General features: G+C 43.1%; 2 protein-coding genes and 1 long non-coding RNA gene across 8 annotated transcripts in view; 1 reads left to right on the top strand and 2 right to left on the bottom strand.

Moving 5' to 3' along the window:
- Positions 1–4,298: 4,298 nt before the first annotated feature.
- On the bottom strand, positions 4,299–5,184 carry LOC130275478 (uncharacterized). Its single transcript, XR_008844794.1, has 3 exons — positions 4,767–5,184; positions 4,566–4,689; positions 4,299–4,481 (listed from the first exon to the last, which is right to left on the bottom strand). It is a non-coding gene; the product is annotated as an uncharacterized LOC130275478 (long non-coding RNA).
- A 9,689-nt stretch (positions 5,185–14,873) lies between these two features.
- STXBP3 (syntaxin binding protein 3) lies at positions 14,874–70,210 on the top strand. 3 transcript variants are annotated; one of them, XM_056523506.1, is made up of 19 exons: positions 14,874–15,134; positions 20,153–20,202; positions 24,329–24,410; positions 25,461–25,537; positions 28,431–28,509; positions 32,692–32,792; positions 37,727–37,875; positions 38,167–38,257; positions 42,279–42,403; positions 43,252–43,356; positions 44,212–44,269; positions 45,836–45,901; positions 50,176–50,256; positions 51,191–51,329; positions 59,238–59,344; positions 63,242–63,334; positions 65,939–66,024; positions 67,898–68,046; positions 69,525–70,210. In XM_056523506.1, the coding sequence occupies exons 1-19, from the start codon at positions 15,095–15,097 to the stop codon at positions 69,620–69,622; spliced, it is 1,776 nt and encodes a 591-aa protein (XP_056379481.1). In that variant the 5' UTR covers positions 14,874–15,094; the 3' UTR covers positions 69,623–70,210. The 3 variants fall into 3 exon arrangements, 2 of the variants coding, with proteins under 2 accessions (XP_056379481.1, XP_056379482.1); XM_056523507.1 differs by lacking the exon at positions 14,874–15,134 and adding an exon at positions 15,179–15,235; XR_008844793.1 differs by lacking the exons at positions 67,898–68,046; positions 69,525–70,210 and adding an exon at positions 60,813–60,834 and having other exon boundaries at positions 14,879–15,134.
- Positions 70,211–82,234: 12,024 nt separating this feature from the next.
- AKNAD1 (AKNA domain containing 1) overlaps positions 82,235–124,774 on the bottom strand; it is a 109,451-nt gene continuing 66,911 nt past the window's right edge. For 2 of the 4 annotated variants that reach the window (XM_056523499.1, XM_056523498.1), the window contains exons 5-17: positions 124,437–124,570; positions 111,248–111,380; positions 109,751–109,809; positions 106,940–107,033; positions 98,144–98,223; positions 97,772–97,866; positions 97,117–97,237; positions 94,199–94,305; positions 90,170–90,280; positions 88,636–88,725; positions 88,428–88,545; positions 85,547–85,667; positions 82,235–82,634 (exon numbers count right to left, since the gene is read on the bottom strand). In XM_056523499.1, coding sequence (XP_056379474.1) covers positions 82,464–82,634; positions 85,547–85,667; positions 88,428–88,545; positions 88,636–88,725; positions 90,170–90,280; positions 94,199–94,305; positions 97,117–97,237; positions 97,772–97,866; positions 98,144–98,223; positions 106,940–107,033; positions 109,751–109,809; positions 111,248–111,380; positions 124,437–124,570 — 1,434 coding nt within the window. In that variant the 3' untranslated portion in view covers positions 82,235–82,463. The remainder of the gene's footprint in view (positions 82,635–85,546; positions 85,668–88,427; positions 88,546–88,635; positions 88,726–90,169; positions 90,281–94,198; positions 94,306–97,116; positions 97,238–97,771; positions 97,867–98,143; positions 98,224–106,939; positions 107,034–109,750; positions 109,810–111,247; positions 111,381–124,436; positions 124,571–124,774) is intronic. The other 2 variants (XM_056523500.1, XM_056523501.1) reach the window with 2 other exon arrangements.

Raw genomic sequence — 124,774 nt, 5'->3', positions numbered from 1 at the left:
TGACAGATCTTTGGAACAGTGGGCTGTGCAAATGAAAAATTACATTTTTCATTTTCACGGACCACTGTTCCAAAAATCTGTCAGACACCTGTGGGGCGTAAATGCTCACTGTACCCCTTATTACATTACATGAGGGGTTTAGTTTTCAAAATGGGGTCACATGTGGGGGGGGGGGTCCATTGTTCTGGCACTATGGGGGCTTTGTAAACACATGGCCTTCAATTATGGACAAATTTTCTCTTCAAAAGCCCAATGGCGCTCCTTCTCTTCTGAGCATTGTAGTTCGCTCACAGATCACTTTACATCCACATATGGGGTATGTTCTTACTCAGAAGAAATGGGGTTACAAATTTTGGGGGGATTTTTTCCTATTTTCCCTTGTGAAAATGAAAAATTTAGGGTAACACCAGCATTTTAGTGAAATTTTTTTTTTTTTTTTCATTTTTCCATCCTACTTTGAAGAATTTTCATTAAACACCTGTGGGGTGTTAAGGCTCACTATACCCCTTGTTATGTTCCGTGAGGTGTGTAGTTTCCAAAATGGGGTCACATGTGGGTATTTCTTTTTTTGCGTTTATATCAGAACCGCTATAAAATCAGCCACCCCTGTGCAAATCACCAATTTAGGCCTCAAATGTACATGGTGCGCTCTCACTCCTGAGCCTTTTTGTGCGCCCACAGAGCATTTTACGCCCACATATGGGGTATTTCCGTACTCAGGAGAAATTTTGTTACAAATTTTGGGGGTCTTTTTTCCTTTTACCGCTTGTGAAAATAAAAAGTATGGGGCAACACTAGCATGTTAGTTATTTTTATTTTTTATTTTTTTTTTACACTAACAAGCTAGTGTAGCCCCCAACTTTTCCTTTTCATAAGGGGTAAAAGGAGAAAAAGCCCCCCAAAATTTGTAGTGCAATTTCTCCCGAGTACGGAGATACCCCATATGTGGCTCTAAACTGTTTCCTTGAAATACGACAGGGCTCCAAAGTGATAGAGCTCCATGAGCATTTGAGAACTAAATTAGGGATTGCATAGGGGTGGACATAGGGGTATTCTACACCAGTGATTCCCAAACAGGGTGCCTCCAGCTGTTGCTAAATTCCCAGCATGCGTGGACAGTCAGTGGCTGTCCGGAAATGCTGGGAGTAGTTGTTTTGCAACAGCTGGAGGCTCTGTTTTGGAAACACTGCCATACAATACGTTTTTCATTTTTATTGGGGGGACAGTGTAAGGGGGTGTATATGTAGTGTTTTACCCTTTATTATGTGTTAGTGTAGTGCAGTGTTTTTAGGGTACATTCGCACTGGCGGGTTACGGTGAGTTTCCTGCTAGGAGTTTGCGCTGCGGCGAAAAATTTGCCTCAGCCCAAACTTGAAGCATGAAACTTATTGTAAACCTGCCAGTGTGAATGTAACCTGTACGTTCACATGGGGGGGGGGGGGGGGGGGGCAAACCTCCAGCTGTTTCAAAACTACAACTCCCAGCATGTACTGACAGACCGTGCATGCTGGGAGTTGTACTTTTGGAACAGCTGCAGGCACACTGGTTGGAAAACCTTCAGTAAGGTTCTGTTACCTAACTCAGTATTTTCCAACCAGTGTGCCTCCAGCTGTTGCAAAACTACAACTCCCAGCATGTACTGATCACCGAAGGGCATGCTGGGAGATGTAGTTATGCAACAGCTGGAGGTACGCAACTACAACTCCCAGCATGCCGAGACAGCTGTTTGCTGTTTGTGCATGCTGGGATTTGCAGTTTTGCAACATCTGGAGGGCCGCAGTGATCTCCAAACTGTGGCCCTCCAGATGTTGCAAAGCTACAAATCCCAGCATGCCCTGACAGCAAACAGCTGTTTGGGCATGCTAGGAGTTGTAGTTTTGCAAGATCTGGAGGGATACAGTTTAGAGACCACTGTATAGTGGTCTCAAACTGTAGCCCTCCATCTGTTGCAAAACTACATATTCCAGCATGCCCAAACAGCTGTCTGGGCATGCTGGGAGTTGTAGTTTTGCAACATCTGGAGGGCTACAGTTAGAGACCACCGTATAGTGATCTCAAACTGTACCCTCCAGATGTTGCTAAGCAACTCACCGCCTTCCGTAGGATCCAGCTGCACGACATCGTCGCACGCCGATCTCCGTCGCCTGCTGCCTCCGGAAGGGTAAGTGGATCTTCGGCGCCCTGTCCTCTGTCGTTTTCCCGTTCTGCTCCGACTATTGTGGGTGGGCAGGACGGGGAAAACGAAAGTTAACCACCCCGCCCCCGATCTGCTATTGGTCTACGCTTCTGGCGACCAATAGCAGGGATAGGAGGGGCGGCACCCCTGCCACCTCCCTCCTATCCCTTCAGGGGGTTCATAGGTGTCTTAGACAACCGCAATCCCCCTTATATTCCGGGTCGCCGGGTCACCATAGACCCGTAATGACCCGGAATCGCGCAAATTGCAAGTGTGAATTCACTTGCGATTTGCCGCGATTGCCGACATGGGGGGGGTCTGATGACCCCCCTGGGCATTTGCACGGGATGCCTGCTGAATGATTTCAGCAGGCATCCCGGTCCGATCCCCGCCCGGCGCGTGGCAGGGGCCGGAATTCTCCATGACGTACCTGTACGTCATGGGTCCTTAAGTATCAGGGTATCATGATGTACGCGTACTTCAAGGGTCCTTAAGGGGTTAAACTACATATCAACATTCTAGGCATCTTTGCAACAGCTGGACTGGAGGTTGACAAATAGAGATAAATGTAGGACCAAATGTATGAAATTTGGAGTCCCTGCTCCTGCACTTGATTTCCATGGCCAACATGTAACACATGGATAGCCCGAGTCTACCAGAATAAGGACTTTGTGAAGGACTCTTCTTTCTGGCTCATAGGGAGAGGCCTAAGAGGTTGAGACCATACGCAAATCTGTGTGTGACATTATTAATTGTGGGTGGAAGAGGTGCGTTCATCATTGTTTTTACTACATATGTTATAGAACTTTTTGAGGAAGGCCATAATAGGCAGAAACATCAATACAGCCATTGGTCCGAAAATTACTTTTACCCCTTAAGGACTCAGGGTTTTTCCGTTTTTGGACTTTCGTTTTTTCCTCCTTACCTTTTAAAAATCATAACCCTTTCAATTTTCCACCCAAAAATCCATATTATGGCTTATTTTTTGCGTCGCCAATTCTACTTTGCAGTGACATTAGTCATTTTACCCAAAAATGCACGGCGAAATGGAAAAAAAATCATTGTGCGACAAAATCGGAAAAAAAACGCCATTTTGTAACTTTTGGGGGCTTCCGTTTCTACGCAGTGCATATTTGGGTAGAAATGACACCTTATCATTATTCTGTAGGTCCATACGGTTAAAATGATACCCTACTTATATAGGTTTGATTTTATCGCACTTCTGGAAAAAATCATAACTTCATGCAGGAAAATTTATACGTTTAAAAATGTCATCTTCTGACCCCTATAACTTTTTTATTTTTCCACGTACAGGACGGTATGTGGACTCATTTTTTGCGCCGCGATCTGAAGTTTTTATCGGTATGAATTTTGTTTTGATCGGACTTTTTGATCACTTTTTATTCATTTTTTAATGGTATAAAAAGTGACCAAAATACGCTTTTTTGGACTTTGGAATTTTTTTGTGCGTACGCCATTGACCGTCCGGTTTAATTAATGATATATTTTTATAGTTCGGACATTTACGCACGCGGCGATACCACATATGTTTATTTTTTATTTTTTTTACACTGTTTTATTTTTTTTGGGGGGAAAAGGGGGGTGATTCAAACTTTTATTAGGGAAGGGGTAAAATGACCTTTATTAACACTTTTTTTTTTACATTTTTTTGCAGTGTTATAGGTCCCATAGGGACCTATTACACTGCACACACTGATCTCCTATGCTGATCACTGGCGTGTATTAACACGCCTGTGATCAGTGTTATCGGCGCTTGACTGCTCCTGCCTGGATCTCAGGCACGGAGCAGTCATTCGCCGATCGGACACCGAGGAGGCAGGTAAGGGCCCTCCCGGTGTCCGGTCAGCTGTTCGGGACGCCGCGATTTCACCGCGGCGGTCCCGAACAGCCCGACTGAGCAGCCGGGTCACTTTCACTTTCACTTTAGAAGCGGCGGTCAGCTTTGACCGCCGATTCTAAAGGGTTAATACCGCACATCGCCGCGATCGGCGATGTGTGGTATTAGCCGCGGGTCCCGGCCGTTGATTAGCGCCGGGACCGACGCGATATGATGCGGGATCGCGGAGCGATCCCGCTTCATATCGCGGGAGCCGGCAAAGGATGTAAATATACGTCCTGCGTCGTTAAGGGGTTAATAAAATAATTCAGGAACGTACCCAGGGGTCGTCACCGGGAGGTCAGAATGATGCCAAATCATGGTCCATAAAACATAGCCGAGGTCATATCCGGGGGATCGGTCAGGAGGTGGATGGTGCCTCAGGTCTCTGGAGGATCCAGGCAGATGCTGTAAGAAAACACAATGTTATTATTATAGTAGATATAGAGAGAGGGAGTGAACTGGATTTATATAATGTGAAATATTACTTACCTATAGCAGCAAAGCAGGGCCAGGAACAGCATCAAGAACGGAGTGCCGATAATAACGCTTCGTGGGATATACTGGAAGCGATCGCTTAGGTCTTGAATCTGTGACGCAATTCATCTCCGGATTCCTAAAAAACATAAAATCGTGTTATTAAAACAGGTATTTATCTTCTTTCCTACTATACACATAGAGGAGGATACTTACTCACGAGTCCCTGGTCCTTGGCACTGTCTGTGGGCACGTCAAGTCCAGAATGAGGGATGATGGTATTTTCCACAACTGGAGGCAGAGGACGGCTGCTGACAACGCACATCCAACACACAAAGAAAAATAACTGGAAAATCATTTCCAAAATGCACAAAACGCACTAAAAAGAATTGAGCAATGCTCTCTCGCCTATCACTTCTCTCACACAGAGATCTACAGCTCCAGACCACTGATTCCTTGTATGATACTCCGTGATGCCATAATAGTCACTGGACAGATGGGGGAGGTCACAACCAAGATGGCTGCAGCCACTCCTTTACAAGTACAATGCGACAAAACGTCATTGGCGGAGATTTATCAAAACCTGTCCAGAAGAAAAGTTGCCCAGTTGCCCATAGCAACCAATCTGCTCGCTTCTTTTATTTTTAACAAGGCCTCTGCAAAATGAAAGAAGTAATCTGATTGGTTGCTATGGGCAACTGGGTAAATTTTCCTTTGCACAGGTATTGACTATAGTGAAATCACAGTGAAAATCTGCAAAACAATGGGGGAGATTTATCAAAACCTGTGCAGAGGAAGAGTGGTGCAGTTGCCCATAGCAACCAATCAGATTGCACCTTTCATTTTCCACAGGCCTCTTTAGAGGCCTGTGGAAAATGAAAGAAGCAATCTGATTGGTTGCTATGGGCAACTGCACCACTCTTCCTCTGCACAGGTTTTGATAAATCTCCCCCAATAAGATTTGGGCCCAGGGATTACTGAGGATCTGACCATGTTTATTCTCCAGTTGCTTTTGCACTTTATGGGGGGGGGGGTATTTATCATTGGATATACACGTCTTTTATTGCGTACTATTGTCGCATTTCCACTGCGACATTGCGTCATTGCCACTTTGTCATTACGTCGTCTTCAGGTTCAGCCTTCAGCTCAATTTTTGCAGTGGTCGGGAATTTACTATTTGCACCTTTTATACTCTGTCGCAAAAACGTTTACTAATGCCGCAATTTTGGCGCAATTCAATGTCATTTTTTTCCTGCCATAACAATGTGGCTTACCATCAGTTTTTGCTAATAAAGCCCAAATAAACCTTGATTTTTTTTTCCCTGACAAGTCACACCCCGTACATAATTGTTTGGAATTTTGTTTTGTCTACCATTTTGTTTTTAAATTGAATTGATTTTAGTTTTTATTCAAATGTTTAGGGAAATGTAAGAAATGTATTAGCAATTACATTTTTGGACAAAAATGTTTTATTCAAATCAGAAAATAAATTTATGAATATCATTTATTTAAATTTCCTGTGTTAATGCATTTTTACACATTTTATCAGTTAATGCTGATGATGTTTATCACCAGGGATTGGTCCGAAATTACATTCTGATCACTTTTCTTTTCAGCAATATACCTCTTTGAAAGATTTTAATTTTTAAAAATCATGTAGTATTATGCTCCATGATTATTAATATTTATTCATTTGTTCGGAATGTTGTGTTCATTTTGAAACAGCAGATGCCACCTTTGTCATGAAACTATTTTCTTGTTCCTCTATAAAACTCTGTCCTATCTATCGATCTTTAGATCTGCCTACCTATATTGATATCTGACTTTAATTTTAGCAACATATCTCTTTATTTAAAGGAGAACTCCGGAATATAAAAATTGTCCCCAATACTGCCGGCAGTAAAAAACCTAAAGATGTACATACCTTCCTCCGCTCCCCCGGGGCCTCCGGCAACCGGCTCCGGTCTCCGCCGCGATCCACTTCCTGGTTGCCGGTGGTCGGAGAATCATACTGCACTCAGCCAATCACCGGCCACAGCGAAGTCCGACTCGGCCGGCGATAGGCTGAGCGGCAGTGTGAGAACGCTTCAGGACACAAAATTCTTCACCACACCGGCACCTGCTGCCGGGGCCGAAAACCTCACACTGCCGCTCAGCCTATCGCCGGCCGAGTCGGGACTTCACTGCGGCCGGTGATTGGCTGAGCGCAGTAAGACTCTCCGACCACCGGCAACCAGGAAGAGGATCGTGGCGGAGACCGGGGCCGGTTACCGGAGGCCCAGGGGGAGCGGAGGAAGGTATGTACATCTTTATGTTTTTTACTGCCGGCAGTATGGGGGACAATTTTTATATTCTGGAGTTCTTCTTTAACTCTGGAATATCAAAATATCTCATATCATCTCACTCCTTCTCTCTCTCTCTATGTTGAAATCTATTGCTATCGCTCACCTAGCTATCTATCTAGCGATCTCTCTAGCTTCTACCTATCTATCTTTCGCATATCTAAGAGGTAGATTGATCAAAACCTGTCCAGAGGAAAAGTCGCAGAGTTGCCCATGGCAACCAATAATATCACTTCTTTCATTTTTGAAAAGACCTCTGAAAAATGAAAGAAGAAATCTACCGTATATAACTCGACTATAAGCCTAGGGTGGGAAATACATCATCCCCCCCCATGTCATCATCCAGACCCCCGTCATCATCCCCCCCTTTTTCATCACCGCCTGTCAATCCCTTCATCAGTGGTCTTCAACCTGCGGACCTCCAGATGTTGCAAAACTACAACTCCCAGCATGCCCGGACAGCCATCGGCTGGGAGTTGTAGTTTTGAAACCTCTGGAGATCCGCAGGTTGAAGACCACTGCGGCCTTTGTCATCATCCAGACCCCCCCCCCCCTTTAGTTTTCTACTCACCTCCCCTCGGTGGGAAGGAAGGGTGAACTGGTCCGGGCCATCTGTGCTGCAGGGACCGTCCGATGGGAGGGTTAGTCATTCCGGGCTGTCCATTTTCACCGGGGGGGGGGTCCTTTTCTCCGCGCTCCGGCCAGCCCCGGACTAGTGATGATGCCTTGACGACGACGCACAGGGACGTTCATGCGCAGGCTGCGAATGAACGGCCCTGTGTGGCGTCGTCAAGGCAACGTCACTAGTCCGGCGCAGGCCCGGAGTGCGGAGAAGAGGCCCCCCCCCCCCCGGTGAAAATGGACAGCCCGGAATGACTAACCCTCCCACCGGATGGTCCCTGCAGCACAGATGGCCCGGACCAGCTCACCCTTCCTTCCCACCGAGGGGAGGTGAGTAGAAAACTAAAGGGGGAGGGGGGTCTGGATGATGACGAAGGCCGCAGTGGTCTTCAACCTGCGGACATCCAGAGGTTTCAAAACTACAACTCCCAGCATGCCCGGACAGCCGATGGCTGTCCAGGCATGCTGGGAGTTGTAGTTTTGGACCATCAGGAGGTCCGCAGGTTGAAGACCACTGAGAAGGGATTGACAGGCGGAGAGTTCACTCGAGTATAAGCTGAGGGGGCGTTTTCAGCACGAAAAATCGTGCTGAAAAACTCGGCTTATACTCGAGTATATACGGTAATTGGTTGCTATAGCCAACTGTGCAACTTTTCATCTGGAAAAGTTTTTTTTTTTAAACTACACCTATATATCTCTCTATCATTATTTACCATATCTATCTATCCATCAATATTTAACATATCTATCTAGCTATCTAATTTGAAAGGGGTACTCTGCTCCACTACTTACATAGCTCCGCTCCCCACCGTCTGGAAAGTAATCTACCAAACACTGTGTGGGGGCTTCCGTGTTCACGTTAGTCCACTCATGCCTTCACGCTCGCCCCCTCTACGAAAATCTAGGGGAAGGGGTCGCGACGTCCGTCACAGCCCCTTCCCATAGACTTTTGCAGAGGGGGCGGGCGGGCGTGACGTTATCAGGGGGTGGACCTGAATACGTAAGCCCGCACACAGCGTCCAGAACAATGATTTTCAGACATTGGGGAGCAGAGCTTCTGAGGCAGGTGAGCGGAGTACACCTTTAAAGCCATCATTCTATTTTGCAATCTATTTCACCATATGGGGGAGATTTATCAAAACCTGTCCAGAGGAAAAGTTGCTGAATTGCCCATAGCAACCAATCAGATCACTTCTTTCATTTTTTACAAGGCCTATGCAAAATGAAAGTAGTGATGAAAGCGTTATATAGGGTAAAATCTGATGATTGATTCCCTTTAACTCTAGCCACCCCTGCTCTTCCCCCTTTCATCTCCATAGACTTCCATAGGCAGTTGTTACCTGACCATCAGGGTCTATTCACACGGGCAGAATAGACCCTCTGTGTTAACACATAGCTGGTCTGTGTTAAAGTTGTACTCCACTAGGAAACATTTTAGGTTAAATCCACTGGTGCAAGAAAGTTAAACAGATTTGTAAATTACTTCTATAAAAAATCTTAATCCTTCCAGTACTTATCAACTTCTGTTATGATCCATAGGAAGTTCTTTTCTTTTTGAATTTCCCTTCTGCCTGACCACAGTGCTCTCGGCTGACACCTCTGTCCTATTAGGAACTGTCCAAAGTAGGAGTAGATCCCCATAGCAAACCTCTCTGGACAGCTCTTACCTGCCTCCTCGGTGTCCGATCGACGAATGACTGCTCCGTGCCTGAGATCCAGGCAGGAGCAGTCAAGCGCCGATAATGCTGATCACAGGCGTGTTAATACACGCCAGTGATCAGCATAGGAGATCAGTGTGTGCAGTGTTATAGGTCCCTATGGGACCTATAACACTGCAAAAAAAAAGTTAAAAAAAAGTGTTAATAAAGGTCATTTAACCCCTTCCCTAATAAAAGTTTGAATCACTCCCCTTTTCCCATAAAAAAAATAAAACGGTGTAAAAAAATAAATAAATAAACATATGTGGTATCGCCGCGTGCGTAAATGTCCGAACTATAAAAATATATCATTAATTAAGCCGTACGGTCAATGGCGTACGCGCAAAAAAATTCCAAAGTCCAAAAAAGCGTATTTTGGTCACTTTTTATAACATTAAAAAATGAATAAAAAGTGATCAAAAAGTCCGATCAAAACAAAAATCATACCGATAAAAACTTCAGATCACGGCGCAAAAAATGAGTCCTCATACCGCCCCGTACGTGGAAAAATAAAAAAGTTATAGGGGTCAGAAGATGACATTTTTAAACGTATAAATTTTCCTGCATGTAGTTATGATTTTTTCCAGAAGTGCGACAAAATCAAACATATATAAGTAGGGTATCATTTTAACCGTATGGACCTACAGAATAATGATAAGGTGTAATTTTTACCTAAATATGCACTGCGTAGAAACGGAAGCCCCCAAAAGTTACAAAATGGCGTTTTTTTTCGATTTTGTCGCACAATGATTTTTTTTTCCGTTTCGCCGTGCATTTTTGGGTAAAATGACTAATGTCACTGCAAAGTAGAATTGGCGACGCAAAAAATAAGCCATAATATGGATTTTTAGGTGGAAAATTGAAAGGGTTATGATTTTTAAAAGGTAAGGAGGAAAAAACGAAAGTGCAAAAACGGAAAAACCCTGAGTCCTTAAAGGGGTACTCCGGTGAAAACCTTTTTTCTTTTAAATCAATAAATCAACTGGTGGCAGAAAGTTAAACATATTTGTAAATTACTTCTATTAAAAATTCTTAATCCTTCCTGTACATATTAGCTGCTGAATACTACAGAGGAAATTCTTTTCTTTTTGGAATGCTCTCTGATGACATCTCGAGCACAGTTCTCTCTGCTGACGTTGTTATAATAACAATAACACTTTATTTAGTGTGGTCCTTAGTGGGATTTGAACATCTGCTATGCATGGTTGCTAAAATGGACAGAGATGTTAGCAGAGAGCACTGTCCTGGTGATGTCATCAGTGTTCTAAAAAGAAAGGAATTTCATCTGTAGCATTCAGCAGCTAATAAGTACTGGAAGGATTAAGATTTTTTTAATAGAAGTAATTTACAAATATGTTTAACTTTCTGCCAGCAGTTGATTTAAAAGAAAAAAGGTTTTCACCGGAGTACCCCTTTAAGTACTGGAAGGATTACGATTTTTTAATAGAAGTCATTTACAAATCTGTTTAACTTTCTGGCACCAGTTGATTAAAAAAAAAAAAAATGTTTTCCAGAGGAGTACCCCTTTAAGACAGATTCAAGCAACATTGCAGAGTGAATTATGAGTTTAGGAGTAAGAAGTGGAGGAGTAAAGGAGCCTGATACATGGGCAAAGAACTGAAACAAGTTTTTTTTTTGTCACTTCATATACTAGAAAGAAATTTAATAAAAATAGATCTAAAATTGGGTATCTTTGTAATCATATGGTGGGGGGACATTTATCATTGATGGCTTTGGTAAGTGAGTTCTGAAGTTTTTTGTTTTTTCTTGCTTTAGTTTTGCTTACCATATTTTTCACCATATAAGACGCACCCAATTTTAAAGGCTGAAAATGTAGAAAAAAAAGATTCTGAACCTTCAACCTGCGGACCTCCAGATGTTGCAAAAATACAACTCCCAGCATGCCCGGACAGCCGTTGGCTGTCCGTGCATGCCGGGAGTTGTAGTTTTGCAACATCTGGAGGTACGCAGGTTGAAGACCACTGGTACAGGAGGTAGTACTCACGTGTCCCCGCCGCTCCGGACCCGTCACCACTCGTCACCGCTGCCCGGGATGTCGCCCTCCATCCCTGTCGCCGCGTCCCCGGGGTGTCCCCGTCGCTCCGGAACGTCTCTGCTGCCCGGTATCCTCGCTCTCCGTCGCCGCCATCCCGTCGCTCTACACGCCGCTCCTATTGGATGACCCCCCCCCCCTTTAGTTTTCTACTCACGTCCCCTCGGTGGGAAGGAAGGGTGAGCTGGTCCGGGCCATCTGTGCTGCAGAGACCTGTCACGACGAAGGAGAGCGCCGGCCATGCAGGGGATCCCGGCACAGAGCAGACACCGAGGAGGCAGGTAAGGTCCCTCCCAGTGTCCTGTAAGCTGTTCGGGACGCCGCGATTTCACCGCTGCAGTCCCGAACAGCCCGACTGAGCAGCCGGGATACCTTCACTTTCACTTCAGATGCAGCGGTCAGCTTTGATCGCCGCGTCTGAAGGGTTTATACCGGGCATCACCGCGATTGGTGATGTACTGTATTAGCCGCGGGTCCCGGCCGTTGATGGCCGCAGGGACCGCCGTATAAGGCGCACCAACTTTTTCCCCCCAGTTTTGGGGAAGAAAAAGTGCGTCTTATACGGCGAAAAATACGGTATGTGCTACATATTTATACTTACACAGGGGGTTGATTAATTTGGAGCAAATTTGAGCAAAATACAAAAGTTGCAGTTGAGACTTTTTTGCGACTTCTTAAAATTGCTCAGGTAATGGAGAGACCTGGATGTGACTTTGCGACTTTTATTTTTTATTTTTTTGGCTATGTGCGACATTCACACATCCTAAATTTATGACCATTACAAAGTGAAAACTGAAAATTGCTTAGGTAAGGCTGTGTGCAACTTTATGCTTACCCACAAAAGTCGCACAAAAAAGTGGTTAGTTGCACGTGCAACTTTTTGTGCGTCTGGAGTAAGAAAAAAAAATGCTCTACATACCTTGATAAATGTCTCCCATGTGTCATTTTTACTGAACAGTGCGCTGTGTGGAATCCAAAGTTTGCACACTGGCGTCCTGCGCTCGTTGCGGCTGCCACCACTATCCTGTTGTAACATATACTACATGAATTAGAGAAGACATCTATTCACAGCGCTGGGTGAGTGCCTCCATCCTCCTATCTATTGAACTGTGTTTGTTGTTGTTTTTTTTTTTTTCAATTTCGCCCCACAAATATATATTTTTTTTCACTGTAGATTTTGTGGTAAAATGAGTGATGCTATTGCAAAGTACAATTGGTGGGGCAAAAAATAAGCCTCATATGAGTCTGTAGGTAGAAAATTAAAAGGAGAGGAGGACTCCCTGCATCCTTAAAGGGGTACTCTGGATATGAAAAAAAAAAATATATATATATATATATCACCTACCACAGGGCCCACTCGAAAATGCGCCATCTCCATAGACAGCAATGCATTTCCAAGCGCATTCCGCTTATGGGGTCTGAAATTTCCTCAGCAGAATGTCTGCCCCAGGAAATTCCGTAGTGTGGATGGTGCAACAGAGTCCCATTGAAAGCAATGGGAGACTTCTGCACCGTATTTTCTGCCACGGAACTCTAGAGTGGAGTGCTGCTCGGAAAATACATAGTGTGAATGAGTCTTAAAGAGGCACTCCGCTGCTCAGCGTTTGGAACAAAATGTTCCAAATGCTTAGAGCCAGCGCCGGGAGCTCCAAACGCTGAGCAGCGGAGTACCCCTTTAAGGGTACGTTCACACGAGCAGGTTTACAGTGAGTTTGCCGCTGTGAGTTTGAGCCGTGCAATGAAAGATCCGCAGCAGATTACAGTTACTTTATTAAGGTCTCCTGTGAATTTTCCTCTGTGGAAAATCTGCCATGAAAAACCTGCCATACTTTCTTTAGCAAATCTACTCCCAACCCCCCTTCCCCCCAAAAGGATACTCCAGCCTTTAAAAATGTATCTGTATCCACAGGGTTAAAATGGACACATGGCTCCCGATAAAAGATGACCTTGAAATCCATTTGCGGCCATTTTGAGAGTTTCAGCTCAGCCTACTCCAAGTAACATTGTGGAGCAGGACTTTGTATGGGCCCCCTCTATTCAAGGTGTACCAACTGAAGGGACCCAACGGCCAAAAAGGGCAAAGACGTTAGCTTTGTGTCAGTATTAATATTTTCTTAAAGATGTTCTCAACGGGACCCCGCATCCATACCCGTCAGGTGGATGTACTGTCGGGTTCACACCACGTTTTTGCAATACAGTTCCCGTATCTGGTTTTTGATTTAAAAAAATCGGATTCCTCAAAACCGGACTAAACTTAAACTGTATCAAAACGTGTGTACAAATTTTAATCCGTATACGGTTTGAATAATGATGTCCGGTTGCATCTGGTTTTTTTTGAGAAAAACGTATGTTTTTAACTTTTCATTCCATTATGAATAAAGTTTCACTTGTTTGATTGAAATTCCAAGAAAAAAACTGAGCAAAGTCAAAAACCGTATGGTGAAAACAGGATGGAACCGTACGCACATACGGTTCTGTACGGTTCCCGTTGACTCCCATGTTAAAAAAAAAAAACTTATACGGATTCAATACAGTTTTTCAACCGGACCAAAAACCATACGGGTGCATTCACACCACGTTTTTGCAATACAGTTCCCGTATACGTTTTCAATGTGAAAACCGTACGGAACTGTATTGAAAACCATATGCATTGACTCTCCATTGAAAACCGTATGTCAAACGATGCATCCGATTGCATCCTGTACGGTTTTGTCAGTTTTTTTTCCCGTACCCAAAACCGTAGTCTACCACGGTTTTTGGTCCGGGTGAAAAACCGCATACGTTCTCTTTTAACATGGGAGTCAATAGGAACCGTACAGAACTATATGTGCGCACTGTTCCATCCGGTTTTCACCATACGGTTTTTGACTTTGCACAGTTTTTTTTATTGGAATTTCAATCAAACAAGTGAAGCTTTATTCATAATGGAGTGAAAAGTTAAAAAGGTAAAAGTTTTTTCTTAAAAAACGGATGCAACCGGACATCATTTTTCGAACCGGATACGGTTTTTAACTGTATATAGGTTAAAATTTGTACACACGTTTTGATGCAGTTTAGTCAGGTTTTGAGGAATCAGTTTTTCATCAAAAACCTGATAGAGGGAACTGTATTGCAAAAACGTGGTGTGAACGCACCCGTAGGCTGCAGTTTTGGGTACGGGAAAAAAAAACTGACAAAACCGTACAGGATGCAAAACGGACAAAACCTGATGCATCTTTTGGCATACGGTTTTCACTGGAGAGTCAATGGATACGGTTTTCAATATGGTTCCGTACGGTTTTCACATTGAGAACGTATACGGGAAATATATTGCAAAAACGTGCAGCCTTACACATATAGTGCAAAAAAAATCCCAAACCTCAAAAATCACTGCAGCAAATTAAAAAAAAAATCTATTTTTTATTTACTTTTAAAAATGTATTACAATTTCCTCTTCTGTCTCCTCATGTGTCGGGATATACAGCACACACAGTGCACTGTTATACTGAGGGTGTTCTAGTATATGCAGCAACAAAATAAAAATTAAAAAAACTTAATTCTTAAAACATAATTTTTTTTTCATATTTTGAGGTTGGGAACATTATCTACAAAACAAACTAGTTCTGTCTGCGAAACGGTTAACGCCCGTGACCTCCAGTGACCGTGCGCGCAGTGCCCAGTCCCGGGGGGGGCGGCTGCCGGCGGCCGCCATTTTGTCGGAGACCTTATTTACAGACAGCAGCCGGTGACGTATCCGAGACGTATCCGCCCGTCACTTCAGTTCCTTCCCGGAGGCCCAGGAGCTGTGCAGAGCAGATCCCGGAGCCGGGGACCGACTATCCGGCAACAGCTATGGCGACTGATAAGGGGCTGAAGTCTACGGTGTGGCTGAGTAAGTACAAACGGGCGACGCCTGGGACAAACGGGCGACGCCTGATGACGTCACGGACCGGAGCTGCGGCTGTATGAGGTAGCGGTGACGCAGAGCTAAGGGTATGGCGTTATTGGTGTAGGCTAGTGTTTTCCCAACCAGGGTGCCTCCAGCTGTTGCAAAACTACAACTTCCAGCATGCCCGGACAGCCTTTGGCTGTCCGGGCATGCTGGGAGTTGTAGTTTTGCAACACTGATGAAGGGGGACAGTTCCTGCAAATCCTTTGTGCGGCTGTCAGTGATAATGTCAGCTTAGTGATCTCTTTCAAATTGTTGCAACACTACAACTCCCAGCATGCCCGGACAGCCTTTGGCTGTCCGGGCATGCTGGGAGTTGTAGTGTAGGCTATCCAGGCATGCTGGGAGTTGTAGTGTTGCAACCGGTTGCATTGCTTTTTTTTTTTTTCACGAACTTCTCGGCTCGGCAGTTGATGACTTTTCCTGCATAAATTAGTTCAGCTTTCCGGTGCTCCGGTGGGCTGGAAAAGGTGGATACAGTCCTAGGAAAGAGTCTCCTAGGACTGTATCCACCTTTTCCAGCCCACCGGAAAGCTGAACTAGTTTACGCAGGATTAGTCATCAACTGCCGAGCCGAGAAGTTTGTGACGAATCGAATTTACTGTAAGTTCGCTCATCTCTAAAGTCAATGATAAAATAAGCAGTGTGTGCGGTGCAGCAGAATCTCATTGAAAACAATTGGAGGCTGCTGCATCAGAACTTTCATAGTGTGAATGAGCCCTTATTCACACGCGCAGGATCTTCTGCAGTTCTAACATTGTGGATGTTAATGTAACTAAATGACTAAACGCAGCATGAAATCCGCAGCAAAGGCTGCATTCACACTAGGGATCGACCTATTATCGGCCGATATTCACGATTTTGGACTTTATTGGTATAGGCAATTACCTTGCCGATAATCCGATAATGACACGCCCCCACCACCACCGCACCGCGCTGCACCCCCCCCCCCCTCCGCACCGCCCCGGCCAGAGACCATCGGCGCCGCTGACCCATTGCCACCCCCATCCCCGTTTTATAATTACCTGTTCCCGGGGTCCGCGCTATTTTTGGCTCCTGTAGCGTCCTGTGTTACGCTGTTCGCTGCGCAGCGCAATGATGAGTGACGTCCTCAACGCGAGGTCACCGTCAGTGCGCACAGTGACAGCTCAGGAGGACGCCGCCGGAGCCAGAAGTAGCGCGGACCCCGGGAACAGGTAATTATAAAACCGGGAATGGGAGAGGCAATGGGGCGGCAGCGGTCTATGGCCGGGGCGGTGCGGTGGGGTGGGGGGGGGGGGGGGGGGCGTGCGCGGTGGCGGTGATAGGACTCAGGACCCCAGGACAGGCAGGGGAGAGAAGCAGGTGGCGGCGGTCTCTGGCACCGCAAAAGCCGCTGCAGTTCATTGATTTAAAGGGGACCTCTCATCAAATAAACTTTTGATATATTTTAGATTAATGAATGTTGAATAACTTTCCAATAGCATGTTAATGAAAAATATGCTTCTTTCTATTGTATTTTTCCCGATCAGTCCTGTCAGCAAGCATTTCTGACTCATGCTGGAGTCCTAAACACTCAGAGCTGCCAGCCTGCTTTGTTCACAGCCAAACAGGCTGTGAACAAAGCAGGCTGGCAGCTCTGAGTGTTCTCCTTTGTGGACAAAGCAGACTGGCAGCTCGTAGTGTTTAGGACTCCAGCATGAGTCTGAAATGCTTGCTGCCAGGACTGGTAGGGAGACCCCTAGTGGTCATTTCTTCAAAGTGGAAAATTAAATAGAAAGAAGCATATTTTTTAATAACATGCAATTGTGAAGTTATTCTGCATACATTAATCTATAATATATCAAAACATTTTTTGATGAGAGGTACCCTTTAAAGCGCCCGCTTTAAATCAATGATCTGCAGCTGGGGGGGGGGATAAATAGCCGATAACTTATACCGGAATATCGGTATAAGTTATTGGCTATCGGCCCTAACCTCCACAGAGTATCGGTATTGGCCCTAAAAATAACGATATTGGTCGATCCCTAATTCACACCACATTTTTGCTATATATATTTCCCGCATACGTTTTCAATGTAAAAACCGCACAGAACTGTATTGAGAACTGTATGCACTGACTCTCCAGTGAAAACCGTATGTCAAACGATGCATCCGGTTGTGTCCATTTTGCATCCTGTAAGGTTTTGTCAGTTTTTTTCCCGTACCCAAACCGTAGTCTACCACAGTTTTTGGTCCGGGTGAAAAACCGTATTAAACCATATGTGTTTTTTTTTTTACATGGGAGTCAACAGGAACCGTACAGAACTGTATGTGCATCTGGTTCCTTACGGTTTTCACCATACGGTTTTTCACTTTGCACAGTTTTTTTTCTTGGAATTTCAATCAAACAAGTGAAACTTTATTCATAATTGAGTGAAAAGTTAAAAACATATACGTTTTTTTCTTAAAAAAACGGATGCAACCAAACATCATTTTTCAAACCGTATACGGGTTTTCTCCGTATACAGGTTAAAATTTGTACACACGTTCTGATACAGTTTAGTCAGGTTTTGAGGAATCCGTTTTTCTTCAAAAACCTGATACGGGAACTGTATTGCAAAAATGTGGTGTGAACCCAGCCTGACACCCGTGTGAACACTCTTATGCTGCATTCATACACCTGGACTGTGCATTAGCAGTATAGGTTGGTATATTCCATGCCTTTTGACTACATTCAGGCCATTGCAGTATGTGGTGACTAGCTGACTACATTCAGACCATTTAAAGGGGTACTCCACTGGAAAACATTTTTTTTAAATAGACTGGTGCCAGAAAATTTAACAGATTTGAAAATTACTTCTATTAAAAAATCTTCCACAGGAAGTTCTTTTCTTTTTGAATTTCCTTTTCTATTTGACCACAGTGCTCTCTGCTGACACCTCTGTCCATTTTAGGAACTTTCCAGAGCAGGAGAGCTGGGGATTTGCTCCTACTCTGGATAGTTCCTAAAATGGACAGAGGTGCCAAAGGCTGTCTGGGCATGCTGGGAGTTGTAGTTTTGCAACAGCTGGAGGCACCCTAGTTGGGAAACACTGCCTCTCCACTACAGTGTGGTACACCATGTCCTTTGCTATAGTAATAGGTGGTCTTTAATCCCTTAACGACATTGGACATAAATGTATGTCATGGTGCGGTGGGACTTAAAGGAGTAGTCTGGTGCAGAGTATTCCTGCTCCGTCCTGCCCCGGCTGCAAAATAAATGAAAATAAACCATCTCTCACCTCCCTGGGTTCCCGCGGAGCGTCACTACAGCTGATCAGTCCTCCGGTCCATCCTCTTCATACTTCCTGGTGTAACGAAGCGTCACATGGCGCTCAGCCTATTATGGGCCGAGGCAGAACATCGCGGCGGCCGGCGATAGGCTGAGCGCCATGTGACGCTTCGTTACACCCGGAAGTATGAAGAGGATGGACCGGAGGACCGATCAGCTGTAGTGGCGCTCCGCGGGAACCCAGGAAGGTGACGGATGGTTTTTCATTTTTTTTGCAGCCCCGGCAGGATGGAGCAGGAGTAGTCTGCACCAGACTACTCCTTTAATGCGGTACAATTATAGAAAAGCATAGAACGTGGGTACCGTTTTTAATCGTATTGACCCACAGAATAAACAAAACATGTCATTTATACCGTAAAGTGTACAGCGTAAGAACAAAACTTACCAAAATATGCTAATTTGTGGGATTTTTTCAATTTCCCCACATAATATTTTTTTGGTTGCGCCGTACATTTTATGGTAAAAATTGTGATGTCATTACAAAGTAATATTGGTCACGCAAAAAAACAAGCCCTAATATATGGGTCTGTGGATAAAAACTTAAGAGTTATCATTTTTAGAAGGTAAGGAGGAAAAAACAAAAAATGCAAAAATAAAATTGGCTGTGTCCATAAGGCCAAAATTGTTCTGGTCCTTAATCTCTTAAGGGCAAGGACGTACCGGTACATACTGAGTCCTTTCCCTTTCTGTAACGCATCATAGCGGGTCGGGCCCCGTGGCTAATAGCGCGCAGCATTGATCGCGGTGCCGCGCGCTATTAACTCTTTAGACGCGGCGTTCAAAGTTGAACGCAGTGTCTAAAGTGAACGTAAAACCATGCCAGTTAGCTCAGGGGGCTGTTCGGGATCACCGCGGCGAAATCGCGGCATCCCGAACAGCTTACAGGACAGCCGGAGGATTCCTACCTGCCTCCTCACTGTCCGATCGCCGAATGACTGCTCAGTGCCTGAGATCCAGGCATGAGCAGTCAAGCGGCAGAATCATTGATCAGTGGTTTCTCAAAGGAAACCAGTCATCAATGTAATAGATCAGTGTGTGCAGTGTTATAGGTCCCTATGGGAGCTATAACACTGCAAAAAAGAAGTGAATAAAGATTATTTAAAGGGGTACTCCGGTGAAAACCTTTTTTCTTTTAAATCAACTGCTGCCAGAAAGTTAAACATATTTGTAAATTACTTCTATTAAAAAATCTTAATCCTTCCAGTACTTATTAGCTGCTGAATACTACAGAGGAAATTCCTTTCTTTTTGGAACACTGATGACATCACGAGCACAGTGCTCTCTGCTGACATCTCTGTCCATTTTAGGAACTGTCCAGAGCAGTATATGTATTCTATGGGGATTTTCTCCTTCTATGGACAGAGATGTCAGCAGAGAGCACTGTGCTCGTGATGTCAGCAGAGAGCTCTGTGTTCCATAAAGAAAATAATTTTCTCTGTAGTATTCAGCAGCTAATAAGTACTGGAAGGATTAAGATTTTTTAATAGAAGTAATTTACAAATCTGTTTAACTTTCTGGCACCAGTTGATTTAAAAGAAGAAGAAGAAAAAAAAAAAAAAACTTTTCCACCGGAGTACCCCTTTAAAGGGGTTAAGCAAAATGTAAAATATTTGTGGATGGAGATTAAACTTGCCTTTTATGACATTTTTTTTTTCTTTATGTATTTTAGAGATCAAAACAGAAGTCCTGGATGACTGTAGAAGGGAAAATGAATGGAAGGTAAGGATCGGGGTTACAAAATGTTTTGCCTAGGTACATGAATATAATAAGCACTGATGGATTGTGAGAAATTTAAAACTTCACTTTTATTATTTCCCATAAAATTGTGAACAAAAAATGATTAATAAATAGTGCAAAAAAGTTTTGTCCGCCACCTTTATGAGCTGAAAGTAATATGATATGCGGTATCAACACCAATGTCTCTTGCCAGGAGTAAGTTACACCCAAAACCACTTGTGAAGTCACAAGTCTCTGTTCACACTGATATTGGGGTCATATATAGTTGCGGATTGTAACACCCTGCCAGGAGTAGATTACACCCAGAAACGCTTCAAGTCTCTGTTCACACTGAGAATGGTTTCATATAGTTTCGGACTGTAACCCCCATAAACGCTTTCACACGGCAGTAGCATTAGTTCCCGGGATCGGAGAAGCGGTGGTCGGAACACCGAAGATGACGTCCCGCTGGTCACTTACCAAACTCGCCAGCGCACATCTTCCTCCGCCTTGATGCTCAAGTCTTCTCTGCCTTCGTTGCTATGGGCACACGCACTGGACGTCTATGATCTCCCGGCGGCCCCTGCATTTTTAAATTTAACGCGTGGCCGCAAAGAGTTAACGGGGGCATCCCTGTGTCCCGAAAACATCTTTTGGGACACAGGGATGCCCTTAATAGTGATGGGGGGGGGGGGGGGGGGGGAATTGCCCCATTGCTACAGAACTGGCAAGCACCGGCTCAGCTAATGTGGGGGCCTCGTATCGATGTTCACTCACGTCGCGCTCCCAGAATTTAAGGGCCGGCGTTACTACGTCCTGATGCCGGCCCTAGAGCGGGACGTGCGTGAACATCAAGGGCGGGGGCCTCCATGTCCATTTTGCTTGGGGCCCCCAAATTACTTCCAACGGCCTTGGTAGCAGTCCTGGGTAGTAGTTCTGGTCCTCTCCGGTATTTGTATTCAGGTACCCTCGGTACCCCGGCTGTAGAGGTAAGTGTTGGGGTGTTGCTCCTATCAACTAGTCGCCATGTTGCTGGTGATACCCCAGTCCTTCATGCTATTCAACACGTTTCCCACTGTAAATTTCATCAGGGATCGATGTAGTACAGATTCTGTTAAACAAACTTTCTATCGGCTGTATTATTTCATGTAGCCGATACAGCTCTGATGGCGGCCGTATGAAACGGCAGACGATACAGCCGCCATCAGAGCTGTATCGGCTACATGAAATAATACAGCCGATAGAAAGTTTGTTTAACAGAATCTGTACTACATCGATCCCTGATGAAATTTACAGTGGGAAATGTGTTGAATAGCATGAAGGACTGGGGTATCACCAGCAACATGGCGACTAGTTGATAGGAGCAACACCCCAACACTTACCTCTACAGCCGGGGGACCGAGGGTACCTGAATACAAATACCGGAGAGGACCAAGACTGCTACACAATCCGGACACGCCGAGGCGGAAGCAAGTTCGGGATCACAGGTTTTTCTAAATAACATTCTACTCTGCACACGATATTCCATGTGAACTGTTACCTAACATGGATAGAATGATTTAAAAGTCATCAACTCCCCGTGTATGTGAACCTTCTTGGGACTATAAATCTCTGCACACTGGAAAGGTGTAAATATTAAGACTAAATTACACCTGTGACCCTAGGACACATAGGAGATCACATGGTCAAGGTGGACAGCGGTTGATATATACTGTTTATGTCATTATCGTCCTAATTATACAGCGAGTGGCGGTGTGGAATTGGTATCCATCTATATAGTGTGCACAGAGACTTTAACATATGTGCGGTTTGTCACACTTGATGCACTAGGATTATTTGAACATCTGCAAATATACAAAGGGGGTATAAACAGTACCCGCTGTACACCTCAAATAATAGTATAAAAATATATGACACCATTATCAGTGTGAACAGAGACTTGAAGTCTAGAAGCGTTTCTGGGTGTAATCTAGTCCTGGCAGGGGGACTGCTGCTGGGGACCCCGGTGATCTTGCACGCAGCACCCCGTTAGAATCAGTCCCCGGAGCGTGTTCGCTCCAGGTCTGGTTACTGTCGATCACGGGGCCGGAGCATTGGGACATCACGGCTCCGCCCCTGTGTGACGTCACGCTCCACCCCCTCAATGCAAGCCTATGGGAGGGGGTGTGACAGCTGTCACACCCCCTCCCATAGACTTGCATTGAGGGGGTGGGGCGTGACGTCACACAGGGGCGGAGTCGTGACGTCACAATGCTCCGGCCCCGTGGTCAGGAGCCAGAACCTCCAGCGCTGCCGGAAGCAGATACAGGTGGGTGCTGCATGCTATATTGTGGGGGTCCCCAGCGGCGGGATCCCCGCGATCAGACCTCTTATCCCCTATCCTTTGGATAGGGGATAAAATGTCTAGGGGCGGAGTACCCCTTTTAATAATTTTTTGTTCACAATTTTCTGGGAAATAATAAAAGTGAAGTTTTAAATTTCTCACAATCCATCAGTGTTTATTGAATTTAAGTGATAAACTTCCTCTACCTACCGTGGGAATACACGGATCAGTGCAATGTAGGCTCATGAATACATATGTCTGCTGAGAGTTATGAGCACTTAGCACTAACTTGAAGGAAGGGAAATGAGGACGTGGATTCAGTGTTATATACACAATTGTAAATCGCCGATGGCTAAAATAATTCACTTAAAGAAGGAGAAAGATAAGGAGGACCCCACCCCGGGTTCATACAAAGTATACAATGTGTGTAATACAGTCTCACTTGCTGTAGGCTATAAAATTATAGTGTAACCAGGGCTGTGCTGTTTGTATGCTATTTGGACAACCGCGCTTATGATTGTGTGTCCGCGTGAGACCGGTGAACAGAGGAGCCGCAGTAACCAATCAGGTAACTCTAAGGCCATGTTCATGCGTCTGCATTCTGCTCGGAGGTTCCATTTTCAGCAGAGTCCCATTGTATTCAGTGGGATTCTGCTGCATTGTGCAAATGGCGGAATTTCCGATTTTCCCATTCCAAAATTACAACTTCTGTGTCCGCAGAAAGAATGTGCAGTCCTAGCGCCGGGGTAATGAAGAAAACGGTGTCCCTGTAGCAAAATGTGACCCTCCGCATAGGGACACACTTTTCTGCTTTACAGCCTGCTCCTTCTCACTCCCTAATCCAAACCCCTAATCCTAACCTTAATTATAATCCCTAATCCTAGTTTGTTCCCCTATAATCGTAATCCCTAATCCTAGCCTCTAACCCTAATTCTAACCCCTGACCCCTATTGGCGATCAGCTCTGAGAAGGACTGAGAGCGCTGAGCTCAGGTCACATTCGGCTACAGGTCACATTTTATTTCACTTCACCGGCATGTTGTGCTGGCGCCCGCATCTGCAGAATGTCCGCACAGAGATTTTCCATGCGGACATTCCGACGTGTAAAGGCCTTGTTCACACTATGGATTTTCCGAAGAAAGTTGGATTTTTATATCAACTTTCTGAAGCCAGTTGATATAACTTTTTTTTTTTTTTTCTGGAATACCCCTTGTTCAGCCGGAGCCTGCTCCATAGTGCGGATGAGCCCTAATTTATAGAGTGACGTCAGACTTATAGGATCGGCTACGGAGTCACTTCAACTTCACAGGCATCAAAGTCAGCTTGTAAGGGTCTATTCACGTGGTGGGATTTCCGCCTCAAATTAAAGCCCATAGACTTCTATGGGAGTGCGGAATCCCATAGAAGTCTATGGGCTTTAATTTGAGGCGGAAATTCTGCGGTGTGTGAATAGACCCCAACACAAATGGCCTAATAACTAGAGATGAGCGAACTTACAGTAAATTCGATTCGTCACAAACTTCTCGGCTCGGCAGTTGATGACTTATCCTGCATAAATTAGTTCAGCTTTCCGGTGCTCCGGTGGGCTGGAAAAGGTGGATACAGTCCTAGGAGACTCTTTCCTAGGACTGTATCCACCTTTTCCAGCCCACAGGAGCACCTGAAGGCTGAACTAATTCACGCAGGATAAGTCATCAACTGCCGAGCCGAGAAGTTTGTGACGAATCGAATTTACTGTAAGTTCGCTCATCTCTACTAATAACAATCAGACTTATATATAGTTGTGTCTTTTCTGTTTCCTCTTCAGATTCTGCTCCTCGACCCGTTTACTACCAAGCTGCTTACATCATGCTGCAAAATGACCGATCTCCTCCAGGAGGGCGTCACAGGTAAAATCTTTAGAGGAAAAAAGCAGATAACTATTTTTGTTAGAATTCTATTACTTTTTGTATAGTTCTCATTTTGGGCTTCAGTAAATGTTATCCTGGATTGAATAAGTTCCGCCATCTCTTACTAGACCTGGAATGGTCATGTGACAGAAACAGCTTCTTCTTGTTAGTTCATTGAAGGGGTACTCTGCTGGAAAATATTATTATTATTATTATTATTATTATTATTATTATTATTATTATTATTATATTTATTTATTTATTTATTTATTTATTTATTTTTATATATCAACTGGTGCCAGAAAGTTAAACAGATTTATAAATTACTTCTAGGTAAAAATCTTAATCCTTCCAGTACTTATCAGCTGCTTTATGCATCACATGAAGTTCTTTTCTTTTTGAATTTCCTTTCAGTTTGACCACAGTGCTCTCTGCTGACACCTCTGTCCATGTCAGGAACTGTCCAGAACAGGATTGGTTTGCTATGGGGATTTGCTCCTACTCTGGATAGTTCCTGACATGGACAGAGGTGTCAGCAGAGAGCACTGTGGTCAGACAGAAAGGAAATTGAAAAATAAAAGAACTTCCTGTGAAGCCTACAGCAGCTAAGTACTGGAAGGATTAAGATTTTTAAGTAGTAATTAGGGAAGTAATTAACAAGTTCAACTTTCTGGCACCAGTGGATTTGAAGCAAAAACATTTTTTCAAGCAGAGTACCCCTTTTAATGACATACAATAGTTAAAAAAAAAATAAAAAATACCCTTAAATCCAAGTCTTAAGTCTTAAATTTATACACGTCATAGGGAGTGTTCAGACCTGGCTGATCAGTAGAAGGAGCAGGGAGAGAACCATGTAGCTTCGCACTTCTCTCCTCGCGCTGTATCTGTGTGAACAGGATGGTCCGTCTGTCCAGGTCATGTGACACCGGGCTGGGAGAGAACGCATATAGTGTGCACTTTTCCTGGCACGCCAATCGATTGGTAAACCTTGTATTTTACTTATATAGAAATAAAGGGGACTTCTCTTTTAATTGTTTCCTTTCTGTCTAGTTGTTGAAGACCTCTATAAGCAAAGACAACCGGTTGGAGATTTAAAAGCGATCTACTTCATATCACCAAATGAAAAGGTTTGTATAGATTCATCTTGGAAATATTGTTTTAGGATTGGCCATGCCTTGAATATAAATTGCATTTCAAGTGATTTACGAGGCTTAAATGGGCACTGTCATTAAAACTAATGTTTGCTATTGTGCTCCTTATGGTAGATAATGTCTTTCCAATATAATTTTGTTTAAAAAATAAAAATAAAATTTAAGTTTTCTATGTTTTATTTGTGTTTAAAAAAAGCTGCCACTAGGTGTCTCCCTACTTGGCCAGATCACATTTCCCCCATCTTTCACAGACTTTGGACTCCTGCTTGCCTGGCAGAAGTCCAAAATCAGGAAATGCAGTCTGGAGTACAGAGGGGTGTGTGTGCAGCCTTAGCCAATCATAGCTCTTCTCACACTGAACTGCTCTGGACTGTGTGTAGCAGAGTGAGAGAGGAAGTTCTCCCCTGTATGGCTTCAGATAATGTCACGCCTGCTGGGGAACGCCCCTTCCCAGTCTGTGAATCTGACTGAGACTGAGCAGAAAATATAGAGCAATATCAAGATAGAAAACTAAAAAAAAATAAAAAATAAAGGCAGGGGGTGGTTTATCATGATGGGGGCAGTGGGAGGATTATAAAATGTAACTAGATCATGAGAGGTACTTTTTAATGGGGTTCTCTACTTATGGCAAAACTACAACTCCCAGCATTTTTGCTAGATGGTGTATCACCTATGACCAGGCCTCGCTCCAAGTCGCTCAGATCACTGGATTTCCCATCTAGGGCTGTGTTCACACAGCAGAAAATTTTCAGACATTCCTCCCAGAAAACACGAGCAGACAGTCCGCAAGTTTGCATGTTCTTCCGAGTACTATTTGGAAATGTGCCTTCTCCATAGACAACAATGCATCTTCAAGCAGAAACTGCAGATACATTAAACATGTTCGTTGTTTCTGTGGACGCAGAAATCTGGATTTGCACCGCAGATGTTTCCGCCATGGAAATCTGCCGTGTGCATGGTGCAGCAGAATATATCCGCTGCGTATTCTCTGATCACCATCTGGCAGCAGACCTGTGTGTTCTGTGAGGTTTGAGGGCCGCATGCCCAAACCTCACTGAACACAAATGGGAGATTTATCAAAACCTGTCCAGAGGAAAATTTGCCAAGTTGCCCATAGCAACCAATCAGATCACTGCTTTCATTTTGCAGAAACCATGTTAAAGGAAAACTGTCAGCCAGTTCACCAACACTAATCCCAATACACTGGGTTATGGTGCGGGTGAACACAAGTCCATACACTGGTCACTTTCTTTTTTTAGGTTTTCTTGCCGCCGAGTTGTCATTCGCTAAAGTTCCATAATTTTGGCCTTCATTTGCGCTCTGAAGGCGGGTCTCCCGTCAGTAGCTTTGCTTTGGGTTCTGTAGGAAGGGTCCTTAGCCCGCTACCCTTGTTTGCATATTCATTTTCACCCTGTGCGCAGCGCTTTGTGTGCAGAGCGCATGCGTTGAAGATTTTACCCAGCTCTCGCGTCCTGTGCATTGGGAGAGCGCTCTGCACAGTGTAACTGCGCAGATCCCGGAAGTCAGGAGTAGCGAGACTTCAGAAAGAGGTGCTTCCGGGTGTAGTGAGGGACCGGCACATGCGCAGTTACACTGTGCAGAGCGTTCTCCCGATGCACAGCTCTCATGTCATCAGGACGCGAGAGCTGGGTAAAATCTTTAGCGCATTCGTTCTGCAGACAGAGCACTGCGCCCAGGGGGAAAATGAATACGCGAACAAGGGGGGCGTGCTAGGGCCCCTTCCTCCAGACCCCAAAGCAAGGCTACCGGAGGGGGACACGCCTTCAGAGTGCAAATGAAGGCCAAAATCATGGAACTCGGCGATAAGAAAACCTAAAAAAGAAAATGACTCTTCTAAGGACTCCTGTTCACCCGCACCATAACCCAGTGTATTGAGTTTAGTGTCGGTGAATTGGCTGACAGTTTCCTTTAAAAAAGAAAAGAAGCGATCTGATTGGTTGCTATGAGCAACTGGGCAAACTTTCAACTGGACAGGTTTTGATAAATCTCCCCTAAAGAGCAGCCGCAGGGTAGCCCTGTGTGTATGCCTACCACAGAATATGCAGCTTGAAGTTAGCGCTTAGTGGGAACGTACCCTGTCGGTGAAACTGTTCCACAGAAAGCTGATCAGTGGATTTTATTCTGCACTCCAGGGTCACAGGTCTAATGGTGCATATTGGTATACATATGTCTAAGGGAGGAAAGCTCCACTTGTCTATATGTCCATCTACGTCTGTCCACTTTAGAGTATCTGTCATCAAACCATATTTTCTAAACTAACTCAGATTATATTCCCTAACTACTCCTGACACCCCTCCGGCCCTTAAAACTTGTTTCTGAGCTTTAAAAAAAACTCTGTATCACACCTTTCCTCTTGCTCACATTGTGTGAGCTCCCGGCTGGAGAAAGTGGGTGTTCCCCAGCAGGAGCGACGTCACTGAAGCCTGAGAGAGCTGTGCCTCCCCATGCCCCGCGCACACTTCCTGAGTTTAGTCTTCTGCCATGCCGGGAAGAGACCAAACTAACTGTTTTGACTTGTGGCAGGGAACTAAACAGAGCCACCTAGTGGCCATTTTTTTTGAATCCCTTTAAAAACATATAAAAATTAAGAATTTTAAGAGCAAGTAAATAGCAAAGTGTCTTATAATTACATGAGGAACAATATATTAAACATTTAGTTTGGTGACAGGTATTCTTTAATAAACTTTCTTATCAAATCTCCGGCAGAGCATTTTGATGTTGTAACTTATTCAGAAGTTGCTACAGGAGCCTTTTGCTTTTCTTAGTCCTGTTAATATGTTGTAATACGGAAAAGTCACAACAGAAGAGCGAACAAGACTTTCTTTATTAATATCGTTTCTTATTTCAGTCTGTAGATTGCATTGTGAACGACTTCAATTCTCCATCCTCTTGCAAGTATAAAGCTGCCTACATCTACTTCAGTGATAGTAAGTATAGACGCCATTCCTGCTGGTTGATAACTGGGAATAAAGCTTTCAACATGTTTACATTTTATTAAAGAAGCACTCCAGGTTTTGTTTTATGCTCGCATCAGGCACACTCGCCATCACTACTCGTACAGTGCCATTTGTATTGTTCCAGCACAGCTGCGTCTATATTTCATTACTGTAACTGGGTCATGTGATCAGAAGCTTGACCCACAGAAAATCACAGGGCTTAAAGGGGTACTCCAGCCCTAAGATGTCTGATCACAGAGGTCCCGCCGCTGGGTACCCCGGCAATCTCTCATGCAGACACCCACCTGTGGCAGCTGCACAGAGCGATGTTCGCGCCGTGTCAGAAGGGTCACTACTATGGGCCGGCGTTTTGTGACGTCACGACTCTGCCCCCTTGGGAAATCACGCCCCACCCATAGACTTGCATAGACGGGTGTGATGTCACAAGGTGGTGGAGTCGTGATGTCACGAAACTCCGGTCCAGTAGTCGTGACCCTTTAGAAATGGAGCGAACATCGCTCTGTGCAGCTGCCACAGGTGGGTGTCTGCATGCTAGATTGCTGGGGTTCCCAATGGTGGGACCCCCCCAAGATCAGACATCTTATCCCCTATCCTTTGGATAGGGGATAAGATGACTAAGAGATTTCTTAGGGATAAGAAAGCATATCCCCTATCCTAAGGATAGGAGCTAGGTTTCAGATCATGGGGGGTCCAACCGCTGGGGCTCCCCGCGATCTCCCGTACGGGATCCCGCCAGTCAGCGGCCAGGGGGCGTGTCCGACCAACTCATGACGCAGCAGTCTCTGCCTCTGCCATAGAAATGTATTGAGGGGGCGTCGGCCGTCTCATCATGCGGTTGTCAAAACGTGCTGTTTCGTCAAAGAGCTGAGGGCCCTGTACTGGAGATCAAGGGGGGGGGGGCAAGGCCCCACTCAATGCAAGTCTATGGCCTTTTGCTTTCCGGGCATGCTGGGAGTTGTAGTTTGGCAACAGCTGGAGGCACGCTGGTTGGGAAATACTAGCTCTGTGTCAGGAAGTGGTCAGTCCTGGGTCAGCTGACTTCCTGTGAATTACAGGATGACCTCATCACCTGTCGGACTCTTTTGGCAGCTCCCAGACCCCTCTCCTCCTCCCAGCTCTATCTGTATACTATTGTATTGTATTGTGAATATATATGTATACCAATGCTATCTCAGGATATATAGTAGTTATTCACCTATACACCTACGTCCTGCATGGTAAATACGCAGTTTATAAAATATACAAAAATGCGGTAAAAGCACAGTGCGTCACCGTGGCTTGAAAACTACAGATTTTCCTAAAACCTCAGTTGTGATTATAGGTTAAATAACTTTTGGCTTATGACAATATTTCTCAAAAAATGCACTTTGAATAAGATAATGCATCAAAATTGCACATGATATGAACTGACCTTAACCTATTTATGAGTTTCAATTGCTGTAGTCGAGCCAGATAGATGACCAGGTGCAATGTTGAGACTCCAGCCCCTCTCTCTGCAATGCCAGAAGATTCTTGAGAAATGTAGGCAGCATAAGGACCTTTATTTCAGTGATTCTGTGTGCAATGACTTTGGCTGCAATCTCATTCCTGCCACATCAGCTAAAACAGGTTGGCACAAGGCATACACAATAACCTCTACATTATCCTCTAATAATAGCCTTTGCCTCACTATATAAGCAACAGTGGGGGGGGGGGATTCCCTGTGTGCTTCTTTAATAGACTAGAGTGTTACATATTGTTTTCAGCAAGTCTTTCTTCCCTTTTTAGTTGTTGTTTCATTATATACTGTGAAGTTTTGCAATTCTCTAGGATATTTTCTGTAGCAATCCTCCCGGTCTTTCAAGTTGTCTGCGAGCAGTTACTCCTTCATGGACTGCCTGCAGAGGATTAAAGGGGTTCTCCACCATAAGGTGATTTTAGTACGTACCTGGCAGACAGTAATGGACATCATTAGGAAGGATCTGCACTTGTCTTGGGGCTAAATGGCTATGTTGTGAGATTACCATAATACTGTGGCTATCTTTTTGTGAATTGGTATTTCCTGTTTGAGTTTTCTTTTTTGCCTACAAATCCCACAATTCCATTTTCCTCCCTCCCACACATCAGCCACCCCACCCATTGAAACATAAATTAGCTGCATCCATTCAAAAGACCTGTGGTTTTCAATCAGGGTGCCTACAGCTGTTGCATTAGTTGCAGATTGATCTCTCTCCCACCAAGCGATCGCTCCACCCATTGAAGCAGACAGGCTCCCTGTCATCAGCTGACTAGTGAGTCAGGTCTCGGCCGCATTGCAACCTGGGAGAAATCTGAGACAACAGTCATTTTCTATGCTGGTAAAAATAAATATTGGGGAGAAAATCAGAAGAATTGTGAGAAAACTGTCACACAAAGTCACAGACACTATATTATGAACTACACTAACTAAAATTTCTGGAATACCCCTTTACAATCCGTCCTGGTCATCTGGATGGCTGGTCAGGCTATTCCAGAATTGATATTGATTCCAGAGTACATCCACACAAGATGTAAATATTTTGGATTTTTGTGCTGCTTAAAGGGGTTTTCCAGGAAAAAAAATGTTTTTTATATATCAACTGGCTCCAGAAAGTTAAACAGATTTGTAAATTACTTCTATTAAAAAATCTTAATCCTTTAAGTACTCATGAGCTTCTGAAGTTTAAGGTTGTTCTTTTCTGTCTGAGAACTCTCTGATGACACGTGTCTCAAGAACCGCCCAGTTTAGAAGCAAATCCCCATAGCAAACCTCTTCTAAACTGGGCGTTTCCCGAGACACGTGTCATCAGAGAGCACTTAGACAGAAAAGAACAACCTTAACTTCAGAAGCTCATAAGTACTGAAAGAATTAATATTTTTTAATAGAAGTAATTTACAAATCTGTTTAACTTTCTGGAGCCAGTTGATATATATAAGCCACTGTTGTTTAACCCGTGGAAAACGTGTAGATTTTAAAGGGGTTATCCAGGAAAAAACATATATATATAGTTTTTTCCTGGATAACCCCTTTAAAATCTACACGTTTTCCACGGGTTAAACAACAGTGGCCCAAGCCAAATCCTGCAGAATTGTTACAGATTTCACCCTTTGCAAACAGAGTTTAGAACACGTTGGCATATTGCCATAAAAGTTTTTCACTGTGTACAGATAGGATTGTAAAATATATATATATTTTTATATTATTTATTATTTATTATTATTTGTAATTATGTATTGTTATATATTTAAATTTGTAATTATGTATTGTTATATATTATTATTATTGATATGAATATTTAATATATTAATGTTATTATAATATTATTGATATTTATTATTCAATTATATATTATGATTATATTTATTATAATTATTATTTTCTTTTATTATATTTAATGTATTATACTAACATTTATTGAAAAGAGGCCATCAGTGTGCACACTGTACAAATACAATCAAAGATGCAGTGTGTGAACGTCGCCAAAATGTAGCTCTGGGTGGAAACAGTTACTACTTGTGGAGATCCAGCTGGTGTATGGAGTGTTAGAAGAAATGCATCATGGGGAAAGGAGTATGCAAATTAGCAAAAAAACAAACTTTTTCTTTAGTGCCACCTATAGGAGCTACCCTGTAAGTCCCTGTCTAACCCAATAAAGAGCCTTGGGGGTCTCTGAATTGGTTGATAATCCTTAGTCTTCTCAATGGAACGGACGATACCTACCTATAGGTGGCTGGGTGGGTTTTCTGAAGAAAAGCTAATTTTCCTACCTTTAATTATTATTATTTTTTTTTTTTTTCAAGGGTACCTCCAGCTGTTGCAAATACACAACTCCCATTATGCCCGGACAGCCAAAGGCTGTCCGGGCATGATGGGAGTTGTAGTTTTGCAACAGCTGGAGTCGCGCTGTTTGGGGAAACACTACCCTAAACTTTGAAGGGGTTATCTGGCTTTAAACTTTCCTGCTGCTTGTTGTTTTGGGAGCCACATCTACATGTATTGCATTGTACACTGCCATAGATGTGCAATCCGCACCGCATGTCCGCAGGATGGAGCCATTTTTTATTGTTTATTCATAGTTGGTAGAGTTTATTATATATGAATTCCATCTATAAGTTGGTATTTTCTGACTCCTATTCACAAGCTTTGTTTTTCAGCGTGTCCAGACAACCTTTTTGGCAAGCTTAAGTCGTGTCAGCCCAAAACAATAAAGAGATGCAAGGAGATCAATGTTTCCTTTTTCCCTAAAGAGTCTCAGGTAATTCCTACAAATAATCAAAACCTACACAATTCTAGCAACAACACTCAGAGACCCTACGAAAATGTCTGCACACAACTGCAATAAATCTTTATTCAGAATACTAAACATACACAAGGGGAACCCCCCTCCCCCCCCCCCAACAGAAGATACCCTCCTTTTAAAATCCATAACCCCCTAGAAAAAAGTGGGGACCACCACATGGACCAACTGCAATGGTAAAATACAGCAATACATAATCACATAAACCCCTTAACGACAATTGACGTAAACGTACGTCATGGTGCTGTGGTGCTTAGTGCACCATGGCGTACATTTACGCTCCGCCATGACCGCGAGGTCCGGTCATGCGCAGCAGGTCCCGGCTGCTATCAGCAACCAGGGACCCCCGCCGGTAATGGCGGACATCCGCGATCGAGCGGATGTCCGCCATTAACCCATCAGATGCCGTGATCAATACAGATCACGGCAGTGCGGTACTTTAAATGGACGATCGGATCGCCCGCAGCGCTGCCCTGGCGATCCGATGATCCAGCATGGCGGCCGAAGGTCCCCTCACCTGGCTCCGGCCGTCTCCCGGGGTCTTCTGCTCTGGTCTGAGATCGAGCAAAAGATCACCAATAGAGATGAGCGAACTTACAGTAAATTCGATTCGTCACAAACTTCTCGGCTCGGCAGTTGATGACTTTTCCTGCATAAATTAGTTCAGCTTTCCGGTGCTCCGGTGGGCTGGAAAAGGTGGATACAGTCCTAGGAGACTCTTTCCTAGGACTGTATCCACCTTTTCCAGCCCACCGGAGCACCGGAAAGCTGAACTAATTTATGCAGGAAAAGTCAGCAACCGCCGAGCTGAGAAGTTCGTGACGAATCAAATTTACTGTAAGTTCGCTCATCTCTAATCACCGATTATACTGATCAGTGCTGTGTCCTATACATAGCACTGAACAGTATTAGCAATCAAATGATTGCTATAAATAGTCCCCTATGGGGACATTAAAAAAAAAGTAAAAAAGAAAAAAAAAAAAAGTGAAAAATCCCCTCCCCCCCCCCCCAAATAAATATGTAAAATTTCCTTTTTTCCCATTTTACCCCCATAAAGTGTAAAAAAAAAAAATAAAAATAAAGTAATACTCATAAATAATACGCGTAAATGTCCGAACTATTAAAATATATTATAATATTATTGATACCGGCGTGAACGTAAAAAAAAAAAGTGCAAATTGCTGCCTTTTTGTCACATTTTATTAAATAAAAAATTATAAAAAAAAGATATAAGTTTTATATACACAAATGTGGTATAAATAAAAAGTACACATCATGGCGCAAAAAATGAGCCCTCCTGCTGCCGCTTATACGGAAAAATGAAAAAGTTATAGGTCGTCAAAATAGGGGGATTTTAAACGTACTGTTTTGGTTAAAAAGTTAGTGATTTTTTATTTATTTTTTTTTAAAATTATTATTTTTTTTTTTTTAGCGCACCAATAATACAAAAAGTATATAATCATGGGTATCATTTTAATCATATTGACCCACAGAATAAAAAACAAATGTCATTTTTACCGTAAATTGAACGGCGTGAAATCGAAGCCTTCCAAAATTTGCTAAATTGCGGTTTACTTTTTAATTTCCCCACACAAATAGTGTTTTTTTTTCTTTTTGGTTGCGCCATACATTGTATGGTAAAATGAGTGATGTCATTACGCAGGACATGGTCGCACAAAAAAACAAGCCCTCATACTAGTCTGTGGATGAAAATATAAGAGCGTATGGTCCATGTCTTCCCGAGTTGCAGAGCGTTACACCAGTGAAGCTGCGGTCTCCTTCTGGGTGCTCGCGGCGGGCCCTTGGGACGGGTTTTGGGTCTGCAGCTGTTCAGGTCTTTGTTCTCATTCACCAGACCTCTCTAGAGCTGTTTTCGGTCTGTCTTCTTTTTTTCCCTGTGGTTTTCTGGTCTCCACCTCCTGTGCTCTCCTTCTGCTCAGGCTTACACTGCTCTCCCTGCTATGTTCCTTGGAGTTGTTTCCTATCTGCATCCGGGATGGTTCCGGCCCATTTGGCTTCCTAGTCGACCTTTTCTTGTCTCTCTATATGGCCCGGGTGTCTGGAGTCTCTACAGAGGACAGTCCCTTCCCTTGTTGTCCTAGTCCATCTCAATGGACGGGGGATCTTCCGGGAGCTCTGTTTCTGGGCCTTGGTTATCTCTGGCCTCGGGTCTCCTCCGCAGGCCTTGTGGACACATGAGTTCTGGACAGATTCCCTTTCTCTAGTGGTTGTTTTTCCCACCCTAGGGGACTGCTTTGGTATGTCCCATCAGTATCGATGAAGAGCGACCAAGAAAAGGAAATTTATATTTTTATTTTTTTGTACTCACTGTAAAATCTCTTTCTCGTAGCCTTCATTGTGGGACACCGCACCCACCCATCTTTTCCGCTTGTTGTTTTTTTTTTTTTTTTTTTTTATCCGTGATTCTTTTCCGGGGTCCTTCAGACATGTTCTTTGTTGGGTTCTCCTACTGCTTTGTGACAAAATTGATTACCTCACTTCCAGTGGGTGGGTATATCCTGCCAGGGAGGAGCAGACTTATTTTTCCTAGTGTCAGCGCCAACTAGTGGCAAGAACATATACCCATCAGTAAGGTGTCCCCCCAATGAAAGCTATGAGCAAGAGCTTTTACGGTGAGTACAAAGAGTTGCGTGTCCCCCATCCACCATGCAGAGGTGGCCTCACTTCAGATGGGACCCTAACCCACTCGCCTCTGCTGGGCCTATATCTTTATGTGATCATGTATTGTTTCATACTTTATTTTTCCATTGCAGTTGGTCCATGCCGGTGGTCCTCACATTTTTCTAGGGTTATGGGTTTTTATTTAAAGGAAAACGGTCACCCTGATCACCCACACTAAAACCAATACACAGGGATATAGTGTGAGTGACCAGGAGTACAAAGAGGGGTCACTTACCAAATTCCATCCAGTGGCTCCTGTGATATTGCCCAACGAAAGTCCCGTTCTCAATTCGGTTACCTGCACGCAGGAGGCGGGGCCCTAATTGCTGTCCGCCCCCTGCTTCTATCGGCCTTTTAGTATATTCAAATTCTGTGCTGCACTCTGAGGCAGGAGGATGTGAGGGCTCTTCTTACCAGAGCGCTCTGCTCTGCTACTGCAACGCATGCCCTCCGGCCTCGGAGCGCAGCACTCAGGTGAAATGCGACTCGCATCACTAGGACGTGGGAGCTGTTTGTAAACTAACTGCACTTGTGCTCCTGCCTCAGAGCGCAGCGCAGAATTTGAATATACAGTGGTCCCTCAAGTTACAATATTAATCGGTTCCAGGACGACCATTGTATGTTGAAACCATTGTATGTTGAGACCACAACTCTATGGAAACCTGGTAATTGGTTCTGAAGCCACCAAAATGTCATCCGAAAATAGGAAAAAGTGAGAATTAAAGAAAATAAGTAGATTAATATAGATAAAGCAAATCCTTACATATAAAAGTAATAAAGATCTGCTGGGAGCTGTAAATCAATGTCTATGTCAGTGTTTCCCAACCAGGATGCCTCCAGCTGTTGCAAAACTACAACTCCCAGCATGCCCGGACAGCCGTTGGCTGTCCGGGCATGCTGGGAGTTGTAGTTTTGCAACAGCTGGAGGCACCCTGGTTGGGAAAAAATGGTTTAAGTAGAGGACAGGAGCTTCTTCAGGGTCCTTTACAGTACACACAGTGTCCCAAATGGAGCCGCCCTTACTTGGTGTCCAAAAGAGCAGCTAACCCTGGCACAGGTAAGGAGTAGTACAGAACCTGTAGTTCCTCCCTGTACTGTAGGGGGCGCTACCAGACACCAGTCAGTGCATGCACTTCAGTAATAGAGGTGATTTACCAGTAAAATGCCCATTCTGATTGGTCAGTTCCTCCAGTTGTGACACATCACATTTCACAGATCTGGTCTGTCCGTAACATTGTATGTTGAGTCTGGTTTCAAGTTACGATGTTCCTGAAAAAAACATTGTATGTTGAAACTATTGTATGTTGAGGCCATTGTAAGTTGAGGGATCACTGTACTAAGAGGCAGATAGAAGCAGGGGGTGGACAGCAATTGGGGCCTCGCCTCCTGCACGCAGGTAACCGATCTGAGTACGGGACTTTCGTCGGGCAATATCACAGGAGCCACTGGATGGAATTTGGTAAGTGACCCCTCTTTGCACTCTAGGTCACTCACACTATATCCCTGTGTATTGGTTTTAGTGTGGGTGATCAGGGTGACCGTTTTCCTTTCAAAGGGGTACTCCGGTGGAAAACTTAATTTTTTTTTTTTTTTTTTTTTAACTTGAGCCAGAAAGTTAAACAGATTTGTTAATTACTTCTATTTAAAAATCTTAATCCTTTCAGTACTTCTTAGCAGCTGTATACTACAGAGGAAATTATTTTCTTTTTGAATTTCTTTTTGGTCTTCAGTGCTCTCTGCTGACACCTCTGTCCAGTGTCAGGAACTGTCCAGAGCAGCATAGATTTGCTATGGGGATTTTCTCCTGCTCTGGACAGTTCCTGATACGGGCATCAGGTGTCAGCAGAGAGCACTGTGGACAAGACGAAAAAGACATTCAAAAAGAAAAGAATTTACTCTGTAGCATACAGCTGCTAAGAAGTACTGGAAGGGTAAAGATTTTTAAATAGAAGTCATTTACAAATCTGTTTAACTTTCTGGCACCATTCCACCGGAGTACCCATGTAAGGGACCTTTTTTTTTATCTTGAATGTTTCCCTTTTGTTTATGTATAGTATTCTAAATAAAGGTAGTAATTAATGTATTGCAATAGTTGGTAGTAGTCCTACAAAGTCCTAAAAGTCCTACAAATGAGCCTTATCACTGTTTCACTAGAACTCTTTCTATATAGTGTACATAGATACTTAGCAGAGGTTTCTTGGTCTCCATAGGTGTTTCTCTTGAATGTCCCTGATGCTTTTCACATGCTGTATAGTCCAGATAAGGTTGTGGATAAAGAATCTGCAATGCAATCCATTGCTCAACAGATAGTAACACTATGCGCAACTCTGGACGAGAACCCTGGAGTCCGCTATAAGAGGTAACGTCCAGAGCCCCTTCCGATCGTTCCCATATGTGAATAGTGAACGTGTCTTGCGCTATAGAATCGGGATAACCAGTTGCTTTTCAGCTGTTGCAAACCTGCCGCTCCCAATCGTGCAAAACCACAACTCCAATCATTACATAACACCCCCCACATCCGGCTGTCGGAGCATGCTGGGAGTTGTAGGTTTTTCAACAGCTGAAGAGCCACATGTTGAAGATCCTTGTTCTACAGTATTTAAACCTATCAAGTAATAATTGGGTTTATCACAATTCTGCGTCCACTTAGAGAACCTCTGGATAATGCTGAAGAATTGGCCAACTTGGTGGAAGAAAAACTCGTCCAGTATTATAAGTTAGATGAGCGAAATCAGTGTAAGGTAATATGAATTGATCATTTTTATTTTATTTATTATTTATTTATTTATAATTTATTTTATTTTTTAGAAAATTGGATGCAGGCAATCTAAAATGGACAGGTGCAAACTAACACTGATTCGTGATATAGTGATCTAACAAGCCCATATAATACACCAGTGCTTCCCAACCAGGGTGCCTCCAGCTGTTGCAAAACTACAACTTCTACAAACTACAGGGTGCCTCCAGCTGTTGCAAAACTACAACTTCCAGCACCCCTTTAAAGTGTGGGTTGTATTTAGAGATGAGCGAACTTACAGTAAATTCGATTCATCACGAACTTCTCGGCTCGGCAGTTGATTACTTTTCCTGCATAAATTAGTTCAGCTTTCCTGTGCTCCCGTGGGCTGGAAAAGGTGGATACAGTCCTAGGAGACTCTTTCCTAGGACTGTATCCACCTTTTCCAGCCCACCGGAGCACTGGAAAGCTGAACTAATTTACGCAGGATAAGTCATCAACTGCCGAGCCGAGAAGTTCGTGACGAATCAAATTTACTGTAAGTTCGCTCATCTCTAGTTGTGTTGTATTCCAGTATTTTTGCATATTGAAATACATTAAAGCAGCAGCCATTCTCTAACAGAGAGGATCAGAGGAATCGCTGCAGCTTAACCCTTTGAATGGCAGGATCATCAGGGACCTCAGACATTCAGAGGAAGATACTTTACTATCTCTGCTTATACCTTGTTCTGATTTTAAAGGAAAAAAAAAGTCCAGTCTTTTAAGCAGTTAGGAAAATCCACTGGGTAAATGTTATCACTGATTCCGCTTCCTATTGGGTGAAACATAGAATGTGTCGGCAGATAAGAACCATTTGGCCCATCTAGTCTGCCCAATAATCTGAATACTATGAACAGTCCCTGGTCCTATCTTATATGAAGGATAGCCTTATGCCTATCCCTATCTTATATGAAGGATAGCCTTATGCCTATCACTATCTTATATAAAGGATAGCCTTATACCTATCTCTATCTTATATGAAGGATAGCCTTATACCTATACCTATCTTATATGAAGGATAGCCTTATACCTATCCCTATCTTATATGAAGGATAGCCTTATACCTATCTCTATCTTATATGAAGGATAGCCTTATGCCTATCCCTATCTTATATGAAGGATAGCCTTATACCTATTCCTATCTTATATGAAGGATAGCCTTATGTCTATCTCTATCTTATATGAAGGATAGCCTTATACCTATCCCTATCTTATATGAAGGATAGCATTATGCCTATCCCTATCTTATATGAAGGAAGGCCTTATATCTATCCCTATCTTATATGAAGGATCGCCTTATACCTATTCCTATCTTATATGAAGGATCGCCTTATGCCTATCCCTATCTTATATGAAGGAAAGCCTTAAATCTATCCCTATATTATATGAAGGATAGCCTTATGTCTATCCCTATCTTATATGAAGGATAGCCTTATACCTATCTCTATCTTATATGATGGATAGCCTTATACCTATCCCTATCTTATATGAAGGATAGCCTTATGTCTATCCCTATCTTATATGAAGGATAGCCTTATGTCTATCCCTATCTTATATGAAGGATAGCGTTATACCTATCCCTATCTTATATGAAGGATAGCCTTATACCTATCCCTACCATATATGAAGGATAGCCTCATGTCTATCCCACACATGCTTAACCCATTAACGACCATGGACGTAAATATATGTCCTGGTGCGGAGGTGTTTTGCGCACTAGGATGTACATTTACGTCCTGTACATGACTGCGAGCATCAGAACAAAAAAAAAATTTGCCTTGTCCTTAAGGTCAAAATGTGCTTGGTCCTTAAAGGGGTACTCTGCCCCTAGACATCTTATCCTCTATTCAAGGATCCGGCCCCTGTCATCAGCCACGGAGAAAACTTAGCTGATAACTCGGGGGGGGGGGGGGGGGGCCTGCAGGAGAGATTGCGGAACCCCTGCGATCAGACCTCTTATCCCCTATCCTTATAGGGATAGGGGATAAGATGTCGAGGGGCGGAGTACCCCTTTAAGGGGTTAAACTCCTTCACTGTATTTGCAGCTACCACTTCTGCAGGGAGGCTATACCACTCAATATAGTAATACTAGTATAGTAATACTGCCTGATATTACTGTAAAAACATTTCCCCTCAAATATACAACTATGTCCTCTTGTGGTAGTTTTTCTCCAATATAAATCTCCTCTCCTCCTTTACAGTGTTGCTTCCCTTTATGTATATAAAAGTCTCTATCATATACCCTCTGTCTCTTCTTGTACAACTGTTAGTAATTGGTTAAATAAATCTGGTTGTTCTGCTAGTTCACCGCTAAGCTTTTATTTTATATAATTTTGGATGTGTCCCATCAGACCTCTGTGACTTATTTTCCTTTACTTTATACCTCTGACGTAGTAACCTCTTCCTCTAGGAAGACACCTGCATCTAATGATTCCTTATCCTTCCTCCTTGAGGTCCTTTCCTTTTATTTTCTTGTTGTGTCCACATCCAGACTACCTCCTCAGCAATGTCTGAATATCTCCAGTGCATATGTACAAGCTTGGAAGCGGGGCTGCATATTCAGAGAGATGTGCATGGCCTACATTGCAAGGATTGCTCACACCCCATATTGAAGAGTGCATAAGTTCTGTGGTGATTTAGAGAATTAAAGGGGTACGCCAGTGACATTTATTTATTTTAAATCAACTGGTGCCAGAACGTTAAACAGATTTGTAAATTACTTCTATTTAAAATTTTTAACCATTCCAGTAATTATCAGCTGCTGTATGCTCCACATGAAGTTATTTTGTTTTTACATTTCTTTTCTATCTGACCACAGTGCTCTCTGCTGACACCTCTGTCTGTCTCCGGAACTGCCAAGAGCAGGAGAGGTTTGCTATGGGGATTTGTTCCTGCTCTGGACAGTTCCTGACATGGACAGAGGTGTCAGCAGAGAGCACTGTGGTCAGACTGAAAAGAAATGTAAAAACAAAAGAACTTCCTGTGGAGCATACAGCAGCTAAGTACTGGAAGGATTAAGATTTTTAAAGAGAAATTGACAAATCTGTTTAACGTTCTGGCACCAGTTGATTTAATTTTTTTAAAATAAATAAATACATTTTTCACTGGAGTACCCCTTGAAAGTGTAGATACAATTTTTTTTTTTTTTGACCAACGTATATTACAGGTACACTTTAAAGGGGTACTCCACCCCTAGACATCTTATCCCCTATCCAAGGATAGGGGATAAGATGTCTGATGGACAGGGTCCCGCTGCTGGGGACCCCCGCATTCTCTCCTACCAGCCCCCCCGAGTCATCAGCTCTCCGGAGATAAGTTTGCTCCGTGGCTGGATGACTCATGATACAGGGACCGGTGGTTTGTGATGTCATGGCTCCGCCCCCTCAAGACATCAAGCCCTGCCCCCTTAATGCAAGTCTATGGGAGGGGCCGTGACTGTTACACGCCCCTTCCATAGACTTGCATGAAGGGACGGGGCATGACGTCATGAGGGGGCGGAGCCATGACATCACAAACCACCGGCCCCTGTTATCAGCCACGGAGCAAACTTATCTCCGGAGAGCTGATGACTCGGGGGGGGGGCTGGTAGGAGAGAATGCGGGGGTCCCCAGCAGTGGGACCCCTGTGATCAGACATCTTATCCCCTATCCTTGAGAAGGGGATAAGATGTCTAGGGGCGGAGTACCCCTTTAAGGTTCTGGTAGGCCTGTACCTGGTTATCTCCTAATACAATAATTGCAGAAAGCTTCAGAGTTTATGGCATGAAACAAAAAGCCAAAAACACAGGTTAGACAGTGTAGCAATTCTATTACGTAATTAAATTATAGTGCACATTAATACTAATTGGTGCCAGGTGTCACCATCTGGTTATGGCGCTGCGCAGAGTCATCATAAACATATGTACTGATTTCAACTACGGTAGGTTGTTTGTAAGGTAAGAATGCCTGCTGGGAAATTGTACCCATTGTCCCTTTTCCCTCATACAGGAGAAGTCTCAATCCCAGTTACTTATACTTGACCGGGGATTTGATCCTGTGTCTCCAGTGCTCCATGAGCTGACCTTCCAAGCCATGATATATGACGTCTTACCTATTGAGGAGGATGTTTACAAGTAAGTGCTCCACCACTAGTCACCTGTTAAAGGGGTACTCCGGTGGAAAACTTTTATTTAAACATTTTTTCTTTTTTTTTCTATCAACTGGTGTCAGTAAGTTAAACAGATTTGTAAATTACTTCTATTAAAAAATCTCAATCCTTCCAGTACTTATTAGCTGCTGAATACTACAGAGGAAATGATTTTCTTTTTGGAACACAGTGCTCTCTGCTGACATCACAAGCACAGTGCTCTCTGCTGACATCTCTGTCCATTTTAAGAACTGTCCAGAGCAGCCTATGTTTGCTATGGGGATTTTCTCCTACTCTGGACAGTTCCTAAAATGGACAGAGATGTCAGCAGAGAGCACGGTGGTCATGATGTCAGCAGAGAGCTCTGTGTTCCAAAAAGAAAAGAATTTCCTCTGTAGTATTCAGCAGCTAATAAGTACTAGAAGCATTAAGATTTTTGAATAGAAGTAATTTACAAATCTGTTTAACTTTCTGGCACCAATTAATAAAAAAAATAAAATAAAAAAAATTTCACCGAAGTACCACTTTAAAGAAACACAAAGTCTAGACCAGTGTTTCCCAACCAGGGTGCCTCCAGCTGTTGCAGAACTACAACTCCCAACATGCTCGGACAGCCTTCAGCTGTCTGGGCGTATTGGGAGTTGTAGTTTTGCAACAGCTGGAGGCACCCTGGTTGAGAAACACTGGTCCAGACGTATAAAAGTAAACGGAAGAAAATCTTGCCTGTATGTAGAAAAAGTGAGGGGAGGCTCCTGCTGCAGTCAATGTTCTTATAGCCAAACACGGGAATAGACTAACTGAATATACTAATGTCCATTTGTGTTTTTCTTCTAGGTATAAATCAGACAGCGAAACTTCGAAAGAGAATGAAGGTCGATTAGATGAGTCTGATGAATTGTGGGTGAAAGTCCGGCACAGACACATCGCTGATGTCTTAGAGTATGTACCATGTGATAGCCTTCCTACACACACAAAGGTCTAGGACAGTGTTTCTCAACCATTGTGCCTCCAGCTGTTGCAAAACTGCAACTCCCAGCATGCCCGGACAGCCAAAGGCTGTCCGGGCATGCTGGGAGTTGTAGTTTTGCAACAGCTGGAGGCACCCTGGTTGGGAAACACCGAGCTAGGAGCTTATGCTCTGCCACTAAAAGCAATAACTTATGTTGCAAATATTTTATTAATTTTTATTTTTATTATTTTCAGATGCGGCAGTGACAATTTTGTTTTTAATTTTGCCTTTTTTAAGTTTCCCCAAATTTTAAATTTTGTATTTTATTTTATTTTTAATTTCATGTTTGACCGTGCAATGTCCTGGTCACTGGTATAGTACACCACAGTACTTCTCTTAGTGACAGGCTCCCTATCAGGCCCTCCCTCTAATGCCATGTTCACACGGCGGAATTTTAGCGGGAAATGCATTGTTGTCTATGGCCGTCTCCATAGCACGACAATGTATTTTCCAGCAGATTACCCAGAAAGAAGGTCAATTCTTTCTGCGGAGGCCGGAATCGAGGTTTCCCCTTTTGTTCATGGTGTAGCAGAATCCTATCCCACTGCTGCAACAGAATATCCGAAAAAAAAATTTCCCCCGGATTCTGCTTGGAAATTACGCCTTTCGTGTCGTGTCAGCCTTTCATTAGGTCTCTGGAAAAAAAAAACTGTAAAAAGTTTCAGCAATATAAAAAAAACTTAAATATTTATAGCTACAAATACGACCGAAAATACATTGTGTGAACATAGCCTTAGGCTGTTTCCTGTCTTGAATTCTAATCTCTTTATATATTTATTTTACAGAGAAATCCCTAAACTTGTTAAAGAACTCTCTTCCAGCAAAAAAGAAGCAGAAGGAAAGGTAATAAGTTTAAAGGGGTTATCCAGGAAAAAAACTTATTTTTTCTTAAATATTTTTTTTATTTATTTTAATTTTTTTTATTTTTTTTTACATATATCAACTGGCTCCAGAAAGTTAAACAGATTTGTAAATTACTTCTATTAAAAAATCTTAATCCTTTCAGTACTTGTGAGCTGCTGAAGTTGAGTTGTTCTTTTCTGTCTAAGTGATCTCTTCTGACACCTGTCTCGGGAACTGTCCAGAGTAGAAGCAAATCCCCATAGCAAACTTCTTCTACTCTGTGCAGTTCTTGAGACAAGCAGAGATGTCAGCAGAGCAGTGTTGCCAGACAGGAAAGAACAACTCAACTTCAGCAGGTGATAATTATTGGAAGGATTAAGATCTGTTTAACTTTCTGGAGCCAGTTGATATAAAAAGAAGAAAAAAAAAAAAAAAACCTCCGGTGCACGGTGCAAACATCGCTTTGTGTGGATGACTGGCAATGCGGGGCGGAAAGGCTCAAGACGTCACGGCCATGCCCCTATGGGAGTGGGTGTGATGGCCGTCACGTCCCCTCCCCTCCCCTAGACTTGCATTGAGGGGGCGGGGCCATGACATCACAAGCGGGGCGTGGCAGTGATGTCACGAGCCTCTGGCGCGGAACCAGCACGACCAGACATCTTATCCCCTAACCTTTTGGATAGGGGATAAGCTGTCTAGAGGCGGAGTACCCCTTTTAAGACTATAGAGGGCGATTTATCAAAACCTGTGCAGAGAAAAGTTGACCAGTTGCCCATAGCAACCAATCGGATCGCTTCCATAATTTTTTTTTTTTTTTTTTTTTTTAAAGGACCTATGAAAGAAGGAATCTGGTTGCTATGGGCGACTGGTTAACTTTTCTCTGCACAGGTTTTGATAAATTTCCTCCATAGTCCTTATATTAAATGTATATCTTTCTGCTACACGGGAAACTCTGCTTTCACCTGCACTCACTTCTACTCCCACCTTTTTTATGGCTGTGTTCAGACCGGGACGTTTTTTTTTCCTTGTAATTTTGATGAAATCTCTGCAAAAGTAATCCTTTTTTTTACAGCTATTTGCACATTCACTGTAAATTTGCACTATTTTACAGCCCTAAATCGATCCCATTCTCCTTTGGCACATAGGAGGAGATTCTTCAAGACCTGCGCTGAGGAAAAGTTTCTGAGTTGCCCATAGCAACCAATCAGATCGCTGCTTTCACTTTTCACAGGCCTTTTCAAAAATGAAAGAAGCCAGCTGATTGGTTGCTATGGGCAACTGGGCAACTTTTTCCTCTGCACATGTTTTGATGAATCTCCCCCATAGCGCCTGGTACAGACGGACACTCTTTATTGTCCGTCTCGTTGGTTGCCATCTTATCCATTTACCATTTGTGACCTCTGAAACACTATTTCCCACCATTTCGTTGCACATTTGCTCTGACATTTGACATCACTTGTTATAAGTTTAGATTCGAGCAGAGACCAGTTTTTGGAATTTTTATAGTGAATGTTACTTAAAAGTATTATATATATATATTAATATCTATAAAAATTGTTTCCACAGCTAAGTATCAACAGTTTATCCAACTTTATGAAAAAAATGCCTCACGTACGAAAACAAATGAGCAAGGTAAGAAGCCGCTTCTACGTATGTAAATGGTTTGAGGCCTGTACCTGTAAGAGTCTCGGCGTATGTTCACAATAAGTAATTTGGACGGAATTGGACCAAATTCCATCTGGCCGCCACCGCGGAAATACCCCGGCGGTAGGACCGCGCGGCACTGCGCCCTCACCATTGACGGCTATGCAGTGCTCACGGACGTCTGCGCAAAGAATATACATGCTCTTTCTGTGCACGGATCAATTTTAGCGGCGGAATTGTCTGCTGCTGCTGAAATTCCGCAGTGTGAACGGGTCCACGGAAGACTCATTCACACTGTTAGCCACACCGCGGAATTCCGATGCGCAATTCAGCGCGTGGAATTCCACACTACTTAGGCCGCGTTCACACGGCCGTCTAGACCCGTCCCGTTCCTCTCCAGTCAAAAATAAAAACGGACAAGAACGGATGCAAACTGCTGTCAAAAAAACGGAAATGTGTGCAGAAGGGTACAAACGGATGTAAACAGATTGTAAAAAAAAAATCTCATTGACATGAATGGGATTTTTTTTTTTTTTAAAACCGTTTTTAATCCGGTTACAAGAACGGAACCGAAATGGGGATAAAAAAAAACGGGGACAGACGGCCGTGTGAACGCACCCTTAGGGAGCATTCACATTCGTTTTTATACCCATGTAGATAATCGGATTTTATACTTGAGAATTGTATAGAATTGCATGTCTAGACTTATTTAGTGACTTCTATTGACAAAAACTAAACAGACATTTTCCTAAGATTTTTTTTAATTTCATTTATTTGTCAGATGGAAAATCATGGTTAAACCATTGTTTTTTTTTTTTTTTTTTTTTTTTTTTTTTTTGTCCCATTTCAAAAACTCATTCTAAACCCTATCCAATTTTTTTTTAACATTACTATCTATGTTAATAGTCTTGAATCAAATCATTGATTATTTTAATCGTACATTATTTTTATTTTATCATTTATTTTTTATAAATGTATTTTATATTTTTTAAACATGCTCAGTAGCTTTTGAAACGGTAGGTTAAAAAAAACTAAAAACTGATAAGTTAATTTAATAAAATGCACAAAGGCATGTCAAAACATGCTACCATACGGCTGACTGATACAGTTATTAGACACTAGTTCACCAGGTGCAGTGCCAAGTGTCAGATGGAGGGGGGTAAAGCATATAAAGAAGTATAGCCTGGCACTGCTTAAAGCAGTGTTTCCCAACCAGGGGGCCTTGGGCTGTTGCAAAACTACAACACCCAGCATGCCCGGACAGCCATCGGCTGTCCGGGCACGCTGGGTGTTGTAGTTTTGCAGCAACTCAAGGCCCCCTGGCGGTAAAGCACTGCCCTAGAGGTTTCATCCACAGGGGTTTTTCCTATTCTTTGTGCTAGATGATTCTATTTGAGGTGAGGATTTACGGTTGGCTGTCAGGGCATGCTGAGAGTTGTAGTTCCTCAACAGCTGGAAGTACCCTGTTTGGGAAAACTGGCTTAATGGGGTACTCCGGTGGAAAACTATTTATTTATTTTTATTTTTTAAATCAACTGGTGCCAGAAAGTTAAACAGGTTTGTAAATGACTTCTATTTAAAAATCTTGTTCCTTCCAGTACTTATCAGCTGTTGTAGGTTCCAAAGGAAGTTGTGTTTTTTTCTGGAATTCTTGTCTGTCTGACCACAGTGCTCTCTGCTGACACCTCTGTCCATGTCAGGAACTGTCCAGAGTACAAGTAAATCCCCATAGCAAACCTATCCTGTTCCGGACAGTTCCTGATACGGACAGAGGTGTCAGCAGAGAGCACTGTGGTCAGACTGGAAAGAATTACAGACAGAAGTAAAACTTTCTGTGGAGCATACAGCAGCTAAGTACTGGAAGGATTAAGAATTTTAAGTAGAAGGAATTTACAAATCTATTTATCTTTGTGGCACCAGTTGATTTTAAAAATTTAGTTTTCCACCGGAGTACCCCTTTAAGCCCTTGCCGCAAATGGACGTACATGTACACATCCATTTTTCCTGTGACTTAACGCAAATGGACGTATATATGTCCATTCCCGATCACGGCTGGACTTCGATCCTGACAGTTAACCCCTTCAGTGCTACGGTCAATCTGACTGCAGCACTGTTCGCCGGTGGGAGTGGGATCCACCTGTTCATCAATGGCGGCACCGCGACACGATCGCGAGTCGCCGTTGGTTGCTATGGCAGCAGGAGGTCAGATGATGACCTCCTTCCCGTCTGCCTGTTATGGAAGCCTGTGAGATCCAGCAGAATAAAAAAGGTCAAAATGTAGCTTGTATAGCAAAGGTTATACCAATAAAAAGTACAGCTTGTCACGCAAAAAATAAGCCCTCACTCAATGGCGTCAGACGAAAAATAAAAAAGTTACGGCTGTCGGTACATAACACAAAAAAGGGAAAAAAAAAGAATTTTACTCAGAAAAAGAACATAACATAGAAAGCCATATAAAATGGGTATCGCCATACTCCTACCGACCCACAGAATAAATAGAACATCACTTTTAACACAGTGTATACCATAAAAGAAATTATAAAAAAAAAGCCAGAAATTTTCAGGTTTTTCACAATATTTGTGAGTTTTTCAGACAAAATGCCAAAGTGTCAACAAAAATGCACGGCTTGTATAAAGTACAATATGTCATGAAAAAACGATCTCCGAATCGCTCCGCTCAGAAAGAGCCTTCTAAAGTTATTACTATTTAAAGAGACACATGTCAAATTTTAAAAAAGAGCCTGGTCATTAAGGTAAAAAAAAAAAAAATGGGTCCGCCCTTAAGGGGGTTAAAGGAGAACTCCGGAATAGGAAAATTGTCCTCCATATTGCCGGCAGTAAAAAAAATAAAGATGTACATACCTTCCTTCGCTCCTCCGGTGCCTCCGGTAACCCCCTCCGGTCTCCGCTGCGATCCTCTTCGTGGTCGGCAAGTCATACTACAATCAGCCAATCACCGGCTGCAGTGAAGTCCTGACTCGGCCGGTGATAGGCTGAGCAGCAGTATGACGTTTTCGGCCCCGGGAGCAGGTGCCGGTGTAGTGAAGAATTGTGTGTCTTGAAGCGTTCTCACACTGCCGCTCAGCCTATCGCCGGCCGAGTCGGGACTTCGCTGCGGCCGGTGATTAGCTGAGCGCAGTAAGACTCATCCGACCACCGGCAACCAGGAAGAGGATTGCGCCAGAGACCGGAGCGGGTTACCGGAGGCATCGGGGGAGCGAAGGAAGGTATGTACCGGTTTATTTTCTGCCTGCAGTATGGACGATAATTTTCCTATTCTGGAGTTCTCCTTTAAGGGAAATGTCCGGCGCAGATTTTTTTTTTTATTCCATCCTGCCCGGGCTGCAAAAAAAGAGAAAACAAACTTTCATTTACCTCCATATGTTGCCCCGGAGCTCCGCAACAGCTGATCGGTTGGCCGGGCTGTCTGCTTCCTACTTCCTTTAGCCTGGTATGTCACCCTGCGCTTCAGCCTATCACCGGCCACAGCAATGTCCCGCCTCGGCCGGTGATAGGCTGAAGCGCCGTGTGACGTACCGGGCTAAAGGAAGTAAACAGCCCCGCCGGCCGATCAGCTGTTGTGGAGCTCCGGGGCAACATATGGAGGAAAGTGAAAGTTTGTTTAGTCTTTTTTTTGCAGCTCGGGCAGGACGGAATAGAAAGTCTGCGCCGGACATCTCCTTTTAAAGCAATCTTAAAGGGATACTCCAGTGGGAATTTTTTTTTTGTAAATCAACTGGTGGCAGAAAGTTAAACAGATTTGTAAATGACTTCTATTAAAAAATCTTAATCCTTCCAGTATTTATTAACAGCTGTATGTTACAGAGGAAATTCTTTCTGATGCCGGTATCAGAAACTGTCCAGAGCAGGAGAAAATCCCCCATAGCAAACCTATCCTGCTCAGTTTGCTATGGGGTTCACGGACAGAGGTGTCAGCAGAGAGCACTGTGGACAAAAAAGAAATTCAAAAAGAAAAGAATTTCATCTGTAGCAAACAGCTGCTAAAAAGTACTGGAAGGGTAAAGATTTTTTAATAGAAGTAATTTACAAATCTGTTTAACTTTCTGGCACCAGTTCATAAAAAAAAAATGTTTTCCACCAGAGTACCCCTTTAAATATTTATCAGCCATACTTTAGGGCCATATAGTGTTATATATAGATGTAGAATGGATTACCAGAGGTTTATTGAGTAGCATAGTATTAGGTTGTTGTTATGGTTGTTGACATAAAAAAAATATATATATATATATTTTATTTTCCAGCAAACTTTACACGTCAGTCTCGCTGAGGATTGTATGAAGAAGTTCCAAGGAAACCTGGAGAAGCTCTGCAAAGTTGAGCAAGTAAGAAAAAATGTTCAGTGTATCTGATGTTGGATGGATCACGTGCCGGTGTTACTGCCGTTTAACCCTTTCACAAGCCTTCGGATTTAGATTTTTTCTTCCTCCTCACCTTCTACCATAAGACCCGTCACGTTTTTATTTTTCATTAACAACATTGTATCAGGGCTTATTATTTGTGTGTGTGTGTGTGTGGTGGGGGGGGGGGGGGGATGACTGCTGAGGCCCCCCGCGATCTTATACAGAGCTGGAGCGGTACATTACAACCCCTCCATATATCTCTATGGAAGAGCTCCGTACAGGAGGGTCGGGGCTCCGTACAGGAGAACGCCGGGGGGTGGGGGATGTGGATGTGGATACGGTTTTTGTATGATACTTCTCCTTTAGGGCATGCTCCCACTTGGCGTATACGCAGCGCATTTCACCCTGCGCAAAATATGCAACGGCAGCGGGAAATACGCTGCATATTCCTCAGTCACCATACACACAAGGCTTTACGGCGGCGGCCCTATGTGTGAGTTTTGGAGGCGGAGCCACGTGTCAGTCACGCTGTCACACGGCCCCGCCTCCAAAACATACACATAGGGCTGCCGCCGGAAAGCCTTGTTTGTATGGTGAGTGAGGGATATTCAGCGTATTTCCCGCTGCACCTGCAGATTTTGCACAGGGTGAAATACGCTGCGTATACACAAAGTGGGAATGTACCCTTAAAAGTACCACTTTTGTGTAGTTCTGGCTTTATGATCTTTTTATTGAAACAATTTTTTTTTTTTTTTTTACTGGAATGTGATGTCACACAAAATCAGTTATTTGGCCTTTTTGTTGTAGATCGGTCTCCTTGGATGTGGGAATATGTCTGTATGATAAGTAGTCTGCATTCTCCTGTTTGTAAACTGGTGTCTTTTCTATCACGATTCATGCTGAACTATATTTTCAGGATCTCGCAGTCGGCACCGATGTAGAGGGGCAGAAGGTGAAGGAACACATGCGCGTCCTGCTGCCAGTATTACTCAATAAAGACTTGGATAAATATGATAAAATCAGGGCCATTCTTCTGTACATCTTTGTGGAAAATGGTGAGTGAGAACATGGGTTATTCAACATACCGTATATACTCGAGTATAAGCCGAGTTTTTCAGCTCGATTTTTCGTGCTGAAAATGCCCCCCTCTGCTTATACTAGAGTGAACTCTCCACCTGTCAATACCAGATGTTTCAAAACTACAACTCCCAGCATGCCCGGACAGCCATCGATTGTCCGGGCATGCTGGGAGTTGTAGTTTTGAAACACTTGGAGGACCGCAGGTTGAAGACCAATGCGGTGTTCATCATCATCCAGACCCCCCCCCCCCCCCCTCCCCCCTTTAGTTTTCTACTCACCTCCCCTCGGTGGGAAGGAAGGGTGAGCTGGTCCGGGCCATCTATGCTGCAGGGACCGTCCGGTGGGGAGGGTTAGTCGTTACGGGCTGTCCATCTTCACCGGGAGGCCCTCTTCTCAGCTCCGGGATCGGCCCCGGACTAGTGACGACGTTGCCTTGATGACGACGCACAGGGACGTCTGTCCTTGCGCATGAACGTCCCTGTGCGTCGTCGTCAAGGCAACGCTGGAAGTTGTAGTTTTGAGGAGATTGACAGGCGGTGATGATGAAGGGGGGGGGGATGATGACAGTAGTCGGGATGATGACAGTGGTCGGGATGATGACGAGGGGGGGGGGTGATGATGACGGGGGTCTGGATGATGACATGGGGGGGGATGATGTATTTCTCACCCTAGGCTTATAGTCGAGTCAATAACTTTTCCTGGGTTTTTGGGGTGAAATTAAGGACCTCTGCTTATATTTGGGTCGGCTTATACTCGAGTATATACGGTACTTGTTTCCCAACCAAGGTGCCTCCAGATATTGCAAACTTACAACTCCCATCATGTTTAAATAACTCACCCGTAATGTGATGGCTGAAACGTCATCCTCCCCCTTTCTCCCTGTATCTAGCTTTCCCACTAATGGTAATTCGGCCCGTGTTTGTAGTAACCCTCGTGTAGGTAGCTTGTCCCTGTAGGTAAGACACCTGAAGATTGGGGAACAAAAATATACAAGACACATTCATCTTCTGAGGTTCCCCACAGTCAATGCAGTCTTCTGCTTCTAGGTCGCACGCAGCTTCTTCCTGCAGCCACTAGAGGCCAGAAGCATCTCTACCTTGTGGATGGGCACAGTGACATCACTCATTGTGTACGCCCTGGGTGACAGGATGCTGCAGGCCTCTACTGACTCTGCAGCCTAGAGGAAATTAAGCCTTGGCGTCCTGGAACGTTTAGTCGCCATCTTCCCCACTGTAGTGCCGAGGTACTCCTGGCGGGTTTTCATAGCACTCCAATTGGGAACGACTGGCGGGTCTGAAAACTGTCATAGGCCATATATGGCCCTCAGTCGCCATTCCCCACTACACCATTAAATGAATGTTGGCTAAACACACAGATTGCAAAAGAACAGACGACTATCTTATTTGTATACGGGTGTCTTCACTATCACTGGTTAGTAGTTGTCTGGTAGCTGCTTAGTCCCCTCTTCCCATAACTTGTATGTATGAAATAATTGGGAGAATATTGTTCGACCAACAGCGATGTAATGTGTATGGCTTCTATGTAATGTGTATGGCTTCTATGTAATGTGTATGGCTTCTATGTGTAATGTGTATGGCTTCTATGTGTAATGTGTATGGCTTCTATGTGTAATGTGTATGGCTTCTATGTGTAATGTGTATGGCTTCTGTGTGTAATGTGTATGGCTTCTATGTGTAATGTGTATGGCTTCTATGTGTAATGTGTATGGCTTCTGTGTAATGTGTATGGCTTCTGTGTGTAATGTGTATGGCTTCTGTGTGTAATGTGTATGGCTTCTATGTAATGTGTATGGCTTCTATGTGTAATGTGTATGGCTTCTGTGTAATGTGTATGGCTTCTATGTGTAATGTGTATGGCTTCTATGTGTAATGTGTATGGCTTCTATGTGTAATGTGTATGGCTTCTGTGTGTAATGTGTATGGCTTCTATGTGTAATGTGTATGGCTTCTATGTGTAATGTGTATGGCTTCTATGTGTAATGTGTATGGCTTCTATATGTAATGTGTATGGCTTCTATGTGTAATGTGTATGGCTTCTATATGTAATGTGTATGGCTTCTATGTGTAATGTGTATGGCTTCTATGTGTAATGTGTATGGCTTCTGTGTGTAATGTGTATGGCTTCTGTGTGTAATGTGTATGGCTTCTGTGTGTAATGTGTATGGCTTCTGTGTGTAATGTGTATGGCTTCTGTGTGTAATGTGTATGGCTTCTATGTGTAATGTGTATGGCTTCTGTGTGTAATGTGTATGGCTTCTGTGTGTAATGTGTATGGCTTCTATGTGTAATGTGTATGGCTTCTATGTGTAATGTGTATGGCTTCTGTGTAATGTGTATGGCTTCTATGTGTAATGTGTATGGCTTCTATGTGTAATGTGTATGGCTTCTATGTGTAATGTGTATGGCTTCTGTGTGTAATGTGTATGGCTTCTGTGTAATGTGTATGGCTTCTGTGTAATGTGTATGGCTTCTATGTGTAATGTGTATGGCTTCTATGTGTAATGTGTATGGCTTCTATGTGTAATGTGTATGGCTTCTATGTGTAATGTGTATGGCTTCTGTGTGTAATGTGTATGGCTTCTATGTGTAATGTGTATGGCTTCTATGTAATGTGTATGGCTTCTATGTAATGTATATGGCTTCTATGTAATGTGTATGGCTTCTATATGTAATGTGTATGGCTTCTGTGTGTAATGTGTATGGCTTCTATGTAATGTGTGTGGCTTCTATGTGTAATGTGTGTGGCTTCTATGTGTAATGTGTGTGGCTTCTATGTGTAATGTGTGTGGCTTCTATGTAATGTGTATGGCTTCTATGTGTAATGTGTATGGCTTCTGTGTGTAATGTGTATGGCTTCTATGTGTAATGTGTATGGCTTCTATGTGTAATGTGTATGGCTTCTATGTGTAATGTGTATGGCTTCTATGTGTAATGTGTATGGCTTCTATGTGTAATGTGTATGGCTTCTGTGTGTAATGTGTATGGCTTCTATGTGTAATGTGTATGGCTTCTATGTGTAATGTGTATGGCTTCTGTGTGTAATGTGTATGGCTTCTATGTGTAATGTGTATGGCTTCTATGTGTAATGTGTATGGCTTCTATGTGTAATGTGTATGGCTTCTATGTGTAATGTGTATGGCTTCTATGTGTAATGTGTATGGCTTCTATGTAATGTGTATGGCTTCTGTGTGTAATGTGTATGGCTTCTGTGTAATGTGTATGGCTTCTATGTGTAATGTGTATGGCTTCTATGTGTAATGTGTATGGCTTCTATGTGTAATGTGTATGGCTTCTATGTGTAATGTGTATGGCTTCTGTGTGTAATGTGTATGGCTTCTATGTGTAATGTGTATGGCTTCTATGTGTAATGTGTATGGCTTCTGTGTGTAATGTGTATGGCTTCTATGTGTAATGTGTATGGCTTCTATGTGTAATGTGTATGGCTTCTATGTGTAATGTGTATGGCTTCTATGTGTAATGTGTATGGCTTCTATGTGTAATGTGTATGGCTTCTATGTAATGTGTATGGCTTCTATGTGTAATGTGTATGGCTTCTATGTGTAATGTGTATGGCTTCTATGTGTAATGTGTATGGCTTCTATGTGTAATGTGTATGGCTTCTATGTGTAATGTGTATGGCTTCTGTGTGTAATGTGTATGGCTTCTATGTAATGTGTATGGCTTCTATGTAATGTGTATGGCTTCTATGTAATGTGTATGGCTTCTATGTGTAATGTGTATGGCTTCTATGTGTAATGTGTATGGCTTCTATGTAATGTGTATGGCTTCTATGTAATGTGTATGGCTTCTATGTAATGTGTATGGCTTCTATGTGTAATGTGTATGGCTTCTGTGTGTAATGTGTATGGCTTCTATGTAATGTGTATGGCTTCTATGTGTAATGTGTATGGCTTCTATGTGTAATGTGTATGGCTTCTATGTGTAATGTGTATGGCTTCTGTGTAATGTGTATGGCTTCTATGTAATGTGTATGGCTTCTGTGTAATGTGTATGGCTTCTATGTGTAATGTGTATGGCTTCTGTGTGTAATGTGTATGGCCTATGTGTAATGTGTATGGCTTCTATGTAATGTGTATGGCTTCTGTGTGTAATGTGTGTGGCTTCTGTGTGTAATGTGTGTGGCTTCTATGTAATGTGTATGGCTTCTATGTGTAATGTGTATGGCTTCTATGTGTAATGTGTATGGCTTCTGTGTAATGTGTATGGCTTCTATGTAATGTGTATGGCTTCTATGTAATGTGTATGGCTTCTGTGTGTAATGTGTATGGCTTCTATGTGTAATGTGTATGGCTTCTGTGTGTAATGTGTATGGCTTCTATGTGTAATGTGTATGGCTTCTATGTGTAATGTGTATGGCTTCTGTGTGTAATGTGTATGGCCTATGTGTAATGTGTATGGCTTCTATGTAATGTGTATGGCTTCTGTGTGTAATGTGTATGGCTTCTATGTAATGTGTATGGCTTCTATGTGTAATGTGTATGGCTTCTGTGTGTAATGTGTATGGCTTCTGTGTGTAATGTGTGTGGCTTCTATGTAATGTGTATGGCTTCTATGTGTAATGTGTATGGCTTCTATGTGTAATGTGTATGGCTTCTATGTGTAATGTGTATGGCTTCTATGTGTAATGTGTATGGCTTCTATGTGTAATGTGTATGGCTTCTATGTGTAATGTGTATGGCTTCTATGGGTAATGTGTATGGCTTCTGTGTGTAATGTGTATGGCTTCTATGGGTAATGTGTATGGCTTCTATGTAATGTGTATGGCTTCTATGTGTATTGTGTATGGCTTCTATGTAATGTGTATGGCTTCTATGTAATGTGTATGGCTTCTATGTGTAATGTGTATGGCTTCTATGTAATGTGTATGGCTTCTATGTGTAATGTGTATGGCTTCTATGTGTAATGTGTATGGCTTCTATGTGTAATGTGTATGGCTTCTGTGTAATGTGTATGGCTTCTATGTGTAATGTGTATGGCTTCTATGTGTAATGTGTATGGCTTCTATGTGTAATGTGTATGGCTTCTATGTGTAATGTGTATGGCTTCTATGTGTAATGTGTATGGCTTCTATGTAATGTGTATGGCTTCTGTGTAATGTGTATGGCTTCTATGTGTAATGTGTATGGCTTCTGTGTGTAATGTGTATGGCTTCTATGTGTAATGTGTATGGCTTCTATGTGTAATGTGTATGGCTTCTATGTAATGTGTATGGCTTCTGTGTGTAATGTGTATGGCTTCTGTGTGTAATGTGTATGGCTTCTATGTGTAATGTGTATGGCTTCTATGTGTAATGTGTATGGCTTCTATGTAATGTGTATGGCTTCTGTGTGTAATGTGTATGGCTTCTGTGTGTAATGTGTATGGCTTCTGTGTGTAATGTGTATGGCTTCTGTGTAATGTGTATGGCTTCTGTGTGTAATGTGTATGGCTTCTATGTGTAATGTGTATGGCTTCTATGTGTAATGTGTATGGCTTCTGTGTGTAATGTGTATGGCTTCTATGTAATGTGTATGGCTTCTATGTGTAATGTGTATGGCTTCTATGTGTAATGTGTATGGCTTCTATGTGTAATGTGTATGGCTTCTGTGTGTAATGTGTATGGCTTCTATGTAATGTGTATGGCTTCTATGTGTAATGTGTATGGCTTCTATGTGTAATGTGTATGGCTTCTATGTGTAATGTGTATGGCTTCTATGTAATGTGTATGGCTTCTGTGTGTAATGTGTATGGCTTCTGTGTAATGTGTATGGCTTCTATGTAATGTGTATGGCTTCTGTGTGTAATGTGTATGGCTTCTGTGTAATGTGTATGGCTTCTATGTAATGTGTATGGCTTCTATGTGTAATGTGTATGGCTTCTATGTGTAATGTGTATGGCTTCTATGTGTAATGTGTATGGCTTCTATGTGTAATGTGTATGGCTTCTATGTAATGTGTATGGCTTCTATGTGTAATGTGTATGGCTTCTGTGTGTAATGTGTATGGCTTCTATGTGTAATGTGTATGGCTTCTATGTAATGTGTATGGCTTCTATGTAATGTGTATGGCTTCTATGTAATGTGTATGGCTTCTATGTAATGTGTATGGCTTCTGTGTGTAATGTGTATGGCTTCTGTGTGTAATGTGTATGGCTTCTATGTGTAATGTGTATGGCTTCTGTGTGTAATGTGTATGGCTTCTGTGTAATGTGTATGGCTTCTATGTGTAATGTGTATGGCTTCTGTGTAATGTGTATGGCTTCTATGTGTAATGTGTATGGCTTCTATGTGTAATGTGTATGGCTTCTATGTGTAATGTGTATGGCTTCTATGTGTAATGTGTATGGCTTCTGTGTGTAATGTGTATGGCTTCTATGTGTAATGTGTATGGCTTCTGTGTGTAATGTGTATGGCTTCTATGTGTAATGTGTATGGCTTCTATGTGTAATGTGTATGGCTTCTATGTAATGTGTATGGCTTCTATGTGTAATGTGTATGGCTTCTATGTAATGTGTATGGCTTCTATGTAATGTGTATGGCTTCTATGTAATGTGTATGGCTTCTATGTAATGTGTATGGCTTCTGTGTGTAATGTGTATGGCTTCTATGTGTAATGTGTATGGCTTCTATGTAATGTGTATGGCTTCTATGTGTAATGTGTATGGCTTCTATGTAATGTGTATGGCTTCTATGTGTAATGTGTATGGCTTCTATGTGTAATGTGTATGGCTTCTATGTAATGTGTATGGCTTCTGTGTGTAATGTGTATGGCTTCTATGTGTAATGTGTGTGGCTTCTATGTGTAATGTGTATGGCTTCTATGTGTAATGTGTATGGCTTCTATGTGTAATGTGTATGGCTTCTATGTGTAATGTGTATGGCTTCTATGTGTAATGTGTGTGGCTTCTATGTGTAATGTGTATGGCTTCTATGTAATGTGTATGGCTTCTATGTGTAATGTGTATGGCTTCTATGTAATGTGTATGGCTTCTATGTGTAATGTGTATGGCTTCTATGTAATGTGTATGGCTTCTATGTAATGTGTATGGCCTATGTGTAATGTGTATGGCTTCTATGTAATGTGTATGGCTTCTATGTGTAATGTGTATGGCTTCTATGTGTAATGTGTATGGCTTCTATGTAATGTGTATGGCTTCTGTGTGTAATGTGTATGGCTTCTATGTGTAATGTGTATGGCTTCTGTGTGTAATGTGTATGGCTTCTATGTGTAATGTGTATGGCTTCTATGTGTAATGTGTATGGCTTCTATGTAATGTGTATGGCTTCTATGTGTAATGTGTATGGGCAGCTTTAGACTCCCTTATATACTTTGCTTTACAAGGTATTGAACTGCAGCCATTTTCCACAGTGTCTCTATATTCACCCAGACATTTAAAGGGTTACTAAAATAAAAAAAATAAAAAAGCTTCTGACATGTAGCCTACAAGTCAAATTTTTGGATCGAATCGGGCCTCGCTCCTGGGACCCGCTCGGATCAGTAACTCTTAGGCTATGGTCGTACAGCATAAAATGTGTGGAATGTCACTTCCCACATGTGAATAATCTGGCAGGCGCAAGGACCACTCGGAAATGCAAAGTCTCATAGACGGCAATGCATTTCCAAGCATAATCTGCGAAAAAGAATAGACGGGTCTGGTCTTTTTGTTGATGCCGGAATCTGGATTTCCACTGTGTAAACAGTGCAGCAGAATCCCATTGACATTTTTATTTCACTTATTAACACTTTAAGGCACTGATGGGGAACCTGAGGCCGATGAGCGCCCATCATTCAGTCTTTGTCTGCATCTCGGCGCTGTGCAGAATGTTTGTGTAGTAAAATATATTCTCTCCTTCCCCATCTAAAGGAACAACTCAGGAGAACTTAGACCGACTTATCCAGCATGCTAAGATTGAGGGGGACGGCGATGTGCTGAAAAATTGGAAATACGTTGGAGTTCCTATAGTTCCCAAGGTAAGATTGTTGGTAACTAGTTTAAAGGGGTACTCCACTGGAATTATTTTTTTTTTTATTTTTTTTTTTAAGTCAACTGGTGTCAGAAAGTTAAACAGATTTGTGAATTACTTCTATTTAATAAGCTTAATCCTTCCAGTACTTATTAGCTGCTGAATACTACAGAGAAAATGTATTTTCTTATTTGAGCACAGTGCTCTCTGCTGACATCACGAGCACAGTGCTCTCTGCTGACATCACGAGCACAGTGCTCTCTGCTGACATCACGAGCACAGTGCTCTCTGCTGACATCTCAGTCCATTTTAGGAACTGTCCAGAGCAGCATATGTTTGCTATGAGGATTTTCTCCTACTCTGGACTTAAAATGGACAGAGATGTCAGCAGAGAGCACTGTGCTCGTAATGTCAGCAGAGAGCTCTGTGTTCCAAAAAGAAAAGAATTTCCTCTGTTGTATTCAGCAGCTAATAAGTACTGGAAGGATTAAGATTTTTTTTAATAGAAGTAATTTACAAATCTGTTTAACTTTCTGGCACCAGTTGATTAAAATAAAAAAAAGAGTTTTCCACCGGAGTACCCCTTTAAAGGAGTACTCCGGCCCTAGACATCTGATCCCCTATCTAAAGGATAGTGGATAAGATGTCTCATCGTGGGGGACCCCAGCAGATCTCTGTGCAGCACCTGGCGTTCGTTTAGAACGGTGGGTAAGGAGTCGTGACATCACGGCAACGCCCCTCATGACGCCATGCCCCCTCAATGCAAGTCTATGGGAGGGGGCGTGGCGTAACATCACAAGGGGCCTGGCCATGACGTCACGACTTCTTGCCGTTCCGAACGCTGTGACAGCAGAGTACCCCTTTAAATAAATAGAAAGAGATGGACATAGACTAAAAGCAGATGACCTTCAAAAGCCGCATGTTGTTGTTACGCCCCATTTTTAGTTTTCTTTACTGCAACCAAGATCTGTTCCATTGACTAATGTTTCCATCATGTTAATTTTTTGGTAATAATTCAGAAAAGCACTAACTTCTTAAAGGGGTATTCCATCTTAAAACACTTATTGACAATCAAGTGTGGGTCCAACTACTGGGACCGCTACAATCTTGAATGGGCACTGGTCTCAGAATAGAGAGGTAAGTGTATGTACTCTGCTATCTTCGGGAGTCCATGAACAATAAATGGAGCCGTGTAATCCCATGTGCACCCCGCCTCTCCAGTCCCTGCAGTTTGGCGCTTCTTCCCTATTCAGTCTATAAGGGATTTGTACAGTGTGCCGACCATGCAGGGAATTGTAGCTTGGCAAAAACTGGAGACGCGCGGTTTGGAAAACGCCGGATTCGTGCTTTATATTGGAATACCCCTTTAATCTGGCCGGAAACAAACGCACAACTTCTTCAAAGCTTCTGTCATTGCTTCCTGCTCTTGTTTTGTCTTCTCTTTGAACTAATCCTTTTCTTTATTCTTTTCTAAGACTGTCTGTGTTGGGGATCCAGGTCAGTTATACATACCCTGTGTGTTCTGCTCCATTCGAAGTATTTATCATCTGTCTGTATGCACTTTTACCTACATTTATTGTTGGATATATTCCCTTCCAGCATACTCCTGCATGCAAAGATGGATTAGAGAAGTATAAATCCAGCCCAAGGCCATTAAAGGGGTACGCCGCTGGAAAACAATAAATATATATATATATTTTTTTCTTTTATTATTAATAAAAATTATATATATTATTAATAAAGATAAAAATATATATATATATATATATATATATATATATATATATAATTTTTTTTTTTTTTTTTTATTATTAATAAAAATAATATATATATTATTAATAAAGATAATATATAGATATAGAGATAGATAGATTTATTTATTTTAAATCAACAGGTGCCAGAAATTTAAACAGATTATAAATTACTTCTATTTAAAAATTTTAATCCTTCCAGTACTTATCCGCTGCTGTATACTACACAGGAAGTTCTTTTCTTTTTGAATTTCCTTTCTCTCTGACCACACTGCTCTCTGCTGACACCTCTGTCCATGTCAGGAACTGTCCAGAGTAGGAGCAAATCCCCATAGCAAACCTCTCCTGCTCTGGACAGTTCCTGAAATGGACAGAGGTGTCAGCAGAGAGCAGTGTGGTCAGAGAGAAAGGAAATTCAAAAAGAAAAGAACTTCCTGTGGAGCATACAGCAGCTGATAAGTACTGGAAGGATTAAGATTTTTAAATAGAAGTCATTTTCAAATCTGTTTAACTTTCTGGCACCAGTTAATAAAAAAAAATAAAAAAGTTTACCACCGGAGTACCCCTTTTAACGTACAGGTCATTGGGTTGCTATCATGTGCCCAGTCACTTTTATTGTATTTAGGAGCATAATGAGTAACCATGGACCACCACACACAATAAGCTTGTGATTATTCGGGTACCGTGTGATGTCACAGGGACAGTCCAAAAGTGCATGCTGCGATGTCATGGATCAGGCCTAAAAGTGCACACACTGATATTATGGATCCGGCCAAAAGTGCCCATTGTGATGTCACCGGGACAGGCCAAAAGTGCCCATTGTGATGTCACCGGGACAGGCCAAAAGTGCCCATTGTGATGTCACAGGGACAGGCCAAAAGTGCCCATTGTGATGTCACCGGGACAGGCCAAAAGTGCCCATTGTGATGTCACCGGGACAGGCCAAAAGTGCCCATTGTGATGTCACCGGGACAGGCCAAAAGTGCACACACTGATATCATGGATCAGGCCTAAAAGTGCCCATTGTGATGTCACAGGGACAGGCCAAAAGTGCCCATTGTGATGTCACAGGGACAGGCCAAAAGTGCCCATTGTGATGTCACCGGGACAGGCCAAAAGTGCCCATTGTGATGTCACCGGGACAGGCCAAAAGTGCCCATTGTGATGTCACCGGGACAGGCCAAAAGTGCCCATTGTGATGTCACCGTGACAGGCCAAAAGTGCCCATTGTGATGTCACCGGGACAGGCCAAAAGTGCCCATTGTGATGTCACCGGGACAGGCCAAAAGTACACATTGTGATAGAGCCCTGCATCGGGATTGGGATCCCTCAGGTCCCGCAGGAGCCAATAAAAAAAACTTGTGGGCAGTAATACGGTTGCCCTAGTAGTTGCCACTCATGACTACTGTGAGAGTTTTTCTGGGCCACATTACTACTGTGACATTGGGGGCCGCTCATCTCACTGGCTACATTGCCCCTCGTCGCCCTTTGCATGTCTGTTATCGCCTTCTTACGCTGTGTATACTACTATATATCTTCCTGTTTTTGGTATATACTCTTTGTTGCATTTTGCTTTGTCTTACATCCGGCATTAGGCATTTATCTGCCTTCTAAGCTTCTATACTTCAGTTTCGCAAAGAAAACATTCTGTTTTAGGTTTTCCGATCAATTTTAATCTTTAAGAAAATGTATCCCCTGTTCCGTATCTGATCTTTTGGGGTCTATCTCAGTGATTCCCAATCAGTGCGCCTCCAGCTGTTGCAAAACTACAACTCTCGGCATGCCCGGACAGCCTTTGGCTGTCCGGGCATGCTGGGAGTTGTAGTTTTGCAACAGCTGGAGGCACACTGGTTGGGAAACGTTGTTCTAACCGCCGGACTCCCTGCCGAGCCCCATAGTGAGTGAACACTGCTGCAGAGCATACGAGATCTGTGCCATAAGGCTCCTATGGATATATTATTTTATTTTATTAATAATAATAATAATATTAATAATAATTAATTATTATTATTTTAATATAAAATTCCAATAATATTGGAAAATTTGTTGTTCCAACCTCTTTATGATAATGTGATTGATTATATACGTGCGATGGAAGAACAGAACTACTAAAATGGTTTGATTTAAAAAAAAAAAAATACATTTTGTTTTAGTCTTCACAGCGTAAACCTCCCAGAAGGGACCGATCAAGAGAAGAAACCTTTCAGCTGTCTAGATGGACGCCTGTCATAAAAGATGTCATTGAGGTAGGAGAGGACCATCATAGTCCTCCTTAGACAAGTGGAGGCCATGTTGACGTGTTGTCTTATTGAAAAAAAAATTAAAAATAAAATAAAATGTAAAAAAAAAAATATATATATATATATATATATATATATTATATAATATATTTTTTATTATATTTATATATTTTTTTTAATTAAACATTCTACAGTAAATTGACAGATTTGCACATTACTGAATCATTAAAAAAAAAAAAAAAACTTATATAACCCCTTATTTTTAAGTTTTCGGTATTTCCTCCTCGCCTTCAAAAGATCGTAACTCACAGACTAGTATGAGGGCTTGTTTTTTTTTTTTTCTTGCCCGACCAGTTGTCCGTTGTAATGCCATCACTCACTTAACCATAAAATGTATGGCGCAACCAAAAAAATACTATTTGTGTGGGGAAATTACGCGTTCACACCGTACAATTTACGGTAAAAATTACATGTTCTTTATTCTTTGGGTCAATACGATTAAAATGATACCCATGATTTATATACTTTTCTATTACTGTTGCGCTTAAAAAAAAAAAATCACTAACTTATAAACCAAATGAGTGTGTTTTTAAAATCCCCCTATTTTAAAGACCTATAACTTTTTTCATTTTTCCGTATAAGTGGCGGTATGAGGGCTCATTTTTTTTGTGCCGTGATCTGTACTTTTTATTGATACCATATTTGCTTATATAAAACTTTTTTTAATACATTTTTGATCAACTTTTTTTGGAATAAAAAGTTATAAAAAAAAGCAGCAATTTTGGACTTTTTTCACCGCACGGTATCATTAACATTATATTTTAATAGTTCGGATATTTACGCACGCGGCGATACCGAATATGTTTATTTTTAAAAAAAATGTAATTTTTTTTTAATTGATTTTTTTTTTTTTTTTTTACACTTTTTGGGGGTGAAATTGGGAAAATGGGACAATTTACATTTTTATTGGGGGAGGGGATTTAAATTTTTTTTTTTTTTTTACTATTTGTACATAGCTTTGAACAGTATTAGCAATCAAATGATTGCTATAAATAGTCCCCTGTCGGGACTATTAAAGTGTAAAAATAAATGTACAAAAAGTAAAAAAAAAAAAACTTTTTGTACATTTATTTTTACACTTTAATAGTCCCAACATGGGGACTACAGTATTTATAGCAATCATTTGATTGCTAATACTGTTCAGTGCTATGTACAAAAAGTTAAAAAAAAAATAATAATTAAATCCCTTCCCCCAATAAAATTGTAAATTGTCCCATTTTCCCAATTTCACCCCCAAAAAGTTATAATTTTTTTTAATAAACATATTCAGTATCGCCGCGTGCGTAAATATCCAAACTATTAAAATATAATGTTATCTGCTCGATCGCAGACCAGAGCAGAAGACCCGTGGAAGGGAGCGGAGGCAGGTGAGGGGACCTCCGGCTGCCGTTCTGGATGATCGGATCGCCGCGACAGCGCTGCGGGCGATCCGATCATCCATTTTAGTGACTGCAGCGCTGCAGATGCCGTGATCTGTATTGATCACGGCATCTGAGGGGTTAATGGCGGACATCCGCGCGATCGTGGATGTCAGCCATTACCGGCGGGTCCCTGGCTGCTATCAGAATCCGGGACCTGCTGCGCATGATGCCGGCATCGCTCTAATGCTCGCGGTCATGTATAGGACGTAAATGTACGTCCTGGTGCGTTAAGTACCACCGCACCAGGATGTACATTTACCTGCGTCGTTAAGGGGTGGGGAGGGGGGGGGCTGGTTTGAGGTTCTCACTTAAAGGGGTGCTCAGCCGGAAAACATCTTATCCCCTTGGAGTTTCCGTGTACCTGACGTCACGCCACGCCCCCTCTATTCGTGTTTATTGTAGGGGGCGTGATGGCCAGAATGTAGCCTTCACGCCTCCTCCCATAGACATGAATGGAGGGGTTGTTGCAGCTCTGTGCAGCGCATGACCGGAGTGCCGCAGTGGAGATCGCGGGGGTCCCCAGCAGCGGGACTTCCACGATTAGACATCTTATCCCCTATCCTTTGGATAAGATGTTTTCCGATGGAGTACCACTTTAACATAGTGATTTTTCCCTGGAAAACTATTATTTTTTTGTTTTTTGTTTTTCAATCAACTGGTGCCGGAAAGTTAAAAAAAATTGTAAATTACTTGTATTTAAAAATCTTATTCCTTCCAGTACTTATCAGCGGCTGTATTTTCCAGAGGAAGTTCTTTTCTTTTTGAATTTCCTTTCTGTCTGACCACAGTGCTCTCTGCTGACACCTCTGTCCATTTTAGGAACTGTCCAGAGCAGGATAAGTTTCCTATGGGGATTTGCTCCTACTCTGGACAGTTCCTAAAATGGACAGAGGTGTCAGCAGAGAGCACTGGAGTTAGACTGAAAGGAAATTCGAAAAGAAAAGAACTTCCTCTGGAGAATACAGCAGCTGATAAGTACTGGAAATATAAAGATTTTAAAATAGAAGCAATTTACAAATCTGTTTAACTTCCCGGCACCAGTTGATTTAAAAAAAATAAATAAATAAATAAACTGTTTTTCAGGGGAGTACCCCTTTAACATATTGTTTGGTTGCTTGAATTTTTAAAGGACAATATAGAAAATAAGCTGGATTCCCGGGAGTGGCCGTACTGTTCGGAGTGTCCTGCTGCATGGAATGGCTCCGGGGCTGTAAGGTTAGTCTAGAAATTTTCTGTAGCCTTAAAGGAAATGTATCACTTAGGGGGAGATTTATCAAAACCTGTGCAGAGGAAGAGTGGTGCAGTTGCCCATAGCAACCAATCAGATTGCTTCTTTCATTTTCCACAGGCCTCTTTAGAGGCCTGTGGAAAATGAAAGAAGCAATCTGATTGGTTGCTATGGGCAACTGCACCACTCTTCCTCTGCACCACTCTTCCTCTGCACCACTCTTCCTCTGCATGCGTTAAAAACATATATGTTGGCCAAAAAACATGTTTGTCCACAAGCTATTACATTTTTATGGGCATCTTTAGAAGTGATGATTTATGAAGTTATTCACATACCCTGGACATCATAAGGAGGGATCTTCTACTCAAGCTACCACTCTGAGCCAAAACATTCTGGCAGACTTAAATGGCCACTATCAGATCCCAAAACTTTGTTACTGATTAAAATGTAAAGATCTTTTGTAATATGGTTGTTTAAATGTTTTTTTTGAATATTTAATAAAGAAAATGGCTCCTGAAAATCCCACCACTAGGGGTCCCCATACCAACTGGGACACTAACCAATCCTGCAACAGCATCCGGCTTGTCAATCAGTCATGGACAAGAAATGACTCATGGACCAGGCGTGAGCTGAGGTGTAGATTTGCAACAGCTGCTCTAGATCCCATCATATTAAATTCCTTTTAAAGGGGTACTCCACTGCCAGACATCTTATCCCCTATCCAAAGAAAAAGAGGACTGGCTGCTGACCGCCCCCCTCCCCTCCGCGATCTCCTGCAGCGCCCGGTGTTCTAACATGTTTGACATGTCACAGAGACATTAAAAGTTTTTAAGAGGGTACTCAAGGTAAAAAAAAATATATATATATATAAATATACACTCCAGCACTCCAAAAATAGTGAAAAAATGCAAAAAAGTGGATTTATTTAACCCATGTTCAAGCAGCAATGTTTCAATTCCTCAATAGAATCATTTTCAATCATTTCCTGCTTGAAAATGATTTTATTAAAGGGGTTCTCCGGTGCTTACACATCTTTTCCCCTATCCAAAGGAGTGTGGGGGGCGGGGCTGTGATGTCACACGCCGTCGGCCCTGTGGTCACCTGTAATCAGACCCGGAGCGAACACGCTCCAGGGACTGATTATAAACGGGGTGCCGCGTGCAAGATCACGGGGGTCCCCAGTGGTGGGACTCCCCCGATCAGGCATCTTATCCCCTATCCTTTGGATAGGGGATAAGATGTCTAAGCACCGGAGTACCCCTTTAAGGAATTGAAACCTTGCTGCTTGAACATGGGTTAAATCCACTTTTTTGAATTTCTTTACTATTTTTGGACTGCTGCATTGCTATTTGTTTATATGAGGAAACCCTGATCAGGTTTGGACCACTGGCACCCACCTGAAAACTATATTTTTGTAATGCTGCTTCACATTCTGTGAGTGTGTGTATATATATATTGTGATGACTTGCTCTTGCAAATAGGTGCGGTTCCAGTATAGAGGCAAGGAGGGCAGTGAGATTCAGGGTGTGATTGGCTGAGGCTGTACACACCTCTGACTCGGTGCAGGGCAGAAACCATGTGGTCTGTGGCTCTCAGGAGGGTGGGGGCTGCTTTCAGAGAGGGACTTGGAAGACACACAGTGACAACTGAAATAGGGGAAACTGCTATATATGCCTATTGAATGATATGTATACATTTCAATAGGGTTGATATGAGGAAAAGGGATTTAGTTCCCCGGAGTACCCCTTTTTAAGGCTGTTTGAGTGTCAGTAAAGGAAAAACTAACACAAGTGGGAACTAACCTTACCCGCGACTGATATCTTCATGTAACCTGAATATTACCATCTGCTTTTCCTTCAGTGCTCGACAAAAGCACAACACAATAAACCGGGAGGACAAGAAAACCGTATCCAAGCTGATTATCTTTGTACTCGGCGGGATCACGTACTCCGAAATACGTTGTGCATATGAAGTGTCACAAGCCAATAAGTTTGTCCAGGTTATAATTGGTAAGTATTACAATTCATCAGTGACTTTTTTTTCTTAGCCATTATATTTGGGGATATGTAGGGTGTCAGTAAGCCTCAGAATTTTCTAATTTGTTTTGTGACCCTTCACCCCCCTTACCCCCCACTTTTGGTTTAGAAATACAGGATCCGTTAGATTCTACTATAAGAGGGATGAACTGTGCGGCCTCACTCACTGGAGAAACATTGGGGCTCCTCAGCCATTTGGTTTCAAGTAGCACCCTCCAAGTGCTACTTCCCTGTTCAAAAAAGTATTATTAATAATACATACACCCTAGATTGTGTTTCTCTCGGGGACACCTTATGCTTTATAGGTACCTTTTTAAAAAGGGAATGTTTTTTTAATTCGAAAATGACTTTTTGTGTAAACCATATTTTTTTTGGTTTACATTGTTTCCACAAGGGCTAAAATTCAGCTTAGATTTCCAGTTTTGTACAGCTCAGTTCCCATTAATTCCTTTTGTTTGAGGAACAGTGTGAAAGGTGACACAAGTAGTGAGATAACACTGGATTCTCCACCATTCACAGCAGAGCTCTGCACAGTCCCCCTGCTCCCTATACCTCTAGGTCACAAAGAATTATCAGTAGCATCTCCAATTCATCTGAATGGGACAGCTCCTGTCTATTCTTGTCCGTGTCCATAGGTCCTGCCGTAAAGCAAATCACTAAATGCTCTCAAAAACGACTCGGGCAAGATGGCAGCTCTCATATTAATGCACAAAAATTAACTAAAATTGCAATCAGAAAATAGAAACAGATTAGAAGAAAAGAATGTTTCCATATCTGCCTCTAACCATGTAAAACTAGATGATACATTCCCTTTAGAGTAAGGGCCCCACGGGCCGTATTTGCTGCAGCTGATTTTGCTACCCATTGACTTCAATTTACTACTTTGCTACCCATTGACTTCAGTGGGTAGGAAAATATGCAGCAGCAAATATGGCCCGTGTGACCCTACCTTAAAAGTTTTGATCAATCTTCCGCAAGCGGAAATTCAGAAGTGTGAATGGGAGTGCGGAATCCCATAGAAGTCTATGGAATTAAATTTGAGGCGGAATTCCGCAAGAGGAAAATTAGAAGTGTGAATGGGAGTGCGGAATCCCATAGAAGTCTATTGGGGTTTACTTGAGGCGGAATTCCGCAAGTGGAAATTCTGCCATGTGACTAGACCCTAAGGCTGGGTTCACACTGTGGAATCTCTGGGCAGAATTTCTGCTGGAGATCGAGCCGGCAGCACTAGGACCGTGTGGTCTGCATTGCCGTCCCCATAGATGTCAATGCATTTCCGAGCAGATCTCCCAAAAGATCCACCCAGAAATGCATTGCAGTCTATAGGGGACTGCAATGCAGTCCGCTCGGTCCTAGTGCCGCCTGCTCGATCTCCAGCATAAATTCTGCCCAGAGATTCGGCAGTGTGAACCCAGCCTAACTGTGATTTTTTTCTTCCCGTTCCTCTCCAGGTTCCACTCATATTATAACCCCCAAGAAAATGCTGGACGATGTGAAGAACCTCACGAAACCTCACGTCCCTAAAGAAACGTTCACCATAATGGAATAAAACACTATAACTTGTTCGCTGTTTCCAGACCTTTTCTGACACGGTAACCTGTCTGCACACTTGAGTTCTACAGGTGTCAGGCTTTCCTGCAGCTACTTGGCATTATGCTTCAACAATTCTATCTACAAACTGGAAATTTGGGCAGAAAAGTAAAAATTGCCCCAGGAACATGCATGTTCCCCGCACCATGAAATGACCACTGATGTTCTCCCCACAGCACTGTAGTGGATATCATTGTACAGCTCAAGATAGGTTTTATTGCTTTGTGATTGGCCTATAATATATTGTGTATGTATGTGTATATCTTTTCTTAAAATTCGGGATATACTGTATAATTGTGTTTTCCATGATTGATTGTGAGATTGGGTTCACTGTAACACGATAGAAAATTTATTTATACATCCATCTTGTGGCGTCAATCATGGCTGTCGCTTCTGGTGTTCAGGCCGGGCCTTGTAGCCATAATACGGATGCAAAAATGCATCTGAATTATGCTAATCTGTACTCGGCCCTAAAGGGGTACTCCGGTGAAAAACTGTTTTTTCCATATCAACTGGCCCCAGAAAGTTAAACAGATTTGTAAATTACTTTTATAAAAAAAAAAACTTAATCCTACCAGTACTTATCAGCTGCTTAAGTTGAGTTGTTCATTTCTGTCTGACCACAGTGCTCTCTGCTGACACCTCTGTCTGTCTCAGGAATTGTCCAAAGTAGGCGTAAATCCCTATAGCAAACCTCTCCTGCTCTGGACAGTTCCTGAGACAGACAGAGGTGTCAGCAGAGAGCACTATGGTCAGACAGAAATGGAAAAACTCAACTTCAGCAGTTGATAAGTACTGGTAGGATTAATATTTTTTTAATAGAAGTAATTTACAAATCTGTGCAACTTTCTGGAGCCAGTTAATATGAAAAATAGTTTTTCACCGGAATATCCCTTTAAAGGTGTAGTCTAGCTTAAAAAAAAAAAAAAAAGTATCCCCTATCTTCAGGATAGGGGATAAATGTCAGATTGTGTGGGTTCCAACCACTGGGACTCCTTGCCATCTTCTGCATGGCACCCTGCCTCAGTGTTCGTGTATCTCTGGCTCTCCCATAGTGATGCATGGAGGGGCGGGTCGTGTCAATCATGTGGAGAGTCAGTATGCCGTGCAGGAGAATGACCCTTTTTCTACTGTAGACTGGATAACTCCTTTTAATGGCTTTTCTGGAATTTTGTGTAGATAAAAAAAAAATTCTAATAATTTTAGAGTTGGTGCAGCCCTCCGACCCCACCTAATATGATCCACTCTCTGCAGTCTCTGGCACCTTTAAAACTCTATGCCCTTCTCCTCTAAACTTACACCTCTCTATGCCATGACTAAAGGAGGGTGGATTCATTTTATTTTCAGCATTTCATTTTATGTTTAACCAGGCACTGATTAAAAAAGGGAACACGTGGCTGTGTGTATAGTGAACTAAATGTGGTTTACAAAAGATATATTGATATTGATGTATTAAATATATAATAAAAGATCTTTTAACTTTATAAGTGTACACGTGTAGGTGAGTACTTGGTGAACCTTTCATGAACTAGAAAAGAACTGCCGGCTTACTCTTTATTACTCTCACATAAGTTCCTCTTTCAGCTGCTCAGTCTCTTTCATCCCCTTTTAGCAAGACACTCGCCTTCACATCACATGCAGGAACTTCTCTTCCCTTGCTCCTCAGAACAGTGCTGGATCTAGGAAACGCTGTGTACTCGCTGAGCTCTGCTTGACCCGCCTGCACTGGCTGTAATTTCTCTCACCGCTGCCCCCAGTGGAGACAAACTGCATAGCAGCCGGCAATAGACAGAATTATAAATAGGAGGTCACTATGTGGCAGACAGTTTAGGAAGGTTTCTCACATGTAAAATCATATCTGATTATTTCTAAAAATAAATTAAATAAATAAAAATATATAATATTTATTGAATAAATCCGATGTGTGTCACATATATTTAAGGGAGGACTTGCTTGCATACGCTGTGGAGACAAACTAAGCCAGTACATATACACAAAGGCATGCCTTTTTCTATCCAATGTAGTTTTTTCCAATCAGTGTGTCTCCAGCTGTTTCAAAACTACAACTAAAACTAAACTACAACTAAAACTACTACTACCTCTCACAGCCACTGTGTGTCCAGGCATGCTGGGAGTTGTAGTTCTGCAACAGCTGGAGACACTGTTTGGAAAAGACTGCTCTATATGGCAGCACATTGAACACTTACAAGTCATTAAAGGGGTACTCCACTGGAAAACATACATTTATTTTTATTTTTTATTAATCAACTGTTGCCAGAAAGTTAAACAGATTTGTAAATTACTTCTATTAAAAAATCTTAATCCTTCCAGTATTTATCAGCTGCTGTATACTACAGAGGAAGTTCTTTTCTTCTTGAATTTCCTTTCTGTCTGACCACAGTGCTCTCTGCTAACACCTCTGTCCATTTTTTAGGAACTGTCCAGAGCAGGAGCAAACACCCTTAGTAGGGATATCCCGATACCATTTTTTTAAGACAGAGTACAAGTACCGATACTTTAATTCAAGTACTCGCTGATACCAAGTACGAGTACTTATATTTTAAAGGGAATGTGACAGCAGGATGACCCGGTTTCTGGCGCTGTTTACCGTATGATATGTGGGTTCTTGTTGTGTACAATGGAGGCGGCTGCTGTAGTATGAGCCAAGATTTCTCTCTTCTCCATTGGACAGAACAGGAAATTTGCATTGGCGGCGAGACCGATGACCGATGTACACATGGTGAGCAGCGGTAGAAACCAGGTCACCTGACCTATCTATATATAAATTCAAGTTAGTGCAGGTTACTCTGCTGTAAGATTTTCTTTAATAGTAGGGAGTATCCCCCTGCAGACATTAGCAGCAGCCCCCCGGCAGTCATTAGTAGCAGCCCCCCCTGTAGACCACAGCCCCCCTTTAGACAGCAGCAGGCCCTGCCCTTTAGACAGCAGCAGCCCCCCCCATTTAGACAGTAGCAGGCCCCCCCCCCCCCCCCGTTTAGACAGCAGCAGTTCCCCTCCGTTTAGACATTAGTAGCAGCCCCCCCTCCTTGCAGGCAGCTCACCTCCTCTGTCTGGTGCTGCCGCTCCACTACCCCGTTCTCCCATCCTCCGGTCCGCATCATGGCGTCCTATGGAGGAGCATGCGACATATACGTCACTCTGCTTCCTCCGTAGCGTTACGCTGGGCGCAGGGGAGGAGGCAGAGTGACGTATATGTCACATGCTCCCCCATGGAACACTATGATGCGGACGGGAGGATGGAAGAACGGGGCAGCAGAGCGGCACCAGGTATCGGGCATGGTATCGGGGACATCAAACGAATCCTCGATACCATGCAAATGCCTAGTATCGGCCCCGATACCAGTATCGGTATCGGGACATCCCTAACCCTTAGCAAACCTCTCCTGCTCTGGACAGTTCCTGACATGGACAGAGGTGTCAGCAGAGAGCACTGTGGTCAGACTGAGAAAAAATTCAAAAAGAAAAGCACTTCCTGTGGAGCATACAGCAGCTGAGAGAGTAATTATACGCTACAGGGAGTCAACAGCACATAGTGGAGTCTAAACTTTTTAGTCCCTTTAACGTGCCTTAATTTATTTTTTCTATGTTTTAATAATTTACGCCTATTTCTCTACTTGTCATATACATCTTCCCCTTGTTTCTGTGCATTGCATTGTCTGCAGCTGCTCAGAGCCTCTGCACTCACTGAGAAGAAATATATATACAGTATATAATTTGATTCATGAAACTGTTGGTTGTTAGTGTCTCATACTGTGTGAGTAGGAAGCTGCTAGCACGTACATATATATGAGGGCCGGGCCCCTTGGTGCAGGGCTCTGTCACAGCAGGTAGTGCCAACACTTTCTAGACCATGTGACCAGTGACTGTAGGATTAAAAGAAATGGAAAACCATTACTGAAAACACAACAATATACAATGACATAACATACACTGACAGCCTCATGAAATGTACAAACCAAGAAAAAATATTCCATTGTTTTCTCAGTGTTATGCAGTGGTCCCCGAACTGTTGACTTCCAGCTGTTGCAAAACTACAACTCCCAGCATGCCAGGACAGCCTTTGGCTGCTAGGAGTTTGTTTGAAACAGCTGAAGACACAGTGTTTGGAGAACATTGCTTTATATGGCAGCACATTGAACACCATGGAAGGCTTTATATATCAATTTCATATTTTAGGAGCTTATCTGTGGTAGAATATGTTCTAGTTTGAGCACATAAAAAAGTTTATTAAAATAAATATGAATCCATCCTGAGGCATAACCGTTTCTCATTTGACAGGAAACACTTCCTCAGGGGACAGCAGTGGGGCCATTTTATGAGGTTTTTTTTTTTTTTTTTTTGGGGGGGGGGATGTGATGTAACCAAAATCAGCAATTTTAGCGTTTGGAATTTATTTGCGTTTCTGCCGTTCTGGATCAGAAACATAATAATTTAATAGTTGGGACAATTATGCACGTGGCGATACCAAATATGTTTATTTTCATAATTTTTTTCATATATAGATATATATAATATTTTATTATATTTTTTTTACACTATTAGTCCCTTAGATGACTTTTAGGAGGAATCATTAGATTCCTCATACAGATCAATGGGCCCGCGTCATGTCCTCACCCGACCCATGACGTACATGTATGTCATGGGTCGGGAAGGGGTTAAAGGAGATGTCCGGTGCAGACTATTCCTATTCCATCCAGCCCGGGCTGCAATAAAAAGAAAAACTTTCACTTACCTTCCTATGGTCCCCCGGAGCTCCGCAACAGCTGATCGGTCGCCGGGCTGTCTACTTCCTACTTCCTTTAGCCTGGGATGTCACATGGCCCTTCAGCCTATCACCGGCCGAGGCGGGACATCGCTGCGCCCAGTGATAGGCTGAAGCGCTGTGTGATGTTCCGGGCTAAAGGAAGTAGGAAGTAGACAGCCCAGCGACCGATCAGCTGTTGTGGAGCTCCGGGGGACCGTAGGAAGGTAAGTGAAAGATTTTCTTTTTTTTGCAGCCCGGGCAGGATGGAATAGGAATAGCCCATACCGGACATCTTCTTTAAGCCACGCCCCCCAAAATTATCAGTGAAAAATTCACTTAGCCGAAAATGATGAAAGGGGCATTTTCGGACGATAATTTTCGGAGACCAAAATTTTGGTGCATCCCTAGTTTATTTAACCAGGCAAAATTTCATCTCACACCCAGCTCATGTATCTCAGTAAAATCCTTGTCAAATGGGCTGGAACTGAATGTGAACCTGCTGGTTTCATGGGTGGTTGAATTCTCAAGTCATTTAGCCATTCAGCCTCCAGTTCACACTACGAAAAATTCCTTTGGGAAATCTATAGATGGTTATAAACAATGTATAATACAGTACATGGGGCAATATCATTTCCAACCTTAGATGTCAGGGTCCACAACCCCAATACTGTGCATCTGTGATTGTTCTCTGTAGCTGCTGTCTCATATACTGTGTGAGCAGAGAACTGGGACGGCAATATATTGTAGATTGAGCACATCCAGTGCTTCCTTAAAGGGGTACTCCGGTGGAAAACTTTTTTTTCTTTTTCTAATTCAACTGGTGCCAGAAAGTTAAACAGATTTGTAAATTACTTCTATTAAAAAATATTTACCCTTCCAGAACTTTTTAGCAGCTGTATGCTACAGAGGAAATTCTTTTCTTTTTTTTTCTTGTCCACAGTGCTCTCTGCTGACACCTGATGCCCGTATCAGGAACTGTCCAGAGCAGGAGAAAATCTACATTGCAAACCTATGCAGCTCTGGACAGTTCCTGACACGGACAGAGGTGTCAGCAGAGAGCACTGTGGACAAGACACAGAAGAAATTCAATAAGAAAAGAATTTCCTCTGTAGTATACAGCAGCTGATAAGTACTGGAAGGGTAAAGATTTTTTTAATAGAAGTCATTTACAAATCTGTTTAACTTTCTGGCAGCAGTTGATTTAAAAACAAAAAAGGTTTTCCACCGGAGTATACTTTTAAGGGGGTACTCCACTGCCTGAGCGTTTGCAACATTTTGTTCCGAACACTTGGAGCGAGCGGCAGGGGTCGTGACATCATGCCACGCCCCCTCAATGCAAGTCTATGTGAGGTCCGCCACGCCCCCTCCCATAGACTTGCATTGAGGGTGCATGGCGCAGTGAGGGGTGTGTCCATGATGTCACAACCCTGCCAGCGTTCTAAAGAAATGCTGGGTGCTGCACAGAGATCGCAGGTGTCCCAGCTGTGGGACCCCCGCGATCAGACATCTTATGCCCTATCCTATGGATAGGGAATAAGATGTCTCGGGGCAGAGTACCCCTTTAAATAAATGAGAGAATCCCTTCTGTTTCTGAAGCACTCCTCTAGTGCCACCTGGGTATATTACAACTTAAAAAAATTCAAAAAGAAAAGCACTTCCTGTGGAGCATACAGCAGCTGAGAGAGTAATTATACGCTACAGTGAGTCAACAGCACATAGTGGAGTCTAAACTTTTTAGTCCCTTTAACGTGCCTTAATTTATTTTTTCTATGTTTTAATAATTTACGCCTATTTCTCTACTTGTCATATACATCTTCCCCTTGTTTCTGTGCATTGCATTGTCTGCAGCTGCTCAGAGCCTCTGCACTCACTGAGAAGAAATATATATACAGTATATAATTTGATTCATGAAACTGTTGGTTGTTAGTGTCTCATACTGTGTGAGTAGGAAGCTGCTAGCACGTACATATATATGAGGGCCGGGCCCCTTGGTGCAGGGCTCTGTCACAGCAGGTAGTGCCAACACTTTCTAGACCATGTGACCAGTGACTGTAGGATTAAAAGAAATGGAAAACCATTACTGAAAACACAACAATACACAATGACATAACATACACTGACAGCCTCATGAAATGTACAAACCAAGAAAAAATATTCCATTGTTTCCTCACAGTGTTATGCAGTGGTCCCCAAACTGTTGACTTCCAGCTGTTGCAAAATTACAACTCCCAGCATGCCAGGACAGTCTTTGGCTGCTAGGAGTTTTAGTTTGAAACAGCTGAAGACACAGTGTTTGGAAAACATTGCTTTATATGGCAGCACATTGAACACCATGGAAGGCTTTATATATCAATTTCATATTTTAGGAGCTTATCTGTGGTAGAATATGTTCTAGTTTGAGCACATAAAAAAGTTTATTAAAATATATATGAATCCATCCTGAGGCATAACCGTTTCTCATTTGACAGGAAACACTTCCTCAGGGGACAGCAGTGGGGCCATTTTATGATGTTTTTTTTTTGGGGGGGAGGGGGGGGGGATGTGATGTAACCAAAATCAGCAATTTAAGCGTTTGGAATTTATTTGCGTTTCTGCCGTTCTGGATCAGAAACATAATTAATAGTTGTATTATATTAATAGTAGTTTATTTTCATAATTTTTTTCATATATAGATATATATCATTTTTTTTTTTTTACACTATTAGTCCCTTAGATGACTTTTTGGAGGAATCATTAGATTCCTCATACAGATCAATGGGCCCGCGTCATGTCCTCACCCGATCCATGACGTACATGTATGTCATGGGTCGGGAAGGGGTTAAAGGAGATGTCCGGTGCAGACTATTCCTATTCCATCCTGCCCGGGCTGCAAAAAAAAAGAAAAACTATCACTTACCTTCCTATGGTCCCCCGGAGCTCCGCAACAGCTGATCGGTCGCCGGGCTGTCTACTTCCTACTTCCTTTAGCCTGGGATGTCACATGGCCCTTCAGCCTATCACCGGCCGAGGCGGGACATCGCTGCGCCCAGTGATAGGCTGAAGCACTGTGTGACGTTCCAGGCTAAAGGAAGTAGGAAGTAGACAGCCCAGCGACCGATCAGCTGTTGTGGAGCTCCGGGGGACCGTAGGAAGGTAAGTGATAGTTTTTCTTTTTTTGCAGCCCGGGCAGGATGGAATAGGAATAGCCCATACCGGACATCTTCTTTAAGCCACGCCCCCCAAAATTATTGGTGAAAAATTCACTTAGCCGAAAATGCTGAAAGGGGCATTTTCGGACGATAATTTTCGGCGACCGAAATTTCAGTGCATCCCTAGTTTATTTACCCAGGCAAAATTTCAGCTCAAACCCAGCTCATGTATCTCAGTAAAATCCTTGTCAAATGGGCTGGAACTGAATGTGAACCTGCTGGTTTCATGGGTGGTTGAATTCTCAAGTCATTTATCCAGTCAGCCTCCAGTTCACACTACGAAAAATTCCTTTGGGAAATTCTGGGCGGATTCCTTTGCAGCAGAGTCCTATTGATTTTAATGGGATTCTGTTTTTTAGTTTATACATCGGAAAATCCACTGAAATCTCTCTAGGTGGAGATTCTGTAGTGTGAATAGGCCCTTACTAGCCGATCAGTAGATACTCCAGGAATCTATAGATGGTTATAAACAATGTATAATGCAGTACATGGGGCAATATCATTTCCAACCTTAGATGTCAGGGTCCACAACCCCAATACTGTGCATCTGTGATTGTTCTCTGTAGCTGCTGTCTCATATACTGTGTGAGCAGAGAACTGGGACGGCAATATATTGTAGATTGAGCACATCCAGTGCTTCCTTAAAGGGGTACTCCGGTGGAAAACTTTTTTTTCTTTTTCTAATTCAACTGGTGCCAGAAAGTTAAACAGATTTGTAAATGACTTCTATTAAAAAATCTTTACCCTTCCAGAACTTTTTAGCAGCTGTATGCTACAGAGGAAATTCTTTTCTTTTTTTTTTTCTTGTCCACAGTGCTCTCTGCTGACACCTGATGCCCGTATCAGGAACTGTCCAGAGCAGGAGAAAATCCCCATTGCTAACAGTTCCGGACACCGACAGAGGTGTTAGCAGAGAGCACTGTGGACAAGACAAAAAAGAGATTCAAAAAGAAAAGAATTTCCTCTGTAGCATACAGCAGCTGATAAGTACTGTAAGGGTAAAGATTTTTTTAATAGAAGTCATTTACAAATCTGTTTAACTTTCTGGCAGCAGTTGATTTAAAAACAAAAAAGGTTTTCCACCGGAGTATACTTTTAAGGGGGTACTCCACTGCCTGAGCGTTTGCAACATTTTGTTCCGAACACTTGGAGCGAGCGGCAGGGGTCGTGACATCATGCCACGCCCCCTCAATGCAAGTCTATGGGAGGTCCGCCATGCCCCCTCCCATAGACTTGCATTGAGGGGGCATGGCGCAGTAAGGGGTGTGTCCATGATGTCACAACCCTGCCATCCGCACACAGCGTTCTAAAGAAATGCAGGGTGCTGCACAGAGATCGCAGGTGTCCCAGCTGTGGGACCCCCGCGATCAGACATCTTATCCCCTATCCTATGGATAGGGAATAGGATGTCTAGGGGCAGAGTACCCCTTTAAATAAATGAGAGAATCCCTTCTGTTTCTGAATCACTCCTCTAGTGCCACCTCTAGTGCAACTTTAAAAAAGAAATAATGTACCCGTACAACAATACAACAAATTGTATATTTAGTAGGAAGCCAGGTTTATATGTATTTTTGTCTTTTTTTTTTGTCTTTTTTTTTTATTTTATTTTTTTATATTAAAGGGGTATTCCAGGAAACTGTCTCCAGAAAGTTAAACAGAATAGTAAATTACTTCTGTAAAAAAAAATCTTAATCCTTTCAATAATTATCAGCTGCTGAAGTTGAGTTGTCGTTTTCTGTCTGCCAACAGTGCTCTCTGCTGACATCTCTGCTTGTCTCAGGAACTGCACAGAGTAGAAGAGGTTTGGTATGGGGATTTGCTTCTAAACTGGGAGGTTCCCGAGACACGTGTCATCAGAGAGCACTTAGACAGAAAAAAACAACTCAACTTCAGCAGCTCATAAGTACTGAAAGGATTAATATTTTTTAATAGAAGTAATTTACAAATCTGTTTATAATACGTCTAAAAAAAAAGGTTTTTCCTGGATAATCCCTTTTAAGTTTACTATAATTTTTTTTTTTGGGCCATAATTTATTGACATGCTCTCTCTTTTGGACAATTATGGCAGAAAGGAATTGGAATTTTCATCCATAAAAATTTAAACACAGCTGTTTTTCATGCAAAATCCAAACTTTAGCAGTTTATGCCTGAAAAATAAGCAAAAATTTTAAATTTTTTTTGGTTATAGCTTTTTTTTTTGTTATAGCCATACCTTTTCCTACCCATTGAAGTCAATGGGTAGCAAAAATATGCAGCTGATATTGCTACCCATTGACTTTAATGGATAGGAAAATACGCAGCAGCAATACGTAGCAAAATACGACACGTGGGACCCTCCCCTTAAAGTGTTCTTATAATTTATTCATTTTTGCCTTTTATCACTAATGTTCGCATATATCTCTATTTTGTCAGGTACATCTTTTCCAATGTATCGGGCAATGCATAGTCTGCAACTCCTCGGAGACTGGACAATGGGTGAACAGCGCATATGTTATTCCCTTTTTTTTATTCACACGTTCGCAGATTTGATGCGCAGGATTTTCTGCTGCAGATTTCAATGTAAACTAAATGACTGATCACAGCTTCTAATCGGCAGCTACAAATCCTGCGCATCAAATCTGCGCAGGATCCTGTACGTGTGAACGTACCCTTAAAGTTCCCTTATCGTTTATTCATTTTATACCGTATTTTTCGCCCTATAGGACGCACCGGTGTATAAGACGCACCCAATTTATAGGGGCAAAATCTAAAAAAATAAAGATTTTGAACCCAATAGTGGTCATCAACCAGCGGACCTCCAGATGTTGCAAAACTACAACTCCCAGCATGCCCGGACAGCCGTTGGCTGTCCGGGCATGCTGGGAGTTGTAGTTTTGCAACATCTGGAGGTGCGCAGATTGAAGACCACTGCATAGGAGGTAATACTCACGTGTCCCCGCTGCCCTGGATGTCGCTCTATCGCTGTCGCCGTGTCCCCGTCGCTCCGGAACGTCTCTGCTGTCGGCCGGGTATCTTCGCTCTCCGTCGCCGCCATCACGTCGTTACGCACGCCGACGCAAGTGATGATGACGAGGAAGGAGAGCGCCGGCCATACAGGGGATCCCTGAACGGAGAAAACACTGAGGAGGCAGGTAAGGTCCCTCCTGGTGTCCTGTAAGCACTAACCCGGCTATTCAGTCGGGCTGTTCGGGACCGCCGTGGTGAAATCGCGGCGGTCCCGAACAGCCCGACTGAACAGCCGGGTTAGTGTCACTTTCCCTTCAGACGCGGCGGTCAGCTTTGATCGCCGCGTCTGAAGGGTTAATACAGGGCATCACCACGATCGGTGATGTCCTGTATTAGCCGCGGGTCCTGGCCGTTGATGGCCGCAGGGACCACCGCGATAGGGGTGTATTCGCCGTATAAGACGCACAGACTTTTTCCCCCCAGTTTTGGGGAAGAAAAAGTGCGTCTTATACAGCGAAAAATACGGTACATATATCAATATTGTACGCATATTTTTCTACTTGTCAGATATATCTTTTCCCTGCATCTGCAACTGCTCAGAGATGAGCAAATTTACAGTAAATTTGATTCGTCACGAACTTCTCGGCTCGGCAGTTGATGACTTATCCTGCATAAATGAGTTCAGCTTTCAGGTGCTCCGTGAGCTGGAAAAGGTGGATACAGTCCTAGGAGACTCTTTCCTACGACTGTATCCATCTTTTCCAGCCCACTGTAGCACCTGAAAGCTGAACTCATTTATGCAGGATAAGGCATCAACTGCCGAGTCGAGAAGTTTGTGACGAATCGAATTTACTTTCAATTCGCTCATCTCTAGCTCTGTACTGAGAAAACAAATCAAATTTGACGCATGAAACTGGTTGGGGTTGCCAGTCTCTCGTATTGCTAGCATGTGCAGAATGGTGGGCCGGGCCCCTTGGTGCAGGGCTCTATTACAGCAGGTAGTGCCCACACTTTCTAGACCATGTGACCAGTGACTAGGATTAAAAGAAACGTAAAAACCATTTCAATCCCTGTGAAAATACAACAATAAACAAAAACATTACATACTGTCAATACTGCTGTGGGTCTGGAAATCCTTTCGAAAGACTCAACGCTTTGAGCGCAGAGCGGAACCCTAAAATGCAGTCTAGATCCTGTAGAACATTAGGTAGGAACATGTATATGTAAATCAATATACATATATCCATACTGCCCTGTTACCAAGACTGCATTAAAGGGGTACTCCGACCCTAGACATCTTATCCCCTATCCAAAAGATAGGGGATAAGATGTCTGATCGCGGGGGTCCCGCCGCTGGGGACCCCGGTGATCTCTGCTGCGGCACCAAAGACATTTTGCGGTGTCGGATGACTGGCAATGCAGGGTGGAGGCTCGTGATGTCACGGCAATGCCCCCTCAATTCAAGTCTCCCATAGACTTGAATTGAGGGGGCAGTGCCGTGACATCACGAGCCTCCACCCCGCATTGCCAGTCATCCGGCACGGAGCAAAGTTCACTCCGTGCACCGGATGTCTGGGGTGCCGCAGCCGAGATCATGGGGGTCCCCAGCAGCGATCAGATATCTTATCCCCTATCCTTTGGATAGGGGATAAGATGTCTAGGGGTAGAGTACCCCTTTAAGCTTCATTTTAGAACTTAGAGATCCCTTTTGGTCAATCGGTTTTATTCAGTCAGGGAAATCCAGGCAGACCCGAACTCATTCTGTAGGGTTTTCTTTAATACTGCTATTTCACCGTGCCCGTTATTGTCCCTTTTTGTCTAGTAGATAACTTCTCTGGTCATAGAGCAGTCGCGTTATTTTAGGAATGAAGAGATGAGGCAGCAGGACAGACTGACACAGTCTAATACAAAGGGTCATCTTGTAATTCATTAGCATTATATATATGGTTCTGCTCCATGGTGTATGGGCTGCGATTCACCAGATCTCTAGATAATTTCTGCACCATCCTCTCACTGGTTCTCTGCATGTTCTTGGCCGTTCTCAAGGCGTTGTCCAAAACATAATTCAATATCTGCAGATAAGAGAACAGGATTCATGTTTTTATAGATCATAATTAGGTGGCCAAGTAATGAAGTTGCATAGGACACCTATTGTTTTTACTCAGATTATTACGTGGCCAAGTAATGAAGTTGCATAGGACACCTATTGTTTTTACTCAGATTATAAAGTGGGCAAAGTAACGAAGTTGCACTGGACACCTATTGTTTTTACTCAGATTATTAGGTGGCCAAGTAACGAAATTGCATAGGACACCTATTGTTTTTACTCAGATTATAAAGTTGCCAAGTAACGCAGTTGCATAGGACACCTATTGTTTTTACTAAAATTATTAGGTGGCCAAGTAACGAAGTTGCACTGGAAAACTATCGTTTTTACTCGGATTATAAAGTGGCCAAGTAACGAAGTTGCATAAGACACCTATTGTTTTTACAAAAATTATTAGGTGGCCAAGTAACGAAGTTGCACTGGACACCTATTGTTTTTACTTAGATTATGAAGTGGCCAAGTAACGAAGTTGCACTGGACACCTATTGTTTTTACTCAGATTTTTATTTTTATTATTATTATTCCGCCGCAAATTTCAAATGCTTAATCTGCTGCACTGTAACTCCAAAACACATGAGACTTTGCACACTGGTAGACCCATGAGCTGAATCTTATGTAATGTAAAGGTCATAGGTCACATGGTAAGGCCGCCATCTTGGTTTTTGGGCAATTTTGCTGTATGTGGTTGCACTGTTGAGCAGAGACTTTTGGTCACATGGTTTGGCCGCCATATTGGATTGCACAATATTCTACAAACATCTTCTTTTCTGAAACCATTTGTTAGAATAACGTATAATTTGGTAGACATGTCCATGGTTACCTCCTGTACCAAGGTTGTTAAAGCTGGTTTATTTGCATATTCAATATGGCCACCGCTCGCCAATAACATTCAGATACCATTCATTTTAATGCACCATTTTTTTTTTCAATGTGTATAATATGTTCACTGTTAATTAAAGACATACAGTATGTTTCTTTGCACAATGGTAGAGTACTCTATTGTGCTTTGGATTTTTGTAACATAAAGGTCATAGGTCACATAAGCAGGCAGCCATTTTGTTTTAAGTGACAACATTCAGTGCTATATGCAAAGACATGTCTTTCTGAAACCATTAAAGGGGTATTCCAGGCAAAACCTTTTTTATATATATCAACTGGCTCCGGAAAGTTAAACAGATTTGTAAATTACTTCTATTAAAAAATCTTAATCCTTCCAATAGTTATTAGCTTCTGAAGTTTTCTGTCTAACTGCTCAATGATGAAGTCACATCCCGGGAGCTGTGCATGATGGGAGAATATCCCCATAGGAGCTGCACAGCTCCCGGGACGTGAGTCATCAGAGAGCAGATAGACAGAAAACAACAACTCAACTTCAGAAGCTAATAACTATTGGAAGGATTAAGATTTTTTAATAGAAGTCATTTACAAATCTGTTTAACTTTCCGGAGCCAGTTGATATATAAAAAAAAGTTTTGGCCTGGAATACCCCTTTAAAGATACAGATGTACAAATAGCCATGTATGGTTACACTGTGGCCTAGACTCATACAGGTTTATTTGGCGTCATTCAACCATATGGTTCGGCGGCCATATTGAATAATGTAAATATCATCAATTATTCCTATTATTTCTATGGGGCTTTATGTAATATGCTTGTAATTGCCTCAATGTTACTTCAAAACTCATGAAATTTAGCCCAAAGGTAGAGCCCAGTATTATGCATAATCTGTTGTAGTATAAAGGTCATAGGTCACATGGTCAGGCAGCCATATTGGTTTGTGTGCCATGCTTTTGAAATCTCTGCATTTCTTCAATCTCTAAAGTTACAGATTTAAAATTTGTTATATTAGGTTACACTGTGATCACAATTATGACTTGTTAATTACAAGTCTATTGATCACATGGTTTGGCCGCCATGTTGAATTGCACAATATTCTACAAGCATCTTCTTCTCTGAAACCATTTGATAGAATAACATATAATTTGGCAGACATGTTCATGGTAACTTCCGGTACCAAGGTTGTTAAAGCTGGTTTATTTGCATATTCAATATGGCCACCGCTCGCCAATAACATTCAGATAGCATTAATAATCATATGCAGATTTGTTAAATGGAAGTAATATATAGACTGTTAATCTAAAAGTAATGTTTCTTTGCACAATGGTAGATTACTCACATTCTGTACCACAATTGGCCACCAGATTTGGCAGCCATATTGGATTGCGCAACATTCTGCATACGTGGTTTTGTCTGAAATTACTGGTCAGAACAATTTGCCACAATTGATCACCAAATTTGGCAGCCATATTGGATTGCGCAATATTCTGCAAACATACTTTTCTCCAAAAGTAATGGACAGAATATGGCAAAAATTAGCATGCATGCTCATGACCACTTTCTGTACCACTACTGATCACTATATTTGGCAGCCATATTGGATTGCGCAATATTCTGCAAACCTAGTTTTCTCTGAAATGGCTGGTCGGAACAATCTAAAAATCAGCACACGTTTGTGATCACTTTCTGTACCATCATGGATCACATGGTTTGGCCGCCATATTGGATTGTGCAATTTTCTGCAAACCTAGGTTTCTCTTAAATTACTGGTAAGAACAATGTGAAAATTAGCAGACATGTCCCTGATCACCTTCTCCACCATCAGGGGTCACAGCAATCGTGTGCTATATCCCGGCTGTGCAGCTTGGCCACCTGTATTGCTGCTTGCAGATATATTTATACAGTACAATTGCTTGTATATATATATATATAGATATATATATATATATATATATATATATACATACACACAGTATACACACATATACAGTGACAACCCTGGTCTGTATGGGCTATTGGGGCAGCACAGTCAGCTGTTACCTTGTCCTCTCTGTAATCCAGATGGTGTGGACTGACAGTCTTCCATCCTTTTCTTTGTAAAGTTGATATTGTGGAATTAGTCGACTGGGAGTGATAGGAAACTGAAGATCGCCCACTGGATCTAAAAAAAAAACATGCAATGTAAGGCTGGGTTCATATGAAGTATTTTTTTGGTAAGTATACTGTCCTTAAAGGAGATCTGCAGGGTATAACTGGATAAGTGTTTGAACTACGCCCCCTACATGTAGTTCTATGGGAGAGGTGGAAACGCAGGGTTTGTGCATCCCTGTCTCTCCCATAGAGCTGTATGGGGGGGGGGGGGGGGGGGGAGGGAGGGGGGCATTGCAAAGGGTTAAAGGTTTTGATAAGGTTAAAAGCAGAAAGTCTGAAAAAATGTTTGATATATGGAAGAAAAAGTGGGGTCTATGGGACACTGATAATTAGGATGATTCCGGAATTTCTAGAGAGAGGTGCGGATAAGAAGAGAAATTTCCAATATTTTTTTAAATTTATTTATTTATTTTTTCTGCCATTGTGGGTGGAGGGTGGGGTGGGTAATATAATAGGACCAAATAAATGCATATGTATTTGTAACTTGTTGTATTGTATTTGTAAGAACTTGTATTTTTTTTTCTGTAAGTGTTGAATAAAAAATAATGTTAATTTATAATAGAGTACATTGCTGCATAACAAGTTTAACCAACAAAACACAGTGAACTACATTACTGTTGTACGGGGGAGGATCAACGTCCACATATACCCCCCAGCGAAACAGTGATGGACAAATGCAACCCGCTATAGTAACAATATTAAAAATAAACCTGCAAATAAACGAACTGCAGCAGAAAAATATACAAAAATATGTAGACCTACATTTACAAAAAAAAAAAAAAAAAAATATATATATATATATATATATATATATATATATATATATATATAGTGGATATACAAAAATGACAACTACTGTATATGTACAATTTCATCCAACACACCTTAGGTGTGCGTACAATGTAAACAAGGGTATAAAGACCTAAAAAAAATCACAATGCAAGTGCAAAATATTAAATGTTTTAATTTTGCTTTAATGTATTTTGCACTTGCATTGTGATTTTTTGATGTCTATTTTGCCATACCTGTATACCCCTGTTTACATTGTACTCACACCTAAGGTGTGTTGGATGATATTGCACATGTATTTCTCATTTTTGAACATCCCGAGTACGCCCATTTTTCAGTTGCAACCATCATCTCTTATATATGTATTTTAAGTATATGTCTCTGATGTTTGGAACTTTAATAAAGATTCGTTTTTTTTTATATATTTTTCTGCTGCAGTTTGTTTATTTGTAGGTTTATATGCATAAAAAGTTGCTATAGTCCTACCCTTGGCACAGTGTTTTCCAAACAGTGTGCCTCCTGCTATTGCAAGACTACAACCCCCAGCATGCCCGGACAGCCAACGGCTGTCCGGGCATGCTGGGAGTTGTAGTTTTGCAACAGCTGGAGGCACACTGTTTGGAAAACAGGTACGCTTAAACCCTTAAGGCATTTTCGTTTTTTCTCCTCCCCTTCTAAAAATCGAAGCACTTTCAATTTTGCGCCTACAGACCCATATAAGGGCTTGTTTTTTGCGTCACCAATTGTATTTTGTAATGACATCACTTATTTTATCAAATAAGCTGCGGCAAAACAAAAAAAAAACGTATTTGTGGGGTGAAATTTAAAAAAAAATTCATTTTGTAACTTTTGGGGGCTTCCGTTTCTACACAGTGCACTTTTCGGTAAGAATGACACCTTATCTTTATTCTGTAGGTCCATACGTTACAAGGATCCCTAATTTATATAGCTTTTATTTTATTTTACTACTTAAAAAACTTATAGGGGTCAGAAGATGACAATTTTAAACATTATAATTTTGGTGTATGTAGTTATCATTTTTTTTTTATTTTCTGCATACAGGGTTATATGAGGGCTCAATTTTTGCCCATGGGGTCTGTAGTTTTTATCGGTACCATTTTTATTTTGATGGGACTTTTTGATCGCTTTTTATACATTTTTTATGGTACGTGAAGTGACCAAAAATGCACAATTTTGGACTTTGATGTTTTTTACGTGTACGCCATCGAACGTGCGGTTTAGCTAACCTTATATTTTAATAGTTTGGACATTTACGCACACGGTAGTACCACATATGATTATTTTTACTACATTATTTTATTTAAAAAATAGGAAATGGAGGGTGATTCAAACTTTTATTAGGGGAGGGGCTTATTCACATTTATTAACTTATTTTTTTACACTTTGTACCTTTTTTTTTAGCCCCCATAGGGGGCGATCTTTTGATTGCGTATGCTGATCAATGCTATGCCATAGCATAGCATTGATCAGTATAATCGGTGCCCTGCTGCTCCAGCCTGCTGAAGCTTCCTGGATCAGCAGAGCATTGATCAGACGGTGAGGAAGCAGGTAAGAGCCCTCCCGCTGTCTCCTCAGCTGATCTGAGCTACACTGAGCTGCCGGGATAGTTTCACTTTCATTTTAGACGCCGTGATCAACTTTGATTGTTTTAAACGCCGGTAATGGGACCAGAGCGTACATGTATGCCCATGGTACTTAACAGGTTAAACAATAGGTAATTTCCTGATATGTTCCCTTTAATATTAAGGGGTTATAAAGGAATAGAAAACAGAGCTAATTTCTTTCATAAACCGCTCCCTGTCTGTCTCCAAGTTGGATGTGGTTCTGCAGCTCAGTTCCATTGAAGTTAACGGAGCCAAGTTATAAGACTACACACAACCTGGGGACAGACCTGGAGCTGTTTTTGAAAGAAATTAGCTCTTTTTCTATTCCTGGATAACCCCTTTATGTACAGACTCACCTGCTGGATGGCACGTTGTGGCTGCTGTGTATGTGATGCTGCCTTTTGGACAGACGACTCTGGTTCTGTACACATAGAGATAGTTTGGACGACCATAAGGACTTCTGTATTTGATATTCTGTGTATATGGATAATAATTTGTATTTTTTATTTTTTTTTAAGAATAGAAAAAACTATTGCGTCATCATAACTGAAGAAAGAATTTTACTCTGTATATCCATTTCAGTGTTGAGCGAATTCCTCTGTTTTTCAGCCCTAGGTAACCTTCCATTACGATACTGAAGTGTGTCAGATGATGCTGAAAGGACGGAATGGAGGAATAAATTGTATGGCCACAAAAATACATAAATAGTTTACATAGTGAGATATTTATAAGAGGCCTTGGTCCAACTTTCTAAGAAATATTCATACAGCTGTTGATAAAGTACAGTGGTCCCTCAACATACGATGGTATTTCGTTCCAAACGAGCCATCGTTTGTCGAATCCATCATATGTTGAGGGATTTGTGCAATGTAAAAAAGTAAAGTCATACTCACCTGTCCCCGCCGCTCCGGACTGCGTCCCGCCGCTCCTGATGGTGTCCCCCCCGCTCCCGATGGTGCCCCCGGGCCTCCGCTAGGCTCTCCTGGTCTTCTCCGGTCCTCCGCTGTCTTCCGCAAGGCCTTACATGGCCTAGGTATCGACGTCATTACGTCGCTGCGTACGCCGTTCCTATTGGATGACGGGACGGCGTGCGCAGCAAAAGTATTGACGTCACCGGAGAGGGCCGAGAAGACACCGGAGGACCAGCGCTGGACCCGAAGGGCACCCCGGAGCATCGTGGAGGGGTAAGTAATACTCACCGCACCACACGGGGAACATTAAGCTGCTATCCGGCAGCAGCTTAAGCATTTTGCGCTGCCGGATAGCACTTTATGCGATGACCCCGACATAAAAAAGCATCGTATGTCGATTTGATCATATGTCGGGGCCATCGTATGTCGGGAGGTCACTGTATTCCAGTTATTCTATTGAAAAATCTTAAAGGGGTACTCCAGTGAAAAACATATTTTTTCATATCCACTGGCTCCAGAAAGTTAAACAGATTTGTAAATGACTTCTAATAAAAAAAATCTTAATCCTTCCAGTATTTATCAGCTGCTGAAGTTGAGTTGTTCTTTTCTGTCTGACCACAGTGCTCTCTGCTGACACCTCTGTCCAAATCCCCATAGCAAACCTCTCTGTGCATGGAGAGAGCCAGGGTGCCGGGCAGGAGATCGCGGGAGACCCAAGCAGTCAGACTATTAGACACTTTTCCAGACACTTATCCCCTTATCCTTTGAATAGGGGATATGATGTTCGGCACCGAGTGATCCTGTAAGTGGTTCAAAAATAGTTTTTGTGCAGAAGGACAGTGGTACAGTTGCCATAGCAACAAATCAGATCCCAGCTTTTATGTTTCAGAGGCCTTTAAAAAAAAAAAAAAAATGACAGTTGGAATCTAATGGACCCATAGCAACCAATCAGATTGCTTCTTTCATTTTTGAAAAGGCCTCTGAAAAATTAAAGAAGCGATCTGATTGGTTGCTATGGGCAATTGGTCTACTTAACTCTTCACAGGTCTTGATGGGTCTCCCCTATTGTCCACCCCTTTGTGTTTCTCTTAAATCATAGTTTAATAAATTCAGGTTTCAAAAATGATTTTAGCATGTAGAATTTAGGCCTCTATGTATTGTATGTGAAAAATAAGATCATACCGCACCTCCATACAAATCCGTCCTGTCATTTATGGGGCTGTTTGAGCTGCACCGGAGCAATCCAGAATGTGAAGTCACCGACCAATCCGAGCTCAGAGAATCCTGCGTCCCATTACCTAGACCGGAATGGCAGAGATAAGCTAAAATTATATGTATGTGTGTGTTTGTTACATTTTTTTCCTCCTAAATGTACCAACCAATTTTTTGTTTGTTTTTTTATTTTCATTTCAGATCTGTGTATACAGAGGACTACTTCGGATTTGTTGGACTACATTGACCAGCGTTTCATATTAATAAAACTATTACTGAGGGCTTGTGGGGGAGTGTTTTTTTAAATAAAAGTTTTTTTTAAAGTGTTGTGTTTTAAAAAAAATTTGTTTACAGGCTTAGTAGTGGAAGCCGTCTTACAGATGGAATCCATTACTAAACCGGGGCTTAGCGTTAGCCCCAAAAACTGCTAGCGCTAACCCCCAATTATTACCCCGGTATCCACCACCACAGGGGTGCCGGGAATATCCGGTACCAACAAGCCCGGAGCGTCTCCTGCCACCTTCACCGCACGACTTCAACTACCAGCATGCCCTTGCAGTAAGGACATGCTGGGAGTTGTAGTCATGCAGTACGGACGGGAGATGTGCGGGCAGGTGGCAAGCTTGTCACCTGCCCCCGCCACACGAATACAACTCCCAGCATGCCCCTTGACACGGGCAAGGCAGAGATTTTGTGCTTGTCAACTGCCCTGCCGCATGGCTACAACTCCCAACATGCCCTTACTGCAAGAGCATCCTGGGTGTTGTAGTCATGCGGCAGGGGCAGGTGACAAGCACATCTCCCGCCTAGCCACATGACTACAACTCCCAGCATGTCTTTACTGCAAGAGCATGCTGGGAGTTGTAGTTGTGCAGCAGGGGCAGGTGACAAGCTTGTCACTCGCCCCACTCGCACGACTACAACTCCCAGCATGTCCTTACTGTAAGCAAGGAAGCAAGGGAACCAGGCGGCTTGTGTTCTGCTCCCTAGCTGGGAAAAGGAACTTTCGGCAGTGTGACTTCATATTGCCGTAACTTCATTTTCCTGTCAGCCAGCTCCGCTCCCGGCCACCCGCCCGCATCTATCACCTGCCCGCTAGCGATTGCAGAACTACAACTCCCAGCATGTCCTGACTGTAAGGGCATGCTGGGAGTTGTAGTTCTGCAATACCTAGTGAGAGGGTGATAGATGCAGGCAGGTGGCCGGGGAGCGGAGCTGCACAAAAAGTCGCACAAAAGACGCAGCGTGACTTTTTAAAAATTGCTGTTAAAGGCAAGTTTGTAAGCTAGGTCTGACCTGGTTTACGCTTGCGACTTTCTGAAGGGGGTTGTGACTTTTTTTTTTTTGCTTATATGTGACTTTCGCACTGCAAAGTGAAAACTGCTTAGGTAGGGTTTTTGCTTACCCACAAAAGTCGCACCAAAAATTGCTTAGGCGGACGTGCGACTTTTTGTGTCTAAATCCCTTGATAAATGTCTAACTGCAGCACCATACAGTGCTTCAGGGGGCACAAAACCAAACCTATAGGCTGTCATTCTGCTGCCATTAAAGTGACATTACATTCAAAAGCGATAATAAGAAAAGGCACCATGTAACGCTTCATTTCCACTGCTGTAGTGGCTGCTGTGGTTGAAATGCGTCGCTAGCAGCGGCTTCTCCAAGAAATAGTAACTGGGGGGGGCCAGAGGCATTCACATTCTAAAAAGGGTAGTTTCTTTTATTTTTATTTTTTGTGAAACTAACTTTATTTGCAATCAATCGTCAATCACATATTTAATAAATAATACATTCATCATACATAGCATGACAGCACAATGTATAGCGCAGGTTATACATCATACTACATGCTACACTAACATTCCTGCATACATAATCCTATTAAGATGACAACTCTAGACTGGGCTTGTCTGTCTCTGATGTGTATGGTCTTGTCTACTTCACTGGCTACTTCTGGAAAGAGCGGACGCGTTTTTGACCCTTTACCTTGGCTCAACAAAACATACAAAAGCATTCAACAAAATTCCCATGAGGCGTTGCGTTCATTGGTTGAACTTGTGTCAATCTGAAGGAAATTGACCTTTGCTATCTAGGCTGACATTTCCCGTACAACGCCCTCACGTGTGCTTCATTTCATGTAGTCAGCAAAAAGGTGACATAGTAACGTAGAGCCTTTTTGTTGTTCCATAATGTATTACTGTCTTTTGACAAATTGTTTAACGCATTGTTTCCCAATGGGTGCACCTCCAGCTGTTGCAAAACTATGACTCCCAGCAAGTCCGGACAGCGAAAATGCTTTCTGGGCATGCTTGGAGTCGTAGTTTTGCAACAGGTGGAGGCACATCAGATGAGAAACACCTGTTTAACCCCTTAAAGGAGTACTCTAGTGAAAAGAAACTTATCCCCTATCCACAGGACTTCCGGGAACCCCCACAATCTCCAGGACAAGACCCCGGCGCTCTCAGTGAGGAGCGCGTGTTGTCTACCAGAAGATGGCACGTGCACCATTCATTTCTATGGGAGCCCCGATGATGTCCAAGTGCTGTCTTTTCGGCGCTTCCATAGAAATGAATGGAGGACCTGCCGGCTGCAGAATGCGCTCCTCCCTGAGCACCAGGTCTCATCCTGCTGATTGTAGGGGTTCCCAGCGGTCGGACCCCCGGGATCAGCTACTTATCCCCTATCCTGTGGGGCATGTGGTCCACCTAAAGGGTTAATACCGGACATCAGCCCAATCGGTGATGTCCGGTATTAGCCACGGGTCCTGGTTGCTGATAGCAACTGGGACCCAGCAGATACGAAGTGCACTCAGCTTCTGAGCGCACTTCACATTACGGGAGCCGGTCATGGACGTAAATATACGTCCGTGGTCGTTAAGGGGTTAAAGAGGTACTCTACTGGAAAACAAATATTTTAAAATCAACTGATACCAGAAAGTTAAACAGATTTGTAAATGACTTCTATTAAAAAAAATCTTACTCCTTCCAGTACTTATCATCTGCTGTATGCTCCACAGGAAGTTCTTTTCTTTTTGAATTTTTTTTCTGTCTGACCACAGTGCTCTCTGCTGACACCTCTGTCCATGTCAGGAACTGTCCAGAGTTAGGAGCAAATCCCCATTGCAAACCTCTCCTGCTCTGGACAGTTCCTGACACGGACAGAGGTGTCAGCAGAGAGCACTGTGGTCAGACTGGAAAGAACTACACAACTTCCTCTCTAGTATACAGCAGCTGAAAAGTACTGGAAGGATTAAGATTTTCTTTTTTTTAATAGAAGTAATTTACAAATCTTTTTAACTTTCTGGCACGAGTTGATTTAAAAAAAATGTTTTTCACCAGAGTACCCCTTTAAGGGTAGTTTTTGTATATCCACATTTATATATATAATCAAAGAATAAGTTAGCCAGCACTATGTTTCATCTATATCTCTGTGCTAGCAGTGTGCTGCTGTATTCTCCTGTTGAGATATATATATATATATATATATATAGATATAGATATAGAGAGAGAGAGAGAGAGAGAGAGAGAGAGAGAGAGAGAGAGAGGGAGGGAGGGAGGGAGGGAGGGAGGGAGGGAGGGAGGGAGGGAGGGAGGGAGAGAGGGAGGGAGGGAGGGAGAGAGGGAGGGAGGGAGGGAGGGAGGGAAAGAAAAAAAAAAAAAACAATCCAAATGAAGAAGCACCATGCGTGGCTGTTGCCAAGGATTCCAGATCCTGTTGGGTGCTCAGCTCCAGGGTCCGACTCAGGCCCCAAGTAATTCACCACAAAACAAAAAGAGCGGCACTCCAAGTACGTGTAACCCCGTCCGGGTGTATTTATTCACACATCTGTAGAAAAGCGCAACGTTTCGGCTCCTCAATAGAGCCTTGAGCTTGAGAAAGGCTCTATTGAGGAGCCGAAACGTTGCGCTTTTCTACAGATGTGTGAATAAATACACCCGCACGGGGTTACACGTACTTGGAGTGCCGCTCTTTTTGTTTTGTGGTATATATATATAATCAAAACTTACAAATGGTCAAATCCAGGTCCGCATCCTTTTCTTGAACAAAAATGGGCATTTGTTTTTGTGTCCTTCTGAACTTCCTTTGAGTTTTTCTCATTTCATCTTCCAGGTATCTGCATGAAACACAGTGGAACAAGGTGAGGTGAGATATCCGGTGTGAGGGTGCCTGGTAGAGATGAGCGAACTTACAGTAAATTCGATTCGTCACAAACTTCTCGGCTCGGCAGTTGATGACTTTTCCTGCATAAATTAGTTCAGCTTTCAGGTGCTCCGGTGGGCTGGAAAAGGTGGATACAGTCCTAGGAAAGAGTCTCCTAGGACTGTATCCACCTTTTCCAGCCCACAGGAGCACCTGAAAGCTGAACTAATTTATGCAGGATAAGTCATCAACTGCCGAGCCGAGAAGTTCATGACGAATCGAATTTACTGTAAGTTCGCTCATCTCTAGTGCCTGGCTAGGCATTCCTGTTGCTCATTCTTCTGATCCCTTGTAGCCTTTCTTTCCCCTTCAGCATTTATTTGTATATACCAGTGGTCTTCAACCTGCGGACCTCCAGATGTTGCAAAACTAAAACTCCCAGCATGCAAAACTACAACTCCAAGTATAGCAACATCTGGAGGTCCGCAGGTTGAAGACCACTGGTATATACTACTCTTGTCTGGCATTGCTGTTTACAACATCAGTGCTTCACCTACAGGTAGCGTAAGGCTGGGTTCACGCCACGTTTTTTCAAATACGGTTACCGTATACGGTTTTCTGCAAAAAAAAGTATATGACCGTATCTGAAACCGTATGCATAGAGAATACATTGTAAACCGTATTCCAAATGTTGTGTACGGTTGCATCTGTTTTGCCTCGGATACGGTTTTGTCGGTTTTCAACCGTAGGCAAAAACGCTGTCGACCACTTTTTTGCCTCGGGTCGGAAAACCGTATGCGAACCGTATGCGGTTCTTTTAACATTGTTGTCTATGAGAACCGTACACAGAATTTCAGAATACGGTTGCACGCGGTTTTTCTAATCCGTTTTTGGAGTTGACACATGCGCAGATTGGAATTTCAATAGAACAATAGAAACTTTATTAAATTGCTGGAAAACTAATTCCAACAAAATAGCAAAACCGTTGGCAAAAACTGATGCAAAGGGATAGAACCGTACGGGGGGAAACCGTATACGTTTTAATTTGGAGTCATATGGTTGTATACGGTTGCATACAGTTTTTGCCATATGTTTTTTTAGCAGAAAACAGTATACGGTAACCGTATTTGAAAAACGTGGTGTGAACCCAGCCTAACCTGAATGCTGCTTATACCTGCATATCTTCCACGATACGGGTTATTACATTTATGCATAAGATATATATTAGATTGGATATATCATGTGCCTTCCTTTTCTGGCACGATATACTCACCTCCATTTCATCAGTATGTGTACTCTGTGTACCATTCTCTGTCTAGCAATTTTATGTATTGTGGTGGCCCAGTACGGGATGGTGTTTCCCCCTACCTTTCCTGTCCTGTCAGGCAGTGTTCCTCAGTGTCCCCAGGGCCCCCTGCAGTTGTTTCCCCCATGTAAATATGTTGTGTATTACTGAATATTGTGAGTTGTATCTTTAATAAATGTACCATGTGATTGTTACCCAGGAGGTACTAGTGACCAACTGACCCCAAAGGTGACCTATGGGCTCCCTGCTAGTCTCCTCCTTATAAACCCTGGGTGGAGCTAGCCTCTCTCTCTTGTTCCTGAGGTCCAGTGCAGTCAAGTCGTCTTAGTGTGTGTGTCCAGAACATTGGAGGCCTTAAAGGGGTACTCCGGTGGAAAACCTTTTTTTTTTTTTTTTTTTTTTTTTTTTTTTTATCAACTGGTGCCAGAAAGTTAAACAGATTTCTAAATGACTTCTATTAAAAAAAATCTTAATCCTTCCAGTACTTATTTGCTGCTGAATACTACAGAGAAAATTCTTTTCTTTTAGGAACAAAGAGCTCTCTGCTGACATCTCTGTCCATTTTAGGAACTGTCCAGAGCAGCATATGTTTTCTATGGGAATTTTCTTCTACTCTGGACAGTTCTTAAAATGGACAGAGGTGTCAGCAGAGAGCACTGTGGTCATGATGTCAGCAGAGAGCTCTGTGTTCCAAAAAGAAAAGAATTTCCTCTGTAGTATTCAGCAGCTAATAAGAACTAGAAGGATTACTAGAAGTGATTTACAAATCTGTTTAACTTTCTGGCACCAGTTGATTTAAAAAAAAAAAAAAAGTTTTCCACCGGAGAACCCCTTTAAGTCAAGTCCTGCAGCCACATGTCAAGTGCAAAGTAAGCTAAAGTCACAGTCCTGTCAGTCAAGTCAAGTCATCTGTCTATCCAGCATGGCCTCCACTAAATTCTCCTGTCTACTACAAGTCCCAGCAAACCTGTGAGGACTCTGTGTCACTGGTGACCTCCTTGGGCCTTGGGTCTACCCTCAATAAAGCTACCATTGTCCGTAATTTGGCGTCGGTGTCTTCATTGCCCCCATGCCTAGCCCAGGATCCAGCGGTATACCTTCAGGTGGTTAAGGCTAAACTGTGCCCTGGCGTCACGAACACTAGGGGTTAATACCCTCTGCCCTGCACCACACACCCCGCCATTACCACAGTATGTTCTTTTAACTTGTGTTTAATAAAGATTGATATGTGTAATTGTTACCATATGTGGCCTAATTTGTTTGGTGAGAGTATTTTAAGTGGCCTATGGTTATTGACTATTAAGTGCCCACTTTTTTGTTGACAAAATACAACTCCCAGTCCAGGCATGCTGGGAGTTGTATTTTTGCAACATCTGGAGGTCCACAGTTTGAAGACCACTGCTGTAGACTATTTCCCATAACGGTCAATAGAATTGTGAATGCAGCTCTGAGGTACAACAGAAAATGGCTCAGTATTACCTGAGATGTGGTGAAGACCCGGTATCTTTCTTTAGTTCTCCTGTACTTCGTCCTATTGCAACAAACCCTGACTCTTCAGCCAAAATCCAGTCTTCAGGACGCTCCACCTGGCAAAGAGAGCCTAAAAATATTTGTTACCATTAAAAAATGGTAAAAGAAAAAAAAAAAACTCCCAACTGTTTTGATCATCTGTGTATGTTATATATACAGTATATATTGGTGCACCCAAAAACTTTTATCTGCTTCATATCTAAATGCTTTAGACAACAAGAGAGAATTGCAGTTCCTGTAATAACTAAAAGTTGGAGGTACTTATCAGCTGCTGAAGTTGAGTTGTTCTTTTCTGTCTGAGAACAGTGCTCTCTGCTGACACCTGTCTGTCTGTCTCAGGAACTGTCCAGAGCAGGAGAGGTTTGCTATGGGGATTTGCTCCTACTCTGGACAGTTCTTCAGACAGACAGAGATGGCAGCAGAGAGCACTGTTGTCAAACAGAAAAGAAAAACTCAACTTCAGCAGCTGATAAATACTGGGAGGATTAAGATTTTTTAATAGAAGTAATTTACAAATCTGTTTAACTTTCCTGAGCCAGTTGATATGAAAAAAATGTTTTTTTACTGGAATACCCCTTTAATGTGTAATATTTTTTAAACTTACGTGGACCTTTAGGTTTACAGACTCGATCACCAAGAATAAGAGGAACAAGTTCATTGGAGATCACTGAAGCTTCATTTCTGGTCAACTGGTTGATGCTGAAAAACAATATTTCTAATTTATCAAATTCATTAATTATTCCGGATTATAAAGAAAATCTCTCTATCTTCTTTTCATCTGTCCCTGCCTTTTGGGGTACCCACCTTCTTTATTGGATGCCCCCAACCAGGGTGGTGGTCCCTTCCCCACTAAAGTGTAGCAATATCAAAATAATAAAGCAATGTAAAAGTAGCTGGGTTGTTAACAGAGACAGCAGTGCAGTACAGAACCAGTAAGCAAAAAAAGTAGTTAGAGAACAAATATAAAGCAGCTTACCTATGTACAGTGCTGTGATCACTAAGTGCTGGGTCTAGCTCAAGCTCTTTGGTTCCAATAGAAATATCAGGGTCCAAATACTGACAATGGAAACAATAGAGCATAAGAAAATACAATTCTTTATGATTAAATAAATTACAGATTTTACGACATGGAAAAGGATAGCTGGCTGTAGTAGACAACACTAGTAAGGGGGCTTTCACACTACGATTGTAGTGTACGGTTGCTGTATCCGGTTGGGAGGGGCGAAAACCATCCGCTCCCGTATCACAGCCGGATATGGCCCGAACCCCATTCATTTCAATGAGCCGACCAGAGTCAAACGCTGACTCCGGTTGTCTCATTTTTCCCCGAATACGGTTTTCTGACCGGACCTAGAACCATGGTATACCACGGTTTTAGGTCCAGTCAGGAAACTGTATACGGGGCAACAATGAGACAACCGGAGTCAGCGTTTGACTCTGGTCGGCTCATTGAAATGAATGGGGTTCGGGCCATATCCGGCTGTGATACGGGAGCGGATGGTTTTCGCCCCTCCCAACCGGATACAGCAACCGTACACTACAATCGTAGTGTGAAAGCCCCCTTATGGGGGTTGTCTGGTGTATAAAATATTACTGATGAATTATGTTAATAGTCCCATCTATTATAGTGGAGGACTCAGCCCATTGATTTTAGCAGTAACTGTGTAATGTGCTGAGACGCTCGGCTGAGTAAAGTTACACATTAAAGAAGCACTCCAGGTTTGCTTTGTTTTTGTTTTGTCCCACAATCACCATCACTAGTCCTACACCACTATCTGTTTTATACCAGCACAGCTGCATCTATGGCCCTGATTTACTATTGTAAGCCCGACATGTTTTGACAGGTTGTGCGACAGACTCTGCCTCATTGCGACAGAATTCTGTCTGCCATTGGCCCTGATTTACTAAGAGTGGAGTTTTCTTTGTGGGTTTTAATTCACAATATTTTTTCCACTGTATTTAATAAGGTTTCCATACATTTTGCACTTTTCCCTACATTTTGCTTTTTACACACATGGAGGGAGATTTATCAAAACCTGTGCAGAGAAATAAAAGAAGTGATCTGATTGGTTGCTATGGGCAACTCAGCAACTTTTCTCTGCACAGGTTTTGATAAATCTCACACATGCTCTGATCTGTAGGTTTTTCCTCGGCTGAAATCCACCACATTTTCTGCGGAAACTTTAGTAAATATGTTGAGTTTTTGTGAAAATATTGGAGATAAGCCCCTTTCTCAGCGGCCACCCCTCCTTTCTCAGTGACCATGCCCCTTTTCGGGTTTTCACAGTAAAATTGGTCGAGGTTTTTTTTTATTTATTTTTCCTGGCGCAATGACACAGAATTCTGGCGCAATGCGCCAGAATCTGTTGCAAAACCCGACAAAACATGTCGGGTTTACTATAGCAAATCAGGGCCAATGGGGGAGATTTATCAAAACCTGTGCAGAGGAAAAGTTGCCCAGTTGCCCATAGCAACCAATCAGATCACCGCTTTCATTTTTCACAAGGCCTCTGCAAAATGAAAGTAGCAATCTGATTGGTTGCTATGGGCAACTCAGCAACTTTTCCTCTGCACAGGTTTTGATAAATCTCCCCCAATGTGTTTTGCTACTGTAACTGGGTCTTGTGATAATCAGTCTGACCTACAGAAAATGACAGCCCCTAATGTGTCAAAGGAATGGGTCAGTCCTGGGTCAGCTGACTTTGTGTAAACTCAAGGATGACATCATCAGAGCAAGTCCATACTATTCTCCTGAGGGATGTTCTGTAATCGCTGAAATAGATTTGTTATCACAAAAGAGGAAAGTACGGAGCACTGACCGGTTAAGATGCAGTAGAAATCTTTATTTTCCCTTACGCCCTAACCACCAGCACAAGCGGTGTGTTCTGCCCCATTGAAGCTGGCAGGACTGTGGAATTTTTAATTCCGCCCAAGCAATTACATTTTAATTAACTCCCCCATAAAAGGCTTCCTCCCACAGGCCACATTGCTTTTTTTTCTGTCCTGTGCGGACAGCAGGACGGTGCAGGCTCTGCGGTTTTTTACTGAGCCTACATGGATTTTTCCCCCCTTTTTTCTCTAGGGTTTTTTTTTTCTCATGTATCTTTTGCAGCTTTGCAGCTCTGTGATTTCAGTCTTGCCATCTCCTATGCCCTGCTCACCGGGCAGCACCGATGCCTGTGTGTCCTCAGAGCAGTGGAGTTGCGTGTATGTCTCGGGTGCGCTGTGCACCACCTATCTTTGCGGGCAGTATTCCTTCCCTCTCCCCAGTATAGGCGTCATCGCCTTACCTTTCTGTGCGGTTGGTCCCGGCGTGTTCGGCGATGCCGCGGACCAGAAGTGCGTCATCTGATGACTTCCAGTCCGGCATCTGCACTTCTTAACACGCTGTTTAAATTAATTTCTTTCTTCCTTCAGTTTAGGCTGACTCTCTATGCCTCTTCCAGTGTTTTGGGAGGGGCACAACTCTAAAATTTTATAAGGTTATATTTTGCCTCTCCAGGATTTATGTCAGATCCTGTGGGGGCGGGGCTTATTTTGGAATTTTCCGCCCCCTCCTCTATTTAAAGCGGGTCCTCCATGCAGCAGGCCTCTTGCTGCCTTGCTGCTGGAGTGAATTGCAAATATTTAACATTGTGTTCTATATTGCAGTTTCTGCGATATTCTCTTAGGTAGTTTCTTTGCAGTTATATGCATTCTGCATTTTTTTGTTGCTATTTGCTTCTAAAAAAAAATTATCTTCCAGAATGTCTACTCCCCCTATTGGTGAGTCTTATACTGGGAGCCACAAAGCTACATCAAAGAGAAGACATCTCACCTGTGTGGAGTGCGGTACCCCCCCTTCCAGACTCCTATGAATTGAATAGGTGTCCGGGGTGCTGGCCACCCCCTAATCCTGCAGAACCCACCATCCAGGATATGTTTGTGTGGATGAAAGAATTCATGGGAAACTCCATCAATGAATTGAAGACCATTTTTTCTACAAAGAGGCCTAGAATTTCCTCTAGTCCCACTTCCGTTCCTGAAGAGTCACTTATGTCTGTGGATGCACGATCTGAACAGTCCATGGAAGAAATAGTGCTACCATCTCTCTTTCTGGTGGATAAAACATAAAGACTACTTTGGTCCATCCGGTCAAGGGATCAGGATGTTGACCAAGGGGAAGCCTCAATGTCCACCTCTAGAGGGCCGTGGGCCTTCAAAGTGGCGAATCCCTCTGAAAACTAATGGTTTCCGAATGGAAACACCCTGATAAACCTCCTGTCTTCACTAGGAGGTTCAAGTTAATGTATCCTCTTCCAGGAAAAAAAAACGGAGTCCTGACTCCCACCTCCTAAGGTGGATATGGCAGTTACCAAACTATCCAAAAGGGTTTTGGTTCCGGCTGATGATGGAAGCAATCTTCAGGATCCCCTAGACAGGAAGGTGGACTCTTTACTTAGACGCTGCTATTCGTCAGCTTCTGCGAATGTGGCTATAGCAACATCTGAGGTCGCTGATTTCGCTAAAGATCGAGTTCTCTGTGTACAATCAGATATCGAAGGGAATGTTCCCAGAGAAGAAATTCTGGACTCATTCAAGACCCTCCTCCTTAGTCTGGACTTTCCCTGCGAGGCGTCCCAACAGCACCTTAGATTGGCCGCGAAGTCCATGGCTCTTGCCTCTGCTAGCAGGCGCCCCTTATGGCTCTGCCCCTGGATGGCGGATAACTCCTCTACGTTTAATCTATCTGGTCTTCCTTTTGAACCCAGTCGACTCTTCGGTTCTGAGCTAGACCGAATTATGTAGGGCTTTGCCGATTAAAAAGGCAAATGCCTTCCTGTACAGAATCTTCGCGGCTGAGGTAGAGGAAGGGGTGGTAGAAACCAGGCCCCTTCTAGATCTCAGAAGCGCCAATCCAACCAAAAACATGGTGGGGGACGCGGTCGTGGTAAAGACTGCAAATCTGATCTTTGACTCTCCCGTAGTCTCCACCCACGATTCCCCTCCCCCTTGCCTTCCAAGTCCTCAGGTGGAAAGTCTATCCACCGATTCCCCTCGCTTAAGTTCATTTCTAAGTACCTGGATCCAGGAGATCCAGGATCCTTGGGTCTTAAAAGTAGTCAGGTCAGGCTACAGAATAGAGTATATGTCTCCCCCCCCTTCAAGAAAATTTGTGTTGACAAAGCTGTTACCCCAACCAAAACAATCTGTTCTAGAAGAGTCTGTTCTTCAATATATAGAAAAACATGCTCTAGAAGAGGTTCCTCCCCATCAAAAGGGGACAGGGGTCTACTCCCCTATTTTCCTAGTCCCAAAGCCGTCAGGGGACTGGCACACTATTATCAACCTCCGTTTCCTGAACCGTTTCATAAAGAAAAGACAGTTGAGAATGGAAACCATCCAGTCAGTCACCAGCATCCTGGACCCTCAAGATCTTATGGTCACCATCGACCTGAAGGATGCCTACCTTCATTTTCCTATTCATTCTTGAGGGTTGCTTTCACCATAAAGGGTGTGGCAAAGCATCTCCAGTTTGCTGTTCTGCCTTTCGGCATTACTTCTGCTCCCCACACTTTTACAAAGGTTATGGCTCCAGTTGTCGCTGCTCTCAGACTAAAAGGTCTAGAGATCATTCCTTATCTGGACGACTGGCTTCTAAAAGCCTCTACTCCAGAGGTTTTACAGTCTCATCTTCATCTGGATCTAGATTTTCTCCAGTGTCTGGGCTGGATCATAAATTGGGAAAAGTCAGAGATTATTCCTTCCACCACTAGGAAGTTCCTGGGCTTTATAGTCAATTCCTCCCAAATGACCTTATCTCTGACTCCAGAGAGGAACGGTCGAGTAGTAAGAGCTGCAGAGTTCTTGAGGAGTCCTCGCAAGGTCTCCATCCGAACTCTGATGAAGATGTTGGGTCACATGTCAGCATCTGCAGAGGCAGTTCCCTGGGCCCTATGGAATCTCTGACCACTTCAAGATCAAGTCTTGTCTATCTGGAATCGCAACCCCAAGGGGTTGACAAAAGATACACCCTGTCTCCCGAAGTCCGAGCATCCCTCAAATGGTGGAGGGATCTGACAAATGGGAAGTCCTTCATTCAACCTCGTTGGATCATTTTGACCACGGATGCCTCCCTTCTGGGCTTGGGAGCCCATATGGATGAGAATCCTGTTCAGGGTACTTGGACCCCTCAGAAGAGACTTCTCTCTTCCAACATGAGAGAATTGAGAGCAGTTTGATTAGTTCTCCTCCATTTTGCACCCCTTATTCTAAGGAAAGCAATAAGAGTTTGGTCAGACAACACCACGGTGGTGTCTTAGATCAACAAACAGGGGGGCACAAAGTCGCAAGCACTCCTCAAGGAGTCCGGACTAATTCTCTCCTGGGCAGAGACCAACTTAACTCACCTTTCAGCGATCCACATCAAGGGGGATCTCAACACAGTAGCAGATCATCTAAGTCGCGGCCTTCCAGTCCAGGCGAATGGTCCCTCAACAAAGAAGTTTTCAAGAAGATAACGCTACGGTGGGGAGTGCCAGAGATAGATCTCATGGCAACTCATCTGAACGCCAAAGTGAGCAGGTTTTGCTCTCTTTACAAAGAGGACAATCCGGTGGCGATAGACGCTCTGTCCATCCCATGGAGGTTCAGGCTGGCCTACATTTTCCCTCCTCTTTCCATGATACCGAAGGTATTGATGAAAGTCAGGCAAAACCAGGCCTCAGTGATTGCCATCATACCATTCTGGCCCAAGAGGTCCTGGTTCACCCAGCTCATGAGGATGAGTCAAGTGTGCTATTGGAGTCTTCCCCCCGTGCAGAACATGGTGTCTACAACACAGGCTCCTGCCTAGATCTGAGGAGACTCAATCTGACAGCCTGGAGATTGACAGGACCCTACTAGATAGTGGGCTTCCTCTAGAGGTTTTGAGAACCATTGCTCACTCTAGAGCACAGTCAACAAACAAAGTTTATTCCAGGATAAAACGGATCTTTCATCAGTGGTGTACTATGAAAGAAGTAGTAGCCTCAGATCCTCCTTTCTGCATTACTACGTTTTCTCCAGGATGGCCTTGACAAGGGTCTAAGCCCATCCACTCTAAAGGTTCAAGTTTCAGCACTCTCTGCCTCCTCAGGCAGATCTTTGTCACAAGAGCCCCTAATCAGAAGATTCCTTAGGGGAGCTGAAAGACTTAAACCTACAGTTCTCAGACCTATTCCCAGATGGGATTTATCTACTGTTCTTAAGAGGTTATGCTCTCCCCCCTTTGAACCTCTGGAAGAAGTTGACTTTAGGTATTTATCCCTTAAAGTCACCTTTTTATTGGCCATAACCTCAGCCAAAAGGATTGGTGAACTTTAGGCCCTTTCGGCTTTTGAGCCTTACACACTCTTTCTCCAGGACTGTTGAGATATTTGCCTACCTTTGTTCCTAATATCCCAACTTTCTCCAACACCAATCAAGTCATATCTCTTCCAGTTCTGTGTCCTAATCCATCCTCTCCCGATGAAATTGCGGATCATACTCTGGACATCTCAAGAATCCTCATAATCTACATCTCAAGAACTGGAGAATTCAGAAGATCCGAACACCTTCTTCTTTCCTTTTCTGGGAAGAACAAAGGTCTTAAAGCCTCTAAACCCTCTCTGAGTAGATGGATTAAAGAGGCAATCCGGGAGGCCTTTGTAGCCCAGGAGTTGACTCCTCCTGCTTTTGTTACTGCCCATTCTACCCGGGCAGTATCTACCTCTTTTGCTGAGAGAAAATCTGTTCCTCTGGAACAAATCTGTGCTGCTGCCTCATGGGGCACCCATAACACTTTTGTTAGTCATTACAGGGTTAATGCCAAACATTCGGAAGAGTTGGCCTTTGGGCAATCCATCCTAAGTGCCGCTCTTGCTAAGTACCCACTTGTGCTGCTGGTTAGGACGTAAGGGAAGCGTTAATTTTTTACGGAAATTTGTTTTCCCTTAGTCCTAACAGCAGCACACAAATTTCCCACCCTTATTTTGTTTTTTCTTTGTTACTTGTTATTCAGCAATGTGGCCTGTGGGAGGAGGCCTTTTATTGGGGAGTTAATTAAAATGTAATTGCTTGGCTGGAATTAAAAATTCCTCCATCCTGCCAGCTTCACAGGGGCAATACACCCCACTTGTGCTGCTGTTAGGACTAAGGGAAAACAAATTTACGTTAAAAGCGAACGCTTCTTTCACAGGAACATCTTTTGTGGGGGAGCGGACTGCTGGGCAGACTTTGGGGCAACGGACCGTATCACGCGTTAGCGCTTCTTCAGGCCCTATCTGCGGGGGAGCGGACTGCTGGACAGACTTTGGGGCAACAGACAGTGTCACGCGTTAGCGCTTCTTCAGACCCTATCTTTAGGTAGGGCCTGAAAAAGTGCTAACGCGTTATACGGTCCATTGCCCGAAAGTCTTCCCAGCAGTCCGCTCCCCCCGCACAACATGTTCCTGTGAAAGAAAATAAAGATTTCTACTGCATCTTAACCCGGTCAGTGCTCCGTACTTTCCTCTTTTGTGATAACATTCTATTGCCTACTAGGCGTAGTAGCACTATTTACCGGCAGGTTACGGAACTACAGCAAAGAGGCGTCATACTACATATTACAGGTTATGTTGTCCGAGTATAATATGGATTGGTGCGGCGATTAGCTTTCTTCTCAAGATAGCTGTAATAGATTTGATCATTTACATGCAGCAATACAATTGTAGTAAAAATAGAAGCTCAGTCTAATTTACGGATTCTATAAATGTTGCAGCAGAATGATCTTCTATTCATGTTATCCTAAGTCGACCGAATTGAGATATAAATAAGTACCGTATATAGTCGAGTATAAGCCGACCCGAATACAAGCCGAGGCCCCTAATTTCACCCCAGAAACCCAGGAAAAGTTATTGACTCGACTATAAGCCTAGGGTGGGAAATACATCATCCCCCATGTCATCATCCAGACCCCCGTCATCATCCAGACCCCCGTCATCATCCAGACCCCCGTCATCATCGAGACCCCCGTCATCATCGAGACCCCCGTCACCATCCAGATCCCGGCACCATCCCCCCCCCCCCCTTCATCATCACCCCCTGTCAATACCTTCATCAGTGGTCCTCAACCTGCGGACCTCCAGATGTTGCAAAACTACAACATCCAGCATGCCCAGACAGCCATCGGCTGTCCGGGCATGCTGGGAGTTGTAGTTTTGAAACCTCTGGAGGTCCGCAGGTTGAAGACCACTGCAGCCTTCGTCCTCATCCAAATACCCCCCCCCTTTTGTTTTCTACTCACCTCCCCTCGGTGGGAAGGAAGGGTGAGCCCGCCCGGGCCATCTATGCTGCAAAGACCGTCCGGTGGGGAGGGTTAGTCATTCCGGGCTGTTCATTTTCACTGGGGGGCCCTCTTCTCCACACCCCGGACTAGTGATATTGCCTTGACAACGACGCAGAGGGACACACATGAAAAAGGACAGCCCGGAACGACTAACCCTCCTGACCAGACGGTCCCTGCAGCATAGATGGCCCGGACCAGCTCACCCTTCCTTCCCACCGAGGGGAGGTGAGTAGAAAACTAAAGGGGGGGTCTGGATGATGATGAAGGCCACAGTGGTCTTCAACCTGTGGACCTCCAGAGGTTTCAAAACTACAACACCCAGCATACTGGAAGTTGTATTTTTGCAACATCTGGAGGTCCGCAGGTTGAAGACCACTGAGAAGGGATTAACAGGCGGAGAGTTCAATCGAGTATAAGCCGAGGGGGGCGTTTAATTCACATATTTACCAGCTGGTGTAGCCTATCGATTGCTGCTTTCTCCTCTTTCTCCACGGGTGAGTCTTGTATCTGTGTCTCTGACACTGTTATAATATTTGGAGACCTAAAAATATATTTCTAGTGAGTTTTTGTGGTATATATTTGCATCAACAAAACCCTATAGGACCTTAAAGAGATTATCCAACATAAGGTGATTTTAGTACGTACCTGGCAGACAGTAATGGACATGCTCAGGAAGGATCTGCGCTTGTCTTGGGGCTAAATGGCTATGTTGTGAGATTACCATAACACTGTGGCTAGCTTTTTGTGAACTGGTATTTCCTGTTGGCATTCGTTCTCTTAAACTACAAATCCCATGATTCCTTATTTGTAAGTGTGAGGTAACTTTTCTCCCTCCCACACATCAGCCACCTCACCTATTGAAACACACCTATGTTTTCTGACCAGGGTGCCTCCAGCTGTTACAAAATTGCAAAACCACTATGATACACAGGTACAGACTCTATATTTTGAACTACACTAACTTTACAGCCCCGGTAGCATAGTATAATAAAAATAAAATCCCGGATTACCTTTTTAACCTTAGATTATGGGTTGTTCAGGGTCAAAAATCTAAACTAGTGTTTTCCTACCAGGGTGCCTCCAGCTGTTGCAAAACTTTTACTTCCAGCATGCCTGGGCATGATGGGAGTTGTAGTTTTGCAACAGCTGGAGGCACCATGGTTGGGAAACACTGATCTTAACCAACATGAATTGCTATATGCAGGTCAAGGGCTTGTCAGGTATTCTTGGTTATACAGTAATTACTTCTCTTAGTAATACATAATGGGGGAGATTTATCAAAATCTGGTGCAGTTGCCCATAGCAACCAATCAGATTTCCTCTTTCATTTAAAAAAAAAAAGGCCTCTGAAAATTGAAAGAAGCGATCTGATTGGTTGCTATGGGCAACTGCAACACTTTTCCTCTGCACAGGTTTTGATAAATCTCCCTAATTATGTCTTTATTCCTCTTTGTACTGTATTCATGGAAACTTTCGAGGACACTTGGATTATCTTTATGATATTTTATGTTCTTTCATTTGGTGTTATCATTTTACCTATAATATGTTTTTTTTTATATATCCTTTGGGAGTTTGTTTCACTCTGTATAGCCAGTGTAGGTATAATTAACCCTGTGTTTACTTGTGTGGTCATAAGGTATAGTCTTTTTATTTCACTTTTTTCTCTATTTTTGTTTATCGCTAACATTTTTCTGCACTTGGCATTTGACAAAATGGCATTTATTTCATCTGAACACCCTCAAACTCTAAATTCTAACTATTGAGGGGATAACTTATATATAGAACAATTTTATGTTTATTCTTTTATTTCAACGATTTATTTCATTACATTTTCTTCACTTATTTTTTCTCCCACAAGGACCTTTATTTTTAAAGGGAACCCAGTTTTATTCTAAATATATGGTAGTGTTTTGTAGGGTAAAATAAGGTTTCTTATTGTGTCCAGATTTCCTCCCGAACGTCTGCAATACTGCAGAAAATGATTGTTCAAAATATTCCATGCCGTATGCTAATGAACCTCAAGTAGTCATTGGGGTGTGCTGCATTCCCAAGTAGTCCCCGTGCTCCGGGCTGTAATCCCTCCTACTTATGATAGACCGGCCTGACACGGCAAACGTCACCGCCCTGCTCCCTGAAGTCTCACCATAGCCCAGAAGCCGCTTCATACCCAGGGAGATCGCTGCTTTTGGGCCTCTGCAAGACTTCAGGGAGCAGAGCAGTACCTGTGTAGGTGAGTTTACAGCCCTGAGAGCAGTGACTACTAATGCCGAACATCCCGAGGACTTCTAAAGTCTTATTGGTATAACACGGAACCTTAGGAGGACATCCAGATCTGATAAGGTAACCTTATTTTACTATACAACATGCAATCCTCTTAGTCGGCAAGGACCCAGAACAGTCCCTATTAGACTCTCCCCCACGATATTAATGCACCTGCAGAGTCAGGATAAGCCGTACTAGTGGTATTTAAGGGGTACTCCACTGCTCAGCGTTTAGAACAAACTGTTCCGAACGCTGGAGCTGGTGCCGGGAGCTTGTGACGTCATAGCCCCGACCCTCCTGAAAACATGCCCTGCCCCCTCAATGCAAGTCTATGGAAGTCAACTGATGTCATGCCCCCTCCCATAGACTTGCATTGAGCGGGCGGGGTGTGACTTCATGAGGGGGCGTGGCTATGATGTCACGAGCTCCCGGCGACGGCCCCAGCGTTTGGAACAGTTTGTTCCAAATGCTGAGCAGCGGAGTACCCCTTCTTATCTTCCATGTGTAACAATAGATGGTGCTCAGGAATGAAACCCAGCAATAGAACAAACTCGTGATCAGAAAGAACGTCGCCCACTGGCAGAACACACCCGTCCATGTTACATCTGTCCACCTCCCTGCTGTATGTGAATCTGTCAAGCTCAATAAAGCAAGTGCGTGCCAGGTGAGTGCGCCAAAGTTCTTTATGATCACACATACAGTATAGATAACATGTTGCCACCAGTTATATAGGGTTGATCCTGGTGACATATTTAATCAAAACTATGGCCCAGATTTATCCAACTGCGTGAGAGAAAAACTGGAGAGATTTTCCCACAACAGCCAATCACAGCTCAGCTAACAGCTCTGGTAAAGTGAAACCTGAGCTGTGATTGGCTGTTGTGGGAAAATCTCTCCACTTTTTCTCTCACACATTTTGATAAATCTGAGCCTATGTATCATGTAAAATTACAAAAAATGTTTTGCCTCATTCTCAATATTTGTATCCGGACTTACCATGATTCTACTTTGTCGGTGTTGCTGTTTATTACCAGTTCGTGGACATTCTTGTCTTCCTATACATAAGACACAAGTCAATACATCCCATGGTCAGGAGCTTGAACATAGCTTTGTTGCTATGTAATGCTTTAAATTATATAATTAAATCACCAAAAACACAGCCAAAGGAGGAGGAGCACAAAGGGGAGGAGCCAAGAGGAGAGGACACAAGGGGGAGAAACCAAGAGGAGAGAAAACAAGGGGGAGGGGCCATGAGGAGAGGACACAAGGGGGAGAAACCAAGAGGGGAGAAAAAAAGGGGGAGGAGCCAGGAGGAGAGGACACAATTGGGAGAAACCAAGAGGAGAGGAAACAAGGGGGAGGAGCCAAGAAAAGAGGACCAAAAGAGGGAAGAGCAAGGAGCAGAGGATACAAGGGGGAGGGGCCAGGAGGAGAGCACACAAGGGGGAGAAACCAAGAGGAGAGGAAACAAGGGGGAGGGGCCAGGAGGAGAGGACACAAGGGGGAGAAACCAAGAGGAGAGGAAACAAGGGGGAGGGGCCAGGAGGAGAGCACACAAGGGGGAGAAACCAAGAGGAGAGGAAACAAGGGGGAGGAGCCAGGAGGAGAGGACACAAGGCGGAGAAACCAAGAGGAGAGGACATAAGGGGTAGGAGCCAAGAAAAGAGGGCAAAAGAGGGAAGAGCAAGGAGCAGAGGATACAAGGGGGAGGGGCCAGGAGGAGAGGACACAAGGGGGAGAAACCAAGAGGAGAGGACACAAGGGGTAGGAGCCAAGAGAAGAGGACAAAAGAGGAAAGAGCAAGGAGCAGAGGATACAAGGGTGAGGGGCCAGGAGGAGAGGACACAAGGCTGTGGGGCCAGGAAGAGAGGACACAAGGGTGAGGGGCCTGGAGAAGTGGACATAAGGCAGAGGAGCTAGGAGAAGAGGATACAAGAGGAGGAGCCAGAAGGAAAGGGAACAAGGTAGAAGAGCCAGGAGAAGAGGAACAAGGAAAAGGAGCAAGGAGAAGTGGACACAAGAGGGAGGAGCCAGAAGAAGAAGAAACAAGGGGAGGGGAGGGGCCAGGAGAAGCGGACACACGGGGAAGAGTCTGGAGGAGAGGACACAAGAGGGAGGAGCCATGAGAAGAGGAAGCAAGGTGGAAGGGTCAGGAGAAGAGGACATATGGGGAAAGAGCCAGGAAAAGAGGACACAAGAAAGAGGAGAAAGGAGAAGAGGGACACAAGGAAGAGGACACAGGAGAAGAGGCCACAAGTGGAAGGAGACAGGAGAAGAGGACACAAGGGGGAGGAGACAGGAGCAGAGGACACAAGGGGGAGGAGCCAGGAGAAGAGGACACAAGGTGGAAGGTTCTAACCAGATAACGCCTCCACCTTTTTTGTGTAAGCTCCTGCTTACATTTACTCTATTGTGCTTTACACGATAATTATTAGGCCCTTATTAAATGTTCATAACAGCAGGACTATATATTCCCAATAACAATGTGTTCACCTCTGTGTTAAGAAGAGCTTTTCCTGAAAGGGTCGTAGACACGGGCTCATGCTTATTTTCCTCGCTGTTTTTGATTTGTTCTTGTATATCTTCCAATAACATGCCCAGTCTGAATACCTTTCCCTCCACCTCCCTAGAACAAACCATAATTTATACTTAATAAATAAATAGGAATTAAAAAAACTAAATAAATGTCTAAGATACTCTTAACTGACTCCCAGCACTGCACATATTAGGTAGATATATAGGTCAGACATATTGCTGACCTGGTTTAGGGTATGGCCACATAGGATGGATATACTGCAGATTTTCTATCCAGTTTTGAAGGTGGAAAAATTGCAGCATTTCTGCAAAGAAAAAGACGGTGCAGATTTACCACTGTGGTATTTCCCTAAGGCTAAGTTTCCATTTGGTTTTTTCTCTGGCAGTTTTTGGAGTACTGCCACTGCAGTTTTTGAGCCAAAGCCAGAAGTGTATTCAAAAGAAATGGGAAATATAAAGGAAGAACTTAAACTTCTCCTCCCTTATGGATCCACTTCTGACTTTGGCTCAAAAACTGCTGTGGCAGTTTTCCAAAAACTGCCAGAAAAAAAACAAGTGGAAACTTAGCCTAATAACTCTGGAAAAAATAAAGCAAATGGGTTTAAATTCTGCAATTACAGCTTTTTGCCACAGTCCCATGGGTAATCGGTATCCAAATCTGCAACAATAATGTAATGTCCGTTTATTTGTTTTTGTATTTTTCTGTTTAGGTTTGTATTCACACACTAGTTTGTTCAGAACAGTTTGCTATTCTACCTGGATAGGAAATAGTTAATGCTATGAACGAATGAGAACTCGGGTGCGGTTATTTAACCAGAGTTCTCCTGCATTCTGGTGCTGGTTATTGTGCAATAAACTTTCAAGTCTGCTTGAGCATTTATCTTGTATTTATATGAGTTTTAGCCATGGTTAAATAGTCTTGTTCTTTGTAGATTTTAGTCTGTGTTACATTTGTCGGTTTTAGGATTTGTATATCCTTTTTGTTATGTATCTGTTCACACTTTGTCTGAGTCTTGCTTGTTACCTGTGCTCTGTATGTTATATTCCTGTTCTGGAGTCTATACAGACTCATCCGGTTCTAGTCTAGTGTTTCATGTATTATATTTCTGTTTCCTACTGGGTCAGCATCTTGTCCACGTGGTGGAGTGTGTCTGCTGGCCTGTAGCCTATTTGGTTTTATTATTAATGTCTACTCCTTTTGTGGAGTGGGGTGTCCAGTTTGTTTGTTCTGTGTCCCAGTGTGAACAGTGTCCTATATTTATATCCTGTTTGGTTGATCTGATCTTTATCCTTTGCATTTGTACCTGTTTGTGAACAGTTTCCTATGTTTCCTTATTCAGTTTGCCTGTTTACATTCTGCCCTGTTAGTATTTGTATCCTGTTTGGTATATCTGGTTGTCTAGTATTTTTCTGTTTTGTCCTGTGACCGACTATGTATATGTGTGTTTACTCTACTGCACTTTAGCGCAGTAAGGGACCGGCGCACCCAGTTGTCGATATTTAGTTAGTTTAGGATGGAGGGGAAAGTAGGCAGGGAGAGATGTTTTGGGGTCAGTTTAGGGCTCACTCTCCCTATCCCCTGGTCGGTCCTTGACAAATACATTTCAGATTTATTGCAAATGTTTCTTATTTTTGTCCATGGGAAAAATCCTGCAGCAATTCATATTTAAATTTACACTGCAGGTCAATTTCTGTGCAGATAAGATCCGTTATCATTTCATCCACTTTGCTGGTACTAAAATATTCTAAAATGTACTAAAATGGGCACTGGCAGAATCCAAACTTTTTATATGTTGTACGTTTTGGCAAAACATCAACCTTTCTAATATACTTCATTAAAAATGTTATCTCCTTTTTAAAGAAATCATGGCTTATAAAAAATAAAAAAAAGCTACGGGTCACCATATTATCCAGAACATAATCCTGTCTGGTTGCAGCACCATCTTTGTCCCAGCTGAAGCACAAGCCAGGACAAAGTCCAGGAAATGAGGGTGGGACTAGCACTCCTCTGTACTCACTCCTGTCCTATCAGACTGCAGCATGAAAACAGAGAGTAGGGGATTACAGAGCAGCCTGCAGTGATTGGATGAAGAGACCAAGCACAGCAGACTGAGGGAGGAAGTGAATGCATGGTGAGTGAGGGCAGGCTCAGTGCTTGCCTCGGACACGCCACTTCCTGAGCAGAGGGATTTGTGAGTTAAATACAGCAGCTAGACATATAAAAAAAAGACACGTAAAGCATCTGCATGACCTAGTTAGTAACATATAGAAGTATTATTTATTTTCTGTGATATGACAGGTAGGTTTTATAGAGCATTTTCTTTTACTATGCATTTCACACGCTAGTAGATGTTTTTCAATAAGTTTGCTTCCTTTCGCTAAGCAGAAGTGTGACTCCGCAGTGTGACTAGTTGTAGACCCGAGCCAGGAGCAGTGGTCCATAATTACTACCCTGTATGGTCTATCCCCTATCCCCTTTGGATAGGGGATAAGATGTCTGATCATGGGGGTACCGCCACTGGGGACCCCTGCGATCTCCCTGCTGCACCCAGCATTTGTTTAGAAGCTCGTGACGTCACAGCTGCGCCCCGCTCGTGATGTCACGGACACGCTCCCTCAATGCAAGTCTATGGGAGGGGGCGTGACTCCCATAGAATTGCATTGAGGGGGTGTAGCCGTGACGTCACAAGCCTCCCAACCAGTCATCCGGCACGAAACGAAGTTCACTCTGCGCATCGGTTGTCTGGGATGCAGCCAAGATCCCCCAGCGGCGGGACCCCCGCGATCAGAAATCTTATCCCCCTATCCTTAGGATAGGGATAAGATGTCTAGGGACGGAGTACCCCTTTAAGGCCAGAATAGTCCAGACACAGTATGTGTCAGACAATAAGGTGTTTATGAGGTGGTGGCAGAAACCTGGATATGTTTATAACTGGACAGAAAATGGTTGTAGAGCCGATCCAGGAGCCGTGGTCAATGATTACTACCCTGGATGGTCTCTGGTTATAAGCGGTGTACCACTAGTTTCATGGTTCAGACTACTGTTATTTAACTCATTCACAAATTATATGGTGTAGGTTATTAATATAATGGTTTCTGCTTTTGCTGATGACTATGTAATGTAGTAAGAGTAAGAAGTAATGGAAGATGTCCATAAGTTACAAGATGAGTAGCGCATAGTCTGGGGATCCACTTGGCGTGTCCATAAATGAAGAGTAATGTAGTAAGTAATTACAGTGCATGCACCTTATGTAGTAAGAGGCTAAGGCTGAGATCACATCAGAGTTTTTCATTTCCGTTACTCAGTTCTGTTAAAGAATTTGAAAAACTAAAATGAAAAATTAAGTTAAGACATTCATTCCTATGGGTGATTTTTCATCTCCGCTATCCTCAGTTATCATCACTTTCACTTAAAGGGGTACTCCGCTTTTCAGCATTTGGAACAAACTGTTCTGAACGCTGGAGCCAGTGCCGGGAGCTCGTAACGTCATATCACCACCCCCTCATGACGTCACACCCCGCCCCCTCAATGCAAGTCTATGGGAGGGGGCGTGACAGCTGTCACGCCCCCTCCCATAGACTTGCATTGAGGGGACGGGGTGTGACATCATGAGGGGGCGGGGATATGATGTCACGAGCTCCCGGCGCTGGCTCCAGCGTTCTGACCAGTTTGTTCCAAATGCTGAGCAGCGGAGTACCCCTTTAATTTCTATTATTTTTAACGTAAAATGCACATATTTTTTTTCCTTCAGAAATAACGTACGTTAGTAATTTATCATTGAAGTCTAATCTCCGTTAGCCTCCATTATTTTTACATCTGTTATTACTACTGAATATACAACCTACAAACAAGTCTGCACCCTGTATCCCAAATATAACCTCAAAGAATAAATATACGCAACTGGTATCAAAAAAATCTTAACTTTATTAAATAAAAGTTAAAGGGGTACTCCGGTGGAAAACTTTTTTTTTTTTAATCAACTGGTGCCAGAATGTTAAACAGATTTGTATATTACTTCAATTAAAAAATCTTAATACGTTCAGTACTTATTAGCTGCTGAATACTACAGAGGAAATTGCTACAGAGGAGCTCTCATGGTGACATCACGAGCACAGTGCTCTCTGCTGACATCTCTGTCCATTTTAAGAACTGTCCAGAGTAGGAGAAAATCCCCAGAGAAAACATATGCTGCTCTGGACAGTTCCTAAAAATGAACAGAGATGTCAGCAGAGAGCACTGTGGTCATGATGTCAGCAGAGAGCTCTGTGTTCCAAAAAGAAAAGAAATTCCTCTGTAGTTTTCAGCAGCTAATAAGTACTGGAAGGAATAAGATTTTTTAATAGAAGTAATTTACAAATCTGTTTAACTTTTTGGCACCAGTTGATTTAAAAAAAAAGTTTTCCACCGGAGCACCCCTTTAAGGACTCCCAGACAAAGCGGGCGAAACGCGTTGGAGTGTGAGATGGGGGAACGCTGGAGTAGGCCACGCTACCTTATTTTGGTCAGTTTTGTGCTGCTATAATGCAGCACTCCATATCTGTGCTGTACTATTATGTGATTGTATAGTGACTTGCTGGATATAGATTACTAACCTACATAGCGCTGCTGTGCACCTTATTTATGTGTATTGAATATAAATAGTGGATACTTTCATTAAATGGCACTGAATGGGTGCAAGCCGCATGTGTAATCTCATATATATCTATGTTTACCAGCTTTGTCATTCATAAATTATATTCTATTTGCACTGATATATATATATTTACTATCTACTCAGTGTTCCCCCACTGCGCTATTTTTAATCTTGTCTGAGTGTTATGTGTTTTTTATGGGGGTTTATTTCTTGTCATAATTGTGTATATTTAATAAAGTTAAAGGAGTAGTCCAGTGGTGACCCAGTGGTGAACAACTTATCCCCTATCCTAAGGATAGGGGATAAGTTTGAGATCGCGGGGGGTCCGACCGCTGGGGCCCCCTGCGATCTCTCTGTACGGAGCCCCGACAGACCACGGGAAGGGGGCGTGTCGACCTCCGCACGAAGCAGCGGCCGACACGCCCCCTCAATACAACTCTATGGCAGAGTTGAAGCGCTGCCTTCGGCAATCTCCGGCTCTGCCATAGAGATGTATTGAGGGGGCGTGTCGGCCGCTGCTTCGTGCGGGGGTCGACTCCCGCTATCTGAGTGGAGAGCCGGGGCCCTGTACAGAGAGATCGCAGGGGCCCCAGCGGTCGGACCCCCCGCGATCTCAAACTTATCCCCTATCCTTAGGATAGGGGATAAGTTTTTCACCACTGGACTACCCCTTTAAGATTTTTTTCATACCACTTGCGTATATTTATTCTTTGAGGTTATATTTGGGATACAGGGTGCAGACTTGTTTATAGGTTGTATATTATTTGATTGTCTTTACCCCAATTTCTTATTTTTTGCTTATTATTTTTTGTATTTCGTGGCCTTCTTTATGCTGGTTTATGTTATTAATACTGAGCATGCTCAAAAAAAATAAAATAAATGGAAATACCGTATATACTCAAGTATTAACCGACCCGAATATGAGCCGAGGCCCCTAATTTCACCCCAAAAACCCAGGAAAAGTTATTGACTCGACTATAAGCCTAGGGTGGGAAATACATCATCCCCCCATGTCATCATCCAGACCCCCCGTCATCATTACCCCCCCCCACCCTTCATCATAACCGCCTGTCAATCCCTTCATCAGTGGTCTTCAACCTGCGGACCTCCAGATGTTGCAAAACTACAACTCCCAGGATGCCCGGACAGCCATCAGATGTCCGGGCATGCTGGGAGTTGTAGTTTTGAAACCTCTGGAGGTCCGCAGTTTGAAGACTACTGCGGCCTTCGTCATCATCCAGACGCCCCCCCCCCTTTAGTTTTCTACTCACCTCCCCTCGGCGGGAAGTTAGGGTGAGCTGGTCCGGGCCATCTATGCTGCAGGGACCGTCCGGTGGGGAGGGTTAGTCGTTCCGGGCTGTACATTTTCACCGGGAGGCCCTCTTCTCCGCGCTCAAGGCCCGGCCCCGGACTAGTGACGTTGCCTTGACAATGACGCACAGGGAGGTTCATGCACGTCCCTGTGCGTTGTCGTCAAGGCAACGTCACTAGTCCGGGGCCGGGCCTGGAGCACGGAGAAGAGGGCCCCCTGGGTGAAAATGGACAGCCCGGAACGACTAACCCTCCCCACCGGACGGTCCCTGCAGCATAGATGGCCCGGACCAGCTCACCCTTCCTTCCCACCGAGGGGAGGTGAGTAGAAAACTAAAGGGGGGTCTGGATGATGACGAAGGCCGCAGTGGTCTTCAACCTGCGGACCTCCAGAGGTTTCAAAACTACAACTCCCAGCATGCCCGGACAGCCGTTGGCTGTCCGGGCATGCTGGGAGTTGTAGTTTTGCAACATCTGGAGGTCCGCAGGTTGAAGACCACTGAGAAGGGATTGACAGGTGCAGAGTTCGCTCGAGTATAAGCTGAGGGGGGTGTTTTCAGCACGAAAAATCGTGCTGAAAAACTCGGCTTATACACGAGTATATATATATATATATATATATATATATATATATATATATATATATATATATAGATAGAGATATATATATATATATATATATATATATATATATATATATATATATATACAGTAGTTAAAAAAAATAACAGACATTAACGGTGATAAACTGATGTTTTTATTGGATGGTAACAGATGTTATCATTCCGTTATTTTATATTGAATTTTTACAAAATCTTTTAACCCCTTCCCGCAGAATGTCATATATAAACGCCGGGTTGTGCAGTGCGTTCGCGCATCCCGGCGTTTATAAATGACATGCAGTTAACCCGGCGATGCGCAGCATCGCACGGGTTAACTGGCAGAAGTCCCGCTGTTTCCAGCAGGGGACAACTTCTGCTTCACCCCCAGGACCATCAATTGATGGTCCTGGTCAGCGATCACTGTGATTGGTCCCTGTGGACCAATCACAGTGATCTGGGGTGAAGGTTCAGATCCCCCGCACTGCCCGCCCCTGGAAGTCGGGCAGAACGGGGGACGAAGGCTGCGGGGGCTCGCGGGGACCTGCGGCATTCGGGGGGAACACGTGGGGACCGGCGGACTTACCTGATTCAGCGGCGGGACCGAGGAGCAGCGCGGGACCGGCCACGTGGACGAGCAGCGACGGGTAAGTATGTAGTCCTCAGAAGATCTTCACTGCTGCTTCTAGGAGTCTGAAAACTACAACTCCCAGCATGCCTAGACAGCCTTTGGCTGTCTGGGCATGCTGGGAGTTGTAGTTTTGCAACATCTGGAGGGCCTCAGTTTGGAGACCATTGTATAATGGTCTCCAATCTGTGCTCTTCCAGCTGTTGCAAAACTACAACTGCCAGCATGCACTGACTGTCCAGGTTAGGGAACACTGAGTTAGAAACAGACAATGTTTCCCAACCAGTGTGTCTCCAGTTGTTGCAAAACTACAACTCCCAGCATGCCCAGACAGCTGAAGGGCATGCTGGGAGTTGTAGTTCGGCAACAGCTGGAGACACACTGGTTGGGAAACATTGTTTCTAACTCAGTGTTTCCTAACCTGTGTGCCTCCAGCTGTTGCAAAACTATAACTCCCAGCATGCACTAAAAGACCATGCATGCTGGGAGTTGTAGTTTTGCAACATCTGGAGGGCCCCAGTTTGGAGACCATTGTATAATGGTCTCCAATCTGTGCTCTTCCAGCTGTTGCAAAACTACAACTCCCAGTATGCACTGACTGTCCAGGCATGCTGGGAGTTTTAGTTCAGCAACATCTGGCCCTTCAGATGTTGCCGAACTACAACTCCCAGCATGCCCTTCAGCTGTCTGGGCATGCTGGGAGTTGTAGTTTTGCAACAACTGGAGACACACTGGTTGGGAAACATTGTCTGTTTCTAACTCAGTGTTCCCTAACCTGTGTGCCTCCAGCTGTTGCAAAACTATGACTCCCAGCATGCACTAACAGACCATGCATGCTGGGAGTTGTGGTTTTGCAACAGCTGATGCAAGCCCCCCCCCTCCCCCCCCCCCCCCCCCCGCCACGCCACCCCCGTGAATGTACAGGGTACATTCACGTGGGCGAGGCTTTTACAGTGGGTTTCTCGCATCTTGAGATGCAGCAAATTTTGCGCTGGGAAACTCGCTGTAATCCCCCGCCCATGTGACTGTACCCTAAAAACACTACACTACACTAACACAAAATAAAATAAAAAGTTAAAAACACTACATATACACATACCCCTACACAGCCCCCCTCCCCCAATAAGAACGTACGGTACACCACTGTTTCCAAAGCAGAGCCTCCAGCTGTTGAAAAACAACAACTCCCAGTATTGTCGGACAGCCGTTGACTGTCCAGGCATGCTGGGAGTTTTGCAACAGCTGGAGGCACCCTGTTTGGGAATCACTGGCGTAGAATACCCCTATGTCCACCCCTATGCAAATCCCTAATTTAGGCCTCAAATGCACATGGCGCTCTCACTTCGGAGCCCTGTCGTATTTCAGGGCAACAGTTTAGGGCGACATATGGGGTATCGCTGTACTCGGGAGAAATTGCGTTACAAGGTTTGGGGGGCTTTTTCTTCTTTAACCCTTCATGAAAAGGAAATGTTGGGGTCTACACCAGAATGTTAGTGTAAAATATTTTTATTTTTTACACTAACATGCTGATGTTGCCCTATACTTTACATTTTCACAAGAGGTAAAAGGGAAAAAGCCCCCCAAAATTTGTAATGCAATTTCTCCCGACTACAGAGATACCCCATATGTGAGCGCAAAGTGCTCTGGGGGCGCACAACAAGGCCCAGAAGGGAGAGCGCACCATGTACATTTGAGGTGATTTGCACAGGGGTGGCTGATTGTTACAGCGGTTTTGACAAACGCAAAAAAAACAAAACCCCACATGTGACCCCATTTCGGAAACGACACCCCTCACGGAATGTAATGAGGGGTGCAGTGAGAATTTACCCCCCACAGGTGTCTGACGGATCTTTGGAACAGTGGTCCATGAAAATGAAAACTTGTACAGCCCACTGTTCCAAAGATCTGTCAGACACCAGTGGGGGGCAAATGCTCACTGTACCCCTTGTTACGTTCCTCAAGGGGTCTAGTTTCCAAAATGGTATGCCATGTGTGTTTTTTTTTGCTGTTCTGGCACCTTAGGGGCTTCCTAAATGCGACATGCCCCCCGAGCAAAATTTGCTCTCAAAAAGCCAAATATGACTCCTTCTCTTCTGAGCATTGTAGTTCGCCCATAGTGCACTTCAGGTCAACTTATGGGGTACCTCCATACTCAGAAGAGATGGGGTTACAAATATTGGGGGGTATTTCCTGCTATTGACCCTTGGAAAAATGTGAAATTTGGGGGGAAACACACATTTTAGTGAAAAAAAATTTTTTTTTTTACATATGCAAAAGTCGTGAAACACCTGTGGGGTATTAAGGCTCACTTTATTCCTTGTTACATTCCTCAAGGGGTCTAGTTTCCAAAATGGTATGCCATGTGGGTATTTTTTGCTGTTCTGGCACCATAGGGGCTTCCTAAATGCGACATGCCCCCCGAGCAAAATTTGCTCTCAAAAAGCCAAATATGACTCCTTCTCTTCTGAGCATTGTAGTTCACCCATAGTGCACTTCAGGTCAACTTATGGGGTACCTCCATACTCAGAAGAGAAGGGGTTACAAATATTGGGGGGTATTTCCTGCTATTGACCCTTGGAAAAATGTGAAATTTGGGGGGAAACACACATTTTAGTGAAAAATTTTTTTTTTTTTTACATATGCAAAAGTCGTGAAACACCTGTGGGGTATTAAGGCTCACTTTATTCCTTGTTACATTCCTCAAGGGGTCTAGTTTCCAAAATGGTATGCCATGTGAGGGTTTTTTGCTGTTCTGGCACCATAAGGGCTTCCTAAATGCAACATGCCCCCAAAAACCATTTCAGAAAAACGTACTCTCCAAAATCCCCTTATCGCTCTTTCCCTTCTGAGCCCTCTACTGTGCCCGCCGAACACTTTACATAGACATATGAGGTATGTGCTTACTCGAGAGAAATTGGGCTACAAATATAAGTATACATTTTCTCCTTTTACCCCTTGTAAAAATTTAAAAATTGGGTCTACAAGAACATGCGAGTGTAAAAAATGAAGATTGTGAATTTTCTCCTTCACTTTGCTTCTATTCCTGTGAAACACCTAAAGGGTTAAAATGATGACGGAATGTCATTTTGAATACTTTGGGGGGTGCAGTTTTTATAATGGGGTCTTTTGTGGGGTATTTCTAATATGAAGACCCTTCAAATTCACTTCAAACCTGAACTGGTCCCTGAAAAATAGTCAGTTTGAAAATTTTGTGAAAAATTGGAAAATTGCTGCTGAACTTTGAAGCCCTCTGGTGTCTTCCAAAAGTAAAAACTCGTCACTTTTATGATGCCGACATAAAGTAGACATATTGTATATGTGAATAAAAAATTTTTTTATTTGTAATATACATTTTCCTTACAAGCAGAGAGCTTCAAAGTTAGAAAAATGCAAAATTTTCTAATTTTTCATCAAATTTTAGGATTTTTCACAAGGAAAGGGTGCAAGTTACCACAAAAATTTACCACCATGTTAGAGTAGAATATGTCACGAAAAAACAATCTCAGAATCAGAATGATAACTAAAAGCATTCCAGAGTTATTAATGTTTAAAGTGACAGTGGTCAGATGTGCAAAAAACGCTCTGGTCCTTAAGGCCAAAATGGGCTTGGTCCTGAACGGGTTAATATAACGGACCATTGACTTCTGTTAACATCAGTTTCCGATCTGTTAAAAATTACCTCCGTTATCTGACAATAATCAGCATTTTATAACGGATTTGCCTAATGCTCATGTGAACATAGCCTAAAGCTGGAAGTGAAGAATCTGAGGATACAGAGATTGTAGTTGATGTAGTGTATAAATAGACCAAGGCAAGTCTACTGCTTCGTAATGTAATACTAGTGCACAAAAAGTCCTTAATTCCAATGCTGGAATGACAGCCGTTTCTGTTATACAATGTGAGCACTGATGGATGCTTTCACATAAACTTTAAAGGGGTATTCCAGGCAAAAAACTTTTTTTTATATATCAACTGGCTCCGGAAAGTTAAACAGATTTGTAAATTACTTCTATTAAAAAATCTTAATCCTTCCAATAGTTATTAGCTTCTGAAGTTTTCTGTCTAACTGCTCAATGATGATGTCACGTCCCGGGAGCTGTGCATGATGGGAGAATATCCCTTGCATGATGGGAAAATATCCACATAGGAGCTGGATAGCTCCCGGGACGTGAGTCATCAGAAAGCAGTTAGACAGAAAACAGCAACTCAACTTCAGAAGCTAATAACTATTGGAAGGATTAAGATTTTTTAATAGAAGTAATTTACAAATCTGTTTAACTTTCTGGAGCCAGTTGATATATAAAAAAAAGTTTTTGCCTGGAATACCCCTTTAATAGAACACATTATTAGATTTAAAGAGAATCTGACACCCTGTTCAGCCACACTAAACTCAATATACTGGGTTATAGTACGGATGAACAGCTTTACAAAGAGGGGTCACTTACTTAAAGGGGTATTCCAGGAGAAAAATGTTTTTATATCAACTGGCTCCAGAAATGTAAACAGATTTGTAAATTACTTCTATTAAAAAATGTGATCCTTCCAGTAGTTATCAGCTGCTGAAGTTGAGTTGTTCTTTTCTTTCTGACAACAGTGCTCTCTGCTGACACATCTGCTTGTCTAAGGAACTGTCTGAAACATTAGAGGTTTGCTATGGGGATTTGCTCCTACTCTGCATAGTTCCTGAGACAGACACAGGTGTCAGCAGAGAGCACTGTTGTCAGACAGAAAATAAAAACTCAACTTCAGCAGCTGATAACTACTGGAAGGATTAAGATTTTTTTTTAATAGAAGTAATTTACAAACCTGTTTAACTTTCTGGAGCCAGTTGATATTAAAAAAAAAAAAAAAACTTTTTCCTGGAATACCTCTTTAAATCCATTCCTGAGTTATGGCACGATAATGTAACAGCTGCATTGTGCAGCTCTGTGCAATGGAGGCAGGGAGCCGGCTCACCCAGCTCTTCTGCCTCCTCTATGTTCTCCGTCTGGCCCACCCCCAGCATTAAAGGGGTAGTCCAGTGGTGGAAAACTTATCCCCTATCCTAAGGATAGGGGATAAGTTTGAGATCGCGGGGGGTCCGACCGCTGGGGCCCCCTGCGATCTCTCTGTACGGGGGCCAGGCTCTCCAGCCAGATAGCGGGTGTCGACCTCCACACGAAGCAGCGGCCGACACGCCCCCTCAATACATCTCCATGGCAGAGCCGGAGATTGCCGAAGGCAGCGCTTCAACTCTGCCATAGAGTTGTATTGAGGGGGGGTGTCGGACGCCGCTTCGTGCGGAGATCGACACGCCCCCTTCCCGCGGGCTGTCGGGGCTCCGTACAGGAGATCGCAGGGGGCCCCAGCGGTCGGACCCCCCGCGATCTCAAACTTGTCCCCTATCCTTAGGATAGGGGATAAATTGTTCACCACTGGTTCCCCACTGGACTACTCCTTTAATATGCTAATAAGGCCATGGTTGAGCACTCTGTTCTCTGCAATCTCACCTGCAGCTTTAATTTGCATATTAATGAAGGGGGCGGGCCGGATGGGCAATACGGAGGAGGCAGAGGAGTCTTATCTAGAATATGCAGCTCACTTCTAAGGTGTAATTTTATAAGGCAGAAAAAGCTTAAAGAATAATGGCATTACCACAAGAGGGCACTATTTCCGATTCTGGGAGGTGTCGTTTTGTAACAGCTGGAGGCACACTGTTTGGGAAACACTGGTCTAACCCCATGGGTCCATCGGTGCACCCCCGATCAGAGCACCCTTTATGTTAGAGCAAGAAAAGCTGAGTAAAAAAGCAGGACTTCTGAGGAAAAAGGAGTAAATCCCAGCAGGACTCCTAAAAGAGACAATAAGAGTCCTGGTGACCCCGCCCACATACAGTAATTGGCAGCTCTTCCTGTTTGTGTACATAGAAGGCCGTCAATCATGCTGTGTGGGCGGGGCAATAAATATTATACTGAACAGGAAAACATAAACCTTACCTCTCTATATCAAAGTCTCCTACTGTTTGGCTTCCCGTCCTGTAGACTTGAAGCTGCAGAATGCGATGCTTCTCCTTAGTAGACAGGTAGTCAATTTCCAAGGTTTCTAAGCAGGACTTGAGGTTATGGAAAACCTACAGAAAAGGTAAAACAGTCAGAACCCTATGGTGATCTGAGCAGAAGTGTATGAGATCTGGGTGCGGAGGTTGCAATACAAATATCAAAATGAATGTACATTAAGGCTGGGTTCACACTGCGGAATCTCTGGGCAGAATTTCTACCGGAGATCAAGCAGGTGGCACTAGGACCGCACGGACTGCATTGCCGTCCCCATAGAT

This window comes from Hyla sarda, chromosome 6, assembly GCF_029499605.1.
Source record: "Hyla sarda isolate aHylSar1 chromosome 6, aHylSar1.hap1, whole genome shotgun sequence".
NCBI classification, from domain to species: domain Eukaryota; kingdom Metazoa; phylum Chordata; class Amphibia; order Anura; family Hylidae; genus Hyla; species Hyla sarda.
The sequence above is the reverse complement of the archived record's forward strand: the minus strand, read 5'-3'. Positions and strand labels throughout refer to the sequence as shown.

Coding starts and splice junctions, on each gene's coding strand:
- STXBP3 (XM_056523506.1), top strand. CDS start 15,095: ATGGCGACTGATAAGGGGCTGAAGTCTACGGTGTGGCTGA. Junction 37,876..38,166: donor CCTGGAGTCCGCTATAAGAG/GTAACGTCCAGA, acceptor GCGTCCACTTAG/AGAACCTCTGGATAATGCTG. Junction 42,404..43,251: donor ATTGAGGAGGATGTTTACAA/GTAAGTGCTCCA, acceptor TTTTTCTTCTAG/GTATAAATCAGACAGCGAAA.